Source organism: Episyrphus balteatus, chromosome 2, assembly GCF_945859705.1.
Source record: "Episyrphus balteatus chromosome 2, idEpiBalt1.1, whole genome shotgun sequence".
Taxonomy (NCBI): domain Eukaryota; kingdom Metazoa; phylum Arthropoda; class Insecta; order Diptera; family Syrphidae; genus Episyrphus; species Episyrphus balteatus.
Genome location: NC_079135.1, coordinates 35,855,798 through 35,999,976, shown reverse-complemented (window position 1 = coordinate 35,999,976; position 144,179 = coordinate 35,855,798). Strand labels below are relative to the sequence as shown.

General features: G+C 34.2%; 11 protein-coding genes across 17 annotated transcripts; 6 read left to right on the top strand and 5 right to left on the bottom strand.

Moving 5' to 3' along the window:
- Positions 1–25,062: 25,062 nt before the first annotated feature.
- On the top strand, positions 25,063–26,865 carry LOC129910392 (ZZ-type zinc finger-containing protein 3). Of its 2 annotated transcripts, none has more exons than XM_055987768.1 (4): positions 25,063–25,178; positions 25,701–25,968; positions 26,025–26,150; positions 26,212–26,865. In XM_055987768.1, exons 2-4 carry the CDS (start codon positions 25,705–25,707, stop codon positions 26,845–26,847), a joined length of 1,026 nt encoding a protein of 341 aa, XP_055843743.1. In that variant the 5' UTR covers positions 25,063–25,178; positions 25,701–25,704; the 3' UTR covers positions 26,848–26,865. The 2 variants fall into 2 exon arrangements, with proteins under 2 accessions (XP_055843743.1, XP_055843742.1); XM_055987767.1 differs by having other exon boundaries at positions 25,092–25,178; positions 25,683–25,968.
- Positions 26,866–27,070: 205 nt separating this feature from the next.
- Positions 27,071–36,408, bottom strand: LOC129910391 (probable glutamate--tRNA ligase, mitochondrial). Its single transcript, XM_055987766.1, has 9 exons — positions 36,184–36,408; positions 35,893–36,127; positions 35,428–35,838; positions 35,198–35,305; positions 28,020–28,137; positions 27,721–27,881; positions 27,515–27,660; positions 27,308–27,456; positions 27,071–27,243 (listed from the first exon to the last, which is right to left on the bottom strand). The coding sequence occupies exons 1-9, from the start codon at positions 36,284–36,286 to the stop codon at positions 27,151–27,153; spliced, it is 1,524 nt and encodes a 507-aa protein (XP_055843741.1). The 5' UTR covers positions 36,287–36,408; the 3' UTR covers positions 27,071–27,150.
- Positions 36,409–39,263: 2,855 nt separating this feature from the next.
- On the top strand, positions 39,264–40,547 carry LOC129910440 (probable dimethyladenosine transferase). The gene is made up of 3 exons (XM_055987824.1): positions 39,264–39,409; positions 39,479–40,191; positions 40,254–40,547. Exons 1-3 carry the CDS (start codon positions 39,364–39,366, stop codon positions 40,398–40,400), a joined length of 906 nt encoding a protein of 301 aa, XP_055843799.1. The 5' UTR covers positions 39,264–39,363; the 3' UTR covers positions 40,401–40,547.
- A 275-nt stretch (positions 40,548–40,822) lies between these two features.
- LOC129910439 (serine incorporator 1) lies at positions 40,823–47,515 on the bottom strand. Of its 4 annotated transcripts, none has more exons than XM_055987820.1 (7): positions 47,327–47,515; positions 44,617–45,163; positions 44,435–44,544; positions 44,188–44,371; positions 43,947–44,117; positions 43,089–43,242; positions 40,823–41,009 (listed from the first exon to the last, which is right to left on the bottom strand). In XM_055987820.1, the coding sequence occupies exons 1-7, from the start codon at positions 47,360–47,362 to the stop codon at positions 40,874–40,876; spliced, it is 1,338 nt and encodes a 445-aa protein (XP_055843795.1). In that variant the 5' UTR covers positions 47,363–47,515; the 3' UTR covers positions 40,823–40,873. The 4 variants fall into 4 exon arrangements, with proteins under 4 accessions (XP_055843795.1, XP_055843796.1, XP_055843797.1 ...); XM_055987821.1 differs by having other exon boundaries at positions 43,089–43,233; XM_055987822.1 differs by having other exon boundaries at positions 43,089–43,224.
- Positions 47,516–51,825: 4,310 nt separating this feature from the next.
- Positions 51,826–59,346, top strand: LOC129910694 (aspartate aminotransferase, cytoplasmic). The gene is made up of 8 exons (XM_055988164.1): positions 51,826–52,042; positions 56,108–56,215; positions 56,272–56,345; positions 56,409–56,517; positions 56,591–56,959; positions 57,116–57,281; positions 58,992–59,134; positions 59,196–59,346. The coding sequence occupies exons 1-8, from the start codon at positions 51,934–51,936 to the stop codon at positions 59,342–59,344; spliced, it is 1,227 nt and encodes a 408-aa protein (XP_055844139.1). The 5' UTR covers positions 51,826–51,933; the 3' UTR covers positions 59,345–59,346.
- A 922-nt stretch (positions 59,347–60,268) lies between these two features.
- Positions 60,269–91,530, bottom strand: LOC129910781 (uncharacterized). Its single transcript, XM_055988320.1, has 7 exons — positions 90,801–91,530; positions 65,309–65,675; positions 61,456–61,570; positions 61,015–61,237; positions 60,773–60,950; positions 60,513–60,649; positions 60,269–60,445 (listed from the first exon to the last, which is right to left on the bottom strand). The coding sequence occupies exons 1-7, from the start codon at positions 91,018–91,020 to the stop codon at positions 60,324–60,326; spliced, it is 1,362 nt and encodes a 453-aa protein (XP_055844295.1). The 5' UTR covers positions 91,021–91,530; the 3' UTR covers positions 60,269–60,323.
- Positions 91,531–96,334: 4,804 nt separating this feature from the next.
- On the top strand, positions 96,335–103,164 carry LOC129912290 (uncharacterized). 2 transcript variants are annotated; one of them, XM_055990494.1, is made up of 8 exons: positions 96,335–96,660; positions 96,803–97,028; positions 97,104–97,385; positions 97,455–97,590; positions 99,272–99,600; positions 99,664–99,796; positions 99,858–100,061; positions 102,405–103,164. In XM_055990494.1, the coding sequence occupies exons 2-8, from the start codon at positions 96,824–96,826 to the stop codon at positions 102,988–102,990; spliced, it is 1,875 nt and encodes a 624-aa protein (XP_055846469.1). In that variant the 5' UTR covers positions 96,335–96,660; positions 96,803–96,823; the 3' UTR covers positions 102,991–103,164. The 2 variants fall into 2 exon arrangements, with proteins under 2 accessions (XP_055846469.1, XP_055846468.1); XM_055990493.1 differs by having other exon boundaries at positions 96,335–97,028.
- Positions 103,165–104,791: 1,627 nt separating this feature from the next.
- LOC129912045 (uncharacterized) lies at positions 104,792–113,203 on the bottom strand. 2 transcript variants are annotated; one of them, XM_055990139.1, is made up of 3 exons: positions 112,879–113,203; positions 104,914–105,424; positions 104,792–104,857 (listed from the first exon to the last, which is right to left on the bottom strand). In XM_055990139.1, the coding sequence occupies exons 1-3, from the start codon at positions 112,889–112,891 to the stop codon at positions 104,833–104,835; spliced, it is 549 nt and encodes a 182-aa protein (XP_055846114.1). In that variant the 5' UTR covers positions 112,892–113,203; the 3' UTR covers positions 104,792–104,832. The 2 variants fall into 2 exon arrangements, with proteins under 2 accessions (XP_055846114.1, XP_055846113.1); XM_055990138.1 differs by lacking the exon at positions 112,879–113,203 and adding an exon at positions 112,421–112,824.
- A 2,311-nt stretch (positions 113,204–115,514) lies between these two features.
- Positions 115,515–117,924, bottom strand: LOC129910936 (glycine--tRNA ligase). Its single transcript, XM_055988542.1, has one exon. It carries the CDS (start codon positions 117,862–117,864, stop codon positions 115,666–115,668), a length of 2,199 nt encoding a protein of 732 aa, XP_055844517.1. The 5' UTR covers positions 117,865–117,924; the 3' UTR covers positions 115,515–115,665.
- Positions 117,925–121,827: 3,903 nt separating this feature from the next.
- On the top strand, positions 121,828–132,540 carry LOC129910142 (tectonin beta-propeller repeat-containing protein). The gene is made up of 7 exons (XM_055987415.1): positions 121,828–122,653; positions 122,732–122,896; positions 126,989–128,730; positions 128,796–128,942; positions 129,048–129,161; positions 130,978–132,238; positions 132,304–132,540. The coding sequence occupies exons 1-7, from the start codon at positions 122,165–122,167 to the stop codon at positions 132,340–132,342; spliced, it is 3,957 nt and encodes a 1,318-aa protein (XP_055843390.1). The 5' UTR covers positions 121,828–122,164; the 3' UTR covers positions 132,343–132,540.
- A 2,472-nt stretch (positions 132,541–135,012) lies between these two features.
- Positions 135,013–140,088, top strand: LOC129911170 (ankyrin repeat and MYND domain-containing protein 2). The gene is made up of 3 exons (XM_055988877.1): positions 135,013–135,334; positions 138,738–139,502; positions 139,568–140,088. The coding sequence occupies exons 1-3, from the start codon at positions 135,137–135,139 to the stop codon at positions 139,811–139,813; spliced, it is 1,209 nt and encodes a 402-aa protein (XP_055844852.1). The 5' UTR covers positions 135,013–135,136; the 3' UTR covers positions 139,814–140,088.
- Positions 140,089–144,179: the final 4,091 nt, after the last annotated feature.

Below are 144,179 nucleotides of genomic sequence, written 5' to 3'. Positions count from 1 at the left end.
CATCTTCGGGACATCTTTGGGACATCTTCGGGACATCTTCGGGACATCTTCGGGACATTTTCGGGACATGCTCGGGACATCTTCGGGACATTTTCGGGACATGCTCGGGACATCTTCGGGACATCTTCGGGACATCTTCGGGACATGCTCGGGTCATCTTCGGGACATCTTCGGGACATCTTCGGGACATTTTCGGGACATGCTCGGGACATCTTCGGGACATGCTCGGGACATCTTCGGGACATCTTCGGGACATCTTCGGGACATCTTCGGGACATCTTCGGGACATCTTCGGGACATCTTCGGGACATCTTCGGGACATGCTCGGGACATCTTCGGGACATCTACAGGACATCTTCGGGACATGCTCGGGACATCTTCGGGACATGCTCGGGACATCTTCGGGACATCTTCGGGACATCTTCGGGACATGCTCGGGACATCTTCGGGACATGCTCGGGACATCTTCGGGACATCTTCGGGACATTTTCGGGACATGCTCGGGACATCTTCGGGACATGCTCGGGACATCTTCGGGACATCTTCGGGACATCTTCGGGACATCTTCGGGACATCTTCGGGACATCTTCGGGACATCTTCGGGACATCTTCGGGACATCTTCGGGACATCTTCGGGACATGCTCGGGACATCTTCGGGACATCTTCAGGACATCTTCGGGACATGCTCGGGACATCTTCGGGACATGCTCGGGACATCTTCGGGACATCTTCGGGACATCTTCGGGACATGCTCGGGACATCTTCGGGACATGCTCGGGACATCTTCGGGACATCTTCGGGACATTTTCGGGACATGCTCGGGACATCTTCGGGACATTTTCGGGACATCTTCGGGACATCTTCGGGACATCTTCGGGACATGCTCGGGACATCTTCGGGACATCTTCGGGACATCTTCGGGACATTTTCGGGACATGCTCGGGACATCTTCGGGACATCTTCGGGACATCTTCGGGACATGCTCAGAACATCTTCGGGACATCTTCGGGACATCTTCGGGACATCTTCGGGACATCTTCGGGACATTTTCGGGACATGCTCGGGACATCTTCGGGACATTTTCGGGACATGCTCGGGACATCTTCGGGACATGCACATGCTCGGGACATCTTCGGGACATGCACATGCTCGGGACATCTTCGGGACATCTTCGGGACATCTTCGGGACATTTTCGGGACATGCTCGGGACATCTTCGGGACATGCTCGGGACATCTTCGGAACAACTTCTTGACATTTTCGGGACATGCTCAGGACATCTTCGGGACATCTTCGGGACATCTTCGGGACATCTTCGGGACATCTTCGGGACATCTTTGGGACATCTTCGGGACATCTTCGGGACATCTTTGGGACACCTTCGGGACATGCTCGGGACATCTTCGGGACATGCTCGGGACATCTTCGGGACATCTTCGGGACATCTTCGGGACATCTTCGGGACATCTTCGGGACATCTTCGGGACATCTTCGGGACATCTTCGGGACATCTTCGGGACATCTTCGGGACATCTTCGGGACATGCTCGGGACATCTTCGTGACATCTTCAGGACATCTTCGGGACATGCTCGGGACATCTTCGGGACATGCTCGGGACATCTTCGGGACATCTTCGGGACATCTTCGGGACATGCTCGGGACATCTTCGGGACATGCTCGGGACATCTTCGGGACATCTTCGGGACATTTTCGGGACATGCTCGGGACATCTTCGGGACATTTTCGGGACATGCTCGGGACATCTTCGGGACATTTTCGGGACATGCTCGGGACATCTTCGGGACATGCACATGCTCGGGACATCTTCGGGACATGCACATGCTCGGGACATCTTCGGGACATTTTCGGGACATGCTCGGGACATCTTCGGGACATGCTCGGGACATCTTCGGAACAACTTCTTGACATTTTCGGGACATGCTCAGGACATCTTCGGGACATCTTCGGGACATCTTCGGGACATCTTCGGGACATCTTCGGGACATCTTCGGGACATCTTCGGGACATCTTTGGGACATCTTCGGGACATCTTCGGGACATCTTCGGGACACCTTCGGGACATGCTCGGGACATCTTCGGGACATGCTCGGGACATCTTCGGGACATCTTCGGGACATCTTCGGGACATGCTCGGGACATCTTCGGGACATGCTCGGGACATCTTCGGGACATCTTTGGGACATCTTCGGGACATCTTCGGGACATCTTCGGGACACCTTCGGGACATGCTCGGGACATTTTCGGGACATGCTCGGGACATCTTCGGGACATGCTCGGGACATCTTCGGAACAACTTCTTGACATTTTCGGGACATGCTCAGGACATCTTCGGGACATCTTCGGGACATCTTCGGGACATCTTCGGGACATCTTCGGGACATCTTCGGGACATCTTCGGGACATCTTTGGGACATCTTCGGGACATCTTCGGGACATCTTCGGGACACCTTCGGGACATGCTCGGGACATCTTCGGGACATGCTCGGGACATCTTCGGGACATTTTCGGGACATGCTCGGGACATCTTCGGGACATGCTCGGGACATCTTCGGGACATCTTCGGGACATCTTCGGGACATCTTCGGGACATCTTCGGGACATCTTCGGGACATCTTCGGGACATCTTCGGGACATCTTCGGGACATCTTCGGGACATCTTCGGGACATCTTCGGGACATCTTCGGGACATGCTCGGGACATCTTCGTGACATCTTCAGGACATCTTCGGGACATGCTCGGGACATCTTCGGGACATGCTCGGGACATCTTCGGGACATCTTCGGGACATTTTCGGGACATGCTCGGGACATCTTCGGGACATTTTCGGGACATCTTCGGGACATCTTCGGGACATTTTCGGGACATGCTCGGGACATCTTCGGGACATCTTCGGGACATCTTCGGGACATCTTCGGGACATCTTCGGGACATCTTCGGGACATCTTCGGGACATCTTCGGGACATCTTCGGGACATCTTCGGGACATGCTCGGGACATCTTCGGGACATCTTCGGGACATTTTCGGGACATGCTCGGGACATCTTCGGGACATCTTCGGGACATCTTCGGGACATGCTCGGGACATCTTCGGGACATCTTCGGGACATGCTCGGGACATCTTCGGGACATCTTCGGGACATCTTCGGGACATGCTCGGGACATCTTCGGGACATGCTCGGGACATCTTCGAGACATCTTCGGGACATCTTCGGGACATCTTCGGGACATGCTCGGGACATCTTCGGGACATCTTCGGGACATGCTCGGGACATCTTCGGGACATCTTCGGGACATCTTCGGGACATGCTCGGGACATCTTCGGGACATGCTCGGGACATCTTCGAGACATTTTCGGGACATGCTCGGGACATCTTCGGGACATGCTCGGGACATCTTCGGGACATCTTCGGGACATCTTCGGGACATCTTCGGGACATCTTCGGGACATCTTCGGGACATCTTCGGGACATCTTCGGGACATCTTCGGGACATCTTCGGGACATCTTCGGGACATCTTCGGGACATCTTCGGGACATGCTCGGGACATCTTCGTGACATCTTCAGGACATCTTCGGGACATGCTCGGGACATCTTCGGGACATGCTCGGGACATCTTCGGGACATCTTCGGGACATTTTCGGGACATGCTCGGGACATCTTCGGGACATTTTCGGGACATCTTCGGGACATCTTCGGGACATTTTCGGGACATGCTCGGGACATCTTCGGGACATCTTCGGGACATCTTCGGGACATCTTCGGGACATCTTCGGGACATCTTCGGGACATCTTCGGGACATCTTCGGGACATCTTCGGGACATCTTCGGGACATGCTCGGGACATCTTCGGGACATCTTCGGGACATTTTCGGGACATGCTCGGGACATCTTCGGGACATCTTCGGGACATCTTCGGGACATGCTCGGGACATCTTCGGGACATCTTCGGGACATCTTCGGGACATGCTCGGGACATCTTCGGGACATCTTCGGGACATCTTCGGGACATGCTCGGGACATCTTCGGGACATCTTCGGGACATCTTCGAGACATTTTCGGGACATGCTCGGGACATCTTCGGGACATGCTCGGGACATCTTCGGGACATCTTCGGGTCATCTTCGGGACATCTTCGGGACATCTTGGGGACATCTTCGGGACATCTTCGGGACATGCTCGGGACATCTTCGGGACATCTTCGGGACATCTTCGGGACATCTTCGGGACATCTTCGGGACATCTTCGGGACATCTTCAGGACATCTTCGGGACATGCTCGGGACATCTTCGGGACATCTTCGGGACATCTCCAGGACATCTTCGGGACATCTTCGGGACATCTTCGGGACATCTTCGGGACATGCTCGGGACATCTTCGGGACATCTTCGGGACATCTTCGGGACATCTTCGGGACATCTTCGGGACATCTTCGGGACATCTTCGGGACATCTTCGGGACATCTTCGGGACATCTTCGGGACCTCTTCGGGACATCTTCGGGACATCTTCGGGACATGCTCGGGACATCTTCGGGACATCTTCAGGACATCTTCGGGACATGCTTGGGACATCTACGGGACATCTTCGGGACATCTTCGGGACATCTTCGGGACATCTTCGGGACATCTTCGGGACATCTTCAGGACATCTTCGGGACATCTTCGGGACATCTTCGGGACATCTTCGGGACATCTTCGGGACATCTTCGGGACATGCTCGGGACATCTTCGGGGCATCTTCGGGACATCTTCGGGACATCTTCGGGACATGCTCGGGACATCTTCGGGGCATCTTCGGGACATCTTCGGGACATCTTCGGGACATCTTCGGGACATCTTCGGGACATCTTCGGGACATCTTCGGGACATCTTCGGGACATCTTCGGGACATCTTCGGGACATCTTCGGGACATCTTCGGGACATGCTCGGGACATCTTCGGGACATCTTCGGGACATCTTCGGGACATTTTCGGGACATGCTCGGGACATCTTCTGGACATCTTCGGGACATCTTCGGGACATCTTCGGGACATCTTCGGGACATGCTCGGGACATCTTCGGGACATCTTCGGGACATGCTCGGGACATCTTCGGGATATCTTCGGGACATCTTCGGGACATTTTCGGGACATGCTCCGGACATCTTCGGGACATGCTTGGGACATTTCCGGGACATGCTCGGGACATCTTCTTGACATCTTCGGGACATCTTCGGGACATTTTTGGGACATGCTCGGGACATCTTCGGGACATGCTCGGGACATCTTCGGGACATGCTCGGGACATCTTCGGGACATGCTCGGGACATCTTCGGGACATCTTCGGGACATCTTCGGGACATGCTCGGGACATCTTCGGGACATGCTCGGGACATCTTCGGGACATCTTCGGGACATTTTCGGGACATGCTCGGGACATCTTCGGGACATTTTCGGGACATCTTCGGGACATCTTCGGGACATCTTCGGGACATGCTCGGGACATCTTCGGGACATCTTCGGGACATCTTCGGGACATTTTCGGGACATGCTCGGGACATCTTCGGGACATCTTCGGGACATCTTCGGGACATGCTCAGAACATCTTCGGGACATCTTCGGGACATCTTCGGGACATCTTCGGGACATCTTCGGGACATTTTCGGGACATGCTCGGGACATCTTCGGGACATTTTCGGGACATGCTCGGGACATCTTCGGGACATGCACATGCTCGGGACATCTTCGGGACATGCACATGCTCGGGACATCTTCGGGACATCTTCGGGACATCTTCGGGACATTTTCGGGACATGCTCGGGACATCTTCGGGACATGCTCGGGACATCTTCGGAACAACTTCTTGACATTTTCGGGACATGCTCAGGACATCTTCGGGACATCTTCGGGACATCTTCGGGACATCTTCGGGACATCTTCGGGACATCTTTGGGACATCTTCGGGACATCTTCGGGACATCTTTGGGACACCTTCGGGACATGCTCGGGACATCTTCGGGACATGCTCGGGACATCTTCGGGACATCTTCGGGACATCTTCGGGACATCTTCGGGACATCTTCGGGACATCTTCGGGACATCTTCGGGACATCTTCGGGACATCTTCGGGACATCTTCGGGACATCTTCGGGACATGCTCGGGACATCTTCGTGACATCTTCAGGACATCTTCGGGACATGCTCGGGACATCTTCGGGACATGCTCGGGACATCTTCGGGACATCTTCGGGACATCTTCGGGACATGCTCGGGACATCTTCGGGACATGCTCGGGACATCTTCGGGACATCTTCGGGACATTTTCGGGACATGCTCGGGACATCTTCGGGACATTTTCGGGACATGCTCGGGACATCTTCGGGACATTTTCGGGACATGCTCGGGACATCTTCGGGACATGCACATGCTCGGGACATCTTCGGGACATGCACATGCTCGGGACATCTTCGGGACATTTTCGGGACATGCTCGGGACATCTTCGGGACATGCTCGGGACATCTTCGGAACAACTTCTTGACATTTTCGGGACATGCTCAGGACATCTTCGGGACATCTTCGGGACATCTTCGGGACATCTTCGGGACATCTTCGGGACATCTTCGGGACATCTTCGGGACATCTTTGGGACATCTTCGGGACATCTTCGGGACATCTTCGGGACACCTTCGGGACATGCTCGGGACATCTTCGGGACATGCTCGGGACATCTTCGGGACATCTTCGGGACATCTTCGGGACATGCTCGGGACATCTTCGGGACATGCTCGGGACATCTTCGGGACATCTTTGGGACATCTTCGGGACATCTTCGGGACATCTTCGGGACACCTTCGGGACATGCTCGGGACATCTTCGGGACATGCTCGGGACATCTTCGGGACATGCTCGGGACATCTTCGGAACAACTTCTTGACATTTTCGGGACATGCTCAGGACATCTTCGGGACATCTTCGGGACATCTTCGGGACATCTTCGGGACATCTTCGGGACATCTTCGGGACATCTTCGGGACATCTTTGGGACATCTTCGGGACATCTTCGGGACATCTTCGGGACACCTTCGGGACATGCTCGGGACATCTTCGGGACATGCTCGGGACATCTTCGGGACATTTTCGGGACATGCTCGGGACATCTTCGGGACATGCTCGGGACATCTTCGGGACATCTTCGGGACATCTTCGGGACATCTTCGGGACATCTTCGGGACATCTTCGGGACATCTTCGGGACATCTTCGGGACATCTTCGGGACATCTTCGGGACATCTTCGGGACATCTTCGGGACATCTTCGGGACATGCTCGGGACATCTTCGTGACATCTTCAGGACATCTTCGGGACATGCTCGGGACATCTTCGGGACATGCTCGGGACATCTTCGGGACATCTTCGGGACATTTTCGGGACATGCTCGGGACATCTTCGGGACATTTTCGGGACATCTTCGGGACATCTTCGGGACATTTTCGGGACATGCTCGGGACATCTTCGGGACATCTTCGGGACATCTTCGGGACATCTTCGGGACATCTTCGGGACATCTTCGGGACATCTTCGGGACATCTTCGGGACATCTTCGGGACATCTTCGGGACATGCTCGGGACATCTTCGGGACATCTTCGGGACATTTTCGGGACATGCTCGGGACATCTTCGGGACATCTTCGGGACATCTTCGGGACATGCTCGGGACATCTTCGGGACATCTTCGGGACATCTTCGGGACATGCTCGGGACATCTTCGGGACATCTTCGGGACATCTTCGGGACATGCTCGGGACATCTTCGGGACATCTTCGGGACATCTTCGAGACATTTTCGGGACATGCTCGGGACATCTTCGGGACATGCTCGGGACATCTTCGGGACATCTTCGGGTCATCTTCGGGACATCTTCGGGACATCTTGGGGACATCTTCGGGACATCTTCGGGACATGCTCGGGACATCTTCGGGACATCTTCGGGACATCTTCGGGACATCTTCGGGACATCTTCGGGACATCTTCGGGACATCTTCAGGACATCTTCGGGACATGCTCGGGACATCTTCGGGACATCTTCGGGACATCTCCAGGACATCTTCGGGACATCTTCGGGACATCTTCGGGACATCTTCGGGACATGCTCGGGACATCTTCGGGACATCTTCGGGACATCTTCGGGACATCTTCGGGACATCTTCGGGACATCTTCGGGACATCTTCGGGACATCTTCGGGACATCTTCGGGACATCTTCGGGACCTCTTCGGGACATCTTCGGGACATCTTCGGGACATGCTCGGGACATCTTCGGGACATCTTCAGGACATCTTCGGGACATCTTCGGGACCTCTTCGGGACATCTTCGGGACATCTTCGGGACATGCTCGGGACATCTTCGGGACATCTTCAGGACATCTTCGGGTCATCTTCGGGACATCTTCGGGACATCTTCGGGACATCTTCGGGACACCTTCGGGACATGCTCGGGACATTTTCGGGACATGCTCGGGACATCTTCGGGACATGCTCGGGACATCTTCGGAACAACTTCTTGACATTTTCGGGACATGCTCAGGACATCTTCGGGACATCTTCGGGACATCTTCGGGACATCTTCGGGACATCTTCGGGACATCTTCGGGACATCTTCGGGACATCTTTGGGACATCTTCGGGACATCTTCGGGACATCTTCGGGACACCTTCGGGACATGCTCGGGACATCTTCGGGACATGCTCGGGACATCTTCGGGACATTTTCGGGACATGCTCGGGACATCTTCGGGACATGCTCGGGACATCTTCGGGACATCTTCGGGACATCTTCGGGACATCTTCGGGACATCTTCGGGACATCTTCGGGACATCTTCGGGACATCTTCGGGACATCTTCGGGACATCTTCGGGACATCTTCGGGACATCTTCGGGACATCTTCGGGACATGCTCGGGACATCTTCGTGACATCTTCAGGACATCTTCGGGACATGCTCGGGACATCTTCGGGACATGCTCGGGACATCTTCGGGACATCTTCGGGACATTTTCGGGACATGCTCGGGACATCTTCGGGACATTTTCGGGACATCTTCGGGACATCTTCGGGACATTTTCGGGACATGCTCGGGACATCTTCGGGACATCTTCGGGACATCTTCGGGACATCTTCGGGACATCTTCGGGACATCTTCGGGACATCTTCGGGACATCTTCGGGACATCTTCGGGACATCTTCGGGACATGCTCGGGACATCTTCGGGACATCTTCGGGACATTTTCGGGACATGCTCGGGACATCTTCGGGACATCTTCGGGACATCTTCGGGACATGCTCGGGACATCTTCGGGACATCTTCGGGACATCTTCGGGACATGCTCGGGACATCTTCGGGACATCTTCGGGACATCTTCGGGACATGCTCGGGACATCTTCGGGACATCTTCGGGACATCTTCGAGACATTTTCGGGACATGCTCGGGACATCTTCGGGACATGCTCGGGACATCTTCGGGACATCTTCGGGTCATCTTCGGGACATCTTCGGGACATCTTGGGGACATCTTCGGGACATCTTCGGGACATGCTCGGGACATCTTCGGGACATCTTCGGGACATCTTCGGGACATCTTCGGGACATCTTCGGGACATCTTCGGGACATCTTCAGGACATCTTCGGGACATGCTCGGGACATCTTCGGGACATCTTCGGGACATCTCCAGGACATCTTCGGGACATCTTCGGGACATCTTCGGGACATCTTCGGGACATGCTCGGGACATCTTCGGGACATCTTCGGGACATCTTCGGGACATCTTCGGGACATCTTCGGGACATCTTCGGGACATCTTCGGGACATCTTCGGGACATCTTCGGGACATCTTCGGGACCTCTTCGGGACATCTTCGGGACATCTTCGGGACATGCTCGGGACATCTTCGGGACATCTTCAGGACATCTTCGGGACATGCTTGGGACATCTACGGGACATCTTCGGGACATCTTCGGGACATCTTCGGGACATCTTCGGGACATCTTCGGGACATCTTCAGGACATCTTCGGGACATCTTCGGGACATCTTCGGGACATCTTCGGGACATCTTCGGGACATCTTCGGGACATGCTCGGGACATCTTCGGGGCATCTTCGGGACATCTTCGGGACATCTTCGGGACATGCTCGGGACATCTTCGGGGCATCTTCGGGACATCTTCGGGACATCTTCGGGACATCTTCGGGACATCTTCGGGACATCTTCGGGACATCTTCGGGACATCTTCGGGACATCTTCGGGACATCTTCGGGACATCTTCGGGACATCTTCGGGACATGCTCGGGACATCTTCGGGACATCTTCGGGACATCTTCGGGACATTTTCGGGACATGCTCGGGACATCTTCTGGACATCTTCGGGACATCTTCGGGACATCTTCGGGACATCTTCGGGACATGCTCGGGACATCTTCGGGACATCTTCGGGACATGCTCGGGACATCTTCGGGATATCTTCGGGACATCTTCGGGACATTTTCGGGACATGCTCCGGACATCTTCGGGACATGCTTGGGACATTTCCGGGACATGCTCGGGACATCTTCTTGACATCTTCGGGACATCTTCGGGACATTTTTGGGACATGCTCGGGACATCTTCGGGACATGCTCGGGACATCTTCGGGACATGCTCGGGACATCTTCGGGACATCTTCGGGACATCTTCGGGACATCTTCGGGACATCTTCGAGACATCTTCGGGACATCTTCGGGACATCTTCGGGACATCTTCGGGACATCTTCGGGACATCTTCGGGACATGCTCGGGACATCTTCGGGACATCTTCGGGACATGCTCGGGACATGTTCGGGACATCTTCGGGACCTCTTCGGGACATCTTCGGGACATCTTCGGGACATGCTCGGGACATCTTCGGGACATCTTCGGGACATGCTCGGGACATCTTCGGGACATGCTCGGGACATGCTCGGGACATCTTCGGGACATCTTCGGGACATCTCCGGGACATCTTCAGGACATCTTCGGGACATGCTCGGGACAGCTTCGGGACATGCTCGGGACATCTTCGGGACATCTTCGGGACATCTTCGGGACATGCTCGGGACATCTTCGGGACATCTTCGGGACATCTTCGGGACATCTTCGGGACATCTTCGGGACATCTTCGGGACCTCTTCGGGACATCTTCGGAACACCTTCGGGACATCTTTGGGACATCTTCGGGACATCTTCGGGACATCTTCAAGACATCTTCGGGACATCTTCGGGACATGCTCGGGACATCTTCGGGACATCTTCGGGACCTCTTCGGGACATCTTCGGGACATCTTCGGGACATCTTCGGGACATGCTCGGGACATCTTCGGGATATCTTCGGGACATCTTCGGGACATGCTCGGGACATCTTCGGGACATGCTCTGGACATCTTCGGGACATCTTCGGGACATTTTCGGGACATGCTCGGGACATCTTCGGGACATTTTCGGGACATCTTCGGGACATCTTCGGGACATCTTCGGGACATGCTCGGGACATCTTCGGGACATCTTCGGGACATCTTCGGGACATTTTCGGGACATGCTCGGGACATCTTCGGGACATCTTCGGGACATCTTCGGGACATGCTCAGAACATCTTCGGGACATCTTCGGGACATCTTCGGGACATCTTCGGGACATCTTCGGGACATTTTCGGGACATGCTCGGGACATCTTCGGGACATTTTCGGGACATGCTCGGGACATCTTCGGGACATGCACATGCTCGGGACATCTTCGGGACATGCACATGCTCGGGACATCTTCGGGACATCTTCGGGACATCTTCGGGACATTTTCGGGACATGCTCGGGACATCTTCGGGACATGCTCGGGACATCTTCGGAACAACTTCTTGACATTTTCGGGACATGCTCAGGACATCTTCGGGACATCTTCGGGACATCTTCGGGACATCTTCGGGACATCTTCGGGACATCTTCGGGACATCTTCGGGACATCTTCGGGACATCTTTGGGACACCTTCGGGACATGCTCGGGACATCTTCGGGACATGCTCGGGACATCTTCGGGACATCTTCGGGACATCTTCGGGACATCTTCGGGACATCTTCGGGACATCTTCGGGACATCTTCGGGACATCTTCGGGACATCTTCGGGACATGCTCGGGACATCTTCGTGACATCTTCAGGACATCTTCGGGACATGCTCGGGACATCTTCGGGACATGCTCGGGACATCTTCGGGACATCTTCGGGACATCTTCGGGACATGCTCGGGACATCTTCGGGACATGCTCGGGACATCTTCGGGACATCTTCGGGACATTTTCGGGACATGCTCGGGACATCTTCGGGACATTTTCGGGACATGCTCGGGACATCTTCGGGACATTTTCGGGACATGCTCGGGACATCTTCGGGACATGCACATGCTCGGGACATCTTCGGGACATGCACATGCTCGGGACATCTTCGGGACATTTTCGGGACATGCTCGGGACATCTTCGGGACATGCTCGGGACATCTTCGGAACAACTTCTTGACATTTTCGGGACATGCTCAGGACATCTTCGGGACATCTTCGGGACATCTTCGGGACATCTTCGGGACATCTTCGGGACATCTTCGGGACATCTTCGGGACATCTTTGGGACATCTTCGGGACATCTTCGGGACATCTTCGGGACACCTTCGGGACATGCTCGGGACATCTTCGGGACATGCTCGGGACATCTTCGGGACATCTTCGGGACATCTTCGGGACATGCTCGGGACATCTTCGGGACATGCTCGGGACATCTTCGGGACATCTTTGGGACATCTTCGGGACATCTTCGGGACATCTTCGGGACACCTTCGGGACATGCTCGGGACATTTTCGGGACATGCTCGGGACATCTTCGGGACATGCTCGGGACATCTTCGGAACAACTTCTTGACATTTTCGGGACATGCTCAGGACATCTTCGGGACATCTTCGGGACATCTTCGGGACATCTTCGGGACATCTTCGGGACATCTTCGGGACATCTTCGGGACATCTTTGGGACATCTTCGGGACATCTTCGGGACATCTTCGGGACACCTTCGGGACATGCTCGGGACATCTTCGGGACATGCTCGGGACATCTTCGGGACATTTTCGGGACATGCTCGGGACATCTTCGGGACATGCTCGGGACATCTTCGGGACATCTTCGGGACATCTTCGGGACATCTTCGGGACATCTTCGGGACATCTTCGGGACATCTTCGGGACATCTTCGGGACATCTTCGGGACATCTTCGGGACATCTTCGGGACATCTTCGGGACATGCTCGGGACATCTTCGTGACATCTTCAGGACATCTTCGGGACATGCTCGGGACATCTTCGGGACATGCTCGGGACATCTTCGGGACATCTTCGGGACATTTTCGGGACATGCTCGGGACATCTTCGGGACATTTTCGGGACATCTTCGGGACATCTTCGGGACATTTTCGGGACATGCTCGGGACATCTTCGGGACATCTTCGGGACATCTTCGGGACATCTTCGGGACATCTTCGGGACATCTTCGGGACATCTTCGGGACATCTTCGGGACATCTTCGGGACATCTTCGGGACATGCTCGGGACATCTTCGGGACATCTTCGGGACATTTTCGGGACATGCTCGGGACATCTTCGGGACATCTTCGGGACATCTTCGGGACATGCTCGGGACATCTTCGGGACATCTTCGGGACATCTTCGGGACATGCTCGGGACATCTTCGGGACATCTTCGGGACATCTTCGGGACATGCTCGGGACATCTTCGGGACATCTTCGGGACATCTTCGAGACATCTTCGGGACATGCTCGGGACATCTTCGGGACATGCTCGGGACATCTTCGGGACATCTTCGGGTCATCTTCGGGACATCTTCGGGACATCTTGGGGACATCTTCGGGACATCTTCGGGACATGCTCGGGACATCTTCGGGACATCTTCGGGACATCTTCGGGACATCTTCGGGACATCTTCGGGACATCTTCGGGACATCTTCAGGACATCTTCGGGACATGCTCGGGACATCTTCGGGACATCTTCGGGACATCTCCAGGACATCTTCGGGACATCTTCGGGACATCTTCGGGACATCTTCGGGACATGCTCGGGACATCTTCGGGACATCTTCGGGACATCTTCGGGACATCTTCGGGACATCTTCGGGACATCTTCGGGACATCTTCGGGACATCTTCGGGACATCTTCGGGACATCTTCGGGACCTCTTCGGGACATCTTCGGGACATCTTCGGGACATGCTCGGGACATCTTCGGGACATCTTCAGGACATCTTCGGGACATGCTTGGGACATCTACGGGACATCTTCGGGACATCTTCGGGACATCTTCGGGACATCTTCGGGACATCTTCGGGACATCTTCAGGACATCTTCGGGACATCTTCGGGACATCTTCGGGACATCTTCGGGACATCTTCGGGACATCTTCGGGACATGCTCGGGACATCTTCGGGGCATCTTCGGGACATCTTCGGGACATCTTCGGGACATGCTCGGGACATCTTCGGGGCATCTTCGGGACATCTTCGGGACATCTTCGGGACATCTTCGGGACATCTTCGGGACATCTTCGGGACATCTTCGGGACATCTTCGGGACATCTTCGGGACATCTTCGGGACATCTTCGGGACATCTTCGGGACATGCTCGGGACATCTTCGGGACATCTTCGGGACATCTTCGGGACATTTTCGGGACATGCTCGGGACATCTTCGGGACATCTTCGGGACATCTTCGGGACATCTTCGGGACATCTTCGGGACATGCTCGGGACATCTTCGGGACATCTTCGGGACATGCTCGGGACATCTTCGGGATATCTTCGGGACATCTTCGGGACATTTTCGGGACATGCTCCGGACATCTTCGGGACATGCTTGGGACATTTCCGGGACATGCTCGGGACATCTTCTTGACATCTTCGGGACATCTTCGGGACATTTTTGGGACATGCTCGGGACATCTTCGGGACATGCTCGGGACATCTTCGGGACATGCTCGGGACATCTTCGGGACATCTTCGGGACATCTTCGGGACATCTTCGGGACATCTTCGAGACATCTTCGGGACATCTTCGGGACATCTTCGGGACATCTTCGGGACATCTTCGGGACATCTTCGGGACATGCTCGGGACATCTTCGGGACATCTTCGGGACATGCTCGGGACATGTTCGGGACATCTTCGGGACCTCTTCGGGACATCTTCGGGACATCTTCGGGACATGCTCGGGACATCTTCGGGACATCTTCGGGACATGCTCGGGACATCTTCGGGACATGCTCGGGACATGCTCGGGACATCTTCGGGACATCTTCGGGACATCTCCGGGACATCTTCAGGACATCTTCGGGACATGCTCGGGACAGCTTCGGGACATGCTCGGGACATCTTCGGGACATCTTCGGGACATCTTCGGGACATGCTCGGGACATCTTCGGGACATCTTCGGGACATCTTCGGGACATCTTCGGGACATCTTCGGGACATCTTCGGGACCTCTTCGGGACATCTTCGGAACACCTTCGGGACATCTTTGGGACATCTTCGGGACATCTTCGGGACATCTTCAAGACATCTTCGGGACATCTTCGGGACATGCTCGGGACATCTTCGGGACATCTTCGGGACCTCTTCGGGACATCTTCGGGACATCTTCGGGACATCTTCGGGACATGCTCGGGACATCTTCGGGATATCTTCGGGACATCTTCGGGACATGCTCGGGACATCTTCGGGACATGCTCTGGACATCTTCGGGACATCTTCGGGACATCTTCGGGACATCTTCGGGACATGCTCGGGACATCTTCGGGACATCTTCGGGACCTCTTCGGGACATCTTCGGGACATCTTCGGGACATCTTCGGGACATGCTCGGGACATCTTCGGGACATCTTCGGGACCTCTTCGGGACATCTTCGGGACATCTTCGGGACATCTTCGGGACATGCTCGGGACATCTTCGGGACATCTTCGTGACATGCTCGGGACATCTTCGGGACATCTTCGGGACATCTTCGGGACATGCTCGGGACATCTTCGGGACATCTTCGGGACATTTTCGGGACATGCTCGGGACATCTTCGGGACATGCTCGGGACATCTTCGGGACATCTTCGGGACATCTTCGGGACATTTTCGGGACATGCTCGGGACATCTTCGGGACATCTTCGGCACCTCTTCGGGACATCTTCGGGACATCTTCGGGACATCTTCGGGACATGCTCGGGACATCTTCGGGACATCTTCGGGACATCTTCGGGACATGCTCGGGACATCTTCGGGACATCTTCGGGACATCTTCGGGACATCTTCGGGACATTTTCGGGACATGCTCGGGACATCTTCGGGACATGCTCGGGACATCTTCGGGACATCTTCGGGACATCTTCGGGACATCTTCGGGACATCTTCGGGACATCTTCGGGACCTCTTCGGGACATCTTCGGGGCATGCTCGGGACATCTTCGGGACATCTTCGGGACATCTTCGGGACATCTTCGGGACATGCTCGGGACATCTTCGGGACATGCTCGGGACATCTTCGGGACATCTTCGGGACATTTTCGGGACATGCTCGGGACATCTTCGGGACATCTTCGGGACCTCTTCGGGACATCTTCGGGACATCTTCGGGACATCTTCGGGACATCTTCGGGACATCTTCGGGACCTCTTCGGGACATCTTCGGGGCATGCTCGGGACATCTTCGGGACATCTTCGGGACATCTTCGGGACATGCTCGGGACATCTTCGGGACATGCTCGGGACATCTTCTTGACATCTTCGGGACATCTTCGGGACATCTTCGGGACATTTTCGGGATATGCTCGGGACATCTTCGGGACATGCTCGGGACATCTTCGGGACATCTTCGGGACATCTTCGGGACATGCTCGGGACATCTTCGGGACATGCTCGGGACATCTTCGGGACATTTTCGGGACATGCTCGGGACATCTTGGGGACTTGCTTGGGACATATTCGGGACATCTTCGGGACATTTTCGGGACATGCTCGGGACATCTTCGGGACATTTTCGGGACATCTTCGGGACATCTTCGTGACATCTTCGGGACATCTTCGAGACATCTTCGGGACATCTTCGGGACATCTTCGGGACATCTTCGGGACATCTTCGGGACATGCTCGGGACATCTTCGGGACATCTTCGGGACATCTTCGGGACATTTTCGGGACATGCTCGGGACATCTTCGGGACATGCTCGGGACATTTTCGGGACATGCTCGGGACATCTTCGGGACATGCTCGGGACATCTTCGGGACATCTTCGGGACATCTTCGGGACATCTTCGGGACATCTTTGGGACATCTTCGGGACATCTTCGGGACAACTTCAAGACATCTTCGGGACATCTTCGGGACATGCTCGGGACATCTTCGGGACATCTTCGGGACCTCTTCGGGACATCTTCGGGACATCTTCGGGACATCTTCGGGACATGCTCGGGACATCTTCGGGGCATCTTCGGGACATCTTCGGGACATCTTCGGGACATGCTCGGGACATCTTCGGGACATCTTCGGGACATCTTCGGGACATGCTCGGGACATCTTCGGGACATCTTCGGGACATCTTCGGGACATCTGTGGGACATCTTCGGGACATGCTCGGGACATGCTCGGTACATCTTCGGGACATGCTCGGGACATGCTCGGGACATGCTCGGGACATCTTCTTGACATCTTCGGGACATCTTCGGGACATTTTCGGGACATTTTCGGGACATGCTCGGGACATCTTCGGGACATCTTCGGGACATCTTTGGGACATGCTCGGGACATCTTCGGGACATCTTCGGGACATCTTCGGGACATCTTCGGGACATGCTCGGGACATCTTCGGAACATCTTCGGGACATCTTCGGGACATGCTCGGGACATCTTCGAGACATGCTCGGGACATCTACGGGACATCTTCGTTTATCTTCGGGATATCTTCGGGACATCTTCGGGACATCTTCGCTACATGCTCGGGACATGCTTGGGACATCTTCGGGACATCTTCGGGACATCTTCGGGACATCTTCGGGACATGCTCGGGACATCTTCGGGACATCTTCGGGACATGCTCGGGACATCTTCGAGACACGCTCGGGACATCTACGGGACATCTTCGTGATATCTTCGGGAAATCTTCGGGACATGCTCGGGACATGCTTGGGACATCTTCGGGACATCTTCGGGACATCTTCAGGACATCTTCGGGACATCTTCGGGACATGCTCGGGACATCTTCGGGACATGCTCGGGACATCTTCGGGACATGCTCGGGACATCTTCGTGACATCTTCGGGACATCTTCAGGACATCTTCGGGACATCTTCGGGACATGCTCGGGACAACTTCGGGACATGCTCGGGACATCTACGGGACATCTTTGGGATATCTTCGGGATATCTTCGGGACATCTTCGGGACATATTCGGGAAATCTTCGGGACATGCTCGGGACATCTTCGGGACATCTTAGGGACATCTACGGGACATGTTCGGGACATCTTCGGGACATCTTCGGGACATCTAAAGGACATCTTCGGGACATCTTCGGGATATGTTCGGGACATCTTCGGGACATCTTCGGGGCATGCTCGAGACATCTTCGGGACATCTTCGGGACATGCTTGGGACATCTTCGGGACATCTTCGGGACATGCTCGGGACATCTTCGGGACATCTTAGGGACATCTACGGGACATGTTCGGGACATCTTCAGGACATCTTCGGGACATCTTCGATATATGCTCGGGACATCTTCTTGACATCTTCGGGACATCTCTGGGGCATGCTTGAGACATCTTCGGTACTTCTTCGGGACATGTTCGGGACATGCTCGGGACATCTTCGGGACATCTTCGGGACATCTGTGGGACATACTCGGGACATCTTCGGGACATGCCCGAGACATCATGTCGGGAGCATGTACCTCGGCGGGGCTGTACACCTTGTCGCGGTGCGGAGGCTTAGTAGAGGTCAATGACTCTTGGGACTAAAACATTCCCTATGAGGAGATTCGAAGCTAAGATGCAGCCATCCCCTCCCCTCCTCTACCCCTCCCCCCTTCTTTCCTATTTCCCTACTCAACTTACCTTCCCTTACCCTCCACAAACAAAAATTCCCAAGTCAAGGTAGTTGGAATACGTGCCGAGGACTGAATGGTGCAGGGAACAAAACATGTGCATCGCGAACGTACTGTCCCTATGCGATACCGGGCGACCTCGCATAGTAACTAGCCTTACGTCTACATGGGAGCTCTGTAGATAGTTGACCTTATATTTCTCGCCATACTCGTGGGATTCAAATGGAAACAAACAAACAAAAAAACACAAACCAAAATAAAAACAAAAACAAAAATCATTTACTGGTTGACAACGCAATAACGGAGTCAGATGAAGAAGCTCTACTCCGCTCACCAGGGACTGATATGGACGTGGATTTCGTCGAACCACCGCCATATACAGGAGCCGTGCCCGTTCCCAATGCAAAGGGCAATCTAGATGCTCAGGCACCACAAGGTCCAAGCTCTATGATTGAGGGTAACGAACACGTCAACAAGCCCCAGCAGAAAGATTATTTCACTGGGGCTCAGAAGCGACGTATAGCTGCGCAGATAAGAGACGGCATTGAGCCCGAAGAAGCCAGGCGCAGAGAAAAGGCTAGATATGCTAAAATACTAGCAGACAAGCAGGCTGGCACATCGGTGCAACCAACTAACAAGGGCAAAAGGGAACGGTCAGCTGACAACTCCCCTGCAGGAGCAGCCTCGAAGAAGCATCGTGCTCACGAGAAGACCAGATTCAGCCCTAATACCAGCAAAGACAAGCCCAGCAGTGCCGCCAAAACTGGATCCAACCATGGAAAAGAAGGTAATCAATCACGACCAAGCACATCAGGGGGCTCCTATCGGGATGCCACAGCCCAATGTAAGGTCGCGATTATGCACTTTCTCCATCCTTTACAAACACTTACGGAGCGCGAAACCAAACTGGTCAGAAAAAGCGTTCTGGAAGAAATGGACAAAGCAGACAAAAACTGTCCAGCAATTAAGTTTGTAGCCGTCTCGGACAGAGACGGATGGCTCTCGTTTACCTGTCACGACACAGAGACCAAAAAATGGCTCATGTCTACGGCAGAAAAAATAAAGCCATGGAAGGACGCAAAACTACGTGTCACTCAGGGCAACGATATACCCAAGCAACACGTTTGCGTTACTTATGTCCCGGAAGATGAAAATCTCACCAAAGACATTTTTCTAAATCGGCTTGGAAAACAAAACACCGATTTAAACACCAAAGGATGGAGAGTCCTCAGGATCATCAAAGAAAAAAGTGGCGGTCATCACGTCACTTTCTCTGTCGATGAGAAATCCAAGGACTCCATTCTGAAGTCAAAGTGCAAACTGTTCTTGAATTTCTCTCAGATCCAAATTAGGATCAAGGCAAACTCAAGACAGGAAGGCACTGGCACGCAAGGAAACAACAAGGGCGATAGTTCTAAGGACCTTGCAACAACAGAGGAAGCAAAAACAGATGCTCCTACAATCAGTGGGTCAACGGTAGAAGTTGCCAACCCCAGGAAGTCTAAGACGTCTGAAGACTTATCTCAGACCGACGAGACCCCTGGGGATAACTCTATCGCGGCACCTGGAACTGATACTGGCGCTCCTGCCAGTAAACCCGCTCAACAATAACATGGGATTGAGGTGTATCCAAATTAATCTGCAGCATGCGAAGGCTGCCTCGGCAGTACTAAGCCACAGATTCAATAAGGAACACCTTGATATAGCCTTTATCCAGGAACCTTACATAGTGAAAGACCAGATAAAAGGCCTATCAGGTGAGCTAATTTATGATTCTAGTAGTGAAGGTAGACCTAGAGCTTGCATTATGATAAATAAATCTATAATAACCATTCCTATTCCACAGTACACCAACAAGGACATGGTAGCAGCTATCATCCAGCTGCAGACCTCGGAGGGTAGGTCAGAAGCTGTCATCTGCTCAGCCTACCTGGCAGGGGATTCTGCCGACCTAAGCTTCACACCACTGCAGGATCTTATAGACTACTGTGGCAGAACAGGCCGGCAAATCATCATTAGTTGTGATGCTAACGCCCATCACACTGTATGGGGCAGCTCCAACATAAACAAAAGGGGTGAGTACCTTCTAGAATTCATTTTTAAAAATAATCTTGAAATCTTAAACTATGGGAATAGCCCTACCTTCATGAACAGAATCAGGGAAGAAGTCCTTGATCTCACCCTATCCACTTCATTCATAGGTAATGCTATACAAAACTGGCATGTTTCGACTGAAACATCAATGTCAGATCACCGGCAAATTTGCTTTGATATATGTATAGAATCAAAACTCCCCTTAACGTACAGACAACCGAGAGCGACGAACTGGGACGACTACTGCCTAGAAATCTCGCAAACGATCAGAAACTGTCCAAACAGCATCAGAGACATTGACAGCCTAGAAATAAGCTGCAACAGTCTTAATGCAACAATCACTACTGCCTACCATAACGCATGCCCAGAGAAAACGAAATCAGGCACACGAAAAACACCATGGTGGAATGCCAAGCTCTCAAAGCTAAGAACGCTGACCAGAAAACTATTCAACAAAGCCAAGCGCAATGGAGACTGGACCTCATACCGCACTTCTCTAACCAACTACAATACAGAGATTAGAAGAGCCAAAAGAGAATCATGGAAAAAGTTCTGCAATGATCTATCTGATATACAAAGCAGCGCTCGCATCCACAGAATTCTCGCTAAAGAGCACACTAATCATATTGGTCTCTTAAAAAACACGGATGGCACGCGTGCGGAAAATGGTCCAGATACGTTACAAATCCTTACGGACACTCACTTTCCAAACTCTGTAGTCATACCCTCAGATCTATCTAGTCCTTCTCCCCAGTTCAGGCTTACCAGACCAAACAGAGAGGATTGGAAAAGAGCAAGGGATTTGTTCTATGAGGGAAATATAAAATGGGCAATAAATTCCTTCGACCCATATAAATCTCCCGGAGAAGATGGAATCTTTCCAGCACTCCTTCAGAAAGGAAATGAGTTAATTACACCTATGCTAATAAACATATTTAGAACAAGCTACGCATGGGGTTACTTACCAACAAGCTGGAAAGAAGTAACGGTCAAATTCATTCCTAAATCAGGACGAAGACCAACTGACCAAGCTAAATCCTTCAGACCAATTAGTCTTACCTCATTCTTCCTGAAAACAATGGAAAAGATACTAGACAGGCATATCAGGGACGGGCCATTGAAAACAACACCTCTTCACAACAACCAATATGCCTACCAGCCAGGAAAATCAACCACGCTTGCTCTTCAGGAATTAACAATGCGGATTGATAAATCCCTTGGGCAATGACAAAATCAGAATCACAGCTGCAAAAGGATGCCCTCAAGGCGGGGTTCTCTCCCCACTTCTGTGGTCCATTGTAGTTAATGAACTGATTGTCATACTTAGCAATGCTGGATTTTATGTTCAGGGCTATGCTGACGACATTGTGATCCTCATTAAAGGTAAATTCGAAGACACGATCTCGAATCTTCTACAAAGAGCACTCAATATAGTCGCAAACTGGTGCCTAAAAGTTGGACTTAATGTCAACCCTAAAAAAAGTACCATAGTCGCCTTCACCAGAAAAAGAAATAAACACAAACTTATAAAGCCTACTCTTTTCGGTGAAGCGATAGAATTCTCAAAGGAAGTTAAACATCTAGGGATTACCCTAGACGAAAAACTCAACTGGAACTCTCATATACAGAAAACCATTGACAAAGCCAGGACTGCCTTATGGACCAGCAAATGTCTAACTGGTAAAAACTGGGGTGCCAACCCCAAAATCTCTCGCTGGCTCTATACAGCCATTGCCAGACCAATTATAACATACGCTGCACCGGTCTGGTGGCATAAAACAAAACAAAAAACAGTACAAGCCAAGCTCAATAAACTACAAAGACTAGCTTGTATAAATATTACAGGAGCAATGAGAACAGCCCCCACAGCAGCGTTAGAAGTTATCACAGATCTACCACCACTCCATCTCCTACTAAAGAAAGAAGCCATGGTCAACGGCTACAGGCTCATCGCAGAAGATAACTATAATTCCAAGATAATCCACTCTGATATTCTCACTGAATTAAATAGGGAAGAATTACTTAAAATATGTCTAGTAGACAATTGTCTCCCAAGATATAACTTCACCCAAAACTATAAGGTCACATTCCCCTCACGACATGAATGGGAACAGAACAGACCCATCTTCAATAGCGAGTCTCATGTATGGTACACAGATGGCTCCAAAACAAATGAAGGTGTTGGGGCCGGAGTATTCGGAATGAACACCAAAACTTATCTGCACCAGAGCATGGACAGCTTCAATTCCGTATTCCAAGCAGAGGTATTCGCAATTGAACTCTGCCTCAGAGAAAACTTAAACAGAGCTGTAATAAACAAAAAAATTTATATTCTCTCTGACAGCAAGGCGGCACTCCAAGCTCTTAGGAGCAATGAAGTCACCTCAAAGCTGGTATGGGACTGTATACAACTTCTACACCAGCTTGCCAGTACAAACAGAGTTCAACTCATTTGGATACCTGGTCACAGCGGTCACGTTGGGAATGAAATAGCAGACACACTAGTCAGAAAAGGTTCCGCATCTACATTCATGATGCCAAGACCATTCTGTGGCATACCAACAAGCACTGCAAAACATTACATTAATAAATGGCTAAGAGATATGGCTAATCATTACTGGACGCATACGGAAGGTAACAGACAAGCCAAAAAATTTATACCAAACATCTCCCACGCCAGAACGAAACAACTCCTCACACTCACCAGGAGTCAGATTCGCATAACCACAGGCTTCCTTACTGGACACTGCTCAGTAAAAAAACATCTCAAGACCATGGGCATCACACAAGACGATACCTGCAGAATGTGTAACGAAGACGAAGAAACAGCAGAACACATATTGTGTCACTGTAATTGCTTAATCAATACACGTCGACGTCACCTCGGAGGGTATTATCTCGAAGCGGAAAACATTGCCGCTAGTTCACCCAAAAACATACTAAGTTTTCTAAACTCAGGATTTCTACGTGAACTCTAAAAAGAGGACATCACAATAGGCCCATCAGAGGCCGCAGTGATAAGGCGAATTATTCCCACCTCTCACCCTAATCTTAATCTTAATCTTAATGTCCCGAAGATGTTCCGAAGCTGTCCCAAGCATGAGGGCTAATATTAGCCCTGTTACTTTGGGAGGTGGCAAATTGCTACTAGTAGTTTCCCTACAAACAATTTTGCTTCTATAAAGCTTTATAGAAGCAACGGTAACATCTATAAAGCTTTATAGAAGCAAAATTGTTAGTTGGGTTACTACACAGAGAAAAAATAAGGCAGGGATGACTATGCTTCTGGTATATTTAACTTTATTTCTGGTATATTCAACTTTATTCTGATTAAATATACTAGAAGTAAAGTTATCCCTGGCGTTATGTTTTCTCCGTGTAGCGGTTTTCAATGGAACGCACTTTGAACGAATTCAGTACAAATCGTATCTTCTCGGGAAGCAGAGGATGAGTAGATGATAGTACTAGATTAATAAGAACATCGACAAGCCCTGGTCCATTGGTGGTGGTAGTTTTCTTCTAGTAGATGTTTTGGTTAATCTTTTACTATAATCTACTCAAGCTCTTTTTCCTGAGCAGATACGATTTGTTGTGAATTCGTTGAAAGTGCGTTCCATTGATAATCGCTAGTAAACTACTAGTAGTACTTTTCCACTTCACAAAGAAACAGGGCTTAAATAATTCGGCATGAAAACGTAGTAATTAGTACTTGAGACAGCGCTGTGATATAAATCTACTACATTTTATTTGAGTTGACATTTGCCTTTTTGACGTTTCGAACTGTCAGTTTTTGCTTTGAAAAACTGATAAGTGATAAAAAAAAAATAGAAACATTTTTACAAACAAAATTTTGATTTTGTAAAAAAACACGGACAAGTTCAATTTAAAAACTAAAAGGTAAGTTCACAAAAATTGCTTTTTGTTCAATAAATGTCGTACTTCCTTCCAATCAATAGTATATTTGAATCACCCCAGGGTGATTCTTTCCCTCAACCAACATTCTTCCATTTTCCAAGCTAGTTTTCTCTATTTATGCATTGGTACCTGCCAAGTTGATGAAGATTTGATTACAAGCCATTTGTGTTGCTCTAAAGTGAAGTCTTTCCTTTGCTTTATTTCCCATCTGGGTTCGATTCTAAAACTCTCTCTTATCTTATCCAAACTTTATGTATTTTTGGCTCCGTCCATTTGGGTACAAAACTCATAAAGAACGTCTTCTCTATTCTCCACAAATTTTCACTTGCTCTTACCCAGCAGATTTGTAGATCTTGAAATTGACAATAGCAGAACCGATTTGGTGAAATGGAAAGAAAATTCACGTACCATAACCCCTCGATTAGTGATTTCTGGTGTTTGATCTCTTCACATAATTCGTCGTTATACTATCAAAGTCCCTTAAAGTACCTATTTTATTTATAGAACTATGGAACAATCTGAAGACTACGATGACACAAGTACCGATTGGGCGTTTAATTTCGAAAGTGATCATTTGGCTTTAAGAGGCAATCGTGAATATTCAATGATTTTACGAACCATTGCCCTTCTAAGTGCACAAAAGATACAAATACACAAAGACATTGAAGAGATTATTCAGCACAAGAACAAATACCTCCATGATCCGTCGGGTTTTGTAAATGACATATTCGAGGATAAATTCGTATCACCAGCATATCGATGTATTGCAGAGGTGTGTAAGATATTTTTATAGTTCTCGTTTGTTATAATATAATGATTTTTTTGCAGATTCAAGACATTGGTTCAACAAAAACTGAAAATTATAACGACAACGATATGGAAGCTAAACTAAATACAGATATCAAAGTCCGTGGAAGAATATTTGACCAGAGCAAACCAGAAACATTCAATCAAGTATTTACAACTTTTTAATTTTATATTCAAATGTTTTATTATAAATTCAAATTCTTTCTAGCTATGGACTTGTGATGAACAACGTCGCCTTGAACAGCTTTTAATAGAATATCCAGTTGAGCCTATAGAAATGCGACGTTTTGCTAAAATAGCCCATGCATTAGGTAATCGTACACCACAACAAGTAGCCAGTAGGGTTCAGAAGTTTTTCAAAAAACTTCATTCTGTTGGAATGCCTATTCCAGGACGACTTCCTAAAAATAAGAAAAGTGTCTTCTCAGCAAAGTCTAAACATTTTTACAAAAACTTATATCGTCAATCGACATTTTTTCCTGCCCACAATGTACCTGTTAATATGCCAGATGATGAGTTTACCAGTGAAGACCCTTACGGAAGCAATTCATTTAATTATCAAAAAAGTCTAACAACAACCACAACAGCAGTAGAAAAAGAAAACATGCTTCGTATATTGCAAGAAATTCGGAAGGAAAAAGTTTCACCAACATTGGAAGATGTTAAAAATCCTACTGAAAAATGTGAAAATTGTCTAGAGGCAATAAGTATGGAATCTCGATGGATTTGTAATACATGTTGCTATTGTATCAACTTGTGTGGCGATTGCATTGTTCAACAGTTAATTAATAAAACATTTATGCATATAAGTCACGAGCTAGTTCTTAATAAAGAAATGGTATGACCAAAAAAATCAAAAAAAATTATCTTGCTTATCTTTCCTTTTAAATTGGTTCCATTGATTTGTATCAAGATGTCCCTTATTAAATGTCTAGCAGGGGATGATTTTTTTACAATTTCAGTTCCTTTCCTACAATATTAGGTTTCTTAAAAAGACCCTTTGCAACCGATTTTATTAATAAGAGTTCATAAAAAGAAAAAACATACGAAAAAAAACAATTAAACAATTAAATTGTTTTCCATTTTTCAAAACTTAACGATATGATTTCGAAATCATTCTGTAATTGTTTTTTTGTTTTATTTACACTCAAGCATTACTGGAATTTAAATTAGATCGTATTCTCCGCAGTGATTCTTCTTTTCCAAAAATTTCCATTACTTCTGCAACACCTGGACCTTCCTAGAAAAATACAATTTTTATGGTACAAACATTTTTCGTTAGGAATGTATGAGGCTTTCTTTACCTTAAGTCCACTTAGAGATGTGCGCAGTGTTTTCATCAAAACTGGAAATTTAATTTGCGTTTTCCCTGAATATGATTTTAATGTTGTTTGTATATTTTTCTTTGTAAACTCTATTTTGTCCAAACTGCCTATGAGTTCATCTATCTGATCTAGAAAGAAATAAAATATTTTTATAAATCAATTCTATGTTGTCTTTATACGTCGTACCCTTCGATAATTCGGTTGAATTCACAACATTGCCATCAGTCCAAAGAAAATTGAAATTCTCTGATGTTAGGTCGGATAAAGTTGACAGCCTCTGCGCCGACCAATTTAAGATGTTCTTTGTATAAGATGCATCAAGATCGATATTTCTTTGGAAAGAAAATTTAAAATATTATCACACATTTTTTTTTTAATTTGATTTGAATTACCTCTCTGGATATTTCGAACGCACCATACTTCGAACTATTTCAACTAACTCATCTGTTTCGTTTTCATTTGAAAGTTTTCTTCTGATTTCTAAATTGTTGAAATCGTTTAATAAATCGGGATTTAATCTACCAGGATGTGAGTTTAGGTTTTCTATATTAAACTGGTGCATTAAAACTCAAAATAATTAGTTTGTACCAATTTTTATTTTTTATAACAGCCCTATTGCAAAAACTCGTTTTGTACCTAATCTTGACGAATAAAATAATAGGGCTGATTATAGTAATAAAAATGTACATACCATCTTCGAGAGCGATTCTAACGTTTCTAATGTAGGTTTAAGGGATTGTTCCTTTTGAAACCCTCCTCCGGCACACATCACATAATTGGCTAAGGCTAGAGGATAAATACCACTATCTCTGAAACAAAACAAAAAATATATATTGTTCATTTGTTGTTCTTTGGCTTCGGCTGGGCACTCGAAGGCCAGAAACTCAAATTTTAAGTGTCATCTAATTAATATTTTGCACCAGAGGATCACACGTACTTTCTCTTATAGCAAAGTTGCTTAGAATGTAAAAACTTTGTATATAAAAATTCATAAAGGAATAATTTCAACTTAATTTGAAAAGAAAATGGAAATGAAGTTTTCGTTCTTTTTTTAAAATATTTATAAAAAATTTCAAAAAAATGAATGTTATGAAATTATTATTTGCGAGACTCACTTTTTCGCATTATTTATAATCGTTATGTCGTCTCTCATCGTTATCTCGAGTTGAATTTTTTTAAGAATCCTTATGTCGTTTTCGATTGGAATCACTCAAGGATTCACTCATACTGAAATCCAATAAAACAGTTTGAATTGCTTCCACTCAATTCTATTTTTTTTGTGTTTGTGTTTGTTTTTCTGTGAAATTTAAAATGTCAAATATGGCATAAGACTTGAAGAATAATTAATATGTGAAGAAAATAGTACCTAATATTCAACAAATTAATCGGGAATTCGTTTTGCAAAATATTTTAAAAGCTTAATTTATTTGTTTGAAAATAAATAAACAAATTAATTTCAGAAAACGAAAAAAATTTGAATGAAAAATAATAATAAACAATGATTGAGTGTATATTTGACATGTGAGTATTCATGTATTAGTGCTTCTTGATTTGATTCTGATTTGAAATCAAGAAGAGAATTTCTCTTCTGAGAAGCGTTCTGGCTGTCATTTTCATGCCAATAAAACGGATTCAGAAGTCTTCTGAATGATTCCGGACGCTTCCGGAGAGCCAATCGAAAACGACATTAATTTGCCCTATAGTACCTTATGTCGAATTCCTTTCAATTATGTCGAATTCCTTTCAATTTTTTGAATCGCCTCAAAAAAATCGAATTTTTGGTGTTAAAAAGGAACATGAAAACAGACCGAATTCTTTTTGCGATTGTATGTGTGTCATTTGACAACAATTTTTACACGAACGTCAAGCTGAAACCAAAACAATTTCTGCAAAATAAAACCAGAGATTCCTTTGATTAATAATTTTGTTTATTTTCTTCGGTAATATAGATTTATTTTAATCAGAATCAAAGGGAAATTGCAGTTATTATTAAGATTTGAGTGAAGATGAAGTAGAAGGTTATTATTTTGGCCGTATTAGACTAAGAGCCCACGACGGCCAGACCTTCGTTATTTTATACCAGCTGAAAGTTTGTCTGTGCATACCCCCTATAGAGGTATGAACGACCAGGGACTTTTTAGTTCTGGGTTTTGGTTGCTTTGGCAGGTAAACGGTACTAAAGGTGTAAAAAATAGGACCTTACTTTCGTCATAGTATACCGCTTCATCTTTTTATATTTTCTTAAGGATAACTTCAGAAGTCTAGTCGTCCATTGCCAGACACCTACGGCGGTTGTTTCCCCCTGCCAGACACCCCTAAACTTGCAAAAATTAGGACCCTACTTTCGTCATAGTATACCAGCTAAATTTTATATATGTTATTTGGGGTCCTATGAAAAGATGTTACCTCAAGAGCCAGACAGTTTTGATGGTTGCAACACCTTGCCAGACACAATTTTCTAAAAAATTACTCAAAATAAAAAAAAAAATATTAAAAAACGACGGCAACACTTACAGTAACAAATGATACTTTTTTCAAAAGCCAGAATTGTACACTTAATTTTAATTTTTAAATCAATACATTTAAATCAACAGTTTTTGAAATAATTGATTCCAAAGTCAGAATTTGTGAAAAAAAAAGTTTAAAAAATTACATTGAATATTATTTGTGTAAAGGCTGTGGATCTAAATACAAAATGTTGTAATAAAATAAACTGCCTAAATTAATTCCTTATCAAATGCTGAAATTCATATGTTCCTATGCCATCTAGTTTTCGAGATATTTGAAAAATAGGAAGACTACTTTTTTTATCAGATTTTTATTATTTTTGCTGTTTTCGTTCGTAGTTCTTATTCATAATTTTATAACATTCACAGCCGTGTTATAGAAAGTAATAAATAAAATGCAAAAGAAAAATAATATTACAGGTAAAAATATTCATTTTAATAAGTTTCGTCGTCGTCGATATTTTCATTTTCTTCTTCACTCCAGTCGATGTCATAATCGTCGTCAATATCGCTTTCTTCGTCAGTTTCTGAAAAAATCAAGTTTGTACAATTAGGAATAATTACAAAATTATTTACACAATAATAACAATAATACCTGATTGATTTTTGAGCGAATCACTAACATAACTTGGTAGTTGATCCCCTTCAAACCATTTAAACTGGTATTTGTCATCTTTCAATACCCAGCCGTTATTGTCTGGTTGATATGTGGTTGGATTTTTCAGATGAGCATTATTCCAAATGGTACATACATAATTTGCTCGCAAAAATTGCTGCAATAACTCGCTTTTGCAAGGTGGAAGATTGCTAGCGTCAAAATGTCGCAACTTCTTTCGGTCAAAAGCTTCGTTTACATCGGAGACTGTATACGAGTCGATGAATATTTGAAGCCTAGCGGCATCAACATCAATTGCATTTGGGACATTATAAATATTGCATATAAATTTTTGAATAATATTAAAGATTTTTTGTTGAAGATCTAAATTTTCAATTAATTCGCTGTTCCCGAAGTTTTTGAAAGCTTCCTGGTACTCTGGATATTTTTTTTATTTCTTGTATGGCTTTAATTTTCCTTTTCTGAAGAACGCAGGATTAAAATCACAACCTGTGATGGCATGAAATCCAGGTAAACTCTGGCAAACTAACACTCCCAACTGTGCATGTATTTTAGTTAGGTCCACATATCTTAAATTATTGCCATTAATTGATCGATTAAGTGATTTCGCGAAAGAACTAAAAAATTTAAAATTTAAAGAAGCTGTGGTAAATTTTCTTATTTCACACTGGGCTACTGATGAAGTGGTGCCATTTATTACCGACAAAACGATATACATCAATTTCAGAAAATGTCATTCTTTCTCTGTTAATAATTCCAACAAAGTTGTCTCAAGAGTTAATGAAGAGTTGTCATGCCCATCACACGAGGAAGCAGATACGAAGATAGTATACCATGCATGTAACATCAACAATTCATCAAAAATAGTTATAAGAACTGCTGATACCGATATTGCGGCTATAATGCTTGGTAACATTCATCACCTCAAAAGTGATTCGGTTGTTTGGATGCTTACGGGTACTGGCAATAATTTAAGATATGTGGACCTAACTAAAATACATGCACAGTTGGGAGTGTTAGTTTGCCAGAGTTTACCTGGATTTCATGCCATCACAGGTTGTGATTTTAATCCTGCGTTCTTCAGAAAAGGAAAATTAAAGCCATACAAGAAATAAAAAAAATATCCAGAGTACCAGGAAGCTTTCAAAAACTTCGGGAACAGCGAATTAATTGAAAATTTAGATCTTCAACAAAAAATCTTTAATATTATTCAAAAATTTATATGCAATATTTATAATGTCCCAAATGCAATTGATGTTGATGCCGCTAGGCTTCAAATATTCATCGACTCGTATACAGTCTCCGATGTAAACGAAGCTTTTGACCGAAAGAAGTTGCGACATTTTGACGCTAGCAATCTTCCACCTTGCAAAAGCGAGTTATTGCAGCAATTTTTGCGAGCAAATTATGTATGTACCATTTGGAATAATGCTCATCTGAAAAATCCAACCACATATCAACCAGACAATAACGGCTGGGTATTGAAAGATGACAAATACCAGTTTAAATGGTTTGAAGGGGATCAACTACCAAGTTATGTTAGTGATTCGCTCAAAAATCAATCAGGTATTATTGTTATTATTGTGTAAATAATTTTGTAATTATTCCTAATTGTACAAACTTGATTTTTTCAGAAACTGACGAAGAAAGCGATATTGACGACGATTATGACATCGACTGGAGTGAAGAAGAAAATGAAAATATCGACGACGACGAAACTTATTAAAATGAATATTTTTACCTGTAATATTATTTTTCTTTTGCATTTTATTTATTACTTTCTATAACACGGCTGTGAATGTTATAAAATTATGAATAAGAACTACGAACGAAAACAGCAAAAATAATAAAAATCTGATAAAAAAAGTAGTCTTCCTATTTTTCAAATATCTCGAAAACTAGATGGCATAGGAACATATGAATTTCAGCATTTGATAAGGAATTAATTTAGGCAGTTTATTTTATTACAACATTTTGTATTTAGATCCACAGCCTTTACACAAATAATATTCAATGTAATTTTTTAAACTTTTTTTTTCACAAATTCTGACTTTGGAATCAATTATTTCAAAAACTGTTGATTTAAATGTATTGATTTAAAAATTAAAATTAAGTGTACAATTCTGGCTTTTGAAAAAAGTATCATTTGTTACTGTAAGTGTTGCCGTCGTTTTTTAATATTTTTTTTTTTATTTTGAGTAATTTTTTAGAAAATTGTGTCTGGCAAGGTGTTGCAACCATCAAAACTGTCTGGCTCTTGAGGTAACATCTTTTCATAGGACCCCAAATAACATATATAAAATTTAGCTGGTATACTATGACGAAAGTAGGGTCCTAATTTTTGCAAGTTTAGGGGTGTCTGGCAGGGGGAAACAACCGCCGTAGGTGTCTGGCAATGGACGACTAGACTTCTGAAGTTATCCTTAAGAAAATATAAAAAGATGAAGCGGTATACTATGACGAAAGTAAGGTCCTATTTTTTACACCTTTAGTACCGTTTACCTCCCAAAGCAACCACAACCCAGAATTAAAAAGTCCCTGGTCGTTCTTACCTCTATGGGGGGTATGCACAGACAAACTTTCAGCTGGTATAAAATAACGAAGGTCTGGCCGTCGTGGGCTCTTGCTCTATATGCTGTGGTTTTACAGAGAAAAAATTTTCTGACGACAATTACGAGAAGAAAAGTCACAATAATTTGACTTTTTCACAAGAACTATGCCAGGAAAAAATATATTTTGGTCGCACATTGTTTTTTTTATTTATTTCATATTTTTCCGCAATAAAAATACGATATTCAATTAAAATTTACTCTTTATTTGAAGTTGGTGTTCTCAAATAAACAAACAACACGAAGAAAACTTTCAGCTTGACACGTTTGAGAAATGTCAAATGTTCCAAGTGTGTGTGCAAATCCGTGTAAATCTCTCAATTGAAAGGAATTCGACATTAAAAAATCGAATTTTCGGCGATCTCGAAGCGAACTTTTTCTGAAAATCATGTTCCATAGAAAAAAAATTCGCCTCAAACGAAGCAGAATTCGAATTTTTTTTAATCCTTCTTTTTTGAGAGATTTACACGGATTTGCACACACACTTGGAACATTTGACATTTCTCAAACGTCAAGCTGAAAGTTTTCTTCGTGTTGTTTGTTGATTTGAGAACACCAACTTCAAATAAAGAGTAAATTTTAATTCAATATCGTATTTTTATTGCGGAAAAATATGAAATAAATAAAAAAAAAACAATGTGTGATCAAAATATATTTTTTCCTGGCATATTTCTTGTGAAAAAGTAAAATTACTGTGACTTTTCTTCTCGTAATTGTCGTCAGAAAATTTTTTCTCTGTAAAACCACAGCATACGACCAAAACAATAACCTTCTACTTCATCTTTACTCAGATCTTAATAATAACTGCAATTTCCCTTTGATTCTGATTAAAATAAATCTATATTACCGAAGAAAATAAACAAAATTATTGATCAAAGGAATCTCTGGTTTTATTTTGCAGAAATTGTTTTGGTTTCAGCTTGACGTTCGTGTAAAAATTGTTGTCAAATGACACACATACAATCGCAAAAAGAATTCGGTCTGTTTTCATGTTCCTTTTTAACACCAAAAATTCGATTTTTTTGAGGCGATTCAAAAAATTGAAAGGAATTCGACATTACATGTACCTACAAATATCAAAAGTAAAAAAAAATACTTTTAAAAAATAGAAAAAGTACGACAGGGCCGCGCGAACTTGCTTTATAGCGAACTATTAGCCTTCAGCTTAATAACTTAATTGTTAAAGCTTTTTATGTACCTACAAGAATAGTTAAAAAAAAAGAAACAAAATTCGTTCGAGAAAAAAAATAATTTTTTGAATTGATATGAGCTCTAAAAAATTACGCAACTTAATTCATTTTATTCAGATGCATTAAGAGAGAAGTTTTGAAATTCGTTAGCCGTTAAAAAAAAGCTAAAAAAAAACAAAAAAAAAATCGTTTTATGAAAGTCACCGTTTCTAATGATTTTCGAAACAAAAAAACTTCATCAAAAGATAGATCTTACTTTAAAAAAATACAGTTTTATTTCATGCCAAAATCGTTGCGTCATTTTGACAAAATTAAACATTTCATAATATAAAACTATTGTTAAATAACTTAAGTACTTCCTACAGAAAAGAGACTCTTTAACGTGGGATCTAAACTTTTTTTTTTGTTATGCATTGAAATAGTAAACATGTGAAATAGCAAACTGCGATTATTATTCCTTTTTTAAAACAAAAAAAAGTCAATAAACTTTAAAGATGATAAAGAAACATGTCTTTAATTTCATCAGAATCTACAGCTATAATTTACTTCAAAATATTCTTTGAATGTTATTGGAAAACTTTTGTTGTCCAACAACTCAGCGACATCGATTCAACAGGATTAATATGGCTTCATAAACCAAGTAAAAAAAGGGAAGAAATGAGAATAAGAAGAGATAAATTAAGATAAATCTTAAAATTAGGATTGGACTTGTTTGTTCCAAAAGGGATCAAAAAGTTCAAGTATACAGCTAGTTTGTGAAAAATAAACCAAGAAAGAGGTACTAATACTAAAGTATTTTTTCAAAATTTTTAAGTAAATCGTGAAAACCGTTTGTTAATTCATGAATTAACAGGACCTGAGATAGACATTTCAAATTAGACAATTCTCAAATCGAAATTATTTTGTAATGGAAAACAAGTTGAGTTGAAGATCATTTTCTTACTCACCGAAATTTGTTTATGCTTATATCACCTTGGCGCTTGCTTAATTTAGTACCGTCAGCATTAATCAATAGAGGTAAATGGCCGTACTTTGGAGGATTCCAACCAAATGCTCTAAAAAACAAACAAACGTTAGTTTAGGTAAAGTTTAATATGTAATCATTTTTAATGTGGTTGTGCCGAGAAATATAGAAGCAAAAATTAACCACAACAGAAATGACTATCTATTAATTTACTTGTAAAGCAGTAAATGCTTTGGAGTTGAAGTTTGCCATTCAACACCACGAAAAACATGAGAAACTTTCATGTGATGATCATCAACGACATTTGCAAAATGATATGTCGGAAATCCATCAGATTTTATAATCACAGGATCACCTTCATGCTTACTGCTATTCACAAAAACATTTCCATAAACTAAATCCTCAACAGGATCGTTAAAGTCTTCTAATTTAAAACGTATACAGTATGGAACTTTGTTGGATTGTTTCTCTTTGATTTCGGATAGCGTAAGATGACGACATTTGTTGTCGTATTTTGGTATTTGTCTTTGTTTAAGAGCTTCTTTACGCAATAAATCAAGTCTAGTCTCCGAACAATAACACCGGTATGCTGAACCATCTCCAAGTAATTGTTGGATTGCATCACTAAAATGCAAATGAAGTAATCAGCAAAGTGAATTTCTATTGTGTCTAGCTTACTTATAAATATGTAAACGTTCACTTTGGATATATGGACCAAAGTTTCCACCAACTATAGGACCTTCGTCAATAACAATACCCGACCATCTTAGATCTTCAATAATTGACTTGGAAGCATCGGCGACAAGCCGGCTTTGATCGGTATCTTCAATTCTGAGAATGAATTTACCTTTGTTCTTCAAGGCGAACAAGTAATTGTACAATGCTGTGCGAAGCCCGCCAAGATGAAGATATCCTGAAAGTTATTGGATGATTATTTTGGATCATTCGACTTCTTATTTGCATTCTAACCTGTTGGACTAGGTGCAAAACGGACTCGGACATCGTGAAATGATCGGGATTTTATTGAATGCTTTGACAACACTGTAAATATGCTTTTACAACCGAGTTTCATGTTTCAGTTGCAATATTTTATAATTATTTAATTTTTAATTGAGAAATTAAATAAATATTTTATCGTTTTGTTTGGATTATAGCACTTCTTTCGAGTTTAGTTCAAATACCAGTTTGACATCTGTCACAAAAAAACATCTTGAATTTGAAGTTTATGTCGATTTCCGTTTTAAATACAGATTTTGCTCCGAGCAATGCTGACGACCCTGGAAAGTTGGCTGTTGGATTTGCATTTTTCCAGTGAAGATTTTTTTGGTCAGAGTTTACATTCGTCCATTTTTCCTATAACCATTTTGCAAAACAAAAATCTTGGAAAAATCTACGAATATAAATCCTCGCAAGGAGAAATTTTGATTTTTGATATACAATAGGTGTGTTTTTTTGTTTATCTATATAGATTTTGTGCAAAAAAACGACATCGAGATTTTTGAAATCAAAACAATTTACGTGTTAAGCCTGGTACGCTGCTCGCGCTAAATTTTAGCTCCCATACAAATTATCGAAAAATTTTAGCCGAGCTAAAATGAGTCCCATACAAATTATCGATAACTTGTATGGGAATTTTATCTTGGCTAAAATTTAGCGCGAGCAGCGTACCAGGCTTTAAAAACAACAAAAACTTTATCTGTATAGATTTTTGAAAAATCCAGATAATTATCCACATTTTACTTTCTCTCGATAAAAACAGTAGTGCCAAGGTACTTTATTTGTTGTGTTCATACAAAAATATCTGAAAATATTAACAAAAAAAAAAGCGGAGAAAACGAGGTTTGAAAAAAAATCTCATAGAAAAAAATAATCAAAAATTTGTTTGACATGGTTGCATTGAAATGGTAATATTTCGAGATATACGCAATGCACTTTTCAGATAAAAGTCTTAAATGGATCCTGATAAGATTGTTGAACAGTTATGTATATAAAATTACCAAAGTTTTTTCGAAAAATTAGAAATAAAAATAAAAAAGTTTTCACATTTGATTTTTAAAAAATCGAAACAAAATTCAATATGGCTACCTTCAAACGCTTATAACACAAGAACGACGCAACTAATGTTAATGGTCATGGTCTTAAAATGTAGCTAAGAATATACAGATAATTTTTGGTTTTTTGTGAAAAAAACAATTTTTTTGAATCCAACATGGATGCCATGGCCATATGAAAATTTTTGTTTGCATCCAACATGGATGTAATGGCCGTCCCACTTCCGAGTTAAAATAAAAAAAAAACAAAAGCAACATTTTTGACAGACAGCTGCCAAAGTATATGTACAGTGGTGCCAAATGTTTGCATGGATTTCAAAAATCCCGATGTCGTTTTTTTGCACAAAATCTATATAGATAAACAAAAAAACACACCTAATATGTGTGTTTTTTATTACAACCGGTCTTAGCTTGACAAAAAAAACGCAGTCTGGGCTAAGCAATTTACATGTTAAATACAACTATACCTTAGCCCCTTGGGCTTAGTTGTTTAGAGCGGAGATTTCTATGGGCTTAACTTTTTGAAGAGTTTTAAATCTGTGCTGCCAAACTAATTTTTTCATAAATTGTTTAGAATTTGTTTAAAAACGTGAAAACTCACGTTTGGAAGGACAAAATGTATTAAAATAGTTTTGCTAGCATACATTTTTGTATCTCTTTGTAAAACATACATGAAAAATACAAAAAAATGACGAAAGCGAAAAATATATGACAATTCTAAATTTTTGTTGTGTCTGCTGTTTTCGGAACATTCAATATACAGTGCTGCCAAGATTTCAGGTTAAGCCCCGAGGCGTTTTTTTTTTGTCCAGTTTAGACCGGTGGTAATAAAAAACACACCTAATAACAACAAAAAGTTTCCATGCAGAACCGAGTTCGTTTTTAAAGAGAAGTCCAATTCCGCAAGAGTGAGTTTTTCTGTATACACGAAAAAAAAGTGTAAATTGCCAGCGAACAAGGCACAGAAAAATTAACTCTTGAGTAATTGGGCCCAAAAAAGCAAGAAACTGGAAAACTATGCTTTTTTTAAGTAGGTAATTGCAATAGAAAAGAAAAACCGTCAAATGTTTACGTTAGCTGCGTTCCTTTGGAAATATTTATCTACTTTTTAGTACTTAAAGCTGCTTTGAACTACTTTTTCAGTATAGCAAAAGTAGTTCAAAGTAGTTTTAAGTACTAAAAAGTAGATAAATATTTCCAAAGGAACGCTGCTGTTGACACAGCAAATACATTTCAATTCGATTAAGGTTTACAAGAGGTTTGAAGTGTAGTCACGATGCATGGAAAAGTTGTATTTGTTGTTGTAATCGTTTGGTCATCTTTTACATTAAACGATTTTTTTAAATGATAATTAATTTTTCGTTTTATGCCAGATTTACTCGACTGGCAACTTGCCAGTATTTTTGCCATTTTATTACCATTTTTATTTTCGTTGTATAAACATTCCGCTATTTTTTTTAAATAATGGCAACCCGCCATAAAAAAAGAACCTGCTCATTCTTTGAAAATAAGCCCTGTTCCATTGGAGATGGTAGTCTACTAATAGTAGATGTTTTGGTTTATCTAGTACTATCATCTAATCATGCTCTTCTTATAATAACGAAGAAAAAATAACAAAAATAATAAAAAATTATTAAAATTATTTTTATTTTAAGTGGAGTGATTGAATATAATTCAATATAAGTTCAAGTGACCTCAAAAAATATATATATACATTTTTGGAGTTGAGGTCACTTGAACTTATATTGAATCATGCTCTTCTTATTTATTTTTGTTAACTCATGAGATTTTATACAACTTGGAAAATCTGTAAAAACAATAAATAAAATCGTCGAATGTTAAATCAAAAAGAAAAATCGGGTAAACTGACCCACCCACAGATGTCGTCGTGTAAATATATAAGTGCACTCTGGAATTTCTTATTCCATATTCCATTGTACATTGGAAAGTTACATTTCTCTTCCTATTTTTATGCATTTCTTATCAAATGTCAAAATTTGACATGTTTTGGAAATGTCAGATTATCATGTGGAGTAGCGAGTCGCAAAAAAAATAAAAATAAATATTTTTCCTAATTTAAATTTCTTATAAAATTAAAATGCCAAAAGAAAAGAAAACACGTACCCATGAAGTGGCAAAACAAGGTAAAATAAATAAATATTAATTATTAATATTAACTTCCAACAACTGAACAATATAAATCATTTTCACAGGAATTGTTTTCAACAAAAACTTTGGCCAGCACATTCTAAAAAATCCCCTCATTATCACCGATATGGTTGAGAAAACTGGTCTCAGATCAACGGATGTAGCTCTAGAAATCGGTCCTGGTACAGGAAACATGACTGTCAAGGTATTGGAAAAAGTTAAAAAAGTTATCGCCTGTGAAATCGATAGCAGATTGGCAGCTGAATTACTCAAAAGAGTTCAGAGTACTCCTCTGCAATCCAAATTGAAACTTTTAATTGGCGACTGTTTAAAAACAGAATTGCCATATTTCGATGTGTGCATAGCTAACGTGCCATATCAAATTAGTTCGCCACTCGTTTTCAAATTGCTACTCCATCGTCCGATCTTCCGTTGCGCCGTTCTCATGTTCCAAAAAGAATTCGCTCAGAGATTGGTAGCAAAACCAGGTGACAAACTGTACTGTCGATTGAGTATAAATACTCAACTTTTGGCAAAAGTTGATATGCTAATGAATGTTGGAAAGAACAATTTCCGACCTCCACCAAAAGTCGAATCCTGCGTTGTTAGAATTGAACCCAAGAATCCTCCACCAGCTATAAACTTTTCTGAATGGGATGGTCTGACGAGAATTGTTTTTACAAGAAAAAACAAAACACTTTCGGCAATATTCAAACAAGATTCTGTAATGGAAGTTCTGAAGAATAATCACAAACTCTATTGTTCACTGAGAAATTTGGTTTGTACTTTGAATATTTTAAGGGAGGTTAAGATTTTATTTAAAAAATTTGATTGTTTTAGGATCCATCCGATTCAAATCCATCAGAAATGGTAGCCGCAATATTGACGAAACTCAACATGGAAACAATGCGTGCTAGGACAATGGATATAGATGACTTTATGAAGCTTTTGTTGGCATTTAACTCAGAAGGTCTTCACTTCACGTAATCTTTTTTTTGAACATATTTTACCTTATGTTTTAGAGTACAATAAAAAAAATAAATAGTATATATATGAATATTAGTGTTAAGTTAGCCCGAGTCAGCTAAATGGTTTTAACACTTATGCCTCAATAAAATCTTTTCTAAAGTCAAATGGAATTTTGTTTTACTGAATCCCAAAGGAATAGCATCTTCCATCTTAATCTCTTATAATTTAATCAAAAAGCCTTTTTCCGTTATTTATCGTCTAGTTTATAGGGCTATTGTCCACTTAAAGGTCATCAGTTTTTTTTATTTGTTCAGTAATTATTATTAAACTCATTTTTTATTAAACTCATTTTAATTAAGCGGAATAAATTTGATCTTTTATTTAAGTTTTTGCTTAGAATATTTTATATAAGTATTTTAATATTTTTGTTTGTAGATATTTTGTTTAATAATAAATTAAATTATAACGGCCAACATATTATGTTGATAAGTTTAGAATTCTCTATTTGTTAGAATCATTGGTGCAATCAAGCTCCATCCATACAATCCACCACATATCCAGCTGGATATTATTTTTATCCACATGGAAGCTGCATTTGCATTGAAATATTTAATATCCGAATTCGGTCTGGAGAAGAAATACAAAAAATTTTAAATTTAAATTAGTTAAAAATTTATTAAAAAAAGGGTGCAAAAATTTCAGCATTAAGCCTAAACAACATTGGCTCAAAAAAGAATAAGTACAAAAGTGAAAATTTTCAAACACATTTTTGTATAGAAAGCTTATTTTTAGTCTAAAAACCAACTTGTAAACTCATTTTTACAAACGAATTGCGAGAAATTTTGTTTTCGCTTTTGTACTTTTGCAAAAAGTGGTCAATGTAGCTTTTAATTTCCTGCAAGTTTTAAATTTTTTTATGTCACATTTCTGCCAAAGAAAACAAAATACTTTTCTTAAAAAAATTTCGACTTTAGATACTTTTCGAGTTTTTGTTTATAGATTGAAATTTTTTTTAACTTATTTTACTTTTGGAACTTTTTGTATACATTTTATTTCCCATCGATATGGATAAAATATTTTAAAAATAAAATATTGTACAGATTTAAGAAAAAAATTTCAACAAAAGCATTTATAAAAATTAAGCATATGGGCAAGTTCATCGAACGCGGCTAAAATTGTATACCTAATACTTTTTATCAAAAAACAAACCGACTTCTATGAATCGAAACTTAATTTTATATGATTTTCCACACTGATTGGACCACACTGTAAGCACCAACTTTCAAATACAAAAAAAAAATCATCAAAATCAATTCACCCAGTCAAAAGTTTTGCGTTACCAAACATAAAAAAATAAATTGCACGACTGGGGTCGCACGTACTTGCTCTTATGGTAAAAGTTACTCTAATGTTAAAGTTTTTCATTAAACAAAATAAGGGAAAATTTAAAATTTGATATTTTCACGGAATTTCGTTAGTGGTGCAAAAAAAAAATAAAATCCGTTTTTATAAATAATTAAATGCCGTTTTAAATGATCTTTTACAAAAAACTAAATATGCCATTTTATTTCTAGTATAAAAAGAAATTTTTAGAAAAAAATTTTCGAAAATCGTTAGAGCCGTTTTTTTAAAAAATAATTTTTTATATATGAAAATTGTCTAACATTTTTCAAAAAAAAAGTTGATATGCAATTTTGAATAAATAATTAATTTACACATAAAAACAAAATTTCAAATTTTTTCACCAACTCGTTTCCAAAAAATCGATTTTTCAAAAAAAAAATTTGAAATATTTTTTAAAAATCCAAAATTGTGTTTTTTGAAAAATTAAAAATTTTTTTAAATAATGATTGTTTAAACGTTTCTGTATTAAAAATTTGGTCGAAATCTGTTTTGTCGTTTTTGAGAAATTCATAAATCCAAAAAACCGTTCTATGGCAGGTACCGTTAATAACGGTACAAAAAATATTTTTTTTATTATCAAAGGAGGCTCTTATCTGTAACAGTAAGCAGACAAATTTTAATCAAAATCGTTAGAGCCGTTTTTGAAATAAATCAACTTTTCTGTTTCCGTTATATGACAGGTACCGTTAGTTTTGGTCCTAAAAAAAAACTTCAATTTCTCCTCTAGGGAATCACCCAAAACTGTTAACTACCAAGTTTGAAGAAAATCGCTTCAGTAGTTTAGGCTGTAGCTCGAGGTTCTTACAGACAGACAGACAGACAGAATTGACGGACCCACTTTTTTGGCATTCTCCATCATCGTAATGTCATGTAAAATTGTTATCTCGAGTTCGATTTTTTTTACGAATCCTAAACTTGCCCTATAGTACCTATATCGCAAGTAAAAATACAGACGAATTGAGAAGCTCCTTCTTTTTTGAGGTCGGTTAGTAAAATATGGGCTTTCGCATGTTTCTTGCTTATATTCAACACTCAAACGACGGTTCTTCTGTTCAGATTGGTAATTTTTTATAACCCGAATACTAAGTATGCTTAGAAAAACAACGACAAAAAAAATCTTTAAAAAATCATATCTCGAAAACGTATCCATAAACATATTTTAGACATGATTTTAACTTGGTACTTGGTGTGAATTTTTTTAATTAGTGTTATTTTCTCACTCAAAAACTCTGAAGATTATCATTAAACAGATTTTATTGTGTATGTGTAGTCAAATTTAAAACTAATAACAAAATAACTTACCTATACCAATTTGTCAAGGTCATCATAACATATAGAGAAGCAGCAACAAATACAAGATGGAATAGAGACCATGAGTAGGCAACACCTTCTTCTTCTTCACTTGCATCACCATCCGATATTCCTTTTTCACCATCTGCTAAAGTTGCTGTTAATACTGATTAATTGCGAACAAATAAATGAAATAGTTTATTTAATATTAATTTCGTTAGTCCTGTTAACACTCTCTTTAAACTTCCAACTACAAGTTAAACGGAAAAGCTTTAAATTATTATGATGCATGAATATTAATTTATCGGTATTCTCATTCAGATGGCAAGCGCAAACGTCTTTTTTTTATTTTTATTGATTTTCAAGGGGATATGCTCGGTTGTTAGTGAATTTAGTTACATGTTAATTTTGATCATTTTTTTAAATGAGAAGATGCAAACTTTAATTGATTTTCTTCTTCTTTAATTTATCAATGAAAAATAAAGATTGCAAAAGCTTAGGGAAGTTTAGATAAACAAGGTCTTTTCAAATTATCTGTAAGAACATCTAATTTTATTTGTTAACAAAAAAAAACCAAAACAAGAATTTGAATTAAACAAAGTAAAAGAGATAAAAGATTTTAGAAGTAATGTTTTCACAGAATACTTCCTCCTGTAAAAAACAAAAACTATGTTTCTTTTTTTTCGAAATTGCCATTTTACTTATTTAGGAGGACTCCTCGAAGCTGCTTGATATGATTTTTTTTTTCGACTAATAAGAAACCGATGAAGTGGTAATGAAACGATTTTCAAGCAGTTTTAAGAACATATACAACATGCTGTATCAATATAAGCTAAAATCATTAATATTATCACTTTCAAAACCTCTTACCTTCCTTGTCCGACTCCGTGTTTGTAATTTTTGATATTTCAACGGCTGAACTCATACAATTATAGAAAACGCATAGCAACCATATGACAAGACCAATGATATTGGTGGTATCAAAAGTAGCCTTTGGATTGTCTTTGACAAAGGACATTGTTCCTGGATTGCATTCCACATCTGCAAATAACAAGAAACAGTTATATTTATAATTTTTATATTAGCCTTAAAAAAGTTTTTTTTTTACTACCTGGATTATTTGTAACAGCTGACCATGTAAGGTAAACAGTATAGATTGTAACCATTGAACTTTGCAAAAGTCCCGAGTGTGGTAGTTTTTCTTGCACAGCTGGTAGCACAGAAATGACACTCAAAATAACACAGAGGATCAAGTTCGAAGAGATAAATAGTTTATTAAGACCACATCCGTCGGACTTGAATTTATAAAAAAAGCTTATTTTATATAGATTCTGAATTTATACAAAAGTTATACATACATTTGTGAAGTATACAAACAAAAGTGAGATTCCAACAATTGATGCAATGTACTGAACCAGAGTTACTGTCACTAGAGCATACAAATATCCTCGATTGGATTCAGAGTTTTCTAATTAACATTAACAAAATAAAGAACATCAAATAAATTTTATCCCAAAATAGAAAAATTAGTTTTTTTTACCAATCCAATTTTCAGCCAATGAATGTGAGAAATCAACAATGATGATTAATTGCACAACGATAAAAGCAAATCCACCAACAAGTCCAATCCACATCATTGTTGGTCCAAATGAACCATCAGGAATGAAAATTGCACCAATAGTTGCTCCAATGCACAAAAGAAATTTCAATCCCCAGAATTGGTTTTGAATATGCGATCTGGGATCTCGTGATGATTTAACTCCAACCATTATTAATGCCATTAACGCAAAGAAACAAACCAAACCAAAACATATTCGATAAACAGCCATATAACCAAGTGCATATTGGCAGTCAATTTGTCCAAATGTATTTCCAATTAATTCTTTTGTTACTGAACTATTCGAATTCACACAGAATGGAAGCTTTTTTAGAGTATCCTGTAGGCCGGGTGACAAAGCGATTGCTCCAAGTATGGTTCCAATTAGAAGCATAAGGGCATACATCAATCGTGAAGAAACTGAGTTCTTGCACGATGGGCATGCTGAACAGCATAGAGAACATGCTGTTCCTGTGCAGCAGCAGGCTAGCTGGAAATATAAAAATTAATAAAATGTTAAGTTTAATTCATTGATGTTTTAAAAAGAAGAGTGTGCAGTAAATAGGTTCGTAAGATTATAATGACTACAGCCCAATAAATAAAGACAATGATGCGAACAAAGTCTCCAATCAACTCTTAGTTTGGAAAACGCAAAAACGAATTACATGAAAAACGCAAAAATGCGAATTATATTTTTGAAAATAGTATGACGTCAAGGGACAAAAAGTCTACCGTGACTTCTACGCCAAAGAATAACTGAAACGTCAACTTAGTGGAGATCAAAGCATAAAGCATAGCTCTCTTGGAAGTGATATATGATGATATGAAATATCACATGTTTGGACGGAGATATGAAGTAAGAGAAGACTAATGGGAAAAACATTGAGTTTTTATGATGTGAATACAAGAATGTCACTAAAAGTGCATGATTAAACGCATAGAGGAAAGAATACCTAGAGACGCGATTTCGGGGGGTTTTTCTCTTCGGCCCTACAAGCTGCAATGAGAGAAAAAATTCCACAGTGCTTATATGCGGTAGTTTTCCCGTGGATTTTAAATGGCACCAACACATTCAACTATGGAGTTTTGCTCAAACGAATTTAAGTGCTCAATTACACTAATAAATGCATAAAATTTATACATTAAATTCAAAACACGAACCTTTATTTATATTAATGTACATGTTTATTGAAAGGTGGATGTCTTGTATACCTCCTTTATCACGATTGAAAAAGTGGATTTGTTCAAAGGTTATTATTAAATTCTAATAAAACCTATGTGTCGTATTATTTCTTGAGTTTATGTCATTTAAATTCAATCCTAAGTGGGCCCACTTAGGTTTGAATTTGAATTCAAAAAAAGGTCAAAAGAGAAGGCGCTGAGTTACATGTGAACCAAACAAAAATAAAATTTTTAACGTAGAGTGAAAATATCAAAAACAGTAGTGTCAATGTGAAATTATCAGGTTTTTACTTAGCTCGTAAAAAATAGTTTTTTTAAATATATTTTTAACTCTTATACAGTCTAATATTTTCCACAAAAAAGCTTAAGAAATGCTTTAGTAACACTTATTGTTTGGAAGGTAGTGTCTTTAAAAGAGGGTAGGTATATTAGGGCATTTAAAAAAAAAAAAAAAAAAAAATAGTTCGATCTCGGAACCAGGCTCAAAAGATTCGTTTAGACCCAAAAATAGGTCCCTAAAAGGGACTTGAGTTTTTTATTTCCCATAAGAATAACATAGGAATTTTTTTTTTACTTTCGATTCTTATAAATTATAATATAACTAATGAAGGATAAACTCTACTGCCATGTTGATCAAAGATTTTTGTAGAGAATTGAACGCTCTATAAAAAAGGTATTTAATGATATTTCATTTATTCAACTCAGTTAGAAGTTATTCGAGGTCAAAGGTAAATGTATCTTAATTAAACCGTAGCTGGAAAATACAATTGTTTTTTTTTTTAACGATATATAGAAAATATCGTTTTTTGCCTATTTTCGTCAAATGATCTACATATGTTATCGAAAAAAGATATTAGGTTTCGGAGAGAGGACAAGCAAGGTAGAAAATCCACAATTGAAAAAATATTCAGACTGACAATTAATATCAAAGCTTTTTCAATGTCAAGGCCAAGGCTAGGAATATCTAGGAAGGCTTCATATCCTGTTTAATGTGATTTCCAACGGTTAAGGGGAGAAATGCGGAGAAGAACGAGAATGTTGAAGAGACTTCTGAGCGCGGGCTTGAGCGCACTTTTCATATAAAAAATTATAAAATTTAAACGTGTTACAATCCAAAATATCATAAAAAAGAACAACTGCACAGTATCTTATTTATGGTTAATACCAATGTCTGAAAATCAAAAAAAATCTCGTTTGATTCTCGATATCTGGGTTCTACTGTAATGAAAGTGCATGAAGATGATGGTCTGCGTAATAAAATAAACAGAATTTGTCATCTCATAATTCTGTTATGATGACAAAGACAAACAAAGGGAAAAAACATTAAAAATATGAAACCTTTTACATTTTCTAAAATTATAAAAAGATCTTAAAATTATCTTTAAGAAATTATTCCAATAAGAAAATAACAATATTTTGATGGAAATCTGTTTGTTTTTATTTTTCATTTTTATATAAAATTGATTTTTACCTGTGCCGCTGAACAAACACCTAAAGCTGCCCCCATTAGAAAATCCTTAACTCAAAACTCTTTTTCACTATTCTCGTTATTAACTTTATTGAATTATTACAAAATTATACTATAAAAGGCTTAATTTTTCTTTGTTATTATTAATTTAATTACAGATTGCAAAATTTTCTTGCTTTTTGTTCTTCGTTCTTTCCTTCAGAGAAAGTCCATAGATTAAAAATACAAAGGATAGACAAGGCCAAAGAGTGGACAATTTATGTAATGCGTTCAATTTTTGCTCTCTAATAACAAATGCATTGAAATGTCATTTTTGAAAAGATTTATAAATATATGAAAAATGCAAAATTTGTTTTTGGGTGCCTTTTCTAAAGAACATACTTTCATATTTTCCAAAAACTAACAATTTGTTCACACACACATGTATGGGGTGGAATCAGCTAACGTTTTTGTTTGATATTTTATATTAGGTGTGTTTTTTTGTTTATCTATATAGATTTTGTGCAAAAAAAACGACATCGAGATTTTTTAAATCAAAACAATTTACGTGTTAAAAACAACAAAAACTTTATCTGTATAGATTTTTGAAAAATCCAGATAATTATCCAGATTTTACTTTCTCTCGATAAAAACAGTAGTGCCAATGTACTTTATTTGTTGTGTTCATACAAAAATATCTGAAAATATTAACAAAAAAAAAAAAGCGGAGAAAACGAGGTTTGAAAAAAACTCTCATAGAAAAAAATAATCAAAAATTTGTTTGACATGGTTGCATTGAAATGTTAATATCTCGAGATATACGCAATGCACTTTTCAGATAAAAGTCTTAAAAGGATCCTGATAAGATTGTTGAACAGATATGTATATAAAATTACCAAAGTTTTTTCGAAAAATTAGAAATAAAAATAAAAAAGTTTTCACATTTGATTTTTAAAAAATCGAAAAAAAAATTCAATATGGCTACCTTCAAACGCTTATAACACAAGAACGACGCAACTAATGTTAATGGTCATGGTCTTAAAATGTAGCTAAGAATATACAGATAATTTTTGGTTTTTGTGAAAAAAATAATTTTTTTGAATCCAACATGGATGCCATGGCCATATGAAAATTTTTGTTTGCATCCAACATGGATGTAATGGCCTTCCCACTTCGGAGTTAAAATAAAAACAAACAAAAGCAATATTTTTGAAAGACAGCTGCCAAAGTATATGTACAGTGGTGCCAAATGTTTGCATGGATTTCAAAACTCCCGATGTCGTTTTTTTGCACAAAATCTATATAGATAAACAAAAAAACACACCTATTGATACCGCCCAAATTTAAGGCTTAACTACATTCACCACTTTTTGAAAAAGTACAAAAGTGAAAATATTTTTTTTCTCACTAGTGAAATTTTTTTGTAAAAAAGAGTTTTCAAATTGTTTTTTAGACAAAAAAATAAGCTTTTTGCATCATTTGTTTTAATTTTCTAGACCGAAAAACCATACAAAAATGCGACTTTTGTACTTTTTCACTTTTTGAGCCAATGTAGTTAAGGCTTTTATACTAGAAAATTTTAATATTAGGTGTACAAAAAACGAAGTCAGGGCTAAGCATTTTACATGTTAAATGCAACAACACTAAAGCCCCTTGGGCTTAGTTGTTTAGCCCGGAGAATTCTCTGGGCTTAACTTTTTCAACAGATTTAAATCTGTGCTACCAAATTAACTTGTTCGTAAATTGTTTAGAATTTGTTTATAAACATCAAAACTGATGTTTGGAATGACAATTATTATTTTAAATATTTATTTAATATAGGTCGTTTCAAATCAAAAGTCCCATGGAAAATTGAGCAAAGATAAAAAAAACTCATTCGCTTACTGGAAGGAAGCATAATTGAGGCAGCTGAACTTTTTCTAAAATTACGATAAAATAATGAAGAACAGTTCTTGATATCCCTATTTTAATTAATTTATCCGTCACTGGGTTAGCCTCAGAAAGCAGAGGCAAGTCTCCCGGGCTTGTATCACTCCATATCCGCGGACAATACAAAAAAACATACAATTATTTAATTATTTATCATTTGAAGGCAGTTGGGATAACTTTGCCGAAGATATTATTATAGAACTAGGTGAAGATGGACCAGAAATGTCCAGTTTATATGATATCAATTCATAACTTAAAATTCTATTCACATCTTTTCATTTGTATAATTGGGCAGTAAATATCTTATTTTTATTTTTCAATTATTTTGTAGTCGTCACCATAGAAATCATAAATAAACAAATTCAGATTTTTCGTTTGCTTATTTTTTTCTCTAGCATTTCTTTCATTCAAACAAGCATGATTTGTTGTTATTTTTGAGTTGATTTGTCGCAATGAGCCAATAAAATTGAGTTTTTTGTTTACTTGTTCTCAATTTTATTGGAAGGGAGAAAATAAACTCTGAGTCAGGACTTTTGATTTGAAACGACCTATAGTTAAGCCATAACTACAATGACCTAAAAAGTGAAAAATTGGGAAATTTACAAAAGTAAAATTTTTTTATTTCCTTCTAGCATAATTTGTTTTTGGAAAAAAACTATAAAAATTGTTTTTTAAACCAAAAAGTAAGCTTATTGCATCATTGTTTTTAATTTTGTGGTCGGAAAAACTGTCACTGTAGTTATGCCTTTATTAAAGGCTTAACTACATACACCACTTTTTGAAAAAGTACAAAAGTGAAAATATTTTTTTTCTGGCTAGCGCCATTTTTTTGTGAAAAAGAGTATACAAATTGTTTATTAGACCAAAAAATAAGCTTTCTGCATCATTTGTTTAAATTTTTCGGGCCGAAAAACTGTACAAAAATCCGTTTGAAAATTTTCACTTTTGTACTTTTTCACTTTTTGAGCCAATGTAGTTAAGGCTTAACTACATTCACCACTTTTTGAAAAAGTACAAAAGTGAAAATATTTTTTTTCTCGCTAGCGGAATTTTTTTGTAAAAGATAGTTTACAAATTGGTTTTTGGACGAAAAAATAAGCATTCTGTATCATTTGTTTTTGAATTTTCTAGCCCGAAAAACCATACAAAAATGCGTTTGAAAATTTTCACTTTTGTACTTTTTCACTTTTTGAGCCAATGTTGTTAAGGCTTTAGTGCCTGGCTACACGGTGATTTTTCAATCGCCTAAGCAGTGAGTTTGTAGGCAAGAGGGATGGGGAGTGAAGGGGGAAGATGCTCACGAAGGGAACTGAATTTTCTGAGGGCACTACAGTTCCATTGCTAAATTTTTCCTCTTTTTGACGTTTGTTCCTAGAAAATGTAAAAGTGGAACGTGATTGGACACAACAGTGTGTAGCCACCGCATGTGATTTTTCAATCGATTGAAAAATCACTGCGTAGCCAGGCACTTTGTAGGCAAGAGGGATGGGGAGTGAAGGGGGAAGATGCTCACGAAGGGAACTGAATTTTCTGAGGGCACTACAGTTCCATTGCTAAATTTTTCCTCTTTTTGACGTTTGTTCCTAGAAAATGTAAAAGTGGAACGTGATTGGACACAACAGTGTGTAGCCACCGCATGTGATTTTTCAATCGATTGAAAAATCACTGTGTAGCCAGGCACTTAGGTAAACTTTTTTTTCAAAAACACACAAGAAAAATATGACAACTCTATATTTTTTTGTGTTAGCTGATATCCGAACATTTAATATGCAGTGCTGCCAATTTTTCTCGGTAAGCCCTGAGACGTTTTTTTATCCAGTTAAGACCGGTGGTAATAAAAAACACACATATTAAATAGTTTTTATAGGAGGGCACTTTGGCGTTAGAAATGTATTAGTGAGCAATCCGTATTATATAATTCTCCAGATGTCTACTGGAGAAATTCTTAAAAAAATTATTTCAGCTGCTGTGAATGTGAAAGATATACAAAAAATTACAACATCGCAGTCCTGATATGCCGTTCAAAAATGAATTTGTAGCATAGCACTACCTGTTGTACCATTCTGTTTCCACCTTCAAATAAAAATTTGATTGGGCGCATTCACAAACCTAGGTGCTACGTAGCGACTCGTTCTGATTGGCTGAAAATAGCTAAGAAATTAGTTGAAATTTCCCCTCCGACGTAGGTGAAAAATTTTCAGCTTCAAAGCTAGCTGACATTTCTCAGTCAGCTGTTTGATGGAAACAAATTCTATTTGAATTTTAAATTTGGTGGAATTGGTGAAAAAAGCATATAAAATAAAATTAATTGTGTAGTATGTGAATATAAATCACGAAATTGAGGAATTTCAAAGAAAAAAAGCCATTTAAACCACTCAAAACACATTTTTTTTTATTGCATCTGTCACCTAGCTTTGTAGTGCAAATTCGCATTCCAAAAGCTAGTTGAAACTCGACTACGTAGCACCTAGGTTTGTGAATGCGCCCATTGTTTGTGTCAGAAAAAAACAAAAACAAATAACATTCATCTACGTGATAAAAAAACGTGATTAGAATATCGTATCACGCAACGCAAAGTGTCTCTTCTTGACATATTCAATAATATTTTTCATTCATATTTCATAATTCACAACACCGCGTCCGGTACCCGGTCGTTGCAAAATCAAAATTCTCAAAAAGTAAATTCAACTCAAATTGAAAAAATGTCTGTTTTTGAAAGTATTGAAAAAGGACCACCAATTGAAGTTTTTGCATTAAATAGAGCATTTCTAGAAGATAACTTCCCCCAAAAAACAAATCTTGGTGTTGGAGGTATGTATTGTATATGTATATTATTAAGATGATTTCTCTATACAAATAAAAAAAAAAAAATGATTCCAGCAATCAGTACCAGTGTATAGTGAAGAAGAGAAGATAGAAGGTCGAATTAGAGGTCAAACAAATTGTTTTAGTTTTTGTTTCCTATACGTATCACAAAACGTCAATATTATTTATTAGATTTTTGCTTTTGTATTAACTCAGAATTGCAACTGTAGAAACCTATAAATAGTCATTTGACGTAGATTCATAAATCTGTTACTGGACTTTATCTTATCGGTTTCTTTAGATTTTAAAATCTATTTAAAAAAACGTTTGAAACGTGTAAGGTAGCTATTATCAAATTATTATAAATTATTATTGTTTATTTGTTTTTGATACTAGAAGTTACGTACTAAACCTATATTTCCAATATCAGAAACTAGGTGCCGAAAACTTAGAAGTGACACGAATACCTACTCTTAGTTATATAATACCTTCCAACTAGTATACGAAAGCCTATATCTAACTATAGTGCTTACCTATATCATAATATTATGTATTTATATTAATTCATTTGATATTGGTTTGCATCTAGCGGGACGCAAATTCTTTTTTGAGTTCTCTTCTAATCTATTTTAGGCCAACAGAAATTGAAAAACAAATTTCAAAATTTTTCACCTAAATTCGTTTTGATTCTTTTATTTACCTATTTATTATTTTTTTTGTTTGAAAAAAATATATATCCACGTCCACTATCTCATACAATTAATGATGATGGAAGTACCTATGTCAATTCTAGTTAAAACGTTTTGGTCTTTGTCCAAAAGACGTTGAAACTACAAAATCATTAAGGTTGAAATTTTGCAGAAAGAATAGGCAAATTAATAGAAAACATTTCAATCACGTTGATTGAGCAATTCTATATAAATTGAATGCAAAGTGCAAAAAGAAAATGCATGAATACTAGCAAATTTCTCTCTTATTCTTAGAAACACTTGAGAGCGATAAAATCAACTATGTATTTGGTTTCACATAGTAGGGAAAGTAAGTCTTATTGTTATTCGTTGCAGTTGCGAATTAGAAAAAAAAAACATCTTTTGGATAAATTCTTAAGGACTAGTTTTTATTATTTCTCCCTTTTTCACAATTCTCCAGGGATTCTACATAATCCTATTTATTTTTTCAATCTTAAGAAATTAATCTTGAGAATGTATGCATAAGCCTTGGCTTTTATTTTTTTTTTTTAGAAATTTTAAATGCTTCAAAGTTTTAAAATTTCAAGTCTTAAAAAAGAAGTTTTCGCCTTTTGGAAACGCCTTTTAAAAGTCTTTTGATTTTTGATTTTTAAAGCATTAAAAATTAAAAAAAAAAACTAAATAATTTTGACAGTCTATGAAAGTTAAAAAAATTCAACTTTTTTCAATGCTAATTCAGCGATTAAAGAGACCACTTTCGAGGGTCACTGTGGCGTATGCGTAACCTTATTTTTTCTTTAGTTATTAATCAGAAATAATGAATTGAAATAATAATTTTGGATCATGCGATAGTTTGTTTATGAGATTGCAGCACTAAAGGGAGAGTTTAGTATGTAAACAAAATAATCTCAGCAATAAAAATTTACATCGGCCAGTGTTCAGTTTTTACATGGTTATTTTTTTAAAGAGTTTTCGAATATATTACGTCATACCAGAGCAAGTGTAAACGACAAAAACTTATACAAAGCAGAAACAGAAAAGCGAAATTGCACGAAGTAAAATTTTAAAACAAATATGAAATATAATACTCCAGAAACCGCCGCCGCCGCTAAATAGTTGCACATAAAAAAAACCTTGTAACAACATCATGAAAATTCTAATAGGCAATATTGTTTTTCCTTTGTTAAGTCTGCTTTATTTAGTATTCAATGTAATGCATCTTCAATTCTCTTTCATAGTTTTAATTTAAATAACCCTTCAGTATTATGATGAAGATGAAAGACAATTGGTGGAAAATGCACACACAGATAATAGAGGCAGAAATACTCATAGAATGTTAAATTAGTATTGTTTGTTTTGTTCTTTTAATTTAATTCATGGTGGCCAATATTATATTTTTTTGTTAATATTTGAAAACAAAACTTTTTTAAATAAATTTTTTTGTAATATCGATAAAAACGAGATTGCTATTCTACTCAGAGTTTCAAATGGTAGTTTAATATTTGTGTCTATTTATTTTTTAAGTAACGTGTAGGGAAAAAAATTAACAACTGAATAATTGGACTAATTTAATTTGTGATATTTTTCTAATTTGGTTATTAGATCGTTGTATATAAAAATTTGTGTATTAACACTGTCAATATTTACATATGCAATGTATTGGATTTTTAAATTCGCTATTATAAAAAAAATTGTTTACAGTAATGATATTCTCGTGTCAGAAAAAGGTGCAAAGCAACGCGTTATGGATAAACTTTGAATCCCGTGAGACCCATTGAGCGATTAAATAAACAATTCTATCATTTGTTATTTGAAGAGCGCAATAGAAAATTAATTTTAAGTGCAATTATTTTGGTGTAGTCGTGGTGTTTGTGGTTTTATTTTTATAATTGCACTCATTTAAAACATCATTAAATTAAAAAAAAGGAAACCTATAAATATAAATTAAATGATAACGAAGAAAAAATAATAAAAATTATTAAAATTATTTTTATTTTAAGTGGAGCGATTGAATATAATTCAATTTTAAAGATCAAGTGACCTCAACTCCAAAGCCTCTAACTGATGAGCCCACTGTCGTACCTGGGCAAAACGCTTTGGAGTTAAGGTGACTTGAACTTTAAAATTGAATTATAAATTAAATGTTCAGAGAGCATTATACAATAGTTTGGTGTGTAGTTCCCGGTAGCCTGGCGCATCATCTGGGTTACTCTAAGTAAATATTTGCATTAAGAGTGCTTTATATAAAAATTTAGTCATTTCGTCAGTAAATGAATTGTGATGATTTTTAAATGACAGTGTGGTTAGTCCATATTATTCATTGTGTTTATGAAAAAAAAACTAGAACTTAACAGCAAAGATACATAAAAATAGTCAGAACTAAAACAGATAAAAAAAGTTTTGTGTTGTATGGAGTTAACCTTTTACCTTTCAAAAAAATTAATTAGAATTTACCATATCACATTTTTTTAATTTTCTTAAAGCTTATCGTTAGTTTTGATAGATTCTAAAGAAATTTCAATTTTGTATTTATTTAAACATATTTGTATATACAAGTCAGTTACTACGTTACACTTCTCACTCATTTGCCCTATCTCAAATATAGAAGCGGAGAAACTTGTACTAAACTACGCTGGACAGTTTCATAGAACAGATTGTTTAGCAGGTTTTCTCTTATTTAACACACTAAACTGTACTCTTCGGAACTTTTTTGTTTTTTTTTCTGTGTAGAACACACATATCAGCAAACAACATACATTATATTTAGTTCAATTTTTTTAGTTGACTCTTGAGAAAACGTAATTTGTACTTGTACATAATAAATTGAACAAGGTTAATTGCACTTTAAATCAGGGAGGACAAAATTATTCTTTTATGGTTTTAACACAAAAGATAACCATTTAGTGAATTTATTATAATCTAATAAAATAAACAAACTGATAATGAAGTTGAATACCATTTATTGCATTATTGTTCTTCATTTCGAAATCATTTTTTCTTCTTAGTTAATCCAAAATCCAAAAATTCTTAAAAATATCATTCAACTTTCCATTTGATATTGGATTTCAAAGACTGCAATTGTATATACTTCTGTTCTTGGCTTGGTGATGATGTCTTTTTAAGGTATAGTCATTTTATAGAATTTAATACTGCTTTTTCACCTTACCCTTCAAAACCAAATTAAATGCAAAGAAAGTCTTTTTAATAATGTTCGTTTTATTCGCCTGTAATAAAAAATTAAATTGTCAGCGCATTAGGCAGTAAAATTATGTGCATACCAGATATGTAGGTAGCCAGAAATGCGGGATCTACTTTCTTCTTCTTACTTAATGCAAAATTTTTGATTTTCAACAAAATTTATTAATTTTCTTTATTATTTCAGCATATCGTGATGAAAATGGAAAACCATGGGTATTACCTGTAGTAAGGAGCACAGAAATAAAGATTGCATCTGATGAATCAATCAATCATGAATATTTGCCAGTTTGTGGTAAGTGAATATTTTTCTTAAAAAGATAACATAAATTAATCTTTAAATCTTTAAAGGAACTGATTTATATACAACTGCCGCAACTAAGCTTCTTTTAGGAGAAGACTCGCCTGCCATAGCCGAGAAACGCGTAAGATTGTTATAAAATTCAAAAGCATAATATTTACTTATATAAGTCATAAAATAAACTTAGGCATTCGGTGTTCAAACAATTTCCGGAACTGGTGCCTTGCGTTTGGGAGCAGACTTTTTGGCCAAAAAATTGGGCAAAAAAGTGTTCTACTATTCTGAACCTACATGGGGTAAATATATAAACTTCTATTCCTACATATATGTATAACAAAATGATAATTATAAAATATGTATTGTTTTTAGAAAACCACCGAGCTGTATTTTTAGCAGCAGGATTTGAAACCGGCAAAACCTATAGATATTGGGATCAAGAGAAGCGTGGAATAGATTTTGATGGCTTTGTTGAAGATTTGAATGGTGCCCCTGAAGGTGCCGTAATTATTCTTCATACCTGCGCTCACAATCCCACCGGTTGTGATCCAACCCAAGAACAATGGAAAAAACTTGCGGAGGTTATTAGTTCCAAAAAGTTGTTCCCATTTTTTGATTCTGCGTATCAAGGATTTGCTAGCGGTGATCCAGATAAGGATGCTTGGGCCGTGCGTTATTTCGTTGAAAACAAATTTGAACTCTTAGCTGCTCAATCTTTTGCTAAGAACTTTGGATTATACTGTAAGTTTTTTTTTTTTTTTTATTTTCTATGAATCATTTACAATAATTTAGATCAAATTATTATTTATTTTTATAATGTGTATGGCTTGTTACTCGAATTCTTTCATTTGATTGCTTTAATTTTCTTTATTCAAAATGTAAATCTTTTGTTTACAGGCGAACGTGTTGGCAACTTGACAATAGTTCAAAAGTCTGAAGCAACTGCAGCTGCTATCCATTCACAGTTAACTCTGCTTGTCCGTATGACATACTCAAATCCTCCAGCATACGGTAGCAGAATCGTATCCAAAGTTTTGAACGACCCAAAACTTCGACAGGAATGGTGAGATAATAATATTTTTTTTTAATTTGTCTCTGCCTGTAAGACTTATAAATGCAAAATGCACGGCACTAGTTAGAAGAAATAGAAAGATAGAAAAGAATTTTTGTAAGTAAGTACATTAAATGGAGAATTAGATGATTATTATCTCATATAATGTCAGTTAAAGCTGGGCTATAAATTAAAGAATGCTACCCCGCTGCGCATTAGATCAAACTTTAACATGACCAATAAGTATAATATGAAAAAATTGAAAAACTTCTGCTTCAGCTTTTCTTTACATTTTATTTTATTGAGGCTTCGAGTGGTAAAAAAACAGTCCTTGCTTATTAGAATTATCGCTTGCCTTTATTTACGTATCATTTAAGTTGTTTTGGGTGGTTTTAAGATTTAGATTTAGTTCCTCCATCAGCTTTTGCCACTTAATCAGATCCTTACCTCCATCTTCTTTGAGTTTTCAACCTTGCTTTTTCTATCTTTCCTCTAACAAAAAAAAACTAGATGCATTTTTCACCCTTAATACCCGGCCTGACATGAATGATATGGATCAAAATCATGGAGGTGAAAGAGGCATTTTTTAAAATTCAAAACAGCATTAAATTTAAGGTTTTTTATCATTTGACAATAACGTACGAAAGGTGCTGCAAGTAGTTTATAAAGTTGAAATTACATCAAAATTTATTAAGAGCCTAATACTATAAAATTATTTAAATTTGAAGGCTTAATACCTTAATATAACAATGCATAATTAAAATTGATACTATTTCTAAATTTCTTTTTAGTCGTTTTGAAGAGATCACTACCATTTCAGGTTACGTTCATCTAGTACTATTTTTGGTGTTGGTGGTAAATTAAAGAATACACTTTTGTGTTCACGTTTATAAAAAACGATCAATGATAGCTGTAGCAAACATTTGAGCATCATTACCTTAAAATTTCCCGCCTCCATATATGTGCCTTTGGTATAAAATTGGTTCATTCTCAACTCGATCTATTGTTATTACTTTTTAAGTAGTGAGGCGTTCAGAATAATAATGGCCCAAGTTCATTTGAAATTTGTGGATTATTCTGAACTTTGAAAAGTTCTTTTTCCGGAACTAGAAGAACATTTTAAAATAAATCTTTCACAGATCAAAAGCTCTATTATGTCTTTTCATTCTTTTAAGATAAAACGAAACTCTTAATTTCTAAGACCTTAAAATAGCAAATTTGTAGTTAAGAGGACTTGAACCATTATTATTCTGAACGCCTCAAGTATGTGTTTGTAAACGATGATTTCCGCTGAAACACATTTTTACAACCCTATTCTGGCAAACCACACAAGTTATAGCAACCTCAAAAGGGGGGCTGAATTTGATTTTGAGAGGTTTTTGTGTCACAAAAACTTTCGAATTTGTAATCTGCTCTGAGGAGGTCACAACTCACAATTTGGATTTTTGCTAGTAAGAAGTTTGTGAGAAATAAATCGAGTTATGATCACCTTGTGAGGTTTTTGTGACTTGTGATGTTTGCCAGAATAGGGGGGTTAGTCGCTAGGGGTTAGGCAAACATCTAGATTTGTTACAAAATTCTATGTCTCTTCTGGTCTGATTAGAACTTATAAAGATAATAATCGTTCAAACCTTGAATTAATTTCCATTTTTGGTTAGTTGATATTGATAAATAAGTTAGTTGATATCGTAAATAATACTTACTCGTAATTTCTATTTTCAGGATGGATTGCATTCAACTTATGTCTCAAAGAATTATAAGCATGCGAAAACAACTTCGTGATCACCTAATTGCTCTTAAGACACCTGGAAACTGGGATCACATTACACAGCAAATTGGAATGTTCTCATACACTGGCTTAAATGGTAAAAGAAAAATCCCTTAATAACTTTTTAACTTCAACTTATAAACAATATTTTTTTACAGAGAAACAAGTTAAGTTCCTCATTGAAGAATACCACATTTATTTATTGAAGTCTGGAAGAATCAACATGTGCGGATTGAATCCCAATAATATTGAATATGTTGCGAAAGGAATTTACGATGCTGTTACCAAAGTAGACAATACTGTCTAAAATATTAATTTTAAGACCAAAATAAAAACTAAAAACAAAAGATAAATGGTGCTATGGTGTGATGCGCTATGGCTGCAGAATTCCTTAAATGCATTTTCAAAAAAAAAAATAGTAGTTTTTTTTTTCCTAGCATATTTATGTCAAAAGTTTAAACAATAAACAAGTTTCATGTAAAAAATAAAGCACGTTATCATAAAAAATAAGTGTTGTTTGTTTTTAGGTTAGACTTTGAAAGTATACCTAGCATGATACTTGGGAAATCCTTTAAAGGACATTTTTTTTAATTTTAAACAATTGTGTTACAGTAACGCAACCACTACGACCTGGTGTCTCATTTGCTATTCGATTAACGTGAACTTCTCAATTAAAAAGGGTTTAGATGGAATTAAAAACTAATTCTAAACAAAAAGTTTTTCTTCAAAATTTTAAAAAACAAACCGAAGTAACGCTCTGTTTCGAAAGATAGAAGTTTTTCAGAACAGAATTGAATTTTAGGTCATTGGGATCGAAAGATTCACGTGAATCAGAAAGCAAAAATGAAATTGAAAGAAAGCTATACAAACAATCGTCTCAAAACTCCTTTAATGAGTATGAGCTTTCGGACCTATTGGAACAAAGGACTTGTTAATTTAACGATGCGAGACGAAATGAAAGTTCAAATAGTAAAAATGGGTAAGCTCAGCTATTCACTATATGATCCGGCTAATGTTATTGATATTTTCCTAAGATGCTAGCCACACTGAAAGGAATAATTTCAATAAAAAAGAAAACTAAGTTTACATTTTCTTAAATCGTTATTTTTTTTTATAAGTAGGTTTATTTATAATTAAATGTTTAATCCAATTGTGTCTTGTTTGTTTTATTATTTATTATTTTACATTCCTGTAATAAATATACTTAAAAAAAATATTCAAACATAACAAACTTTATTAAAATACTAATTTATTACTTAACAAAATTCTAGGCATTTTATTAGTTCCTATCTAAACGTATTATTTGTGTTGCTTAAAATTAGACTTAAAGTAATGATAATAAGAAGTATTGAATAATGATCACATATGCGTCCGCCGGCTCCGTGGTGTAATTCGGCAAAGCTCTCGCCTTAAATAGAAATGGAAACAAAAGTATAACTCAGATTAAGATAGCTATTGTCATATTTTGTAATTACCTTTAAGTATATGAACCATAATAGTGTAGTCCTGGGAATCACTAATTGAACACGTATAGTTACCGGAATCTTGTTTGTTTACTCTTGCAATCGAAAGAGTAGAATTAGCACCATCTTCCATTAAATCTGTTCTCACGCTGAAATTAGTTAAACAAAATTGATATTTTAATAAATTAAGATAAATGATTAAATGAAAAAATATTAGTTTTTTTGTTGATGGCAACAAAATTGTATTCCATTTTTGAAAGTTTGACTCTCACCTTACTCCACCTCGTGTTGTATCGTAGTTTAAAATTTGATCTCCGTGTCGCCAAAACACTACAGAGGAGGTCATCACAACATTTCGTACTGTGCAAGATAATTGCAGTGTTGAATCGATTTCGTAATACTTTTCCTGTAATGGAATACTGTATTCGTCCACAATGATAACTTTCGGTGCTAAAAAATTTAAATTAAAAATAAGTTTAATATGGACATTTTTTTTCAAAATAATAAAATTTACCATTAACACTTAGATGAATTTGTATGACTCTGGGCGGATGCGTCGAAATTTGACATTCATATGTGGCTTCGTCTTCTTTTTTTGCACTTGTTATTTTCAATCGCCAATTGTTTGGATATTGAAATTCCATTGTGTATCTTTTGTCACCGGTGTACGTATGTAATCCAACAGTCAATAATTCAAGTGCATCCTCTCCCATAGAATTTCTTCGTACCCAAGAGACCTATAAATTATATATAAAAATATACAAAGTTTTAAGAATGACAATCATTCTAAAAATCCGATCGTAAACAAAATAGACAAAATATTAACAAAGATTTTATACCACTGGGATATATTTGAAGTTATATTTTAGAAAGCCTTATTAGTTAAGTAACTTATTGTATTCGCGTTTGCGTTTTTAGGAAGTAAAATGATAAAAATAAAGCTTTATAAACTTACAGTCTTATCTTGAAGCAAAGAAATTCGGCAATTTAGAAAAACACTTGCTCCAGCTTGAACTGTTATATTTGTGGGTTTGCCTTCTTTTTGTATATCTTCAAAGTGCGGTCCATATCTGAAATGACAAAAAAAAAAAAAAACCAACAGATATCAATAAAACAAATTCATTAAGGTTTGTAACAAAACAGTTAAATGAAATTTTAAAACACGTCAACTTATTTCATTTCAGTCAGCAGTGTATATAATATAATCTTTTTTCCATACAAACAAATATTCCACATACGCCATAGTGACCAGTAATAAAACAATATAGCCATACATAAACATGTACTCCACGACAGTTATGAAAATATCTTTTAACATTATTTCTTTTGATGTTTAGTTTATTTGGTTAAATACTAACTATATACAGTTACATTTTCTTAAAAACTAAAATTATAATTATATATTATGCATTACATTATTACAAAAGAAAAATAGAAGAAAAATTTACATCTAATGAAGGTACATTATGGATTATTTTGAATAAAGAATATTTTCCTAAAGTTTAGTGATTTAACATTGTCATAGCTGCAGTTATTTATATTTGAATTTTTATTGTAAATATTTATTAAAAGATTTAAAGGACTATTAGCACCGTAGTTTGATCTACTGTAAGTGTTAGAAATTGGCAACTGCCTTCTCAAACTATACTGACTAGCAATGAAATTCAATCGACAAAGGATCGATGGAGCTGAAATCGATCCATTGATTATCCCGACAATAAAACAAAGTTGTAGATACGCTCTGTGACTAGTTAGAGATGGAAGATTTATTAGTTTAATACGTTGAGCGTGTTCAATCGATTAATTTGGAGTAAACTTTTTAAAATACATTTTTTTAATTTTTTTTTTCGAAAATCGGAAAAATAAATTTGTAATTTTTTTTACGTATAAATGCATAGGTACATTCACTGTGAACTCATATCTGTAAATAGACCTATGTTTTGACATCTCATTCGATTAGTTTATAGTCCATTGAAATGTTACAAAAATTTGACCGAACCTTGCATTTTAGGTAGGACAAGATTTTTTTATTTTGATGTGTAGAGGAGGTTAATGTGAGTATACAATCTAGTTTTCGGGGTTGAAAGCCCCCCCATTTGGCCGCCATCTTGGAAAAAGGGGTGTAAACTGTTTTTAATCGATATCTTGCGAACGGTAAGTCCCACAAAAAAAATTTCTAAAGCGATTTTGTAGATAATTTATTTCTGTACAATTTTGATTAAGGTAATTTTTTGTGTGAAATTGAAAATAAGAAAGTTATACTTGAAAATAGATGTACATTTTCAAGAAAAAAATCTTTGAAGGGCCATAGCTTTTTTTTACAACTTTTTTTGAAAAAATACTCATGACAGTTTTTAAAGATCATTTAATTTCCAACAATTTGATGTGCTCATTTTGCAGATTTCGTTTATATAAAGCTGTTGGAATGGTTTTACAAAAAAAGGGAGCAATTTATTTTCGTACTTTTATATGTTCATTTTATTTTTTTTTACTTCAATACAGGCTGATTCAGAAGAATATGTAGGTTGGGTTGAAACCCTACCGTTTAGTCAGGAGATGAATTTTCTAAAAAAATTGTCTTACTTTTGAAAAAAAATTACTAAAAATCAACGTTTACACCTATTTTAACGTGTTATATTTTTTTGTAAAGCCGAAAACCCTTTCTTTTATACTATTTCTAATTAAACCTGTTTTATAGAATAGCTTTTGAAAAAATAATTTTCAAAATAAAAACTTTGAAAAAAAATACGAAAAAAATATTTCGAACTAATTTTTTTCAAAATTTTATATAATTAAGTACTAATTTAGTTTTCAAAATTCAATGCTAAAAAACCGGATGCAAAAAAGTCTTGTCGTTTTCGAGAAATTAAAAAAAACCAAAACTACTTTTTTCTAATAACCCCATTATTGTTTGTTTTAACTTTAAAAAATTATTTAAATATTAAATCAATTTTGTATAGTTTGTATTTATCTTTATTTTTCCTTCACAAAATACTTGACAACTGAACGCTGTGAAAATGAATTTTACATCTGGGTTATTAAAGGTAAACAGACCCCCAGAGAGCAGTTTAAATTTGTTTGGATTTAACGAGATTGGATTTAAAAAATTGGATATAAGTGGTGAAAGTAGTTTTGTTTTTTTTTTAATTTCTCGAAAACGACAAGACTTTTTTTGCATCCGATTTTCAGCATTGAATTTTGAAAACTAAATTAGTACTTAATTATATAAAATTTTGAAAAAAATTAGTTCGAAATATTTTTTTCGTATTTTTTTTTTCAAAGTTTTTATTTTGAAAATTATTTTTTCAAAAGCTATTCTATAAAACAGGTTTAATTAAAAATAGTATAAAAGAAAGGGTTTTCGGCTTTACAAAAAAATATAACACGTTAAAATATGTGTAAACGTTGATTTTTAGTAATTTTTTTTTCAAAAGTAAGACAATTTTTTTTTAGAAAATTGATCTCCTAACTAAACGGTAGGGAATGGACCCTCCTATACCTCATGATTTTTTTCTTGTTTCAACCCAACCTACATATCCTTCTGAATCAGCCTGTATTGAAGCAAAAAAAATAAAATGAACATACATATAAAAGTACGAAAATAAATTGTTACCTTTTTTTGTAAAACCATTCCAACAGCTTTATATAAACAAAATCTGCAAAATGAGCACATCAAATTGTTGAAAATTAAATGATCTTTAAAAACTGTCATGAGTATTTTTTCAAAAAAAGTTGTAAAAAAAAAGCTATGGCCCTTCAAAGATTTTTTTCTTGAAAATGTACATCTATTTTCAAGTATAACTTTCTTATTTTCAATTTCACACAAAAAAGTACCTTAATCAAAATTGTACAGAAATAAATTATCTACAAAATCGCTTAAGAAATTTTTTTTGTGGGACTTACCGTTCGGAAGATATCGATTAAAAACAGTTTACACCCCTTTTTCCAAGATGCCGGCCAAATGGGGGGGCTTTCAACCCCGAAAACTAGATTGTATACTCACATTAACCTCCTCTACACATCAAAACCAAAAAATCTTGTCCTACCCAAAATGCAAGGTTAATGTAACATTTCAATGGACTATTAGAGTAAATTTGTTTAAATACATTTTTTTCGGCAAGGGGTACCCCTTGAATTTTTTTTCGAAAATCTGAAAAAAATTAATTTTTATTTTTTACATAAACGCATTGGTCTATTCACTGTGAACTCATATCTGTGAACCAAAAGTTGTTTCCAGACTTTGGTCCGTAGATATCTGCCTCCGGATTGTAAGAACAAAAATGTTTGAATGCAAATAACTCAGCAACCAGACCTCCGAAAAACTTTTGGTTTTCAGTTTTGAATAAAGGTTAGAGAGACCTATCTTTTGTTATCTCACTCGATTGATTTTGAGGAAATTTTTTAAAATACAATTTTTTTCGGCAAGGGGTACCCCTTGAATTTTTTTCAAAAATCTGAAAAAATTAATTTTTATTTTTTTACCTAAATGCATAGGTCTATTCACTGTGAACTCACTTTTTAAGCAAAATTCAAATGCATTTTTACTCCCTGCTCAATTTGTCATTGGGAAAGATATAAATTAATTGTTTCTATTTTTAGGAAGCTGAAGAAACGAATCGAATACAGTAAAACCCGCTTAAGAGAAAAACCCGCTTATCTGAAACACTTTTTTTATCCCAAAACATTTTTTTCGCTATGATTTTTTTTTTATTGCACAGGGCGGTAAACCAGACTTTATAAATTCTTTTTTTAACTTGAAATTGTTCATTTATGTATACATAGGTCAAATTATTTATTTTTATATTTACCTTTGATCATGATGATGATGTTTATTTGCTGTAGAAAACATATCAAATATGTAATTTAACATAGGTGCATCGGTCTTCTGAAACTTCGGCAATGTCAATTTGCTATCGGTTTTAGTTGGTGCAGGTTTTATTGTTGAGATGCTTAAACTTGGCGTTGGAAAACTAGACGCTGTAGTAGTAATTCTCGTTTTTGAAATCAGTTCCGTGGAATTATTAAATAATAAATAATCTTTAGAGCTGTTGAATAGTGATGATGGTTCAGTTGTTTGTTGAATTATATCTTCAGCGAAATGTTGTTGAGTGTTTATTAATTTTGCTGAATGATCTTCTTTGGCAAAGTTCGATATCATATTTAATGTACTTGAATCTGAAAGAAAAACATTTTAAAGATTAGTTAGTTAGTTTAAGTTCACCGTTTGCAAATGAAAACTAAAAATGTTGTTAAAAGTTATATTTTAATTTAGATTTTTCTCTAAATTTGAGTTTGAATTGAATTTCTTACTACTCTTTGGGTAAAAAAAGTCTTCTTAACCTCTAACCGTTTGACCTTAATTAAAAGTTTAAAAAGATCTAAAAGTGCCTACAGCACACATCCTAGCGAAATTGAAAAAAATTTTATAACCCTTTTGAAGAAATGGAAAAAATAATTTCATAGACAAAATATGTTTAAGTCGATTCCATTTGTTTGTTGAATTTAAAACAAAAATACACTTAAGAGCAAAAAAACCGAATCAAAAAAGATAATTTTTATTTAAAACAAAAATTGCAATGGATAAAATAATGTTTCTTCAAGTTTTATGGTCTCATTTAAAAGCTTGAATTTTTTACTTTTAATTGTTGGTAAAAACTTCAAAATGCATACGATAGTATCATAGCTATCTGTCAATAAATTGCACTTCATTTTTTTCTAAATGTTAAATTTTCTTGATATTCTCTGCTTCAATTTCAGTTTTTTTTCCTACCGTTACTATTGACGTTATCTGTCAATAAATTGCACTTAATTTTTTTAAAATGTTAAATTTTCCAGATACTCTCTGTTTCAGTTTCAGTCTTTTTTTGCTTACATGCTTCATTTATGTTGATTGGATCCTTATAAAGTGAACGGGTTTTAAAGTTCCTAGTATTGATTTAAAGCCTTTGTTTCAAGCTTTTTAATGGTGCAATTAACATTCATGTATGTCAATTACATCCTGGCCAATTAACGTTTTAAAAAAACGCAAAAGTTTGATTACATTTTTTTGCTCCTAAGTGTATATATAAAAAAAAAACACTCATATGCCCTGTAGTACGTTTCTTGGTTTGTAAAAAACCATCGAATATTCTGTAAGGATGTATTTTTTTTGAATCATTTCATGATAAATTTTGTTTTCCTAAATCTCTATGAAAAATAAATCTTATTCAAAAAAAAAAAAAAAAAACAACAGAATACAGCAAAGTAAATCAATGCCCCAATTGGCTTTAAAAACCATAAAAAAAACTTGATTATTTTAAATAGCAGTAGTCAGCTAGAAAACAGATTGAACGCGCTGAAAAAACAACAATAAATCTGTACAAAGTTGGATAGCTACTTCAAGTTATAGGTTAAATTTTCTTTACACAAAATTCTGAAAAGAATCCTCGATTCATGTAAAATGTTTGGCATCAGAATCTTAAATCAAATCTATAAGTATGGGAATAATGAACAATTTTCCAACAAAAAAAAATACTTATTTCCGTTACATAAAGTAGCTAAAATATTCCTTTTTATAAGACGGTCCTGTTTAATACAGAGGCAAGGATTTTGTCAGGTTGGATAAGAAAGCTTTAAATTATCTTGAAAGAAAAAACATCCATCTAGGTTTCATCAGTATAAAGTTGTAAGTTCGTGGAGAAGGCAATTCAACAGCATGATTGAATAGCTGTTTTGAAGGACACCAACTTATCTAAAAACATAAATTTTCAATGATTATAAATTAGCTGGGTTGTGTATGGAGTCAATGTTTTTTCAAACAAAATACTTTTAATTAGAAAAAAATAACCCAAAAATTTAAATATTCATTGCTTTAACCATCGATGCGTCAAATGGCATTGAATCACAAATCAAGGTCATGTTAATCCAGCAGACATGTGCTCTTTATTATCGTTTACAATTAGTTTGCGAATTTGTTCAAGTTTTGCAAACTTTCAAAATCGATTTTGTTTTTGTTTTGTTTTAGAAGAAGAACCATAAGTTCATGTATCATTGACTGATGAGATTTAGGGGGTAAAGATTGTGTCTTGAAATTAGTCTCTTTGCTATGGTAACATGAAATAAATTGGTTTTTCTGATTGTGATGTGAAATGAGTTCAGAGTCGTTTGATGAACTTTAGGTATTTTTATTATAATCAATAAATGGACATTTTTTTTGTACATAAAAAACAGTCTCTCATAAGGATAATTTAGTATGAACAAAAACTATTGTTTTAAATTTAAAATGAGCAGAAAGTCAGCCGGTTTAAATCGGCATAATTATATGATTGAAACAGTGGGGAAAAAAGAGTATAACCATTTTGTTATTGTATCTTAAATATTTTATTGAATAAAAAAACTGAAATTGATTTCCCTAAAATCCCTCCTTTTATTAGTTTTTATTTAATATCTATGTTTAACTCATGTAGCAAATATAAGTCATCATTTCTCGGAAATTAATTTTGGCCTTCCACCTAAACCTTAAGCCTTTAATCCAAACAATTTGAATAGCGCACGCTTCTCCCTATTGCCTATTTATAAAAGGATTTAGTGCAATGAATTTCTATTTAATTCACAATATTAATCCCAGCAAATACCACATACCAAGAACTAAGATGTTTCATGTCAAAACCAAATATTAAAAAGTGCGTTTCAATTTGATTCAATCCTTTTGAAATATCCTTTTTCAAGAAAACACCTCTTCTCGTTCCACCCTTTCATTAAAATTGCAACAAAATATGTTGACTTAGTGAATAAAAAACAAGAAAACCCATGAAAATATGTATAAGCGTAAATAAAGTTTACACAGTAGTTGTAAAAGCAAAAAAAAAAAAAAATAATCAATATTATTTATCAGAAAATATTCACGCTTTCATGTTAATTTTCCTATTTCCCTTCAGGTCACATGCTGCGAAAATTGAAGCATTGAAACTTACCTATTAATTTTTCTCTTTTACAAGAGTAGAGTTCTGTGGTTAAACTTTATGGTAGTTGTTGGGAGTTTATTGATAATATTTGCAAAAGAAAAACGATCATTTTTTTAAAAAAATAAAATGGTTTTTGAGGTGACACTTTAAATTAAAATTGACAAATTGATGGATATTGAATTTTTTATATGGAACTTATCATTTCAACTATATACAATACAAATATTGTATTTTTTTTTTGTTTATTTTTTTAATTAATTTAATTGAAAAGAAAAAAAAAAATACAGTAAATAATTAAATATGTTGCCTTTATTTTTTATTCAAATATGTATTTTAACCCAGAGCTCTCTCTGAAGAGCCTTTTTAGCGGAAAGTGATTTCGTGTCAGAAAAAAAATATTCCAATAAACTCGTAAATGAAGATGTGAGAAAAGTGACATTCTGATTAAGCTCAAATATACATATGACATATTTTATATTTTTTAAATTTAACCATGCAGAAATATGTGTTGGACGGAAAATATTTTATTACATTGACAATTAATTACTATTTGATTTGATTATATTGAATTTTTCATTCAATTCAATACATACAGAGTGTCCGGTAGAAAATGGATAAGCCTGAAATGGCTGATAGGTTCACTTTTGACTGTTCTGAAACCGAATAGAAAAAGTTTCTATCGCAACCAGTTTAGAAAATATTACCTTTTTTTCGTTCAGTGTACTTTAAATTTCATCATCTTACGTTTTCTTTAACCACAACCACGAATGAATGAATTGTATTAATTTCTTATTTTTATAATTTTCTACAATAACTGGCTCAATACATAAGAAGTTAAAAGTTTTTAAAACTGTTGCATCTTTTCTTTAAAAAAATTTTGAAATTTGTTTGTTCGATGCAAAATGTGAAAACATGAAAATTTTCAAACACCTGTGGTATAAAAAAAATCCATAGGAACGTAGGTGGCCAATTCTTTTAAAAATATGCGCGTCCAAAGGGGATTCCAGAATGGTAAAAGTTTTTATCAAATCTAGAGTTACTAGGAAGTTATTGGTACCAAAGTGTAAAAAAAGGCTATTAATTTAATAAATTATTTTAACTGTAAAATCTTAAGTTTTTCAAATTTCTGCCACAAATGCATGGATTAAATTAGTTTTTTTAATCAGTCATATTTTACAATGATTCTTCTTACACATAACTATTAAAAAAGTGTTATAACCGTTGAACAATGGCTATAAAAAAATAATTTAACTTTTTTTTTTAATGCAAAGCAGAAAAAAAAATATTTGTTTGCTAATTTGCTAGTAACCAGTTTAAAAGATAAAATAAGAAATGGCTCACAATATTAACTGTAAATTAAATTGCATCTAACAAATATTGGATGTTTTTCGTAGCCCAATAAGATTGGGAATTGAACAAAAATTCGAAAACATTGCAACATTTTTGATTAGGTTGCATTGGGCCAACGGGACCGAAAATCTCAATTTTTCTTTAAAATGAGATCATTAAGAAGTCCAAACTCAAAACAAGCTGTCCCAATGCACAATTGTATGCCCATGCTTAAACTGAGAAAACAAATATTTTTTTCTACTTTGCATTAAAAAAAAGTTAAATTATTTTTTTATAGCCATTGTTCAACGGTTATAACACTTTTGTAATAGTTATGTGTAAGAAGAATTATTGTAAAATATGACTGATTAAAAAAACTGATGGAATCCATGCATTTGTGGCAGAAATTTGAAAAACTTAAGATTTTACAGTTAAAATAATTTATTAAATTAATAGCCTTTTTTTGCACTTTGGTACCAATAACTTCCTAGTAACTCTAGATTTGATAAAAACTTTTACCATCCTGCAATCCCCTTTGGACGCGCATATTTTTAAAAGAATTGGCCACCTACGTTCCTATGGATTTTTTTTATACCACAGGTGTTTGAAAATTTTCATATTTTCACATTTTGCATCGAAAAACAAATTTCAAAATTTTTTTAAAGAAAAGATGCAACAGTTTTAAAAACTTTTAACTTCTTATGTATTGAGCCAGTTATTGTAGAAAATTATAAAAACAAGAAATTAATACAATTCATTCATTCGTGGTTTTGGTTAAAGAAAACGTAAGATGATGAAAGTTAAACTACACTGAACGAAAAAAAGGTAATATTTTCTAAACTGGTTGCGATAGAAACTTTTTCTATTCGGTTTCAGAACAGTCAAAAGTGAACCTATCAGCCATTTCCGGCTTATCCATTTTCTACCGGACACCCTGTATGTTTGAGATTTTCAACAAAATCAACATGACGTTGATGGAGAAGTCAAAAAAAGTTGTTTTCTCCATGTTGCTAATCACTCTGTGACCTCAGTTCTTAGTTATTGAGCAGATTTGATTAAAATTTGGAAAAAAACCATTTTTGGAATGAACGGTTATATGGTTTAGACTTGGAGTTTCTAAAATTTTCTCGAAAGTGACTCTAACGTTTTTGGATTAAATTTCATATATGTATAAGAAACTTTTATACATAGCTACCTAAATTTTTTGCTCAAATTTTCTGGTAAAAACTCAGGAGTTGTTTTTTAGATGTGCAAATGGTAGAAATTGTGTAGGTATTTTAGTAGACACAAGCGTCCTTAGGTTTTTATCAAATCCCGCCTGTGTCTACCAATTGCTACACTTTCCTATGGTGAAGTAAGGAGGAGAAGGCATCTTTGGCAACACAGTCAGAAATTATAGTTTCTTTTGAGAGATGATGGTGATTGGAGAAGTGAATGCAACAACAAACTGTACGGGCTGTACGACTGAGATGGGTTGGTTTTGCACGGAAAGATTTCGTCCAATGTGACACACGGAAGTGGAAGAGGACCTCGATCAACTTGGCTTGCGAAACCGGAAGTAGGTGGCTAAGGATAGAGCTTACTGAAGCAGCTTGTTGGTGGATATCAAAGCCACGCGTCGCCGCTCCGCTTTTAGATATTTATCACTCTAAAACAAAGACTTTTCTTTTTTGGGTAAGATTTCTAGAATAAAAAAAGTTGTTTTTTTTTTCAGGAACAATTTTTAAGGAAAAACATTTATATACAAGGTGTCGCGTAGGTAGATATGAAGAATTCGAGCCATGTTTTTTGGATACAATCTTAGAAAAAAATTGTTTTTCAGCAATGGACTATCTACAAAGCTGATATCACTTAACTACACCGAAAAAAAAAATTTGATAATAACAGCTATCAAATTAACATTTTTCAGTGACAAAAGTCGTCCAACAATTAAAATATCAATTTTGATATTTTTTCATATCATTTTGACATTTTTTAATTTCAGGTGGGATAGTGAAAATTTCACTTTGACAATTAAAATATCAATGTTGACTAGATTTTACGTTTTAGTTTATTATAATGAAACCTATTTCTTTCCTTTTCATTTTTATTATTTTTATTATTTTAAGAATTTTCTTTCTTTTTTCAAAACATTACTGAAAGGGAATATTCTTTACAAAATAATGGTGATATTATATTTTCTATTATAGGTGATATAATTGTTTTGTTATTTTCTCCCAAACTATGTGAAGTAAAATCTTCGTGCCGATCAAATTTTATCAGTAAATCATACATTTTACTTCGAAAAAACACAAAGCGCCTTTAAATTAGTACACATTAAGAGTTTTTTATTTAATATTTTTCAATGATTTGGAATGAGAAATTGATATGAAAAAATGATAATAAAATATCAAAAAAAATTTCCAAAATGTGACATTTAAATATCATCCTGATAATAAAAATGTTGTTTTAACATTTTAAATATCATAAAACACATTTTATAGACCATTTTTGGCTGATATTTAAAAAATGTTAATTTGATATTTAAAAAATGTTAAATTGATATTGGTTTTTTTTTTTCGGTGTATGATTTAAGAAAACTTTTACATATCGTCGCCTGAGAATTGTTTTGTCGTATACGCCAATTTTGGAATTTTGGGAAATCGCATTTTAAGGTTTGAGCTTTTATAAAAAAAAACTGGCCGATAGTTTTTTTTCAATTTTTAATAGAATATTTTGTGCGATATCTTCTTCATATTTATGTTGTTAAAATTGTCACATCTATTTAAGTTTTCAAATTATCAAGGTTTTTATCCAAAATCAGTTTGTCGTAAACGCCACCAAAATCAACTTTTTTTCCATCCCGTACACGTACGACAAAGTAGGCGCAAGTACAACATTCCAATACTAAAAAAATAAATAAAAAATGTTCACAGTTCGTTTTTATTTATTAATTAAACATTTAAAAAATAGTTTCTTATTACATAGAAGTAGTATTGGTTTGACTTAGAGGCTCAATTATTAAAATAAATAGATTTAAAATAAAGAAAAACCAAAAAATATTACCATAAACATAAAAAAAATTTAAAAAATATCTTAACAAAAAATAAAAGTCATCCTTCGGCTATGAAATATGAAAGAAATAAAATAAAAATAAACCAAGTTTGGTTAAATTAATATATGGTCATAAATAAAAGTAAATTAAATAAATATCAAACTAAAGAATTTATTCTAATTTTTTGATTTGACGCTTCATAATATTCTTGGTCTGATTTAGGCATAAATATGAAAAGGCTTTTAATATCAATAATCTTATCCTTAGTTATCGAGTTAGATTTATTAGATTTGAAGACATTGGCTGAACAAATTTACAGGAGTTGCTATGGTAGACTTTTTATATGTTTTAAATATTGATGAGCTTTTATATTCCACTTGTCTACCGCTCGCTTTATAAAATAGTGTAAAAGTATCATCAGTATCATCAATTTGCAAAACAATAACGCAAGTTTAGCGAAGAACAATGGCGCCTTAAAAAAATAATTTTCGACCAGCAGGTGTTTTTTGCGAGCGGGTGCAATAACAAAACTCACAGCAACCCTTTTTCGCTTCGTTCACGACAACGCGCGTGAACGAAGAGGCGCCACGGGGTCGGCGCCCACGACTACAGTCGACTTGTTGATCTTGTGTGTTCGATACAAGATCAATAAGTATACAGCAATAAAACAGCAACCTTTTTTTCACTTTACTTCGTTGAAGACAGCGCGCGCGAACGAAGTGACAAGATCAATAATTGTACAACAATAAAACAATAAAACTGCGACCTTTTTTCACTTCGCTCAAGACAACGCGCTTGAACGAAGCGGCGCCCGCGACCGACGGTCGACTTCTTGATCTTGTGTTCGATAGAAGATCAACAAGTGTACATATTTATAAGCGGTACTTGCGACCGAGGATGAGGTCAAGTATCTAGCGGCAGGAACAAACGACAAGAACCATGACAAAATTAAATACAACATTTGAGATGTCCCTCAGATGCACATTTTTCTTCCTTGTACCTTTAGGAATAGTGCAAAACCTCAAGTAGCACAAAGCTTAATGCAGCCCTTAGTTTTTAAATTCATTGTCCTTATAGCACATGAAGTCCTTTTTTTCAATAAATACTTTTCTAGTAGGTTTATTATATTTGTTTATATTCTATTTACCTACATGCATGTAAGACAAAACAAGTTCGAAATTTTCTACCCTATCTGTTTTGTACGACGTACGACAAACCAATACTGAAGAAAAAAAAACTGAAAAATACATAGAATTTTTGTCGTAAACGCCAAAAGTTGGCGCTTACGACAAACCAACGCTAATCCGATGCTTATTTTGTGGATATACGACAAAATGCACACTAATTATCTCAGTAACGGTAAACGATAGGACAAATCTGATAACAGAAATGAAAAGAGAACGTTCTAAAACCTATTACTACATATCCAGTTTAAAAAAGTGCATTTTGGCGTTTACGACAAAACAACTCTCGGCCGACGATATGTACATAATGTACAATGTACATATACATACATTGATACATATTTAATATGATAGAAACTTAGTTGAGGAAATAATATCCTTTGTAACTGCATTGAAATTACGTTGATATCTTTTTTGGTTACTAAGATATTTTGTATTTTTTCAAAGCTGTTTTCTTGCCAATGCTAATTTTTTACTTGCGATATAGGTACTATACTGAACATAATCTCGTAAAGGCCGTAACTACAAAATTTTCGATTTTGATTTTTTGCATATTTGAGGTTAGGGCATTGTCTATGATTTATTCTCATTTATTTTTTTAGCCTAGGTCTTCAAATAAGCCAGAAAATTCAAAATGTACTTATGATTTTTTCCATTTTTATATGCAAATTGCGATATTAGATTTAGTGTTTCCCTCTATAACTCAGAAGTAAGAAAAAGTATAGGTATGGTGACCATATTTCTAGAAGCGAAACCCGGGACAGATAAAAATTCATTGGATCTTTTTAAAAATATAGACCAGGGTCGATAGTTTTTGAAACCAAAAAAAATCATAGTAGAATGAAACCCATTGGAAAAGGAGGTGAATATGATGAAAATTAAAGGAAAAATAAATTACGGGCGAGCCGAGTTCGGGAAGTGGGTGGGTTGAGTTTTTAATGGTAAAAAATGGTATATCTCGATTTCCGGCAAAACTACAAATCTTATAGAAAAAAGTTGTATGGCAAAGTTGTAGGTAATAAAAAGATCTACAACTTTTTTTTTTATTAACAATTTTTTCACATAACCTCAAAATTTATGTGAAAAATTAAAAAAACCGAGTTTTTGGTTTTTTATTTTTATCTTTTTCAAAAACAAAAATTTTTCTACGAAATTTGGTGAAAACTTACCTTATTATGTCCCAAATACACTGTAATTTATTTGATTTAAAATATTAATTTGTTCACCTTATTTTGACTTAATACCAAAAAAAACACCCTAATTTTCAATCGAAAATTCACGTGTCAAAATATCAGCTTTTTTCAAAACGTCGGTGGGCATTTCGTTCGTTAAAATGTCTATTTTCTGATGGTGTAAAAAAAATTTACATTAGTATACTATAGAACATGTTCTAGTAAAATTCAAAAAATGAAAAAAGCTTTAATTCGAAAAAATTTTTTTATCATTGTTTACAATTTTGGCCTATTTATTCAAATTTACACTTTAATTACTCAAAAAACGTAAGATTAATCAATGTTACATGAAATCTTTGAAATTTTTGAAGGCATCGGCACTGGTATAATATTGATTTTTCAAAAAAAAAATTATTTTAAAATGAGTTTTCATAATGTTTCCTTATTTTAATATCGAAATCATTTAAGACGTTTACGAAATCAGAAATCAAGAAAACGGTTGAATAGGTGATATTCTAATAAACTTCTAAAAAAAATATGTTTTAAAAATCCTAAGAGCTGTTTTTAACATTTCAATTTTAATTTAAATGATTTGAAATTTAATAATCTTTAATTCAACTTTTAACATGCTGTAAAGTTCTGAAATTTAGCTAGGTTCTTTACTCTTCCATATATGTTGCTCATTATTTGAAAAAAAAAAAAAACTTTTCAACCTTTTTTTACAAAACCAACTCAACGAAATCATAAACGAAAATTTTGCTTTTCGTTTATGATTACGCAGCTGTTTTACACTACGCAGCCTAACCAACGAAATTCTTACCCGTACTAGAATATTTGGAGCGTATTCAATCGTTTTCACTCACATTTAACTGTCCTGGTAAATTTTCTTGACCCAAAAGAGGCTTAATGATTTTATCCGAAAAATTAAAAAAAAACTTTTAATTTTAAACCAATGTTGAAGCGAGGAAGCCACGCAACATAAAATTAAATCATCATGGATTTGCTTCCTTACAGTCCTAGAGAACATCCCTACAAAGTTTGAGGAAAATCTAAAATGAGACAGCAATTCCGATTGAACGCTTTCATCCGGAATGACAGTAAACGGTCCATAAAAACAGTTGTAATCCAGAACGGTGAATTTTTTTTTAACTTTTTTATTTTGCACACCTCTTTTTTGCAAATTTGGCTTATACTTTTTCATGTCGCTAGAACTTTTTTCGGTCTCACTATTTTATAAAGAATCATATATGAAATTGATGTAGAATTTTCCGAGGAATTCGAATATTGTATTCACAATTCCAAAAAATTGTATTTTCACCCTTATAAAGACACTTTTTTGTGACCACGTTTTATTTTTGTCCTGCCAAATTCGCAACCGTGTGCCGACAAAGGGTTAATAATGCAGCCCTATACTAGTTTTACAGATTTATCGACTTTCCCTGGATTCCGAGATTTTACATATTTTATGCTTAATTTGACTCGGCTATAATTTTGTTCAATAAAACGCTTTAACATTAGAGTAATTTTTGCCTTAATAGCAAGTACGTGCGGTCCGCTTCGTGCATTTTTTTTCTTTTTAAGTAATAAACATAAAGTTTTATTAATATTTTCTTGTGATAAAATAAACGATTACTTAAAGAAGAGCCAACACAAGTTTGATTATGATAAATGCAACAAAAAACTGTATGGGCTGTACGACTAAGATGGCTTGGTTGTTGGTTTGGTCCGGTCAAAAATGCAACAGGTAAAATCTTAAAAAAATGTTTATTTTTTGTTTTCTTAGGTATCAAAAGGCTAAGAGTAAAATATTATTTCTTATTGTTTAAGGTATTTTTATTTAAAGTGCAGTTTTAAAAAAATGTCCAAAGTGCTGTCCCTGGTTTTGTACGCATGCTACGGCCCCATTTTTTTTAATTTCATTGTCAATGTTAATTGATACTAACTTCTGCTTCAAATTTGATGACGCTTCGAGAATCCGCTCATCAAGTAGGGGAGACCGGGACAAAAGTTACACGTCATGAAAGTAACAAGTCTATTTACAGCATGAACGAACGAAGGATGATACTTCGTTTAGCGAGTAACATAAATATTCGCTAAACGAATGTATCATCCTTTTTTAAAGATTTTTTTTTTGTTTACTCGATTACTCTTATCTTGTTTTTTTTTTTCTTTGAAGTTTAAAAAAATTATGAATTTTAACTATTCGTTATGATGCTAAGTTAAAAAAAAGTGTGTAATACGGGTTGTGGTCGAAATGCTGTATGTTGCAAAATTCTGTATTCAAAATACTGTATGCCAAAATACTGTAAGTCAAAATTCTGTATGTGCAAAATGCTGTACGAACAAAATTCTGAAAGTCAAAATTCTGTACAGCAAAATTCTGTAAATCAAAATTCTGTAAAAATGCTGTAAAAAATATCGTTTTTATAAAAACTATATTATTTACATCATTTTTTACAGAACTTTGAATGAATTATAATAATTATATTTAAAGCTAGTATTATGTGTTTATAATAATTATATTTAAAGCTAGTATTATATGTTTTTTATCGAAGGAAATTTCTTGAAAAATAGGCGTGTTTTTTCTACAACTCAGTAGCTACTCATTTTTTATTTTATTCGAAAAACAATAAAAACAAATACTTACTTGTGTAATTTTTATTATTGTTTTGCGAATAAAATGAAAAATGAGTAGCTATTGAGTATTAGAAAAAAAAACGCCTTGTATTAAAAATACAGTATTTTGCAGTACAGAATTTTACAAAACAAAATTTTTCAAGTGAGTATTTTGTTCATTACAGTATTTTGACATACAGAATTTTGTATTTACAGTATAATGACATACAGAATTATGGTCTTACAGTATTTTGACCCCACAGAATTTTGTCGTACAGAATTATGACCCGCTCCCGTGTAATACAGCTAAAAAAAATATAATAAAGGTGTAACAGAGCGTGTAACAGAGCGTGTAACTTTCGTCCTGGACATATAGTACGAAAGTAACAAGGGCAGAATCATAGAAAAACTATCACAGCTAGGTGAATTTTTCAATTTATCAAAACTTAACTGCATCCTTTTCTAGATAAAAAAACCAATCTTTTAGAAGGCATATTTTGATATTTGTTGTAACAACTATTACAGGAGCAGGAACCCCAAAAGTAAAAAATGACCCCGGTCTCCCCTACAACAAGAGTTGTTATTTCAAACAATCGGTTTTACTTTGTCCCGTACATAGTCCAATACATTCAGGTTGGGGCTCTTGTAGGCCAATGTTTTTTTTTTTAATTAACATTTAAAATAAAATAAAAACTTTAGATCAAATAGAGTTTTTCAAAATTGCGGATCTCTGGTGTCCCGATTCCCGAAAATCAGGAATTAAGCTTTTTCTTCATTTCACAAAAGTGCTTTTTTTATTAATTTTTCTGTATAAATGTATGTAATTTTTGTCTGCTAAAAGACCAATTTAATTTCATTAATATTGCATTAGCCTTGAAATCTTGATGAAATCAAATTAAAATTCTTCGGTGAAGTTAGAAAGGTTCTCTTGATAGATTTCAATTTGGAAATTAATTAACAAGTTCCTTGGATTTGAAAACAGTTTTTCCCTGAAGTGCCCGCACTTAATGATTTTTCAAGATTTGTAATTTAAGTTATCGGAATTTTTCAGTGATCAAATATATGGTATATGAGACAGATTGTAGCCATATCTAAAATAAACTTAATTCCACAAATTTTGTACTTGCATCTCAAAAATATTGCATTTTCATAACTTAACCAAATTAAAGTGAGCATGCACTTAACTTTCTTAACGTTCCATTTTAATTCCCACTTCGATGAAAAAATGATTAAAAATTTCCTCCAAATGCAATACTTCGTGTAACTACGACACTCAAAATAAGTAGTTTACCCAAGGGTTTCTCACATGGTGGGGTAAACTTACAAAATCCATGATTTTCTTTTAAAAAACACGTCAAGCGTGTCATGTTCTTAATTTTCTCAAAAATGTTAAGTGGAAATAAAAATTTGCATTTTACAAGTTTTCAACTGTAATTAATTGTCACTTTGGTTGAGAATAATTAATTAATACGAATTCCAGAGGTAATACAAATTTATTTTTTTGTGGGAAGAAAAAAGATAATGGTGACGAGACGATGTATTGTGTTTTCTTTCACTTCAATCAAATACAACCAAAAAAAGAAATACAGGAGTTAGAAAATGAGGTTTTATATAGTTGTTTCTTTTTTTTGTACTTTTCAAAAACGTTTTTTGTTGATATTCAAGTAGGTTTACTGGAACCGTATTTTAATATGGATTCTTCGGGTAGGTACTTCAATTTTGCATTATATTTTAGCTGATGACAAGAGCAAACCTATTCTTCGAAATGTTGTTGGTTTCACTGAATTAAAGAAGACCCAAGTTTTTTTTTCCGGAATGCTTTTAGCTCCCCTGTTAAAAGCCACCATACCCTATTTACAAACTTTGTCATGTATTTCGAATTCGGCTCCATTCCATAATAGCCCCTGAGAGAAAATAAGATAGGAATGGTACACAATATCGATCCTGAGGGACACACATGCATGAGCAGGTTTTGTCAGTTAGGATCGATAATGTATTTCATTAGCATGTTTTCCAAGCTATATAAACTTTTTTGTTTTGCCTAAAATATTTCGATATGGAATGAGTGCACAGTTTTAGCAATTTTGTGAATAAATTGACCCTGAGTTTAATGACATTAAAGACTCTGCTCTTGATTCTTTTGTTCTTTTATTTAAAAGGCCAAACTTGTAGGTTGAAAAAAAAAAATTCAATCAGACATAGTCTTTGATTTTAAAAACATTTCCTTAAATAATACATTTTTATGGTATTTTTTTTTTTTTTTAACTTGAAGCAATGCAATTTGCATTGTTCGAGATGATAAAACATCAATCATAAGATTGTTATAATTGCAGATTTTTTTTTCCATTAAGTAGGTAAAATGAGCCCAAGCTAAAAAAAGAGAAAGCTTTATTTATTGGATACATTTTCTGTAAATAGATTTTATTTATCAGTTGCTAAGGAAACAAATCTCCAATTACTGTGAGTTATTTATTGTGGGGGTTTTAATCCTCCATGTTTAGTTTAGTTGAGTATGATTCACCTTTAAGGAAATGTATGATTTTCCATTGAAAGGTTCTATTATTAGATCAAAAGTTTCAATAGACTCAATTCTATGGGTTCTGAGAAAGTGATTGGTTTTGGGCAGTAAATTAAAGTTACCGAAAAAATTTAAGTAGGTATGTTGAAAAAGTAGATTATTGTTGTTCTTATTAAATATTAATACTGAAAAAAAAACAATACATTATTATTATAGTTAACTTTTTGTAAGTTTGAACTTATTACATATTTGATGATTTATCGATCAAAATGTTGTTGTTTTACTTAAAAAAGTTTTTCATTAATTTATAATTTTTGTATTGTTTTGAAAACGTTATAAAAAAAATAAGAAGTGATTTTTATAAGAACAGATGTTTAAAACATTGCAAGAAACATTTTTAATAACGCACGTTTTTCAAAAGTGTTTTTGTGCAACATTTAAAAAAATGTACAAATTTATTTCACCGTAGGTTCCTGTCATAGAACCGTTTCCTGGGGTGAATTCCGCTTTCCGCAAGAGTATGAGTTTTTTTCTGCCTTGTTCGCAAAGCAATTTACATTTTTTTTTGTGTACACATAAAAACTCTGCCTTGTTCGCAAAGCAATTTACATTTTTTTTTGTGTACACATAAAAACTCACTCTTGCCTATTGCGGAGTTGGGCCCCTGGACTTTGACTTCATCGCAAGCAGCTGAATCAAATTCAAAGATCAATTTTTGACAGAAATATTTTTTTTTTAACAAATACATATGTATGTAGATTAGGGCGTTCGTTATTTTTAGATCAAGTTCCTAAGTGGAAAAACTGTTTCTAAATACATTTTGGAACCACCACTACTGACAACTTTTTTATACATCAAATATTTTTTTTTTTTCAGAACGATAAGAGCAGTTAAAAAAAATTTCTTAAAGTTTGCACAGAAAAACTTGGTATACTTTTCTTAAAAAATTATTTTTACAAACAACATTTCTAGCAATTTTTTTTTTAAACCAATATTTCTAAAAAAACATTTTTTCAAATCAAAAAATATGGATCTATCTACATTAGGGCGTTCGTTATTTAGGTTTTTTTCGAGAATCAAGTTCCTAAGTGGAAAAACTGTTTCTAAATACAAAAAAAAAAGACCCATAAATTTTTTCAGATTTTTATTTTGACACTAGATGGCGCCCCAAGAGGGTTAAAGTTTTTTAACATTTGAAATAGGTATGGTATAGGTATTTTTTTAGATATAGACTTTAATCAAAATTTTTTGATGAGGTCCTTGTCTACGTTAAACAACGTTTTCAAAAAGGTATAGATCATTTTTCTAGGACCAGGGGTTTAGTCAGGGCATGCATTTGGATTTATAAAACCAAGCATATTTTACGAAAACAAGCATATGAGTAGCATGAAAAATAAAATAAAATCCAACAAAGCCATGCATGCCCTGACTAAACCCCTGGTCCTAAAAAAATGATCTATATCTTTTTGAAAACGTTGTTTAACGTAGACAAGGACCTCATCAAAAAATTTTGATTAAAGTCTATATCTAAAAAAATACCTATACCATACCTATTTCAAATGTTAAAAAACTTTAACCCTCTTGGGGCGCCATCTAGTGTCAAAATAAAAATCTGAAAAAATTTATGGGTCTTTTTTTTTGTATTTAGAAACAGTTTTTCCACTTAGGAACTTGATTCTCGAAAAAAACCTAAATAACGAACGCCCTAATGTAGATAGATCCATATTTTTTGATTTGAAAAAATGTTTTTTTAGAAATATTGGTTTAAAAAAAAAATTGCTAGAAATGTTGTTTGTAAAAATAATTTTTTAAGAAAAGTATACCAAGTTTTTCTGTGCAAACTTTAAGAAATTTTTTTTAACTGCTCTTATCGTTCCGAAAAAAAAAAATATTTGATGTATAAAAAAGTTGTCAGTAGTGGTGGTTCCAAAATGGCGGACAGAATAAGTGTTAATAGAATTTTCTTTTTCAAAACTGTACATAACCTAGAAATTTAACTAAATGAATGCCAAATAGACGTTCGTTCTCGGAATTATGTAGAACTGTTCATATTTAATGAAGAAAAAATTTAAAAATGAAAACAAAGACCACAAAGTACCATAGTAGTAAAACACAATTTAGACCTTTTTTATGCTATTTTTTGGATTTTTTGTTTAAGTTTACACATTTTTTTGCTTCTTCTCTATTAATGTTCATTGTATACTATACAATACCCATATTATTCATCCTAAAAAATTACATTTTGAATGATTAACTTTAGTAGGACATTAGGCGACCATCGATTTTCGTCACATCCATTTCAAAACTCGGTTAAAAATGCCAAAAAAGAAATTCCCTAAGAATTTGAGCCTTTAAAATTAAGATTTAGCATTCGCCATTTGAGTTTTATGATTTCCCATACAAAATACACGTAAGTTTAAGAAATTTTTTTTTAATTTTTACAGTTCATCTGAATTTTATGCTATCTTAATCAATCAAAAAGCATATTATTCAGAGTTGATTGGTCTATAAAAGTGTCATAGGTGATTTTACTGTAACTTACACCAGTGAGACAGGGCAGGTCATAAAAGCCATTTTTTCACGATTTTTGTTTTGTTTTTTTTGTCTTATTTTGGTGTTATTTCAGAAATGGGTAATTCTACGACAAAACTTCATATAACAAAGCTGTAAAGCTTTCAATTTCCTACAAAAATTCTCAGAATTGAATCTCTATTTATGATATTTCTCGAGATAATAAGCTTAGATTCGTTCATAACTAGCGATTTTCATGACTGCTACTCAAATTTACCAGCCCAGTCGTGTATTTTTTTTTATGGCACTGATGAGTTACTTGACTGTGTCCTGGGGGATTTCTTCCTGTTTGTCTACCACTGCCGTTTTATGTTGATCTAGGATGATTTTTGGCGTTGACCTATCCATCTTGCATGCCAGAATTTACTTTTAACAGCGAACCAATTAACACAAAACGATATATTGAGGGTTTATATTGCCTCTTAATGCATCCTACTTCTGTCAATTTTAACTCTATGTCGGCACAAGGGTGCGAATTTGGCAGGACAAAAATAAAAAAATTACGATTTTTCAAAAAAGTGGTCACAAAAAAAGTCTCTTTATAAGTAACGGTAAACAACAACAAATTATTGCTAAGGATAAATAAAAGTTTTTTATTTGTTGGTTTACAGAGAAAATTTTTTTATAGACATATAAATTTTTGACCCTTGAACAATTTAGGATTATAAAAAATAAATAAAAGTAATATATTTTTGTTGTTTACAGCATAAAAACTTTACTCAGTAAAATACTGAGTACCAATAAAACACGACTTAAACGACAGATTTGTAGGAAAAACGCGGCTAAAAATATAACCGTCTTTGAAAAAACGAGACATTTTTTACTTGAGATAACATTTTTCCATGACATTACGATGGTAGACAATGCCAAAAAAGTGGGTCCCGGAAGTCCGTCTGTCTGTCTGTCTGTCTGTCTGTCTGTCTGTCTGTCTGTCTGTCTATATAAGGAGCTACAGCCTAAACAGATGGACTGATTAATGTCAAACTTTGTATGTAGCGTTATTTGGCGACTCTCCAGAGGGGTTTTTGGAATTAATTTTTTTGGACCAAAAATAACGGTAGGTACTCAAGTAGCACAAAAGTCTAAAATACACCAAAATATTTGGTGTATTTTTTGCACTTTCGTGATATGCATTTTGAATATAAAAAATACACCATTTTCTCGTATATAATAAACTCCGGTGGTTAAAAAAATATACCGATTTTGGTGTATAAATGGCACTAGTGGTATATTAAATGATCTGGTTTTTGGTGAAAATTATCCCTTTGAAATTGAAGAATACACAATAAATCTACGGATAAAATACACCATTTAAATTATTCTGATTTAAAATTTGAACCAAAGTTTATTTTTTACCTCAAACAGTGTGATGAATTCTAATTCACACCATTTGTTATGAAATAAATGTAAATGAATTTTTATTCACTTTCATAATATTGCCATAAGAAACTAATGGTTAAATATGAATTTGTTTGCCTAATTTTAAAACGAAACACATTCTGTCTACTAATTTTACATACTACCCCCTCTAAAAATCGAGCGCCTCAAAAATATCAGTGAATTAATGATTTTTTTGTTCGATTTTAAAAATCAGTTTTTCAAAAATTTTATTTTTTTTTGTTGTTTTTACATTTTTTTTAGAAGAGTTCTTTTATAATATAATAAACCGCATAGAAAAAACCAAATTGCGGGATAATTAGGTCGATAAATATACTATTATAGAAAACTAATTAATTGCTGTCTACTTTTTTTAAATGGCGGCCATTGAAAAATATGTCGTCTCCTACTTATGCATTCTGGTGAATTTTATGTCCACAGGGTGTGCTTTCTACACCAAAGAGAGTTTACAAAATGTACCGTTTTGGTTGATTTCAGAATCGAATAATTTTATACACCATTAATGGTATATTATAAAAACAACTGAATATCGGTGTATTTTTTGCACGGAATCTTAAAAAAATGTTGAAATTTTTTACAGAAAAGACAGTGGTATAATTTTTATACCACTAATTTTGAGAAATACACCATATTTTTTCAATTTCCTCAATTTTACACCAAAATTAATGAATTTACACCAATTTATACACCAGTGTGCTACTTGAGTACTTGTCATATACCGATTTTAGTAAAATTGAAATATCTCGAAAACGGCTCTAAATATTTTGTTTAAAAAATTCAAATGTTAGTTTTAAGCTAGGGTCTATATATCAATGAAAAAATTTTTTTTGAAAATCATTATTAACGGTACCTGCCATAGAACCGTTTTTTTTCAAATTCGTATATCTCCGAAACTTCTTATTCGATTTCAACGAAACTTTTTGTGAAGAAGCATTTATATAATTTAAAATTTCCAAAAAAATAATTTTTGGATTTTTAAAAAAATTTCGAAAATTTGATTTAAAAAAAAAATTTCAAAATTACGAGACATTGAATTTTTTGAAATTTTGTTTTTAGATGTTGATTAGTTGAAATGGCACTACAATTTTATTTTAAAACTTTTTTTCCAAAAAATTATTTATAAAAATTTTTTTTTAAAAACGGCTATAACGATTTTGAAAATTTTTTTTCTAAAAAAGCACGTTAATATATCAATCAAAACTGCATACTTGTTTTGGAGGACAATTTAATTTCAGATTTTATTTTTTTTTAACGAATTTTATTTTTTTTTCCAAATTTCTATATAAAAAGTCTTAAAAATTTAAGCAACTTTAACTCTAAGAGCAAGTTCGTGCGACCCAGTTGTGCATTTTATTTTTAAATCAATCTATCCATAAACATGTTTTTCAATACAACTTTTGAAATTAACTATGGGCGAAATCATAAAAGTATCGAAGCTCATCAACTGTAATACCTATACCTATACGTACTTGTTGAATTTCGTTGAAGTTTTTAAGTCGAGTGAAAGTCACTGCTTTGTTTTCTTTTTCATTTACGTCATTTAAGTTTCAATTGTAATCAATAAATCTTAAGTCTTTAAAGTTTTAACTTTATTTATTTCCCTCAATACAATATCTTAGTGCAAAGGCATAGTAAATTAAATAGCTTACTGCAGTTAAGGAGATATTGTTTTAATTTAAAAATAAGAAGAACTTTCAATTGACTTACCCCAGAGCAGAAAGATACATACATAGATTTAAAATTAAAAAAAAAAAATGCTCTTCTGTCTTTTAAAAGTAGGTATCTACCCAAAGTACTTTTACTTTCTCAAAGCTAACTTACATAATATATGAATGAAAGAAAATAAGTTTTTTAGTCAATGAATTTCTTATTCAGTTTAACCATTTTAGAAAATGTTAATGGGTAAGCAGCAAATGTACATGTTTTTCTATGCATATGCACATTAAACATTGTGAAGATGTAGAATTGGGACGTATGATGACGATGTTGACATAGTGTAGACTGGGTTTAGATATATACATTTAGAATGCTGAAAACCTGAGCTAGTGTTGATAAAATTAAATTCTGTTCTTTTCGAGATTTAAGAATGTTGTTTCTTGAGGGATTTTCGAATTTTTTGAAACCTTTGGTAGTGGGACAATAATTTGTTGTTTAAAACAAAATGAATATTGCACATCGCATACGGAAAAGGGTATAGGTACTGTTGAACCAAAACATGGAAAAAATCTTTGCGAAAAGGAGGTTTTTATCCTTTTAATTATGTTGTTTTAATGAAATGAAAATGTTTCGGTTAATAAAATTTTTGAAAAATATGCTTTAAAACTCAAACCGTTTATTCTTTTTTTAATTCTTTAAGCTGATGGTTGTCCTTTTTCATTGTTCCTATTACTTTTAACTCAACGGTTTAAGTAAAGAGTTTATTTCTGAATTTCTCCCAAACTACTAATTAAATAAAGTTTTAATATTAATACAAAATTTAATAGATTTTTTATTTCTTTTTCTTTTTCGGACATGGGTTTAAGATAAACTGCTGACTTAAATGCTTACTCTTTTTTGTAAGCGTCTGGTTATGATCATTTTATTTCATTCTTTAACTGATCTTCAATTTTTTTATTTTTTTTTTTTTTAATAAGAAGACATTCAACAATCAGGTCGTAAGCCTTTGACTAAAAATTAAGTCTAAAAATAGTGGGTAAGTTACACAATATATGCAATATGGATTTTGTTCTATTTTTATTAAAATGCTGAGCAGCGAATTACATTTATATTCTTAACCAACACGATCATTTTAGAAGGCAAAGAAAAGGAATCGAATCTTGATTTCCAGCATGAGAGTTGAATACTCATCGCCAATCTCCTAGCATTTGTAGCTTTTTTGAACTTCCGCTTAGGATTTTCCAATTAGCCTAGCCACTTAGCTGCTCAACACGTGGCCGTACCCTATGGTTTATTTTACAATTTCTTACAAAATTTTTACAAAAAATAATTTTTCGGCTTAGATTTTACTTCATTGAGGGCATTTATACGAATTCAAATAATATGTTTCAATTATTATTAGACCCCTTCCAAACATAATCAGTGAAAGTCTGTGAACCACTTTAAGCCACCACTGAAAATAGTTGTACCAATATGAAATTTTGTAAGGATTATAATTTATAACTATTTTTATGAAGGGAACTATTTGAACTTATGACCCTGATATTTCGGAAAAAAAATGCAACATGACAAACCTTATCCCATTTAGAGCAAAAAAAGTAAAATAGAGGTAGCTTTCAATTTAAAAATAAAAATAAAAATCTTTCCTTCAGTGTTGCCATTTACAGGTTACAAAAATTGCTATCCTCATTTTTAATAAATAAAAATTAAATTTTAAAAAAGTTGTGTTCCTAGTCAAAATTCCTGATTAAAACAAAACAAATTAAACTTAAATAAACTTCCTTTACCTTAACCTTGCACAAATATGTTTGCTTCATGAGCATTACTTGTTGCTTATTACTGGCTATAACGGATATCAAACTGGTCGAAAGCTTAAGAAAAAACTATCTTTAAATCATAATCGTCATTCATTTATCTATCAATATTTGTTATTTTCATTTTATAGAGAAATATTTTGAAATAGCTTATTATTATAAAGAGAACTTAAGAGCTTATTTAACATTTGGTTCTACCAGTAATACTCATACCTTTTAAAGTCCCAGAACTCAACTATGAGCCTTAATTCCATCAGCCCTTAAAAAGCTAAACACAAGTCCAAAAAAAACTTAGTTCTCTTAAATATGAACATAATTTTTAAGTACATATTTTTGGTTAAAAATTGTTGAACCAGCATTTATTAACTCGGTAGTTTTTCTATGTAAGATTGAAATCACATAGCTAAAACAAATGTAGTCAATGTAGAAAAGCAGTCATTTAAGTCGCATTTTACTAACTTAACTTTCTAAGTAAATACTTTAACTCTTTAGTTTATAGCTACTAGAGCTCTTGATACCCGGGTACCCGAGTACCCGCCCGAGTACCCGGGTACTCGTATTTTCGGGTATTACCCGGGTAGCCGGGTACCCGGGTATTCGGTTACCCGGGTATCCGGGTACTTTGTTACTCGAATACCCGGGTACCCGGGTATCAAAATGAAAAATTGTTTATAAAGTTAGAAAATTGATATTGTGTGATGAATAGCACACCATAGGTATAAGATTGAAAGCAAAAATAAGAGTTAATGCAGTTCTCTTGCTCGCAAGAGCACATTCTGTTTTTTCATATATCGATATGTATTTATTTGTAAAATCAGTGATAACATTATTATTAATTATAAGTGGTTCGGAAATTGTGAATGTGCAAGTGCACAGAGAAAAATATGACCCGCTAAAAACTAACAGATTGCCATATTGTTTTACCTTACATACATTTCATAAGGAAATCTTATTAAAATCAACGATTAATAAGGTTTTTTTAAGGAGATTTCTTATTATTTTTATAGAGAAAATCTTATTAAAATTTGACTGAAAAGTTGATTTTTTTTGCAACTTAGCACTAGAACAAAAATCGCGATCAATATTTTCATGGCAGGTTGGTTCAGGTGGTAAGGTGGGCGACTAATGATTTGAAGTCTCCAGTTCGATTCCCAGCCTGGTCATCGTTTTTTTTTTATTTTTTTGCAGATTTTAAAACAATAAGGAAAACCCGATTGTTTTAATAAATGTTTCCTTCTTGGATGAAAACCATAGAGAAATCTTATTGTTTTTGTTCTATTTTATGTGGTTTTTTTTTTCTCTGTGTGATCTTCAAATATTATATGTGTTTTAGATGTTATGCTTTCAACACAAAATTAATATGTATGTTTATTAGGGTGGGTCAAAAAAATCGAAATTAATTTTTTGATTTGGTACCTACTCCAAAAAAATCGATTGCTAGACACCTCTACAATATACACACCAAATATGAACTCTTTATGTTAAGATATACAAATAAGTTATTAACATTCAACTTCATTACTTGTGTTAAGATCGTAATACAAATGATGTTTTTGAAATTCAAATTATAAGTTCATTAATTTATAGCTAATTTTCTGTTTTTATTTTTTTATCATTCCTTCAGAAGGCTACCAACCAATTGAAAGACTTAAATCAGTCAAATGTACTGCAGTAAATTGCCTCGGGTTTATAAAAGTAAACCTGCAGCAGTAGGTAAGGTACTGCAAAATAGAACATCCATTTATTCAGCCAAGTATGTATTGTCTGTTAAAAAATGCATCCGACTTTTTAGACTGTAGGTATTCTTTGTTTCTAAAAACGAATAAGTCAGAATTCACTCTTAATTAAGGCCGTGTTTTAAATTATATTTTGCAGTACTGCTGCAGGTTTGATTATATGAACTCGAGAAAAAAAAAACTTTTTTAATTACTGCATAGTCAAAATACTGCAGATAGGGTAAATTAAAAACAAATATTCCATATCTTAGAACTCTTTTATTCAAGTTTCAAAATGGCACTTAAATTTCCCTCCGTTAAAAAATCCTGATGAATAATGTTTCGGCTACGTACCTTACCTACCTAATGAACCTGTACCATTTGAACACAAAAACTACTCCAGTACCCCAATCAGTTACTATCGCAATTGCACACTCTAAACTCATGGTCGGATGACCACATGGATGTAATTACTTGTTCCTATTCAATTTTTAATATGGGAAAGTTATCAATTGTTAATTGGCATGTGGGCGTGTTCACATGCAATAGAACGACAAGAGTAATAATAAATTCAGAAAACCACATTTAACTCAATATTATAAAATCAAGAAGGAAAAATATGTTGGTAGGAAGGTTAATAAATGGAAATGAAAATAAAAAAAATCTACTAATAGAGCTTGGCCTATATATCCCTTTTTGGTTTATCAGTGCGTAAGTTTATTTGCTTTTTACCCCTAAGCAGTATCAAATCCATAAACATGTATCTATTCTTTACCTCCCTTCCATTTCATCATTTTTTCAATGTACTATAAGACTTCAAGAACAAAAAAAAAATTTGGAGTCATAAAGTTAGTAGTTTTGCTAAAAAGAATTTCTTAAGAGGCCTTAAGAAATGACTGCTTCTGTTTTTTTTAAAGGAGACTAAGATTTTTTATTTGATTTGACATATACCACTTCTGAAAACTATGTTCTAGAAAAAAATGTCTCCTCCCCTCTTTTTGATTTTTCAAAAGGATTTATGACTTTTTAGATCATAAGAGAGCATGTATCAATATAGAACAAATCCCATAAACATACGAAAATTAACTTCATTTATTATTTACGAAGTAATTTCATGAAGGAAGGAGATCATAAAAGTTAAAATCTCCAGTTTTCGACTGCAGACTTGAAAATCTTCCTGGAAAAAAAACGTGTCTTCATAAAATTTAGAACTCAAAGATCCCTTAGACAGGAACTCCAATAAAATAAATAATCCGATTAAGATCCCTGCTCTGTTACCAAAAGATATGTAGGTAGTATCTGAGAGGTATAGTATCTTTGAAAATCTTTCGAAACAAAAAAATATCTTACCATTTAAATGTTTTTTATCCATATTACTTGGCCTTTTTAAATGATGATGATTTATTATAGAGCCTATTGTTGTGTAAGAAGCTATTGTTGAAGTTAAAAATTCTTTTGAAGTATTCATAGCATTTGTTTGATATCCACAATAAGGATATCCAATCGACGATATTAATAGAAAATTTAACGTTTCAGCAAATATTTTATCAACAATTAAACTGTTACGCATTTTGATTAATCAGTAGATGCATTTAACTCCTCGCACTCAAACATTTTCATGAGACTCTTTATATCATAAAATATATTTGTACTTTATACATTGACTTATGCAATTTCTTTTTTTTTTTCTTTCACTTCACATCAAACTTAATAGCAAAAAATATTCCCTCAACAGAATCATTGGATGCTCTTTTTTTTCTCACACAAGAAGTGATGACACTTTCACTAGGGACATTCTTAATTTTAAAAAACTCCAATATTTTACTTATTTTTTAAAAATAATTTTATTAATAATCACATAATATATTGAAAATAAGAATCTTTTAACCACAATAAGATTGAGAAGTACTCCCACGAAAATTTATATCCAAATCGAATTTGCTTATTATGGCATACGAATTTTTTTTATATCTGCACGAGTTAAGATTTCGTCTTTCAAACTATAGAACCATGAAACAACACCTTCGATTCCTAAATATTGCGAACGGATAAAAATTAAGTGCGTCACAATACGAATAGCCTTAATTTGTCACTGTTCTTAAATTTAAAGCATTGCCGATTTCATGCGACGAAGTTGCTATTGGAGTAGGTAAAAGCTATTTCGTTTCGTTAAACTTGCTCGAGTGGTGAAAATATTTTTGGAGAGATTTTATTTTTGAAAGAACCCCTTTTTAATGGGGTACTTTTTTTAAGGGGTAGGAAATATTTTTGTACATGCGCTGTCAAGAGTCTGTAGCTTTTTATCTTTTGATTTTAATACTTCTTGGGAAATTATAAGCGAATAAAACTATTCATTCAACGACACTTGGATTTCTAAATAGATAGACAATCCTACTTTAAAGTAAAAAGATTGTACCTATTGAGAAATTGTATTTTGAGAAAGTGGAGAGGGATAGTATTTTTGTTTTGATGAAATGGTCCAGTTTGAGATATAGGAAGCTAGGATCAGAAAAATCATTTCATGAAATTTTTATTTGCAGTGATAGGGAATACAAAAAAAGTTGGTCCCGCAATTCTGACTGATGTCTGTCTGCCTTTCAGACTGTTTGTATGTTGAAGTAGAGCCTAAACTACTGAAGATATTTTCATTAAATAAATTTTATCTTCTTCGCTGGCTATAGGAAGAAGATAAAATTTATTTAATAAAGAAAGGTCACGGAATAAGGCATAATAATTTGATATTTTCATTAGTTAAGGTAGTTATGAAGTTATAATTTTATACAACCAGAATGGGAAAAAAAACTTGCTGTTTTCAAAAACAGCCCTTTAGATTTGAATTAAAATTTTTGTGGGTAGGTACCTATTGTCGCAAGTAAAAAAATAAAACAAAAAATATTTTTTGAACATTTACTAACGGTACCTGTCTAAAACGCGTTTTACTCATTTCTGACATACTCGTAATCAATTCAAACTATTTCAACTACTATTTTTGCAAAACAGGACTTTTTTTTTAATTTTAATATTAAAAATAACTTAAATTTAGAAATAATTTTTTTTAGATTTTATAAAAAATTTAATTTTTTTTTTGAAAATTTATTTGAAAACATGTCGAGTTTTTTTGAATTTTTTTTTATCTGTGGATTTATAATTTATTTTGAATGACTTTTTTGTTAAACCATTTTTGTTAAAATTTGTATAGGTATATTCAAAATTACTTTATAATAAACAGCTGTTTTGTTGTAGAAAGAAGTGAATGACATACATACTTTAAAAATATTGAAACAAACTTTATATATGTTTACATCTCTTAGAAAAAAATAATTAAAATTAATCTTAACCAAGTGATTTTTTAGATAAAATGCTTTAACGTTAGCAGCAACTTTTACTATCAGGGTAAGTTCGAGCAATTTAGCGTAGGTACTTCTTATTTCTTTTGTTTGCTATTCGATTTACTAAATACACGTAGATTGAAGCCCTATTACCTTAAAAATTGTGTACATATTATGTACATAACGTAATCCATTTGGCAGATTTATAGGTAGGTACCCTTTTTTACAAAACCACCGGAAGCGAACATATCTTTCCATCTAAAATTTATTTTTTGCAATAGATGGTCTCATTGGTGAGGGAAGAAGATATTCGTTTTACAAATTTTCCACTTTTCTCAAAAAAAAATTCTTTTTAAATTTTTTGCCAAATAATCTTGTCGGTTCTTGGTCAAATCCGGTAGCTCTGATTTTTGACACGATTGGTTTTTATGATAATTTTACAAAACTAGGTATGTTTGTATGTAATGTGTTGGTTATAAAAAGTTATTTTGTCTTTTCCGTTAACTTTGGTTATTTTACAGGATTCTTAAAATAAAGTTTACAAAATGAGCATTCAACAAATCAAATATTAACGAAAGTTTCAGAGTTATGCTTTAAAAGTTAGTAGTTAAGCTACACTAACCTTATTATTGACTATATGCTATATAACAGAGGCAATGTTATTTTATTGTAAATATTGAAATAAAAATGGCTTAAAAGTTTGAAACTTGAAAGCTTCCTGCCAATGTTCAATTTAGTAATTATTGTCAATTTGCAATTGCTATAAAATCATTTGAACCATAAATATAAAATTTGAACCATAAATATGATTTTTATGAACTTATGGAAAACTGTTTAATATACAAAACACCACTGTTGTTGGATTTATTAAATAAAAACATATATCTTCTAAAACATAAGGGTTGGTTTGCAATAGATGGCATTCAGAACTCTGAAACATCTGAAATTATTTTGTCAAAAACAAATTGACATTAAAATGAAACAAATTTTTCTGGCGAATAGCATTCTGCAATCTACGGAATAATAACAGCAATTTAAGTTTGTAGTAATGTAAACAACGGTTTATTCTTTTATAAGATTGCCTTCATTTTAACAATAAAGAGCGCTGTGGTAACATTTTTAAATGAAATTTGTGTCTAAGAGATTATAATTTCGACATTATGTAGCGCAAAATCAAACTGGAATGTTTTTGTTATCGGGAGCAACATTCTGTTAACAGAGTAATGTAGACAAAGCTCGAAACTACGTCGCACATTAGTAATTGAGAAATTTTAAAATATTTGAAATAATGTTGGAGTGAAATTTCCGTCACCACCGATACGCGACAGTATTTTTCTAAAAGTTGGTTTTGAAAAACGAATTTTTCTGTCCTTTTTTTAGCATTTTTCGGAGCTGCATACGAGTGTTTTATTATAAGACCATAAAAACAAACTATTCCTTTTTTTTTGACATGAATATAATATTGGTACATGAGAATACCTTTTGCTTTCCACAACATGTTTATAGCGACCGATATAAAGAAAGCTACTGAATATCATAGGACTTGTTGTATACTTGTAAAAAGCCAAGAGCTTCTTTTCATCTGCAGTAGATGCCACACCAATTTTGAAATTTAACCCTATAAAGTTTCACTTTGGAACTTTAGCAAGGACACTTTAACTCAAACTGCTCTTCCTTGGCATTCAGTACCATTTTAGTACAAACTACACATAGAAATGGGTGATTTCGCTCAGTTTGTGGCTGTTGACTAGCATTTATTACACAACAGGCTATTATGTTATAGGAATGTAAAAAATATGGGGGTTAATAAATTGTATCTAAGAACTAAAGAATGAAATGTATACTTGGGCAGTGCGCATGAATTCAAAGTCAGCTCAAATGTTGTCTGTAAAGTGCATTTAAAATTTGAAAGGTGTATGTATTTACTATTCTGGATTGTGCTCTGTGCATCATTCAATATATTTTAACCGATTTAATAATTTCATTTTACTTATTTAACATTACTTAACACCAACTGCTAAATAACATTTTTTAACATGTTCGTAAATGAAAGAAATATTTAACATACAAAAATAAATCTCGAAGAGAACGCAAACTTTTTGAGAAATTAAAAAAATTTTTTTTTTAATATTTAAAGGGTTAATGCTATTTGACTTAAGGATCTTCTTCTTCCTTTATTTGGCGCTGCTTCACACGTATCTGCTTCACATAATATAGGGTTCACCGGATTGACATCCCAAATCGCCCAAGCCAATTTCATTTCCAGTGCCAATTATGCTGTTTTTTTTTGCATTTGCTTTTAACCCTTTCGAACCCAAGCTATGAAAATCAATATTAAAAAATGTTTTTTTGGTATTATCGGGTCAAAAACATCACAACTAAGAAATATGAATAGCAAAAAGTTATTTTCCAAAATAATAAATAGCAAAACTAATGTGTTTTTCTCATGTTGCATGCAAGCAACATGCACTGCCTATAACCACCAAAAAAAAGTCGGAGAACTGAGATAATAACTTTTTATGAAACTATAATGTATGCTACTTTTTCTAAGCAAAAAAAAACAAAACACTTTCTGCATTAACATTTTTTGTATCTTTTTTTTTCAAAAAAAAATGTGAATTTTAGTCCCTTTCTCGATAAAAAAAAATTAAAGGTATGATATTTGACTAACTTTTTGTAATAATCCAGTAACTAGGCATTATTATCTTTCAATTAAGCCATCGTAACCTAAAAAATTGTTTAATTTAATATTTTTTACGAATTTAAAAAAAATGTTACATGAGAGTAACGCTGGGTCCGAAAGGGTTAACATGAATTTTAAGCCTACCTTTCTTCTTACTTCGATGTCGTTTGACTAAAGAATATCTTTGCAAATCTTTATTTCGGTTTAATTTCTCCTAGAAAATTATTGTAACTGATGCGTTTCACCGAATTGAATTTTTGTACAAGTCCTTTCGTTTTGAGCTACCTGTCTACAATCCGAATTGGAAGTTTTAAGTTATAAGATACATATATGTTCATATTTTAAAAAACGAAATTGAAATGAAAAATAGGTCTAAAAACTTAAACCCGACTGCTTAAAAATTACGTTCTGTTCTTAGAAGTATAAACGAGACAATATGTACCTACTCTCATTTGAAATTCTATTGCACAAACTATTTCATCTATAGAATTGATGATGCACGGGGTACATGTCATTTGATATTTAAATTGAGTTTTTTTTTTCAATATGCAACGAAAAGAATCTTAGGACCTTCAACCTGAGCTGGAGGCTAATTGTGTAGGAATGTTTTCAGCTAAATCGCTAGCTTTTTTAACCCTTTTAGTTCTTAGAGTAACATATACATAGTTATATAACAAGAAGCCTCTCTATAAATGTTGAGGTATACCCACTCCAATACATAAACAAATACTCTTTTATAATATCCTGTTGAATATTTCGAGCCTTAAGAGAGCATTTCCTTGGGGAAATCCCCATGTCTGTGAGAAAAAAGTTGAAAAACATAACTAGTATTTTCACCATACAAATTGTTATCAGACACTTCTCAAAAGCCGTTCCGTTCAGATGTGCGTGTTGAACTTCTTTGAATTTTTATTGTTTTGCACATTAAAAATAAAACATTCCTTAATAGTAAAAAGTTACTCCTAGAAATGGTCGTTTTGTTGTTCATTCGGGTTAAATGTTTTCTTAAACGTTGTTCTTAGCTATATTATAAACCACTGTACACAAAAAAAAAATTGGAAAGAAAACAAATATGAAGATTTTCGTGTACATACGATAAATTACGACCGTGTATGTATCCGCTTTGTTTTGGAGTGTGATTTAAAAAAAAAAAGAAAGAAATTTGCCAAAATAAAATATTCAAAACTAAAACAATAATGTGAGTTCAAGATATCCGATTGATATCCTGCGGCAAAAAAAAATTAGATAAAAGGTTTTTACTCTCCCAGTATAAAGCGGGTTTAATCGTATAAATATTTTTGTGAATTGTATATGAATATATAACAATCAGTTATATATAGGTACCACCTATAGGTATTGTAATGCCTTCAAAAGCGTCCTCACAATGTACAACACGAAGGAAACATTCCTTGGGAAAATTAAGAAGAGCTCATCCTGCCTCTGGAGCAACATGGAACGTACAAGTTGTTCGTGGAAAAATGTCATCGAAATGTCTCTGGCATGCTTGCCGAGCACTGATATTAGGAATGATTTTAATGCTTTTAGGAGCGGGAATGGCAACTGTTGGTAAAAGAAAATTTCATAAATGTGCAATAAAATAAGAAATATTTGAAATTAACAATTGCATTTAAACAAATTAAGGTTATTATGCCGATCAACTTTCTGTGGGATCTGAGATTAGAGGAAATGCTACAGTACGAGTTAAAAATGAAACCAAGGGATTTCATTTGAATAATTTATCATACGTTGGTCCTATTGTCATGGGATTTGGTGGATTTATTGTTGTTGCATCTTGTGTTATGACCTTTGAGGCTCGTGATTCAGCTGCTAAAGTCGTACCAGCAAGATTCAAGGCTGTTACAAATAGTAAAACAAATATAAGAAGCAATTCTAGCAGCGCTTCATCGCAAAGACGAGCGAATGGTTGGTTCTATTGGTCGAAATGGATATAAATTGTAACGCGTAATAATACCTTTTAAATTCGATATTTAGGTGTATCTTATCAGAACACTAGATGGGACCACCACTTGGGAGTATTTCGGTCTTCACCAGCTGAGCCACCACAACCGGCTCAATTGGATCGTCAAGCACTAACAGCAGCTCTAATTCACTTTTCAAAGACATTGGGGTGAGAATAAAGTTTTTTTTTTTAACTAAATAACTGTTCAAAAATATTACGGTTTATTAGAATAATTTAACTTTAACGGGTTTCTAAGCTTCAACGAGAGTAACTCGAATTTCTGTAATTTTAAATGGTGAAAACTCTTGTCCTTGTACCAGAACTATAGTACAAGCAAAGAAAAACTTCAAATCCAATGGTGCAATAATTGAATTTTCTTTTAATAACCTCGTAACTCGTAACCTCGCTCTATAGCTTATTTGCTAGGAGTGCAGTTTATTTATTACCTGATTCATTTGTTCTTGAGAAAGTATACTGACTTTTAGAACAAATCCTCTTCTGCCCTCCGTTAGTTGTAATTTGTAAGACCACTCAAAGTTTTGGATTAATAAAATCTACTGGCAAATAAGAGACTCCTTTTGAAATAAAAAATGTTTGATCCATTTTATTAACGGTACCTGCAATGAAACAGTTTTCTTGATTTCTTCTTAATCGTAAATGACGTACCCGAGTTCAAAAAAAATTTGTATGATTGTTGTTTGTTAATTTGCCTTATCAATCTCTGAAGAATGGTATGCTACATTTTTTCTAAAAGTTTTTTGAAATATTTTTTTTTAAAACACCTTTATTTTTCACTCTATAGAGCAAGTTTATTGGTTTAATTTCCGTCGGTCTGTGCATCTAAACGTCCATGTGAACACAGTTTCAACGCCGAAACAGGTGGATAGTTTTTCTTTCAATTTGGTAAAGATGGTTTTTATGGAATTCTGAAAGTTGCTTTTTTTTAATATCGCATTTATAACGTACATGTATGTACCTCCCATACAAACCATTTTTTATTTAAATCGACTTTTCTTAGCAAATACCTTCTTAACAAAATTTCACAAAAACCTCATTTATTATTAGGTTAATAAAAAAACGGCATTTTTGAGCCGTTTTTAGCAATTCTTTTTTCGGTATTTTCCACCCTTTACAAAATATAAGCAAAAAGAACAATGTTTTCGTTTTCGACTTTGCTTTGAAACGCAACATTTTCGAAACGATAGCAAAAAAAACTATGTTTTCGTTTTCGACTTTTATAGAAAACATCAAAGCATAAAAGAAATGAAACGAGTAAATACAAAAAAGTGAATTTTCCTTCTTTTAGCTAAAATTTAAAAAGAAACTGAAATAAAAGCTGAAAGAAAATAAAGTAAATGTGTCCTTAAAGAGGGACCATTTGAGAATTCTATGCGATACATAACCTTGAAAAACTTTTTGGGAACTTCTGCTAATTCATGCTTTTTAATTTAATAAAGATTTGGAGCAATTTTCAGTTCTATGCGAGTTTTGTGTAGAGAAAATGTCTAATTTGAATGAAGCGTGGAACTTATATTTCAAATAGTAAAATAATACATCACTATTCTGATCTACAAGAGGAAGTAGGTGCAACTCATTTGTGCATTTAATTTAAAAATAAGGCTCTCAAAATGTTAAAGTTTTTTTTTCTCCCAAGAACTCCTTGTTATACACAAGAAATTTAATGGCATACTTTCTTTAAAGTTCTAAACTATTAAAAAAAGACGCAGATATTTGTTATACAAAAAGTGTTAATTTCGTATTATATTTAATTTTTTGCCTATTTGCTATTTTTGCCATGTGACCCCAGTCTTGTACCTACACATTTTATGTTAATTTATTTTGTCAACAGAAATACAAATCAACAGCCTCCAAAACAGGAGAAACTCCAGCGTTGTGGATCTGTGCCAAACCTCTCAGGAAATGTAGCCAATCAAACGAATCCAACAAGTCTTGCAAATCTATTGTCTCCGAACCGAAAACAAATGTATATAATCCAGAATTCACATAGGCGCCATCGACACCATCATCATCAATCAAACGGGCGCCACTCTAGAACTCGTAGTCCACGTTTAAGTGGAAGCCTCGTCCAAAGAACTTCCAGAGAATCTGCGTGTTCCTTGCTTCAGCCAATGCCTTACCAAAAACCTTACTGGAATGCTTTGTCTGTTGATGAAACTGGTAGCTTTTTTTCTCATTGTCATTTTAAAATTTCGAATGTCTAACCATATTTTTTGATTAAAGGTCTATCCGACAGTCAATCATCAAGAATTTTGGATCGAACAAAAAGATCCGACACTGCTAAACGCCATCTTCTTTTAAGACAAAAACCTATAGAAAATGAAGATTTACAAAACGATGGATCAGTTCCAAGACGGTATTAAGTGGTACACAATAAATCAAAAAATAAAACTCAAAATATTTATATTTCTCTATAGACGAAGTTCAACACTTTCGGATCTATCTTATGGTGGACGATGGACAAACAAATGTCCATCAATGTCAAGCCGTACGCCAAGTGTTGACTCGAAAAAAGTACAAGTCGATTTACATAGTCCACAGTCTCAACGTTCTTGTAGTAAACTAACAAAACGAGTTAATTCTGGACCGTCTTCTACACCTTCTGTTGAACGGGAGTTCAGGTTTGTATAGATTTGTGTTGTTTCGAATAGTCTTAAGAGCGGACTATCATTGACATACCATTTTTGCTTCATAATACCTCATTATATTTCGAGTCTTCAATTAAGTAAGCTTGTAAGAATTTTTTTACGGTTACGTATACGCCGTAGTGTACTATTATGATCTCGATGTCGAGGGTATCATAACTCTAACACGTATATAATTCACACTAGTGATTCGCCTGTTGTGTTCGCCGGGTTGACACAATGTTCACATTAATAGATTTCTTTAGAACGTAATACTCATAAAATACAAAAGCAAAGAAATTTTCGAATTATTTAATTCAATAAGATCTAATTTTTAGAGTTTAAATACAATATTTTTTTTGGGCTACCTTAATGTAAAAATAGACTTCTGTAGAAAATAATATTGTGCGAAAATTTTAGTATTCACTAAAATTTACACGGCATACTTTTTTGTCTCATAACAGATTGTTCCGAAAGTAGATAAAGAAAACTCAAGTGGTAGTTTCCGGGTATATTCTAAAAAAAAAGTTGTTCTACTTCTTTTTAGACTTTTACGTCTAGCTCCAAAGCTGATATCATTTATCGATGGATTAATTTTAAATCAAAAATGTGTCGGTCAGTTTTTTTTTTTCCAAATTAAGAACAGACGCGTTTCCTGAAAAAACAGTTTTTCTGAGTTATGCCAGTGTTCAAGAAAATGAGCGATATGTATATAAAGGCTCGACGAGCCATTAAATAAAGTTGACGTTGAAAAAACTGCTTTACAAATGTCAACGTGTTACATTCAATATTGAAAAAAAATTTTTTTTTTAAAAGTAACGCATACGCCACAGTGACCGTTTAATTTTAAAAAATTGATACAAGATTGTTTACCGCTGCTGTTGTTTTTTTTTTTTTAATTATTTAAGTGTTACCATGGTTAACAAATAAATCAATAACTGACATTTTAAGTTTGTACATATATCGAACTTAGCTATGGAGTTTTTATTTTTAATGTCTGTACGGTTTGTAAAAGAATGTCAAATATACTTTTTATTTTATTAAACAAACTATTTTTTAAAGGCTGATTTTTTTGACATCTTTTCAATTTTTAACCACTCTATTTTTTAACGTTTGTCCGTATGAAAAAAAAAAAACTTTTCTTCTTGTAACTTTAACATTGTAAACAATTCTTGCTTAAACTTATCTCCGATACAAAAGTGGATCAAAAGCTCCTTCGATGTCAAAAATTTAAGTTAGATATGGGCAGTTCTATCGATCGTTTTGGGTACTACATTCGTACACATAGTTTTTGGTAGCTTATTATAAGAAAACAGTTATTGTTTAAGGTTTATTTAAAAATTGATAACAATAGAACCCGTTCAGGTGCTACACAGAATTATTCGTTATTTTTTTATTTTCGTTCTCATTTCAACTGAAATTCTGTAAGAATTTCATTGTTGCATTATAGTTTAATTATAAAATTACAAAATTTAATATTAATACTTTGGTAGTACTGAGAAATAAAAAAAAAACAAAACTTCCACTGTTACGTTTTAATTAAAAAAAAAACATAAAATTGCTTATAGGTTTCACACTTTTTGTGGTTCGAGCGTAGCGAGTGTCTACCAAAAACTTACATGTGTTGTTTACAATAAATATTTAATTTTTATCTTCTTTATCAAAAGTATTTTTTTTATCGACTTCTAAAAAGGAGGTGGTATTCAATTCGTCTGTATTTTTTTTATGTTATTTACCTCATAAACTTTGGACTGAGTGAACTAATTTTGATAATTCAATTCAATTTCGTCCAGTTCTTGCTACAGAAACTATGAGAAAAACTATAAAACCCAGTTTCGATTCATCGAAGTCATTTTTGTTTTTTTGATAAAAATTATTATTTTTATTAAAAAAAAAAAACGAATGGTACAAAAAAATATAATCTTATGAATCAATAATTTTTGGCCTATCCAAATTGAAAATTTAGAGTTTGTAAGGGAATGACTCATAAGCACAAATTATAATTTACCTTCTGCAGACATGCTGACTGCTTTTACAAAATTAAATAAAAATATTCGACTTTGACAAAGATAAGGATTGTTAAGACCTCGCCTTTATCCGACGTTTTTCCTCTACAGATTTGAGAACGTTAATGGACTAAGAGTCATAAATCTCGAATTTAAGTTTAACAAAAGCTTGATGATAGAGGTCTTCAACATAGTTTTTGTAAATTATATTATTGAATTAAACATTTTATATACCTACATATATTTAATCAATCTTACTCTTACATACATCAACCTTAATTTTCTAATTTCATTTACTAACATACTATTTATGTTTTCTACTTTGAATATATAGAAGCCAGCTTTCCATTTGCTCTGAACCAATAACAGCACGTCAACTATCTGGACAATCCAGTATAGAACCTTGTGTGCTAGAAGAAAGTCCAGAAAGTGACGAAAAACCTCCAATCGATAAGCCTCCCACAATTGAAACTAAACCTGGCATATTAAAGAAAACAAGGCCAGAAACATTACCAATAAAAAATGACATGAAAACAAACTTACTCAAAGAAAAGACCTGCCAGTCAACTAAAATACTTTACCGAAGTAATTCATCAAATACATTCTATAGGCCAAAACCGAGAATATCAAATGAATACGATACAATATTCTTGAAAAATATGAGTGGCAAAAATTCCAATGAGGTTTATGATTCACTTCAAGTTATAAATGAACGTCGAAAAAAGATTCTCAAGGCTGAAAGTGATACAACACTTTTGGAAAAACATATTGAACAAGATTATCCAACAAAGCCATTTGAGGTAGTATCTCAAGAGCCAGGAGTAGCAGTAAGTGATGGTGGTGTTCTTAAAGGTAAAGAAGTAATAAATTCAGATAATATTTCCAATTCCCCGCCTAAGACAGATGATGATGTACCATGATGATAAATTTTATTGCTGTTGAAATTCTATTCAAATTGGTGTTATTTGGTGTTGTTTATTATCCCAGCTATATAGAAGAATGTTATTTTTTACTTAAGACTGAAAATATTTTTGAAATAGTAAGCTTATTGTTTATTTACTTTGGATGTAAATCAGAGCAATAATAAATAATTGTGTACGTTATGCGTTTGAATAAATTTTACTGTTTGAGATAGTTCAATTTTGATACCGAGATGATGTTGGATACCTATTTTAATGGTAAGTTATAAATCGACAAAGTGAAACCATCCTCCTCAAAAAGATATAGGAGTTTAAAGTTTAAACCAAAACATATACCTACTTTCTTTAGAAATATACATAGGTATTTGGAAAAAATGATAAATAATACAAATTGACTGTTAGTTATAGTTTTTATATTTATTACAACAAACAGCACATCTTTCTCTAACTCTATGAGGACTTGGCGAAGGAACTCCTCTAATATTCATTGTTGGTGACGGATGTCGTCTAAAATTTGTTGTTGGTGCTAATAAGTTGGAATCTTTAATTTTTCCATCAGGTGGTTTTTTAAATTTAATTTCCTTTCCTTTATGGTTTTTATCATCTTCACATTCATTTTTCGTCACATTTTTACAGCTATCGATGAATTCAATAGTTGGTTCCTTAGGGTTAAGACTCTTTTCACTTTTCGCACTAGAAATTCTTGAACGAAGAGGGCTTTGCAAAGGAATGAATTCGTTAAGATCTTCAAAAAAGTGTTGAATTTTTGGTTTAAAATCATTTTTTATAATCAATCCGCTACCATTTCGGTCGCCAACGTTATCCCTCCTGAATTTTCGCATCACTTCGATGGGGTTATATTTTTGAGCTAGTGCTAATAAATCTGCCTGTTTTTCCCATTCAGTGGGATCCTTGCGATTCGAGGACTTTAGGATGATGTTGTTATTTTCTTCAAGCCTTCAAAATTTAAGATTATATAATTGAGCATGGATGTAATAATAATAATATTATAACCTTAGAATACGTTTATATTTACATAATATGGACAGTTTTTATTTACATGTATAGAAAACACAAAAATTAAAATAAATTGAACACTTATTTAAAAAAACATATATTTCATGCACACGAATTCGTGTAATCTATAAAGTTCCTGCATTCATTTTACTTAAAATGTTTGACAGCTACAAATTTGGACCTTACACATAATGGGACAAAAGGACCAAGACTTTAAATTCATATGTATATAAAGGCTCGACGAGCCATTTAATAAGGTTAACGTTAAAAAAACTGGTTAATATTGAAGAAAAAAAAAATGTTTAAGTTACGCATACGCCACAGTGACCGTTAAATTTTAAAATATTGATACAGATTGTTTAGCACTGCTGCTGTTTCAGTTTTTTTTTTTAATTATCTAAGTGTTACCATGGTTAGCAAATATATCAATAACTGGAATTTTAAGTTTGCATATCGAACTATCCAGCTATTGAGTTTTTATTTTTACTACACAGAGTGGTTAGACCCATGCAGATTTTTGTTTGCAATTGTGAGTTTTGATTTAAAAGTGATTTTTTTTTTATTGATTAAGCTTTTTTGGTGCCAGTTGTCTAAAAGAAATATAAATTGTTACTTACTTCTTAAGAACTAGCCCACTTCTTAAGTCCAGGGCTCTTCAAACCTATTTGATTGTTATTGCAAAATTGTATTTACAGCATCAATGCAAATATATTTCTTAGATTGAAAAAAAAAAAAAAAACACAATACTTTTTTTATTTTATTTAATTAAAATTATTTAAGTTATGTACAATAAAATGGTATTTACATTAATTTATTAACATTGATTTATTTTAAAACCTCAAGAAAAGTGCTGCGAAAAAAAACTATAACCTACTTGCATTTAATAAAAACAACATTGACACTTACTTGTCAGAATTATCAGAAGCTGGATTTTTCTCTACAACTTGTGCTTCGGATGGTTTAGCAAAACTTTTTAACATGTTATTAACTGGACCAACCACAAGATTTTGAAGTTCAGAAAATGTTGGTTTTGGGGTTGGTGGATTTTGATCATTATTATTTGCTAGAGCCTCCTCTATTTCGGAATCTGGTGACGATGTTCTTAAGCTATCTAAATCAGCAGCTGAAACTGTTGGACTATTTTTAATTTTAAATTTATTGATTTCATCCATATGTTCCAATTCTGATTGTTTTGAAGATGAAGAAACACTGTCCATAATAATTCCTTGTATGACTGCTGGGGCCATTGAAATTTTGCTACTTGCATCTTGAATATGTTTCGAAACATTTTTTTCAACACTTGAAATACCTTCTTTGATTTCTGATAGATTCTCAGCTTGGTCTAATTTTTCTTGAAGCGTTTTCAAATCTGTTATTTTCAATGAATCGACAACTTTCTCAACAACATCTGGCAGATCTGTAGCAATTAAAATAAATGGTATTTGTTTAATTTATTGATTCGATTACAATATAATTATTGTTATAATTCTAGTCGCTAAAATTTAAAAAAAAAATGTCAGTTAACAGAGCCCACCTCAAAGATCTTTTTTTTATTTTAATTTTTTTTTAAATTGTTTTATTATTTATTTAAGATAGTTCCAAACATTTTTATTTTGCTTTTTATTGACTTGCTTTTATATTCATTTGCCTTTTATTAGTTTACCTAGTCAGTGTAATTAAGCTTTTACATAACATTGCCTTTCAAACTATATAATCAATTGGACATCATTTAACCTCTCATTTGGTAGAACTCATAATCCTGCCCAAAGAAATTTCTGGGAATACATTTTTCAGGGTGGAAAAATGTGAAGTCCTTGACTTTAGGAGAAAGTTAAAACTAAAAATTGGTTCATTTAAAAAAATTCGCTTTTAAAAATGTTTAAAGAATATTAATTTTGAGAAAAATAGGTTTCTAAAAGTTAGTATACGGAAGGTATTTGTTTTTTTTTTTTTCATTAAAACATAATTCAAAAACCCTTACTTAAAAGAAAAAAAAAAAAACATAGAGAAAAAATACTAACATTTTTTGTCATGTTAAATTGTTATCTCAAGTTCGAATTTGTTAACGAATGATTATAGTCACATTCTTCATATACCTACCGCAAGTAAGAATGAACTCTGATAATTCAATGGTTTTAACTAAAAAAAAATATATTTTTACACCTAAAAGTCAAGATGGTTATTTTATTTTACCCAAAATAAACCAGCTCTTACTTAAAAAAAAAAAAAAATATTTATAAGCAACTTTTAATTTATGAGCAAGTTCTTACAACACAGATGCCTACCTTTTTATTTTGAGAAAAATCATCATTTTCCTACCCACACATGTACAAGTCATTCAGTGTAATTGTACGAGTATACATATGTATTTGTATTATATATCGAATATACAAGCAGTTGTTGTTTGGTAAATGAGTAAAATCTTTCATTGTGGTTTTTGCCGTGCAAATGGAATGTAACGCTTATCATTCGCACTTAGCAAGTTTTCCTTATCGTATCGGCTAGTAAATAAATCAAAATAATATATTAAGTATTTACTTGGTAAAAGTGTTATATGCAACCATTGCAGAGCTAGACTAGATAGAGACTTCACCCAATAAAATTAAACATTATCTTTATCACTTATCAAACTGTGAAGTGTAAATATAGGTACCTACCTACACAAAACACCAAGCGCACATATTTAGGTTTTGTTGTCACTTAGCATTGAATCGATAAAGATAAAGAAACGCAAACCAGTATCTACTATTTGAGATTTACCATGAAGCGTGCAAGAATGAACCGAAGTCAATTAAAAGCAAAAAAGTTAGCGGTTTTAAAAGTAATTGATGGAAAAAAGGTATGTAAGAAGTAACTAAATAACTTATAGTTTGTATAGTTTCTTAATTACTATTTTGTAAATGCTCAGGCTATATTATTTTGTCCATTACAAAATAATTTAGTTAGCAAAAAACAAAAAGAAGAGGCTTGGCTTGAAGTTCTCAGAAAAGCACAATCTTTAGGATTAACATCAATGAATCGTAATTGGCATTATGCGCGTGACCATTTATTTGGGCTTTGGAAAAGTCGAACATTGGTGAGTTTGAGATTGATACAAAGAGTTGTATTATATGATTTGAAATATTAATAAAATAATTCTCTTCAATAAAGGCAAAACGCGATTATTTAAGCATAACCACCACAGAAAGTGGAAGAGTATTAGATGAAGTTGATAGGAAAATTTTAGAAATTGTCGAAAAGGCTTCTTCGGATTTCAATAAATTAGAATCAGAAACTGAAAGTGACACCAAATTCACTGAGCAGGTTGATGTTAAACCAATACTAATCTGTCAACCAAGTTTTGAACAAGTACAACACCAAAACGTAGAACAGCAACATAACGACCAACACCAAGAACAACAACAATATCGCCAAGAATATCATAAATATCAACAACATCGGAATGACCACCTACAGGAAGAACAACAGTACCATCAAGAAGAACAAGAATCCCAACAACAACAACACTTATACGGAACTAAGAGAAAGAGATCAATTTCTATTGATAGTTTAAAAAAAGAAGTTTTAGAATCAGAATTATACATCAACAAACTAAACATTTTGAAACTGGAGAAAGAACTAGGACTGCCGCTTTCCAAATTCACTTTAGAATTTAAGAATTGTAATTTCTATAGCAATACTAATAAATAATCTAAATTTTTTTTAAACTCTCAAGTTTATTATATACCCACCCAGTACCCACCATAAATGATTAAGGAAAATGTGTTAGTGTTAGAGCTAAGTGCAAATGATAAATGATACGATAAGCACCACGATTTTAGATTTCACTCATTTATCAAAAAACAAATACTATACAATACATCTGTTGGTGGGAGTGGGTAATAAGATGATTTATATTATGTTGTATTTCGAAATGAAAAAAAAAAAGTTAGACGTGGTCGTAGGTATTTGCTTAAAAAATTTAAATTTCTTTGAGAATGAATTAATATTTTAGTATACATATAAACCTAAGAATTTTTTAAGTACATATCTACTTTGTTCGGTTTATATAAAATTAAATGCACCACTGGTTCGCACCTACCTAAATTATGCAATGCCATTTAATTTTTTCTATTTATAAAAATTATTTTGAAAACAAAAACAAAAAATAAAATAAAGGCTATTCCAATAAATGAATAAAGTTCATGCAGGGTGTCCCAAAAGTAATGGTTTTTAAATAACTATTTTTTATAACTTTTAAGGCTTTCACGGTTTCTTACAGACATAATTTTTTAAAATTTTCGGATTAGCCGCGTTTTTTAAACAAAGAAAGTACTTTTGTACTCACCCCGAACGTTTCGCATCAAATTTCATTGAGCGTGGTCACCGGGAAACTGCCATAAAATGTTAAAGTTGGTTAGATCCATGGTATAAAAAGACAAGGTATGATCATTAGAGCCGCCATCTTACAAAATGGGGTAATAGTGTTTTGACGTTTGGCATTTGGCAAAGTCAAAAGCAACAACAATTTCCAAGACAAATTTGTTTACAACAACAATTTCAATGGGCTGGGCTGTCAAAACCTTAAGTAGCCATCTTTTTTTCTTTCATTTGACAGTTCTCGATACTGAGTTTTTTCTAATGATCATACCTTCTCTTCTTATACCATGGGTTAGATCGGCTCCGCAAGTTGTATTGGTGCGTAGGCCGTTCTAACTCATGGTATAAAAAGAGAAGGTATGATCATTAGAAAAAACTCAGTATCGAGAACTGTCAAAACTTATGGCTACTTAAGGTTTTGACAGCTTAGCCCATTGAAATTGTTGTTGTAAACAAATTTGTCTTGGAAATTGTTGTTGCTTTTGACTTTGCCAAATGCCAAAAGTCAAAACCTTATTACCCCATTTTGTAAGATGGCGGCTCTAATGATCATACCTTGTCTTTTTATACCATGGTTCTAACTCTGGTTGTTGTTGTTGTTTTTGTTATTTTTTGTTGTAAATTTTTATTTATATTTTTTATTAATATGGGAACAAAATACTGTTCCAAAGTCTATGGTTTTTCAAAATTTCACAACTGAATTTAATCGAAAAAAATTGAGTGAAGCGATGTTTTGTAAATTCTTAGATCCTTGAAAAATTTTAAACATCTCGATGACACGTTTTCAACGTAAACGTATCTATTTATATTTAGCTATCCTTACATCATCGTCAGACTGTTTGTATGGGCCCTACTAATAATCAAATTTAAAGCTCACGTTAATATTATATCTGAATTCCATATTTTTTTGGTATGGTGAAATATGGTGAATTCAGATAAATATTAATGTAAGCTTTAAATTTGATTGTTAGTAGGGTCCTAGGTATATAGGGCCAATAAATAATAAAGGTACCTGCCACATATCAATTTTGGAAAAGTATAATTTCTCTATGTATCTTGTTTAATTTAAAGAAATTAAAACGGCTCTAATGATTTCGATTTTTTTTTTTTTATTGAATCTTCTTTTTTTAGGCTCAAATTCATTTTAAAGTTGTTGTTTTTTTATTCGAAGAAAGAATTTTAGATTTATTTTATTATTTTTCATTACACTTGCCAATTTTTCGCATAAAAAGTTATACAGAATTTTGTATGTAGAAACCAACTTGAACCATAAATGATCAAGTTCTTGAAACCTATTTATATCTTTTGATTAAAACCATTTTGGAAAACAAAAAAGTTTTCATTGATAAATTTAACTGTTGTATTGATAGCAGAAGACTATGCTCCAAACAGGCCTATTATAACTCTCGTTATGTCAATCGGATCATCTTAATTTTAGTCTCTTTGGATTTTTCTATAAAAAAAATACATTTGAATCATGTATCACAAGTCTTTTCCAGGCAGCATTTATTCCGAGGTTTTTTTCGGTTTATTTAACTGTACTACTTACCATACACTAGTGGAAAAAATTTAATGGTAAAAAATTGTCTTAGTGATTTAAGTGAAAAATAATGTGAGGCGTGTTTTTTCTATTACTCAGTAGCTACTCAGTTTTGATTTTATTCGCAAAACAATAACGGCCAATTTCTTCACATAAGTCCTAAGTCAGCTTAGTACCCGGTCTAGCTAGACCAGGTCCTAGCACTAGTACTCGGTCCTAAGGAAAAGTTAGGACCTGAGCATTTCTTCACATATATAGGACCTGATCTAAATTCACAACGCAGTCCTAAGAATTAATACGTATAAAACTGGTCTAACTGTCATTTTGACAATATTTTGATGTTTTAAATATTTTATTTTGATATTTCAGCAGATTAAACCAAATGAAAAATATACAAAAAACAGTAAATTAATGAAATTATCATTAAAATATTTTTTTTTTAAATATTGTAAAGATTGAAAAAGAGGCCAACAAGAACAGAAGATAAATTCTATTAAGAATTGTCACAATCAAGAATGAAGATAACGTCTGGATCGTATACAAAAGTATCGGCAAGACTGGTAACTAGTTCACCAACGAATATAGATTGGCCATTGCCTGGGAAAGTCCGAAGACCAAAAAAAAAAAAATCATTTTAAAATAAGTAATAAAAAAGACGTTAACTATGCGGATGTTTGTTCATAATGTAAATTCATATCTAAAAAAAATAACGTTTTTGAAAAACTGCGGCTTTATTGTTTTGGTGGAGTTTTTTTTATAGCAGTCATAGGACGAACAGAATGAAGACAAGTTTGAGCATAATCTTCAATGCTATTTGTAAATAGAATCCTTTTGCAAATACATTTTGCGTTGGAAATTGGAAGATGGTTTTCACACGGCCATCACAAATTCTAAAACCTGTCCTCTGCCCGTAAAATGGTACCGAAAGATGATATTTTGAGTGAATATTGTATGTAGGTGACTCCATTTATATTTATACTTAACCATGGCTTTCCTATCAGAAATGCAGTGCCAACGATTTTTTTTTTCATAATAATTTATTCAAAAGTTGCTTTGTCGTTATTATTCATGAATTATATCTAATGCAAAAAATCGATTATTATGTTTTTGGTAAATAAAAACAAAATCATCCAAATCATTAAAATCAATAGAAACACACTTTTCAAGCGCAACAACACCCAAGAAATTAAGAAATCTGCCAGATATCTCTTAAAAATAATTAAATTCATTGCTTTCATTGAAGTACTAACCGCTAGACTACCGATTTTGAGGTCCTAATAAATACCGAGTCCTAACTAATACTCGGTACCAATTTGACAGTACTAAGGCTTAGGACTTTTGTGAAGAAATCACTTATTACCGATCTGAGTACTAACGATTGGTATAATAACCAGGTACTAGTCGATTTTGAGGAGCTAGCTAGGACCAGGTCCTAACTAGTACTCGGTCCTAAATTGACAGTTTTAGGACCTAGTACTTGGGTGAAGAAATGAGTTGGTACTGATTTGAGTACTAACTTTAGGACTAGGACCGGTATTAGCGTTAGGACTCTGTGAAGAAATCGGCCGTAATACAAATTACACAAGTAAGTATTTGTTTTTATTGTTTTTCGAATAAAATAAAAAAAATGAGCAGCTACTGAGTAATAGAAAAAACACGCCTATAATTAAAAAGTTTTTAATAAAAACTAAAACAAGTTTCAGAAAAATAAATTTAAAATCCAAATTTTAGAAAAAAATTGTAAACAAAATTACTATTTTTCAATTGAATACCTACTATTTGGTCTTTGAATTTTTTCCACTTGTGTATTAAAAACAATTTTATTTTTATTTTTATTTTGTTGATTGAATTATGATTTATTGTCAATAAGTACATAAAAGGTAGAATCCTACAGTAAATATTCTTTAATTGATATATAAATTGGTGCATTATGTTTGGTGTTACTTGACTATAATTAAAAATCTTACACAAAACTGATATCTAATAGAGTCAGTCTGAATTTATTTGATTATTTTATATTGAAAATGAACTCATAGGTATTCAAAACAAGCATGTCTATAAGTCTTCTTAATTTTCTTGCTTTTCATTGATTTTCGCGTGAAGTCTGCCTCATTAATTATTTTTTTAATGAGATATTGTTAAATATATATATTTTACAAATGGAAAATTCTTTATGTATGTATGTACCTAAAGATCTTAAAAAAATTGTTTCTGAAGTTATAAACCATCAGTCATTCTCATGCTAATTGATTCTTAGAAAACCATGAACTTTCATAGTATTTTTATATGAACAATAAAGAATACTCAGACTTTCGTGACCACTACTCTTAATAGTTTTAATAAATTCTTATTAGATTTAAAATAAATCTAATATGTTATGTTCAAGTGTTTATTTGAAAAAGCACTAGTTGAACAGTTAAACAACAAAAAAAAACTTTATGTTGCATGTTAAAAAATGCTAATTTAATATCGATATAAAAAAAATCTAGAAATTAACCATAAACATATATGTACCTTTCAAGACAAGTTCTTCTTTTGGAATAGAATTATTTGCAGGAGCAATTGTTGGTTTCAATGAAACATCACTAGTTGCAGGTACCATGTGTGCACTTCCAGAACAACCCATTTTGAAAAAGTTTCTTTGCTCTGTTCTTTTTTTTAATTTTAAATAAATGTTTGCTAATCTTATCTTTCTTTAATTTTAAACTTATTTATTAAATTCACAAAAAATTCAAAATCAATCTTTTGCTTCTAACCACGCACTAATAATTTATTCACTTTCTATATGCATATGACCGTGCTTAATCCTTTACTGAACTAAAGATTTCGATGAGGTCATACAGCTTATTGAACCACAAACTGACCACAACCGTCCTCAGCAAGTACTTTAACAAAATGTGCACAACCTTCGACTTGTTTTAAATTAAAAGGAAAATTATAGTCCTTTCTTTTATATTTTCGTGAAAGCTTACCTTTTTCATTCATTAAGGGGTTCGTTATGATGATGTTTAAACACAAGATGAGGAATGTGCCTCATGCGAAATTAGTTTTTGTGAAGTTAGTTATAGTGAGTGTAATATTTTGAACAAGTTAATTTGTAAAACAAAAGCTTTCGCTCTTTCTCTGTGGTAATAATTATGATATTTGTTGTGACTCGATTTGTATAAAAATACTTATTTACATGCGATTTATGATTGACTTGCCTAAGAAGCAATTCAAACAAAATACAGTAGGGTAGTTTACATTGGATACAGTTTTCAATAAAATTATAAAATGTGAGGGTCTTAACTAAGGCTCTGGGAATATGCATATTAGTACAAAAAATCTAAATTATCATCCTTATTGCGATTTGCAATTATTAATTTCTAGTCAAAATTTAAAAAAAAATAGACCTAGTTGATAAAAAAAAAATTTCGATATCTTATTAGTTATAACTTATAAGTTATAACTAACAAAAGTTTTTAAAACAGAGAATGATTCCAACAGTTAGTAATCGAAATGTAATTTAAAATTTCCATTAAATACTTGACCAGTTTTCCCACCAACTATCAAATGATAGTTGAAAATCGCAAGGCGGGTGAATAAAATTAAATTCGCTACTAGGTCGCACGTACTTGCTCTTGTTGTAAAGTACCTTTACATTAGTTAACCTTTAACCATATTATTGTGAGAATTGTCTTTATGTAAATTAAAAAAAAAAACTGGTTTTAACAAGATATCTGCCTATCTGGGGAAGAGCCGACATGAATGACAGTTTTTTTTTTTTGCAAAAGAAATATTCCGTTCTCCTCATTTTTTGAGTAATCAATCATTTTCGAGAAAATTGCAATTACTCACAAATGTTAATGGGAGGTACCTACATTTTCTTAAAAAGATATTAGGTACAAAACAAAGAAAACAACCTTGGAAATACGAAAAAACATCCCTACCAAGCTTCAAGAAAATCCATCCATCGTAATGTTAGTTTTAATTAAAGCCTCGAATTTTTTTTTAACGAAACCAATACTAGTCCTAAATAGCTAGTACAAATTTGTCTGTTTTTCGTATTCTCCATACTAATATCCCTCATCTGAAAACTCTATGAGCTCTTCATCAAAAACTATCAAACTTTTACATTCCTTTAAAATTCCACATTCTCCGCCGGGAAGCCACGGTTTCAGTAAAGCAGAGTGGGACAAACTGCTTACCAGGTCGTCTGTATACTCTGCATTTACGATCACTTCCTATAGACAAATTCTGGGCTCATCTGTTAACATAACATCCTCCTTTGGTCAACTTCCTGTTTTGAGAATGAGTATGATAAAGTCGAGTGCCACGTGCACCGTAGGCAATTCAGGTGGTAAGGGCGACATCGTTAAGTCGTTTCATGACTGTACTTTCACTAGGGACGAAGTGTCGTTGCGACGAATCGGATGGACCGATCAACATCATATTTGATATGTAGCGTTCCGGGGATTTTCGATTTTGGAATAATTTTTTTTTACCAAAAATAACGGTACCTGTCATGTACCTATTTTGGAAATGTTTAATTTTTTTTTAATTTCAATTTTCTTGAAAACAGATCCAACGATTTTGTTAAAAAAAATTCACATCTATGTTAGTTCTTAAACAAGTTCTATCTCGTAATGAAAATTGTTTTTCGAAAATCATTATTAACGGTATCTACCTATCTGCTATAAAACCATTCTTTTTAAATCTGATTTTCTCTCAAACTACTAATTCAATTTCAACAAATTTTTTGTACAAACATTTTTGAGAAAAAAAGTAATTTTTGGTTTTAAAAAAACCTTTTTTTTTTTGAAAAATTAAATTTTCGGAAACGATACATTGAACATTTTTGAAATAGCATATCAATTTTATTTTAAAACTTTTTTTTTTAAATTATTTTTATAAAATTAGTTTTTTTTTCTAAAAATGCATCTTTATAAAAAAAAATTAAACTACATACTTTGTTTGGAGCTCAATTTCATTTAAAAAGTTATTTTTTTTTTTTTTTTCATTTGAAGAACGAATTTAATTTTTGATTTACTTTTTTTATTTCATATAAGTTAAAGTATTGACGCTATATGTCTCTATCATTTTCTTCTGATTAAATAGAGAGAGCAATAGTCAAAACGTTAACGAACGTATGCCGTAGTTCGACCCCAGATTTGTATAAAAAAGTCTTAAAATTTTTAGTAAATTTAATTCTAAGAGCAAGAACGTGTGACCCAGTCTTGAGTTTCTTTTTTTTGTATTGCTATCCGTATCCACAGTTGGAGTTTACATGTATGTATCACAAAAACAACATACAGCAGCCGATAAGAATAAAAGCTGCTGATAGAATTTTGACGAACTATACTGGTTTCGTTTCCTTTCCAATTCTTTATTGAATTTTGATCTCGTTAACACCTTCGTCCGGAAACTGTATGAGTTCTACAACAAAAAACGAACTCTTGTTGCATCATCTCTTGGCGTATGTTGCATCATTTCCAAGAAGGACATGACTCACTTACTTAGGGTGGCCAACGTCATTAGACTTCATGGCCGTAACTGCAAATACTCGAGAGAAAAATCGTGACCATAAACCTAAACTGAAAATGAATTGTTGAAGGAAAAAAAACAACACACTTATGTGATTCATTTATTTTTTTTATTTTATGAGAAGCTAATAGCAAGTGTATAATAATTTATTCGCAAAAAAAATGTTAAAAGATAAAAATGCGATTTTATCTTATTTATATTTTCTTTTTTTCAAAACATTAAAAACTTTCAATCTTTTACTTTGTCGTATTTTGTGCTTCAAATATTGGGAACTTTTCTAATGCATCATTCCATGTCATTGTACCAATCGATAGAGATCTAACAACTTCTGAAGCCTCCTGCAATGGAAGTCTTATCTGAGCCATTGTATTACGTTCACGCAAAGTAACACTATGTGGCTCTTTAAGTGTATCAAAATCAATAGTAATTCCATAAGGTATAGCAATCTCATCTGTACGAGCATATCGCCGTCCAATCGATCCACTTGAATCATCAACTTTATGAGAAATATCTGATTTTGTTAGAGCAGTTGATAATTGATTTATAAATGGCATAAATTCGGCATTATTGCTAAGCGGCAGTATACAACATTTCAGTGGTGCTACAATTACTGGTAGTGAAAAGTAACAACGTTGCTCATCTCCATCACGGCATTTAAAGTTTTGTTCCAACAATGAATACAAAATTCGGCCAATACCGAAAGATGGCTCAATAACATTTGGTGTTATTTCCTCTACATGAATAATTTTTTTCGATCGTTTTACAGAAATATACTCAGATGTAAGTTCAAATTCAGTTCCATTCAAAGAGAGTGTATACTTTCCAGTTTCGTTTAGACTCTTTTCTACATTTTCAACTTCTTCAGTTGAATAGTTGGTCAAAGCTTCTGTTAAAGGCTTTGCATCTTTTTTAAATGCTTTTCCAAATGTCTGTTTATTAATTGCAATTTCTGTTACCTGAACTTCCTTAGGTTCAGGCAAACGTTTTTCAGCTACCAATCGAACTCCAGTTGCACCCATATGCTGTTTCAAGTCATAAGCTGATCGGTCGGCACAGCCAACACATTCAATCCAACCATAACTAGTTAGACACTCAGCATCCCAACAATCACATGCATAATGAGCCATTTCATTAGACATATGCTGACGGAATCGAAGGCACTGAGAATTGATTCCAATCGATGTTAGAAACTTGTGAATTCGTGCAAGATAGTATCCCAAAGTCTCATTAGCTACAAGTCCTGAACTAACAGCTTCACCAATTGTTAACTCTTTAGCACTCTTGCCATCCATTTGATTGCATGCCGAGTAAAGTGTCATCTTAGTGTCTTTAACATTCACAAATTTGGGATGGTCTTTTTGTGATGGATCACAAAAATGCTCAATCTCAGCCATTGTGAACTCTCTGACCCGAATTAAACCAGATCGAGGGGAGATTTCATTTCGGAATGCATTGCCAATTTGAGCAGCAGCAAATGGAAGTTTTCCCTGATTGAATTCAAGCAAACGTTTGAAATTGACAAAGATTCCCTGAGCTGTCTCAGGACGTAGGAAACCTTTAATAAGACCAGTTGGTCCAATTTGTGTTGCAAACATAAGATTAAATTCAATTGGATCTGTGAGTTCATTTCCAGTAATTGGAGATTTCATATCGTATTCTCGAAGGATTTTCCTCATTTCTTCCTTCGACATGCCATCAAGCTTAATGACAATATCTTCACAAGTTGCTTTAACTTCAGCAGTGGAATTCTTATCTGAAGCTAATTTTTCTAAAAATTGCTTAATAAGATGATCCAAACGGAAACATTCTCCGTTCTTTAAATCTTTGACCATAAGATCAGCAAAACGTTCAACATGCCCAGAAGCTTTTAGAACAGGTTCTGGTGTCAATATAGAACAATCGACTTCAAGCATTTGATCTTCAAGGACAAAGAATTGTCTCCATGAATTAAGAATGTTCGACTTGAGTGCACATCCCATTGGACCATAATCATACTGTCCAGTGATTCCACCATAAATGGCAAAACTTTGATCATAAAAGAATCGTCTTTTTAATAAATCTTCCATTTTAGAACGATCGAATGTGACCACATTGGCCATTAATTCCAGTTCTTTATCTTCAAGAACCTTCTTTCTGGCTTTAAGTTCAGCGACAGCTTTTTTGATATCCAACTCGGGGGCTTTCTCGGCCTTTAGGCTTCTAACTAAATTACCTTGTTCCAAGACTTTTTGTCGCAATGGAGCAACTGCTATTTCGGCTTCGGGAGATAACATTTTGTTGAGGGAGTTAAGTACTATTTTTCTTTGAGTTTTATTTGTGCCCCAATTTGGTCGACTTGAAAAGTTTAATTGGGTGGTTATTCGTGGTAAGCTGGGAACACGTTGGCAATTCTTGAACAATACTTTACTGACACAATGAAATATTTTAGCCGACATTTATTTGGAAATGTGAAAAAAAAATCTATTTTCATGGAAAATTTATGGGGTTTTTAGATAGATGTCAAATTCTATTTTGAAGAAGGAAAATTCAACTTAGAAGAGGTTGAAAACAACAACAATTTGAAATAGTTTTTGTTGTTTTTCATGTTATTTTTTCCTTTATGCAAGAAGGAAAAACGACAAGTACAAATTCATGAAAAGCTCAATAAAAATTTATGACATTAGAGGATTTACACTGACAAACTTATCGGACAGATGGATTGTCATTTTGGTTAGATGATTTTTAAAGTTCACACTTGTCAGACAATTAAAGGCTTGGCCACACCGGAGGCTACATGCGGTAGCGGTACGGGTAATTGTATGAAGGCTTGGCCACACCGGAGGGTACGCGGTAGAGGTACAGGTAACGGTACGGGTATTTGTATGGAAAAAATTCCAAACTGACACATCAACGTTCGGGTGTGGAATTTTTTTAATACAAAAATATCGTTGCCGCTACCCGTACCGCTACCGCATACCCTCCAGTGTGGCCAAGCCTTGAAAAAAATTTAAAACTGACACATCAAGGCCTGGCCACACCGGAGGGTATGCGGTATAGCGGTAACTATATTTATACTAAAAAAATTCCACACCTGAACGTTGATGTGTCAGTTTGGAATTTTTTTCATACAAGTACCCTCACCGCTACCCGTACCGCTACCGCATACCCTTCAGTGTGGCCAAGCCTTCAACGTTTAGATTTTTTTCATACAAATACCCGTACCGCTACCTCATACCCCCCGGTGTGGCAAAACCTTTGAGGCACTCCCAGACCGAGAGCTTTTTTTTATAAAAACAAAAATCCAAACATTCAGGTTTTGAATTTTTTCATACAAAAAGCTGTTGCCGGCATTTATATCGTCGGTTGACGTTGATGTGGGACACACAGTAAACAAAAAGGTGTTTTCTTTATTTGTTCAAAATAGTTTCTGAATTGTCAAAATAATAGGGGTATTCACGATCCGATGCAACTGGTCTAGTATCATTGCAAAAGTGCAAAAGTGTAAAATCTTACAACACTACAACAACAAAATATATCGATTGAAATTTTACAATGGTCTTGCACTTTTGCTATACCCTAACCCTATTGCAAAATAAAAATACAATGGAGTAAAATTATTTTTGACAGATGGCAGCTCACCGTCGCGTCGCCCATGATAAACAGTTTGTCTTTTTTATTCTGTTTATAATGGTTGTCGCTACTCATGTCCCGTAATTTAGTTTCTTTTGATGTAAAATAATTAGTGAAAATTAATTAACCCGAACAAAACAAAGAATTAAGGCTTAACTACATTCACCACTTTTTGAAAAAGTACAAAAGTGAAAATATTTTTTTTCTCGCTACCGGTATTTTTTTGTAAGAAAGAGTTTATAAATTGATTTTTGGACGAAAAAATAAGCTTTCTGCATCATTTGTTTTAATTTTCTAGCCCGAAACAACATACAAAAATGCGTTTGAAAATTTTCACTTTTGTACTTTTTCACTTTTTGAGCCAATGTAGTTAAGACTTTAAATTATAAAAAATGGAAAAAAAGAAGAAGCAACGGTGGAGGAAAAAAAACATCAATCATACTTCAATATTACTATAGATAAGAAGAGAGGGGCGTTCACGATCTATTGTAAAAAAATAAAATTTTACATTTTTACTAGGCCTGTTGCACCAGATCGTGAATACCCCTAATATCATGTTTCTTTCGTTGAGTTCATAGCCCTAAAATTGTTTGTATGCTTATTTTTGTACCCATGAAGCCTAGTATGCAGATCAGGCTATAGTTCCCACTACAAAAATTAATTCTTTCCAGAATTTATCCGAGCCAAAATTTAAGTCATAACTACAATGACCTAAAAAGTGAAAAAGTGGGAAATTTATATAAGTACAAAATTTTTATTTCCTTCTAGCGCTATTTGTTTATGGAAAAAACTACAAAAATTGTTTTTTTTTTTACCAAAAAATAAGCTTTCTGCATCTTTTAATTTTTGTGTTGGAAAAATTCTCACAAAATGAGTTTGAAAATTTTCACTTTTTGACTTTTTGCAAAAAGTGGCCGTTGTAGAGTTATACTACGTTTCCACCTATCCTAAATCCGAGATTTAGCTAAGTAGATTTAGCACAAATCTCGAGTTTTATTCTGAATCTCGGATTGAAAGTAGGCGACAATCTTATACTAAGTTTCCACCTACCCTAAATCCGAGATTTAGCTAAGTAGATTTAGCATAAATCTCGAGTTTTATTCTAAATCTCGGATTGAAAGTAGGTGAAAATCTTAGATTTAGGGTAGCTGAACCCAAATCTGAGATTTAGCGAAGTAGATTTAAAATAAATCTCGAGATTTATTCTAAATCTACTTAGCTAAATCTCGGATTTAGCATAGGTGGAAACATAGTATTAGATTTAGGGTAAATCTCGAGATTTAATCTAAATCTACTTAGCTAAATCTCGGATTTAGCGTAGGTGGAAACATAGTATTCAGCCTTAACTATAGGTGTGTTTTTTTGTTTATCTATATAGATTTTGTGCAAAAAAACGACATCGAGATTTTTGAAATCAAAACAATTTACGTGTTAAAAACAACAAAAACTTTATCTGTATAGATTTTTGAAAAATCCAGATAATTATCCAGATTTTACTTTCTCTCGATAAAAACAGTAGTGCCAAGGTACTTTATTTGTTGTGTTCATACAAAAATATCTGAAAATATTAACAAAAAAAAAAGCGGAGAAAACGAGGTTTGAAAAAAACTCTCATAGAAAAAAATAATCAAAAATTTGTTTGACATGGTTGCATTGAAATGTTAATATATCGAGATATACGCAATGCACTTTTCAGATAAAAGTCTTAAATGGATCCTGATAAGATTGTTGAACAGATATGTATATAAAATTACCAAAGTTTTTTCGAGAAATTAGAAATAAAAATAAAAAAGTTTTCACATTTGATTTTTTAAAAATCGAAAAAAAAATTCAATATGGCTACCTTCAAACGCTTATAACACAAGAACGACGCAACTAATGTTAATGGTCATGGTCTTAAAATGTAGCTAAGAATATACAGATAATTTTTGGTTTTTTGTGAAAAAACAATTTTTTTGAATCCAACATGGATGCCATGGCCATATGAAAATTTTTGTTTGTATCCAACATGGATGTAATGGCCTTTCCACTTCGGAGTAAAAATAAAAAAAAAAACAAAAGCAACATTTTTGACAGACAGCTGCCAAAGTATATGTACAGTGGTGCCAAATGTTTGAATGGATTTCAAAAATCTCGATGTCGTTTTTTTGCACAAAATCTATATAGATAAACAAAAAAACACACCTAATATTGGCTCAAAAAGTGAAAAAGTACAAAAGTGAAAATTTTCCAACGCATTTTTGTATAGTTTTTCGGCGTGAAATATTAAAACAAATGATGCAGAAAGCTTATTTTTTGGTCTAATAAACAATTTGTATACTCTTTTTCACAAAAGCCTTAAAGGCTTAACTACATACACCACTATTTGAAAAAGTAAAAAAGTGAAAATATTTTTTTTCTGGCTAGCGCAATTGTTTTGTGAAAAAGAGTGTATACTCTTTTGTTTATTAGACCAAAAAATAAGCTTTCTGCATCATTTGTTTTAATATTTCACGCCGTAAAACTATACAAAAATGCGTTTGAAAATTTTCGCTTTTGTACTTTTTCACTTTTTGAGCCAATGTAGTTAAGGCTTTATACATACCTTTACCAAGAGTTTACACCGATACTTGAATTACCCCTACAAAACAACAAGTGATAGACAAAACGATGCACGCCGCCGCAACCTATTGTGTTGTATCCTTAAAATTTAATAAAATGTAGCTTTCTTCTATTACTTTTTTATGTCAAAATTCAAAGCTGTCAAAATGACATTTTGATGTTTTTAGGTGTTCTGTTCAATTTTTTGGTTTTTGCAAACAAGGATATCAGAACAAGAAAAGTTTTTAAAAAAATATTAAATAAAAAAAAACTTTATAATTGTTTTTACAATTAAAAGAATAATACAAAATTTATAACAAAATGGCATGAAATAACATTACACAAAGAGAACACTCTCCAATTTACAATTTAAGAAAAAAAGAGTATTTCAAGAAAAGGATTTGGGAATAAAAAGTTGAATCCCCTTTTGCTCTGTACGCATGCATGACTATCGATTTCGCAAATTAATTTTCTCTCAAAGAAATTAAAACAGTCATCTTGTGATACAATCTAAAGAGGTGATTTATTCTAATTTATCGCCACAAAATGCCGAGCAGTCTATTATTTGCCACGAATAGTGAAGGCAGAGTTTACACATTGTCCACATCGTCGTCGGGATGGCGAGAATTCCCCTACCTTGGGCTAGAGTTCAAAAAAATCTCTGCAGTAACAAATTTTATGTGGGCCATAGGCGGGGACAGACAAGTGTACGTTCATGTGCACGGTCTCGACGTTCCAATTCGAGTTAAAGAAGAATCTTATGAAAACGAGAGATGGCTGCCAATCGAAGGGTTTTCGAAGACACTTTTACCAACCGATCGGTATCATTTCTCTTCCATGGATGGAACAATTGATAGAAATATTGATAAAATCCGATTGCCATCGATGGCATGGCAGTGGGAAGGTGATTGGCATCTTGATTGCACTTTAGATGGTCAACCTCTGGATCATGACGGGTGGACGTATGCTTTGGATTTTCCAGCAACTTATCAAGTTAAAAATGCATGGAATTGTTATGTTCGCAGACGAAAGTGGGTATGTTGTCTTTTGAGTTTGAATCACTTTACAAATAAGTGATTCATTTTTACTTATGTGAGTGTTTTTTTTTAACAGGTGCGTTTTCGACGTTATAGTGCTTTGAATAATTGGTGTGCTGTGGCACCACTGCACAAGGATCCGACTCAAGAACCTTTTATTGATGTGGCGATTGGAGGGTTGAATATCCCAAATGCCCCTGCTGGCACAATGCTTGTTTGGGCAGTGACTGCTCATGGGAGAGTAAGTAATTTTTTTTTTATTTTTGTTTTTGTTTGAAACTGACAAAAGTTTCTTCTAAAATTGGCAAATGCTATTGCCAAACATTCACCTTTTGGCTTTTTGTTCATGTGGGTTAGGTGGAGTTGTTGTTAAGCTTCATGATAGGGTAGATAGGTAAGAAAAAATAGCGGTTGTTATTTTCTCATTCTTAATATCTAAGCGAATTGCAATTTATTTTAACGTGGCTTTGTATTATTTTGTTTTTTCATATCAAATGCTTTTATAAGATTCAAAATAAAAACAAGAAAACCTTCTGTTTTTAGTTTTGTAAATGTCAGTTGTTTTGTTATGCATCTAACTTTTTAATACTCCAGCTGCTCCTCGTCCAACGGAAAATTTGACACGAATCATTTTCTCTAGATATTTGGATAGATCGAGAATGGATTCCTTGCGACGTTTTTCCTTATTGTCATTACCACTACCTTGGGGCTTTCCTTTGTTTTCCATTTTTAATGATTATTTTTTTTTTTTTTAGATAAATTAATGAAAAATTATTAAGAATTTTGTTGTATTTGATCTTCGATTCCGAGAGCTCATTAAGGTGGAAGCTTTGCCAAGTTATCGATTTCTCAATGTTGCAAGAGCGAGGCAGTAAAAAACAAGGAGAGCAAAATTCCTTTTTCATTTTGATTTCCACAACTTCAGACTGATGGCATTTTTTAAAGAAAAAAAGGTTGTCAGGTCACTGTGAACGTAAGGTCTGGCAGTCCAGGGCCAGATTTCATTTAATTTATTAGTGTAATATTTATATTGGTATTCGATCATATATTTTGACTTTTGTTAATTAAAAATTGGGCTTGATGATCGATATGAAAACAAAGCAATCAATTTAAAAACTTATTCATTCTTTCCCAATGTTTCTCCTGTCTTTTCCGGCTTCATCAGATTTAGATTTGTTAATTCTTAAATAGTGGAGTAACTAAAGCTCAAAAATTGGCAATATAAGGGAACCCGGCCGAACAGCTTAGATTTTGATGATCTTTTTTTTCAAACGTCGGTAATTAAAAATACTTTAAAGTCTATAGATTAAAAATTGCCGGTGTTACCGTTTTGAATTTTTAAATTTTATTGAAGATTTTTGTGAACAAAAAAATTTTTCTTAAATTTCATAAATTAATTGATGCCAAAAGATTGTCTAGGAAATTCAAGGAAAAAATATATATGGGAGTGAGGGACAATATTTCATCGTTCAAGCGATAGATGCAATTTTCTTATTAATTGACTTCAAACACAAAAAAAAATATTTGAACACAACGGCAACACCTACAATATTTAAATGTACATTTTTAAAAAGCTAGAAGCTTAGTCATATTTGTAAAATTAAAATTAAGTTAATTGAATTAAGGACTTTTGAAAGAATGGTAACTCAACTCAGATTCTTGAAAAAAAAAAATTATTGAAAAAATCTTAACATGTGGTTTTTAAAACTTTTTCGTAATATAAAATGCATTTTTTTCAATTTTTTTTGGCCACATTTATTATGATTTGAAATTATAAAAGGTAATGTCAATATGTATTACGGTTTATGAAAAAAATTAAAAAGTTTTTCATTTTCAAAGAACTTTTTTGAATAGAAGTTTTGGAAAAAAATTTAACTTATTTTTTTTTTAAGTTCAACTTTTAAATATAAAATTATTTTTTATTAATTTACTAACCCTTACTGTTGAAAGCTAAATAGCAAAAATTTAAAGTTCTTATTTACCAAAGTCTTCGAGAAAATCAATTATTTCAATGCAAAAATTCAGTTTTTATCAAAAAAAAACCATTGAAATTGAAGTAATTTTTAATTTTTTTTTAAACTGTAAAATATATTACCTTTTCCTCTTCGGAATTCAACTGATAATATTTATGGCCAAAAATTTTTTTAAAATAAATTCATATTTTATTAGAAAAAGTTTGGAAAAAATTCATTTAAATTTTTTTTTTTTACATTTTTTTTTAAATTCTGATTTTGAGGACCATTTTTTCAAAAACTCTTCATTAAATTTAGTAGATTTAAATTTAAGAGATAAGAATGAGCTTCTGGCTTTTTAAAAATGTATTTTAAAATATTGTAGGTGTTGCCGTTGTTTTCAAAATATTTTTTTTGTGTATGAAGTCAGATTGTGAGAAAATTGCATTTATCGCTTAAACGATGAAAGATTGCCCCTTACTCCTTTATACTTTTTTTCCTTAAATTACCTAGAGAATGTTTTGCTAAATTTAAGCAAATGAAATTTAAGCAAAAAAAAAATGGTTTTGTTCGAAAAAAATTTAAATTTAATTTTAAAAAACAATACGGCAACATCGGCAATTTTTAATCTATAGACTTTAAAGTATTTTTAATTAAAAATCGTCAAAATCAGAGCTGTTCGGCCGGGTTCCCTAATAATTTGCTTAAGTTACTCTACTAAAAATCAAATTACAAAAAGAGATTTTAAATGAATAAAAAACTAATGATAACAGGTACATTTAATTAAATTAAAACTATTTGATTTAACTATTGCACTTACTTTTTGACAATTGATTCACATTACTTAATAAAAATTGATATATTAAATTTTATCCAATTTAGTTTTTCCATAAATAAAGCAGAATTTTATTCTTATTTAGAAATTATAAATTAAGAAAATATGATTTTGAACAAAATTCTTTTGATTTTGATGGAATAAATAATAAAGGATTTATTAATTATTCAACATAAAGTTACCAAACAGGCACTGGTTGGACTATAGAGTGAGAGTTCTGAACAAAGTTTAGTTTGTACATTCGCAACACGGAAAATACGTTTCCATCAGTGAATCTAGGGACTCAGGTGGACAACATCTGTCCAATACCCATAAGGTTTTATTAGAAAAGGAAAGGTTAAGTCTGGCAATATCTTTCATATTTTTAGTGAATTGACAAAATCCATCCCTACTTTTTGATCTCTTGCAAACTCTTAGCGAGTCTTTATACGGCCGATAAAATGCACAGCTGCGGCAGTGATTGAAATCTTTTCTTGTCACCTTGGTAAGGTTAAACGATCATAGTTCCACCAGAGGGAACAGCATTTTGTTATGTTTGACTGGGCAAGAGGCAACATTCGTCGATATTTCGACGAATTTTACAGAATCTCTTCCAGTAAATTCTTTTCAAGGTGGAAGGAGTTTAGAACTTGAAATTTAAGTTAAAGAGTATCCATTTTTGTGACCTGAACAATTTAATTTAAATACTCTCCAGTTCTCCACTATGTTAAAGTTTGCTTTACATGTTTGTAACGTCGAGTACATCTTTGCAACTCTTAGGTATGGCCTTACCTTTTTCGCATTAGAAAAAGATTCTAGCTTACTTGGGGAAAAGACATTCAATCCTGTAGTTTTGTTTTTGACAAAATTCTAAACTGAAAAGTAGTACAAAATGCATCTAAATTAGGGTGGTTCCTATAGGAGGCATGCAGTTGGATCTTCGCCAACCGGTTGGAAATGTTGAGAAATATTTTCCCAATTTTTAGATTTTTTTTTTACTTCCTTCCTCTCCTGGATTTAACATGTTAACCAATCCTATGATTTTTATAGTTAATTTTGTATGGGTTATTCCATTAGATTCGCGAATTGTACCGGGAGATTAAGCAAATAAAATAGAAATCCGCAAAAATTAGAGAATTTGTTCGCTATTTAGAACTAATTGATGTCCATCCATGGTAGAACTTCAGAAAAGAAAAGTATATGGACCACCTTAATCTATGTAAATATTTACAAATATTTGAATTTTTATAATGATATCTGAAGTTGTTTAAATACAAGGGAAAAATAAATAGCTTCTTACCTTCTCATTAACTTTCATTGTTTTGGAGACAATTTTTTTCAATTCATGTCATGAAAATTGCATTTAAAAGGGTCTATGTTTGATAAGTATAAACTAAATTTTTCATATTAATGTTAACACAGGTTTATTACTTAGTCCGCAATTGAAAATATTTTTTTGTTAATTTTAAAATTTTTGAACTTCTATGGTCACTGTGACGTATGTGTAACATTTTTTTGCAGTGTTAATTTGTTTTTTTTTTTTTTTAATTATTTTATTTATTTGTAGGCAATGTTCCGTTCAGGAGTTAGTACAACTTCACCTGAAGGACTTCGGTGGACAGCAATCAGCACCCCAATTGGGTGTGAAATCGCCCAAATAAGTGTCGGTCCTATCGGATTAGTTTGGGGAGTTTTATACAATGGCCGTGCAATTGTTCGTTCTGGTGTTAGAAGAGAATGTTTAAGTGGAGAATCATGGCTAGAAGTCAAGCCTCCTGGAAATGGTATTAAAATCTTACAAGTGTCAGTAGGAACCGATGCTGTGTGGTGTGTTACCAATGACAATCACGTATGGTTTCGAAGAGGTGTTAAAGGAGACGCAGCTGGAATAAGCGAAGATGCAGCCATTGGCAGTGGTTGGGTTGAAATGGTGGGAAGTATATCTATGGTAGCAGTTGCTGCCAATGATCAAGTATTTGCCATTGGTTCCGAAGATCGTAGATTATATTTTAGATCAGGTGTATCGGCTTCAGATCTAACTGGCAAAAAATGGCGCCTACTACAATGTCCAATGCAAGTTAGTCGGACATCAAGTACAATGAGTTTAATGTCACGAAAAAGTGGTGGATCTTCACCGGGCTCAAAGCATCGAAGTATTTGTAGTTTATACAAAGAGAGAGCTGTAGTTGAAACATGTGCAATAATTGAAAATGTTGGTCAAATAGAATCCAAAGTTACTGACCCATTGCGTCACAAACCAGATTTGTGGAAGAATAATTCTGCTTCACCTCCGAATATAGGAAGTTTGAAAGATCATCGCAGAAAACACGTATCTATTCTGCAAGAAAACTCACAAGCTTCCAGTGCTCCTGCAGCTGATATTGGTGAAATAACTGGAAAGCATTTTGAAACTCAACTCAAGAATCCAAGAGCTTGGTCTCCAGTTCGAAGTGTCGGCTCAATTGTTGGCACAGAAGCTCATCCCGAAAGTGATTCGGCAGTATTTGACGCCGATTGTACCAGAGACTCGGGTGTATTCGGAGAAGACGATGATCATGGTGGGTCTCAATATTGGGCGGAATTTGAAGTTATGTGGAATTGTATGACAGCTGGGGCGCTTGTTGTAGACCCTTTAAACTTGCCCAATTGGTTCAATGATAGTATTTTCTTGGACAATAATGAAGAGTTGATCCGCGAGTGGCGTTTAGATATTATTAAAAAACTTAAAGTCAGTGAATCAGCCTTGAAATCATTAAAATATAGTAAATATGAAAAAGCTGTTGAAATGTCATCATGGATAAAATCGGGAGAAGCTCGCGTTCAAAAACCAGGAGGATTGTTTGAAGACTGTCACATTGATCTAGAATGGGTCAGTTCTTGTTCACAAGATGCAGGTTCAGGGTCGGGCACGTTTACCGTGCTCAATCCAGATGGAGTTACGACGAAAATTCAATTCTCCTTGTCGGAGATAACTTGCATTCAGTGTTGCAGTGAACCTGGATCACCTCGAATATCTATTCATGCTCCACGACTTCCAATTGGTTGTTCTCCAATAAAACTTATGTTTGCTGGTGATACAGAAATGGAAGACTGGATATCTCATCTAACCTCGGTATGTTGTCAGATTAACGAAGTATTGGGAAAACCAGGTAACAACTCAATCTGGGCCACCACTGACATGGGCGATGTGTTTGTCTTTGATCCGAGTAATTTGAAGTCACTTCAGTTTAATGATGAGAAAAATGCATATATTGAACATATTGATGTTTCTGCTACTGAAACGCCATACTATAACACTTTGTATAATGGGTTAGTATGTCTGTTTTGTTGTTGCCATTAAAATTAGTTAATTTTGAATTTTTTTCCAACATCAGAATGGCACCTGGAACAAAACTGACAATTACTGGATGTGTTTATGATGATGCTGACCAAATTCGATTCGACTTCCAATGTCATCCATTTATAAAAGTCAGACATAAAGTAGAAAAGCTTAGGGTCATTGCAATGCATTTAAATCCAAGGTAGTTTATTTTCAAACAAAGATTTAAGAATTGAAAAACTTTAAATCTAAAAATTTATAAAACAAAAGCATATCTATAAATTTAAACAAATATCTTCCATTGCAGGTTTAATGAAAATGTCATTGTATTGAATTCGATGGAAAACTCTGAGTGGGCTTCTGAAATTCGAAACTCTAATATGGTATTTTCGCCAGGTGCAACTTTTACGTTGACTATTCGGTGAGTAATTTTCAACTTTAACCAAGCTAAGCTAAGTGATTATTAAAATAATCAAAATCCCACTTACTAACTAACAGTTTGAAATGACAGTATTGACATAACAGAAATTTTGGTGTTCACGAGCTTCATCAATATTTAAGTCTTACGGCTAAAGTTATAGCTATTTCACGGGTGCTAATCCGATTATCAGAATCTTTTATTCCATTTATTTGTGATGTTTACTCTAAGTAATTTTTCATTTAAGTTAAAAAACTTAACGTCAAATTTGAGATTTAAACGTGACCAATCGAGTAAAAATGTAACACCTCTTTTTTTCTCTTTAAATATCAAAAGAATTTTTTTTTACTAATTTAACATCGCTGATTTTAAATCTGCCCTCAGTTTTATTTTTTCTAGCAGCCATAGTTTGGGTGATACAAGTACTAGGGAAATGCTTAAAATGTAACAACAACAAAAAATTTATTATTGAAATTTTTTATCGGGAATATCTCCAAAACGCGAGCTCATAAGAAAATTCTGATTTCGGATTCGAGTTCAGCATTATTTACTTAAAAACGGGAGCTGATAGACAATTTTTGACTACGGATTCGAGTTCAGCACCCCAAAAACCCAAATAAAACGAAACCCTTGTTGTACAATGCTATTATTAACAAACTATTATCAGAACAACTTACTTAAGTCCCAATAAATGCTCAAAATTCTGAAAAAATCTATTTTGTCCCAATTGCTTTTTTATGGTGGAAAGTACTATTGTAGTTTTCCTGGCCCTTTTGTGTATCGTAGATTTCCAACTGAAATTTATTAACACCCCTAATGAACTATCTAATGCATTTCAGCTGGCAGGTTACTATCTCAGCTTTTGGCTTGTTACCAGATGTTGTTGGGTCAGACTTGGCTTCATAGGATTAGCCTTTGAAACTAGTCGGTTGGGATACAATATATTGCTCATTAACTTACTATTAAACCGTCTGAGCCAACCCAACCGTAGCGTTAAAATGCTTGTACTTTTGTGTAAGAAATTATTCAGTTTAAAAGCCTAAAATTGTTTTCACTGGTCGTCGCTAGCAGTCATATACAAAAAGATGAGCTTAACCTCTTTTAACACCTTTCAGTATATTTTCTTTAAATCTGTCTCAAAAAAAAAAGATATCGATCTCAAGAAAATGTTCTGAAAAGTGATAAAAGATCTTAAGCTCATTTATAGCCAAACAAGCGACATTTCGCTCGGTCCTCAAAATTTTGATTTCTTATTTATCAAAATTTGGCTCTTAAAAATTTCGAACTTGGAAATTTAAATTAAATATAAAACAAATTTTAACAAAGACAACAAATTTCCTTTCATTTTTAGTTTTCATATACCTATAATTTACAAATTTAATTTTGTTCCGGCAATGAACATGAGAACCAAAATGTATTAGCAAAATGAAAAGCAAATAATAAACCAAACTTATCTGTAAATAAAAAAAAAATCTCATGCAAAATTGCATTCGTTTTTGTGGTACATTTTTGAAAGCGGATATTTTTGGCTTCAAGATTTTTTAAATTCGGCTCCTTGCCTCTAAAATTTTCTGGCAAAACTGGACGACCACATGATGAAGTAAAAATCACTATTATTAGCATTTAGTGCAAAACTTCTTCTATTTCGCTGTCGCTGCTCATTAGAACTTATTATTACAAAATCGAATGTGAAAAATCCTAAACACGCAATGATTTTCGTACAGCCTTGTGGGTATATCTTTTTACTGAAGTGCAATTCAGAATTTATTTTCTCTTTTAATTAACTTATTTAATTGAATTGTAATACTTTTCCTTTTAGATCAACATCAACTGGCTTCAAAATAACTGTCAATGATGAATTCTTTACGGATTTCGTTCACTGCACTGATCCAGATGCTGTTACATGCTTGTACGTCAGTGGGCGAGTAAAACTTTTCAATATAATTTACCAAAGCCCATCGGTTATAATTCCACTCCGTGATATATTTTGGCGTCAAATTGGTGGTCACATAAAGAAAATATTCTCCTGCAACGAAGGTGTTGTATGGGGAATCAGCTGTGACAGTACAGCATGGGTATACAATGGTGGTTGGGGTGGAACTTTTCTCAAAGGCCTTGAAAGTAGTTGCGGTAAGATAAATACGATGACCGATTCCCATAACTTTTATGTTTACGAAAACCAAAGATGGAATCCACTTAGTGGATATACGACAAAAGGTTTACCAACTGATAGACACATGTGGAGTGATGTAACTGGAAAGCACAAGAGGAGTAAAGAACATACAAAATTGCTATCCATGCATTGTGAATGGGTAACAGATTGGATGGTTGATTTTAATGCTCCCGGAGGAGTTGACAAAGATGGTTGGCAATATGCTGTTGATTTCCCTGCATCATACCATGGTTCGAAAAAAATAACCGATTGTGTTCGTCGAAGACGTTGGTTGAGAAAATGTCGTCTTGTCACAAGTGGTCCTTGGCAGGAGCTTGGGAACTCAAAAATAATTGACGCTTCTATTCTTCATGTAAATGATTCATCTGATCCTTATATTGCTCTCTGGGCAGTTGCTATTAATGGAGATGTATTGGTTAGAAATGGAGTTAGCCAGTTGAATCCTAAGGGTGAATCTTGGCAGCATATACCCTGCGAGCAACCACTCATCTCTATAAGTTTGGGCACAAATAGAAAAGTATGGGTCGTCGGTAAAAATGGAACTATTTACTTTAGATATGGTACAAGCTCACAAAATGCCCTAGGTGATGCTTGGCAACCAATTGAAACTCCTCCGGGAGTAACTTTTAAAGTTGTATCCGCCGGGGAAATGGGAGTATGGGCTCTCGACTCGAATAACCGTTTAGCGGTGCGCAAAGAAATTTGTACAACATTCCCAGAAGGATCTCATTGGCAATTCTTGCCAAATATTCCAAACATTCCACCTCATGGTGAAACTAATGTAGGATTCAAATCGATTTCCGTTGGCAAGGAAGTGTGGGCGACTTCGTTGAACGGAATCGTTTGCAAACGATGCAGTATAACAAAAGAAAACCCAGCTGGAACTGGTTGGCACATAGGCATTCCTGTAAGTATATTAATAAACATTATTCCCATTGTCAGTTATATAATTTGTATTTTTGTTTATTTCAGGGTCAGTGGCAGCATATATCCGTTGATGGTTATAATTAAACAAAACATTCTATTTATATAAAAAGTATATTGATTTTCACAAATGCATTTGTGTATGTACTCGCTTCATGATATTTATACATTATATATATTATTTTATTTAATAATCGGCAAATTATTTATTATAAAAAATATTATAATTATTAATTAATAAAAATGACAAAGTAAAAATGCTCTTTCAAGTTAAGTTAACGATTTTTATATGATTCTCAAATTTACAAATCCTTAGCAATAAAGAAATTTTAAAAAATATGCACAATAAAGAACTGAGGCCTAACTATTCCAAAAGTGTTGAATTTACTTTGATAAACAAAAGGTCGATTTAGTATTTTAGCGGATGTATGTAGATTCAAGATATCATACGTTAGACGAAATTATGATTTGCCTATTAACAAAACAACTACCTGTTTTTGAAGCCAATCTTCATTGGCGAGGTTATTTGAAATTTGTGTAACGTTTCTCTTTCACTTTCCTCTGTGCAGTACATTACTAAACCGGGATGTCTTGATTTTTATTTTACGTTAGCCAAAAAATACATAAAATTAGTGGTTCAGTTCAATGATAACAGTTTCGCTACATAAGCAAGAGATCGAAGGTTTGAGGACTATTTATTTATATATTTGTAGATTTCTTATGCTCAATGTGAACCTCATATTAACGTTTTCCGGACCAAAGAAATTTTCGGGACTAAACTTGACAGAGTGGGAAATTATGTAGGTACTCGGCCTTATCACGAATTCCATTCGTATCGAAAATTTGCTACGATTCCCGTAAAAAACGATCACGGAATTCTTTCATAATAGAAAATTTCATACAAATCGTCGCTATGATTGGATTTTGTGATTGTTTTTTCGGGAAACGTAGAAAATTTCCAATACGAATGGAATTCGTGATAAGGCTGTCTATCTCGTGAACGCTCTCTTCTACAAAAAATAGCAAAGTTGAATTGAATAGCATTTGATCAAGTTTTGCATCAAAAGTGCTACTTTTGTATAGAAATAAATTTAAAATATAAAGATTATCATAACTTGTTTCAGACCATTTTGCAGTCTCTCTTTCAAAAGTCTTTTTACAGTCTCTCTATCTCTCTCTCAACTCTCAGAATTTTGACAAACTTCCTAATTTAGTAGGTACATACAAAGAAAACCGATAAGAACAGGCAAACAAATTTGAAAGAAATGACAAAATTGGTACTGGCCGATTTTTGATATACAGGTTAGTATTGATGATGGCTTGCATTTTGTGAAATGTCCTGTAGTTTCGGACATCGGACGTCGAAAACTGTTTCGGACGTGCCAAAAGAATTATACAAAAGTATTATTCTTGAAACTGCCTTTAAAAATTTTCTTGTATCACTACTAATTAAAACACAAAAATTGCATACTTTTAGGTAAATCAAAAAGTGGTCGAAATTGAGTAATAAGCCGTGTTTTATCATTTATTATGTTGATCTGGATATATTTTACACGTACAAACCCGACTAACAAATTTGCTCCTATAAAGCTTTACAGGTGTTAATTTTGCTCCTGTAAAGCTTTATAGAATGTATAATGTTTGTTTTGAAAACTGGGGGTAGATTCTATAAAAAACGAAACGAAAACGATCATTCGTTTTTAAAAAAACGAAAGCGAATTTGCTACAGATACAGAACAAATTCTTTCGTTTTTCAAATTGTATGAACCAAACCGTTCGCACACACGAAAACGATTGTTCGTTTTCGCCATACAGAATCTCAGCCCTGGCTTCTATCGAGATATATCATATTTATTGAGCCAGAAATTTAGTACCTATTTTGGTAAAAAAGATGGCTATCGGACGTGATCGGTAGAGAGAAAATAAGAAATAGAGTATAAGTTGGAAAATAATTTTTTTATATATAAATTCAACATTTTTTATAACAACCTCTATAAAGCCTTATTTCGTAACGTAAGTGATATAGTTCAATTAAAAAGTTAATAACTTGTAAGTGATATAGTTTCCTTTGCGATAAATGTTTCTTCGTTTTGTAAAATGGCCGCCATTAAGATCGCGGCAAGCTATTAAGATTTGGATTGCCTGTAAGTGAAGGTTTTGAGGAATTTCGGTAGTGCGCCAAAATGATTTTTGCATAAGACCGCTGTCTTTCTTACACAAACCAAAAAATAGTTTGCTTTGAACCTTATGCAAGTTAAATTGTTACTTGGGGAACACATGAATTCAAAACTACTTGGCAAGCAACTTGCAATACTCTCAACCCTTTTTACTTACAAACATATTTTCTTGCTATGTAGATATGCAAGTAGAAGAGCAACTGGGGTCGAATCACGGAATCACGTTAACGAACGTATGGCCGCTATCTGTCTATCTTTTTCTACTGATTAAATAGAGACGGCAAAAGTATAACGTGTGATCGTAATCTTGTGCCGTGATTAAACCCCTACTCTAGGCCGTAGTAAAAACAGGCTATAACAATAATTGTATGCAGAAATTCTTGAGGACTCTCTAGTTTTTTTTAAACCCTGTGATTTCGTTCAACCCTACAGCCCGCACAATTCACATTTATTGCAACAGTTCACGTCTAAAAACATCGCATCAACGTAACGTAATGTAATGTATCACAAACAAAATTTATGATTAAATTCACTTTTTATATCTGGCAACGCTTCAATCTGTCACTTGTCATTTCACAAAAGTGCTGCAAGGACATTGACATTTTTTTTTTACACAAAATCTGCGTATTGTTAAAAATTTTTGTGGGAAATATCTTTTTTTCAAATTGATTTGAGGGGCACGCTTTGTAAAATAAAATAAAAATATGTCTGAAAATATTGTTATCAGTGATTTACAAAAACAAATTTTTGAAAAACTATCCAAAAATGAAACGAACGAGTTCAAACAGTTGATAACTCATATCAAATCCACGGTGAATTTTGTCGATGAAAATGGAATGAGCCCCCTGCAGCATGCTTGTAGCAAAGGAAACATTGAAGCAGTCAAAATTTTGCTAGATCAAGTAGGTGTAGTAAATTTGTTTGAAAATATACAAAATGAAAACAGGTTGATTTTTTTTATTATGAATTTCATAAAATTTATATTTTAATGTTGCAATTTTTTTTCTTTCAGAAGAAGATCAAAAATGTGGGCTTTTATTTTCAAAATATTTATTATTATTACACAAGAAAACTTTATATTGGCTGTGTTATTATATTTATTACTTGCTCCTACCATGCTTTACATTTTATATAATTTGAATCTTACCCATACGACTTTTATCTAATTGAATTCTTTCCCAAATGTTAGATTTTATCGTATCTATAGGAAAGCTTCTTAGTAAATGAAGACAGTTGTAAGACGTTGAGATGTTGAGCTCTTTCAGATTCAATGTTAATGTTTTAAAACTGTTATCATTTGTAAAAGCATGCAATTTGAACAAAGAAACAGATCGTCTTAGGGCCATTTGCTGAATTGAAACTTAAATAATTTATGTTGAACATAAACTCTAATTCCCTACTTTTTCCTCTGCGTAAACTGTCACATAAGGATTTATGTAGAACCTAAATACTTAAGTTTCGATTCAGCAAACGGGTCTTAAAATCCCTCACTGCGTTGAATAGTTATAAAAGGAAAAGCCACTCTTATCTGACTTATATGTGAGGATCATCCTGATTCCCCTGAATTATTCAATATTATGCACCTAAAAATATAAATGTATATTTTGTCCACTTCGAATTAAAAAGAATTTATTACAGAAACTTAGGCAAGCGTTTTCCAAAATCCTTTAAATTTTCACTTGATCAGGGCCAGTAATTACACCTTATACCTTGTATAAAACCAGTAGGACCACGAAATACTTCTGCACTTTCTCTGCTACTATGCGGCTCTTTGACGATCTTTCGAGCAAATATTTAGAAAGCTGTTCTGCAATCTTAGAGTTAGCGCCAGAACTCAAATTGGAAATATTTTTCCTGTGTTGCAACATTGCCTAAACCAACAAAAGCGCATTTAAAAACTTATGTAGCCATGTTAATTTGGACGAGCGCAGTTAAAGAACTAAGCTCCATTCCTCAATATTTGTTAGAAACGAGATTAAATTCATTTGTGAAAACTCTTACAAGGTTATACAATGAACCCGTTCTTCTGTCCAATTTGCATACGCTTAAGCATTAGGACCTCAGTCTAAGATACTAGACAGGAAAATTCAAAATTTTGGTAAGGCAGGTGACCATGGCACAGAGGAATAGGTAAATGACTGCAGAGCCAGGCATCGTGGGTTCAAGCCCAACAGTCGGCTCAGAAATTTTTTTCTAAAATCGCCAGCTTAACTGAAGCCACCTGTGCGATAACATGAGACAGATGTCAACGATGTCTCCCCTCTGTGCCACGTAGTTCTGTTGTTCTTTCTTTCTTTGTCTTTCTCTGTTGTATTAATGTCTTGTGCTGTATCAGCCAAATGGACTTAGTTTCCAAAGCTGCAGTGTGTCTAGTCTAGAAGATTTATCTTCAGATTAGATTAAATATGTAAATGTAGTTTTGGTAAGAAGGAAATAATTTATTAAATAATAATAATTTAATAATTTTATGCTAGTAATAACTAATAACTCTCCAACTAAAATTCAAGGGAACAGTCTGTAATGCGAAGCAACTGAACAAAAGTTTAATCCCGTATGTCTTTGCTTGTAACAGAGTTCTTTTTAAAACTTTAAAAACCTTACTATTCTGAATGCCCTCTTATCAATTAGAACCAAAGTTTACGAGGTTTTCGTGATTTCATAGGTGTTGGCTTTTGACTTGTGAAGATCACAAAATCCGATGTGTTACCTGTACTTCTAATCACTTTTTCATAAGAAAAATCAAATTCTTTTTTGATTATTTTAAAATTTTATTAATAAATAATAACGTTTAAATTTTAGATAAACCAAAGAAAAATCAAAAATTTTCAAAAATAGGCAAAGTAGTATCCTAAAATGGTATGAATTTTTTTTTTTTTTTTCAAAATTTAAATTTTTTTAAAAACTCTTAATTTTTCTTCCGCTTAATTTTGAGAAATTTTCGTTGTATTTTCATATTTTTGTTAAAGTTTTCTTCTTTGTCCGTTTTCCCTCAAAACATGTTAAAATCCACTTTGAACCGAAACTTACTTTAACTTACTGGGTGAACCTATTCTTTTGACCCATCAAAAAACCCTTTTTTTAGAAACATTGTAAAAACTTGGTTCCTGTCTCGGGTTGTATTCAAGTTTCGACGGTTCAACTTAACCGGCCAATGGCCCTTAAGTCAAACATTTTCAGATAGAAGATGAGGCATTTTAGAATCAATAGCGTACATTAATGAAACTTGTATGAAAACAGAACATGGTTTATTGTTAGGCGCCATTGCAGATCTAATTAAAATTTCAAATTCAAATAGATACCCAGAATGTTTAATAGACCGGAAGAAAACTAACCTGTTTTCAAAAATTTAATTTTTCAAAATGATACCTATTTTATTTTTCATTCCAAGTAGTATTCAAGAAATTAATTTGCAATTTAACAAAGACTTCTAAAAACTTTTGGTATGAATTTTTTTTTTTCAAATTTAACTTTTTTTAAAAACTCTTAATTTTTCTTCCGCTTAATTTTGAGAAATTTTCGTTGTATTTTCATATATTTGTTAAAGTTTTCTTGTAGTCTACTTTTCTTAAAAAAATGCTAAATGGGTTCTCCGATCTTTCTTATTTTTTTTTCCATTTCAGGGGCACACTTAAATTTTGTTCGGTCTACAACTTGATTTTGAATTTTCTTAGGGACTAAGGCACTTGGAATGACCCGTTTTCCCTCAAAACATGTTTAAATCCACTTTGAACCGAAACTTACCTTAACTTACTGGGTGAACCTATTCTTTTGACCCATCAAAAAACCCTTTTTTTAGAAACATTGTAAAAACTTGGTTCCTGTCTCGGGTTGTATTCAAGTTTCGACGGTTCAACTTAACCGGCCAATGGCCCTTAAGTCAAACATTTTCAGATAGAAGATGAGGCATTTTAGAATCAATAGCGTACATTAATGAAACTTGTATGAGAACAGAACATGGTTTATTGTTAGGCGCCATTGCAGATCTAATTAAAATTTCAAATTCAAATAGATATCCAGAATGTTTAATAGACATCCCTGCAAAGGAAGAAAACTAACCTGTTTTCAAAAATTAAATTTTTCAAAATGATACATATTTTTTTTTTCATTCCAAGTAGTATTCAAGAAATTAATTTGCAATTTAACAAAGACTTCTAAAAACTTTTCTTTACAAAGATCTGTAGAAATAAAAAATTGTTCATTGACAGAGATAACGGTTACAACGGATTACTTATGAATTATGAGTTATTATCAATGCTAGTTTTGTCAAATTCTATAGTTTTATTTTTTTTTCTTTTCTTTAAACAGGGCGCTGATGTGAATTTCAATCAACATGGTGCAAACTATACGTCCCTTCATTTTGCTGCTTTATCTGGAAACAAGGACATATGCAATTTACTTTTAGATGCTGGAATTAATCCAACTACGCTGAATTCTGTATCGCGAACAGCATCCCAAATGGCTGCCTTTGTTGGCAATTATACATGTGTCGAAGCGATAAACAACTATGTGCCAAAAGCTCAAATTGAACAATTTACCAAAATTCAGGGAAAACAAACAGACGACTGTTTGCCGCCCCAATTGCTAGATAGTTTTCATAAATTCGTAATTGAAGTTAATCTTCATCCAGTTCGCATTGCACTCAATCTACAAAGAAATGGAAATCTAATAAAACATTTGCCAAAACTCAAAAAGGTCCTACAGCTTATGACGGAGAAGGAAATGCATAAAAAGTACGATATAAATGAATTGATGGCATTTAAATATCATTATTTGAGATGGGTCATTTCTGAGATAATGCGTTGCGAGGAGCAATGCCAGCTGAGGAAAGAAAAAAACAATGAATCAGATGGCAAACATGATTTCATTGAATTGTTTGTTAAACGTGTGCTAAAGGAAAACAAACAAGGCCAATTAGACTACATTGAGTTCACAATCAGAGACTGCGTGCGAGAGTTTCCGTTTAGGGAGTGCACGATATTCCGTCAGGTTGTATCCCAACTAGCAAATAAAGAATCACCGCCAGCTTTGTTCGTATTGAGGAGTGCCATTAATGGACAACGTGGCTTTATTGTAAGTAATTTTATTTTTACTTTTACTCTGCCAGAACAAACTTTGATTGATTTTTTTTATTTCAGGATGAAATATCATTTTGTAGCACATGTGGAGAGGAGAAGCCAGATAAAAAGTGCTCAAAATGCAAAGCTGTACAATATTGCGACAGAGAGTGTCAACGACTTCATTGGTTTATGCATAAGAAGACTTGTGCAAGGCCAACATCGGCAGCTGGCAATTCTAATAATCTTTCTTCGACAGCAGATAACAAGATTGATATAGATGCTGGAGAGATTCAAGAAACACTCAAAAACTTGGTGGTTAGTTAAGTAGAAGTTGGCATGAGACAAATCATAACTAAATTTGAATTGCATTCAAACACACATTTATCGTTTTTTTTTATATTGTAAACTCTGAATAATTTTTTTTTTAAATAAAAGTATTTGACACAAAAAGGACTTATTGAGTACGTTAGATTTCAACGTAAACAAAACACACTAAATGCAAATTATATTAAAGAATATTGTGCGTTGCACTTCTGATAATGGTTTTTTTTTGTCTATTTGTAAGCTTATACGAAATAAAATATATGTGTTTGAAGGAACTGTGTTAGTTTAAATTAATAAAATGCAGTATGGTTATGCCTAATAATAATATGTAAGTAACTTTGTATTGGTCAGAAGAAAGCTATCCTATAACAAAGTTTTACTGCTTTGCGCACGAAATGGATAATGAAGATTTGAGATGGCTTTTTTTTTGTTAAATTTCGTTTTTTTTACAGATGGCGACTTGAATTTCTGTTCGATCAGAACTTCAATTCGTTTTGACCTTAAGTAGACTTTGTTTAACGAAAAAAAAAACATCAAAAGTTGCTGTTGGGTTGCTAAAATTATTAGCACATTGCAGAACTTCAAACTATACGTTAAATTGTGACATAAAACAAACCAATTCATTAAATAAAATTGACCTTATACCAAAAATCATTCATTAAAGAGAAAAACAAGTTCAAAAATACCAGTTGAAAACTGTTATAATATTATTCGAAATGGACATTTTTTATTAAAGACAGAAAGGTACACTTCTTATACTCATCCAATATTTTATTTTCAACAATTAACGTTTTCGGGAATAACAATTCCCATCTTCAGATTGTATAGCAAAAATTAAAATTAAAAATTATTTAAATAATTTTGTCAATAAAATTTAAACATAAATTAAATTAAAAAAGATTTAAATAATTTAACATCATTAACTCCATCTATAGATAATCCATTTATATACATACATAAGTAGTTCATTCGTTGAAAAATATTTCTGTCTTTAATATTAAAACTCATACAGTTTCTGAACGTATTTTGTACGTATAATTAATTTGACATTTTTTATATTTATATAATCAATTTAAAAGCGCCATTTAAAAAGGGAAATTTTTAATTTTGTATGCGATTGGACAGTTTTCAAATTTCTATTGGGAACTTTAAATATAATGGAGAGTGGGCCTAAATTAATTTGTAACAAAATTAATAGAAAATAAAAATGTCTTACTAAATTGATTCTTCTTTACTATTAACCAATTATTAAATAAAAGAATTGCAAACAAAGCAAATTGTAGACAAAGGTAGCAAAATACTTGTTCAAAGAAAGTTTTTTTTCGAAGTTTCACAAAAACTGCATTTAATCGATAATAATCGCAAAGTTTCAGTACGAATAAGTTACCAAATTCTGATATCACATAAAATAGTCTGTCATCATTTTCAGTTTGTACCATTACTTTATCGACGCTCTGTATTGTATGTAGGTATATGGATATTTATTTATCCTTTTGTAAATACACTTTTTACCCAAAATTGTGATACAAAAGAGAAAGTAATAATAAACTCCACAGTCCTCTATATCTGTGCATGGAGCTGGGGCCTAAATGGATATACCGATTACCTTGAAAATTGGAATATCGCCGTTTATGCCATTATTAGATAAGCGTAGGAGAAAGTATGTCCTACAACTCTGTCTGTCTGTTATACAATTGTGTCCGTCTGCGCTACAATTCTGTCTGTCGGCAGAATTTGCGGGGCTAATTTATGTATGTATATTCAAAAAAATTTTGATTTCTATTTGAAAGAATTTTGAATTTCTGTTTAACTTTTAACATTGACTACAGAAAATATGAACATTTTTTCAACTATTGAGTGCAGGTGTTATTTAATTTCGATTTATGTGTGTTGGTACCTAGGCCAAAGTTGTAATTCTTATTATTATGTAAGTCGTTAACGTGTACTCTGGCGTATACGTACTCTGTTTTGTATTTATTTATTGGAAAGGGAGAAAAGGACACTTAGAAAGCTAAGACAATTTATGTTTATGCAATCTGGCCATATGACACAATATTTTAAAGTATTTAAGACGCACCAGGGGTAAGCCTCCTAAAATTAAGAATCGCATGAAAGAAAAATGTTCGTCTATAGCTAGAATAAAATCTTCTTTAATTTTTCAAATGAAGATGTGAACGTGTTTTGGACACGTTTCGGACGCGGTTCTATAAAGCTTTACAGCTGCAATTGTTGCTTCTGTAAAGCATTATAGAAGCAAAGTTGTTAGTAGGGCGCGTTTCGCACTCGTTTTGGACGCGTTTCAGACGCTTTTTGGACGAGTTTCAGACGCGTTTTTGAAGGCGTTTTGTACGCGTTTCGGACGCGTTTTGGACGCGTTTCGGACGCGTTTCGGACGCGTTTTGGACTCGTTTTCGACGCGTTTTGGACGCGTTTTGGACGCATTTTGTACGCGTTTAAGACGCGTTTTGGAAGCGTTTCGGATGTGTTTTGGACGCGTTTTAGAGTCGTTTTTGACGAGTTTTGGACGCACTTTGGACGCGTTACCCCTACGTTAATGTAAATAATAATACGTTAAAGTTAAACACGGAAGCAAACGAACCGTTCTTGTTGGTGAAGGTGTTTTATATTTTTTTTTTATATTTTTTGTTTTCAAATTACATCATAAAAATACCTAAACTTATGGTGAAAAAAAAAAAAATGGAAATATCATTATGAAGAACGGAGACATTGCAATTTTTTTTAAATTAGTCTGCCAAGGGCGTATACAGGTTTACTTCTTGGGGGGGGGGGGGGGGGGGGGTCACGCTGAAATTTTTTTTTTACAAAAGTATAGACTTGAAAATGTGCTAGTTAAATTACAAATATTTAAAGTTCGTTTCGCATTTTGAACCGAACAGTATCGGAGAATTACTAAACAAAGAAAGGTATGTGATTCGTTTTGCTTTAGTTTAGCCTTAGCCTTGAGCCCAATTGCTTAGACCATCCTGTTCTAAAAATTAAACTGTATAGGTACTTCGATTTTCCGCTAGCCCAAAATCATTTTTAAAGATACATCCTATGAAAATCTTCTTTATTAAATCAATGTGGTAACTTTTTAGGCGAAAGTCTTCCTAAAGGCTTGGCCACACCGGAGGGTATGCGGTAGCGGTACGGGTAGAGGTAACGGTACTTGTATGAAAAAAATTCCAAACTGACATATCAACGTTCAGATGTGGAATTTTGTTCATACAAATATAGTTACCGCTACCCGTACCGCTACCGCATACCCTCCGGTGTGGCCAAGCCTTTAAGGCAAACGAATCACAAAGTTAAAAAAAAAGCATTTCGAAAAAAAATATTTTTTTAAAATCTTATGCAAATTTTATTAGACTAGGGGGATAACATTTTTTATAATATATTAAAATTCAATGCAGTTTGCATAACACCCAACTAAGACCGACCCATGTTTAGGATAATTTCCGATTTAAAAAACTATCTTTGGCGTAAAACATAATGCTAGTTTAAAGGTACCTATAGAAATTTTGGTAATTTTAAACGGTAATATTATTTTGAACAAAATGCTTTATATTACCTACTTATTAAGGATTTTACAAAATATGGGTCTGATTTCGTCAGCCTTCTGGTTACAATAAACACACATTCAGTTATATTTATTAGATTTTTTTAAATTGGTTCTTAAATGTTAATTTTAATATTCTAAGCTTGCTGGAAATATGTATTTAATTTGGCTGTAGACAAGGTTACTTAAATTCTTACCTTTAATCGGTTTAGCATTGATGATTGACAAATCGATAGTTGTTTCAAAAGATAAAGTAAAAAATACTATTATATTTTATAAGCAAACAAAATTCACAAATTCTTGGCTTTTTAGATAATTTAATAAGGGAGCGATTTCTTTTTGTGAATGTATTTGTGTCCAAGTGACCGATGAAAAACAAAAAAATATACAAAACTTCATAGTAGGAACAAAACAACGTAACATTTGTTTGTTTTGTTCACTAAAAATGATTTATATTTCACAAATAAACAAAAATTGGCTCTGGTTCTTCATTTCTTTACAAAATTTTATTTTGGTTTAACGTTTTGTATTTGACAAAATTGTAGTGTTTGTGAAAATGTGTGTAAATACGTCTCGATTTAAAAGGACCGATTCTTCGGGAAAAAGTAGCGAATTTTTTTTTTTCATTGGAATTCATTTAAGGAAAAAGTAACGACTGCAAGTCGACTGCAGAACGAATTTTTGGTTATTGAGAATTCGACACATAATATTTTTTCTTTTGCACTATCAAGAACGTATTTTTTTCTAGGTGCCAAAGAAGAAAAACATTAATCGCCACATGAAAAAACATCCATTTAAAAATGAACT

What these genes read in the sequence shown, in the direction of transcription:
- LOC129910392 (XM_055987768.1), top strand. Translation starts at nt 25,705, where the DNA reads ATGGAACAATCTGAAGACTACGATGACACAAGTACCGATTGGGCGTTT. An exon ending in CATATCGATGTATTGCAGAG is followed by an intron (nt 25,969 to 26,024) that starts GTGTGTAAGATA and finishes ATTTTTTTGCAG; the next exon opens with ATTCAAGACATTGGTTCAAC. An exon ending in AACCAGAAACATTCAATCAA is followed by an intron (nt 26,151 to 26,211) that starts GTATTTACAACT and finishes AATTCTTTCTAG; the next exon opens with CTATGGACTTGTGATGAACA.
- LOC129910391 (XM_055987766.1), bottom strand. Translation starts at nt 36,286, where the DNA reads ATGAAACTCGGTTGTAAAAGCATATTTACAGTGTTGTCAAAGCATTCA. An exon ending in AAGCATTTACTGCTTTACAA is followed by an intron (nt 35,306 to 35,427) that starts GTAAATTAATAG and finishes TTTGTTTTTTAG; the next exon opens with AGCATTTGGTTGGAATCCTC. An exon ending in TTCAACCGAATTATCGAAGG is followed by an intron (nt 27,457 to 27,514) that starts GTACGACGTATA and finishes ATTTCTTTCTAG; the next exon opens with ATCAGATAGATGAACTCATA.
- LOC129910440 (XM_055987824.1), top strand. Translation starts at nt 39,364, where the DNA reads ATGCCAAAAGAAAAGAAAACACGTACCCATGAAGTGGCAAAACAAG. An exon ending in CCATGAAGTGGCAAAACAAG is followed by an intron (nt 39,410 to 39,478) that starts GTAAAATAAATA and finishes TCATTTTCACAG; the next exon opens with GAATTGTTTTCAACAAAAAC. An exon ending in ATTGTTCACTGAGAAATTTG is followed by an intron (nt 40,192 to 40,253) that starts GTTTGTACTTTG and finishes TGATTGTTTTAG; the next exon opens with GATCCATCCGATTCAAATCC.
- LOC129910439 (XM_055987820.1), bottom strand. Translation starts at nt 47,362, where the DNA reads ATGGGGGCAGCTTTAGGTGTTTGTTCAGCGGCACAG. An exon ending in TGTTTGTATACTTCACAAAT is followed by an intron (nt 44,372 to 44,434) that starts GTATGTATAACT and finishes TATAAATTCAAG; the next exon opens with TCCGACGGATGTGGTCTTAA. An exon ending in CACGGAGTCGGACAAGGAAG is followed by an intron (nt 43,243 to 43,946) that starts GTAAGAGGTTTT and finishes GCAATTAATCAG; the next exon opens with TATTAACAGCAACTTTAGCA.
- LOC129910694 (XM_055988164.1), top strand. Translation starts at nt 51,934, where the DNA reads ATGTCTGTTTTTGAAAGTATTGAAAAAGGACCACCAATTGAAGTTTTT. An exon ending in CTATTCTGAACCTACATGGG is followed by an intron (nt 56,518 to 56,590) that starts GTAAATATATAA and finishes TATTGTTTTTAG; the next exon opens with AAAACCACCGAGCTGTATTT. An exon ending in CCAAAACTTCGACAGGAATG is followed by an intron (nt 57,282 to 58,991) that starts GTGAGATAATAA and finishes TTCTATTTTCAG; the next exon opens with GATGGATTGCATTCAACTTA.
- LOC129910781 (XM_055988320.1), bottom strand. Translation starts at nt 91,020, where the DNA reads ATGCGTAACAGTTTAATTGTTGATAAAATATTTGCTGAAACGTTAAAT. An exon ending in GGATAAAAAACATTTAAATG is followed by an intron (nt 65,676 to 90,800) that starts GTAAGATATTTT and finishes TTTTTCTTTCAG; the next exon opens with ATTCAAGTACATTAAATATG. An exon ending in AATTCATCTAAGTGTTAATG is followed by an intron (nt 60,951 to 61,014) that starts GTAAATTTTATT and finishes TAAATTTTTTAG; the next exon opens with CACCGAAAGTTATCATTGTG.
- LOC129912290 (XM_055990494.1), top strand. Translation starts at nt 96,824, where the DNA reads ATGCCTTCAAAAGCGTCCTCACAATGTACAACACGAAGGAAACATTCC. An exon ending in TTTGTCTGTTGATGAAACTG is followed by an intron (nt 99,601 to 99,663) that starts GTAGCTTTTTTT and finishes TTTTGATTAAAG; the next exon opens with GTCTATCCGACAGTCAATCA. An exon ending in GATGGATCAGTTCCAAGACG is followed by an intron (nt 99,797 to 99,857) that starts GTATTAAGTGGT and finishes ATTTCTCTATAG; the next exon opens with ACGAAGTTCAACACTTTCGG.
- LOC129912045 (XM_055990138.1), bottom strand. Translation starts at nt 112,532, where the DNA reads ATGGGTTGTTCTGGAAGTGCACACATGGTACCTGCAACTAGTGATGTT. An exon ending in AGAAGAACTTGTCTTGAAAG is followed by an intron (nt 105,425 to 112,420) that starts GTACATATATGT and finishes TAATTGCTACAG; the next exon opens with ATCTGCCAGATGTTGTTGAG. An exon ending in GCTTCTGATAATTCTGACAA is followed by an intron (nt 104,858 to 104,913) that starts GTAAGTGTCAAT and finishes TTTTTTTCGCAG; the next exon opens with CACTTTTCTTGAGGTTTTAA.
- LOC129910936 (XM_055988542.1), bottom strand. Translation starts at nt 117,864, where the DNA reads ATGTCGGCTAAAATATTTCATTGTGTCAGTAAAGTATTGTTCAAGAAT.
- LOC129910142 (XM_055987415.1), top strand. Translation starts at nt 122,165, where the DNA reads ATGCCGAGCAGTCTATTATTTGCCACGAATAGTGAAGGCAGAGTTTAC. An exon ending in CAGTGACTGCTCATGGGAGA is followed by an intron (nt 122,897 to 126,988) that starts GTAAGTAATTTT and finishes ATTTATTTGTAG; the next exon opens with GCAATGTTCCGTTCAGGAGT. An exon ending in GCAATGCATTTAAATCCAAG is followed by an intron (nt 128,943 to 129,047) that starts GTAGTTTATTTT and finishes CTTCCATTGCAG; the next exon opens with GTTTAATGAAAATGTCATTG.
- LOC129911170 (XM_055988877.1), top strand. Translation starts at nt 135,137, where the DNA reads ATGTCTGAAAATATTGTTATCAGTGATTTACAAAAACAAATTTTTGAA. An exon ending in TCAAAATTTTGCTAGATCAA is followed by an intron (nt 135,335 to 138,737) that starts GTAGGTGTAGTA and finishes TTCTTTAAACAG; the next exon opens with GGCGCTGATGTGAATTTCAA. An exon ending in ATGGACAACGTGGCTTTATT is followed by an intron (nt 139,503 to 139,567) that starts GTAAGTAATTTT and finishes TTTTTATTTCAG; the next exon opens with GATGAAATATCATTTTGTAG.